This window comes from Podarcis liolepis (assembly GCF_965112155.1).
Source record: "Podarcis liolepis genome assembly, chromosome: 8".
Classification (NCBI taxonomy): domain Eukaryota; kingdom Metazoa; phylum Chordata; class Lepidosauria; order Squamata; family Lacertidae; genus Podarcis; species Podarcis liolepis.
In genome coordinates, this window is record NC_139560.1 from 53,718,460 (window position 1) to 53,862,638 (window position 144,179).

Genomic DNA, 144,179 nt, shown 5'->3' on the forward strand with positions numbered 1-144,179 from the left:
TATTTACTGCTTAGTCTATTCACATACAATTTTAATATTTGTACATTTTATGAATCGAAAGTATCAGAATGCTGCAGAATAGTGTCAGCAATATTACATAAAGAGCTGAAAACTGACAAAGCTTTAAACTGTCAGTCATACGAACTTAGTGTATAGGTGGAATCTTTTCAATTAAAGATGAATATTCTCAACAAAAATACTATGTACACTTTCATGCAGAGGAATATTCACACAGCATTTGGGTTGGGAGTGAAATTTAATGGAAAAAGTCTTCTCTGTTCTGGCCAAAATAGTATTGGGTAGGAAGGAGGGGTGTGGCTCCTTTGACTGCCATTGGGTATGTTTTTATGATGTGAGAACATCAATACAGCAATTCCAAGAAGTAAACCTCTGAAACTTCCTCTTCTTTATTTCACACTTTGTGATCTGTGACAACAGGGGTATGTGTGTATCTGTATATTGGGCAAGTACAATGGCAATGCTGAATCATGAATTGGCCAATTGTTGATCACAAAATGGTTAAGTTGCAGAAAGCAAAGAGTAGGAATCCATGGGCAGTTCTCTGAATGGAGAGGTGTAGAAGTATTGGTATTGGGAACTGTGTTTTTTAACTTGTTCAAAAATGATCTAGAGTTAGGAGTGAGCAATGAGGTGGCCATGTTTGGTGATGATACTGAATAGTTCAGGGTTGTTAAAAAGAGATTGTGAATAGCTTCAAAAAGACACCTCCAAGCTGAATAAATGGTTGGTAGAATGGCAAATGCAATTTAGTGTAAACAGTGTGGATTTAGGAACACCTGAAGGGGTTAAGACCATAGAAATGTTTTCATGGACGCAGATAGGTCATGTCCCTCACCTGGAATAAAGGAAGTTTCTGCCTTGGTTTCCTTTCTTTCACCATGTGAAATCTCCAATATGGGATATGCCTGAGCTTGCTCACGACAAGCTCAGACCACGTGCTTAGAGCTATTTCACTATATTTTGTATATCAATGTGTCTACTTGTGTCTTCTTTCTGCTTCATGGAATGACACATGAACCTGACCTTTGGCATTTGTAAATAAAGCATTTAAACTTACTAAATGGTGTAGTCTGTTTATTGCAAGAGTAGTAGAGAGGGAAAGCGCTGTAAGTGGCTAGAACAAGATATTTTCAAGGTCTAACAGCGTATTATTCCCACCCTTCACTGTGCTGCATGATTCTGTGATTTTAAACTCTGCTGGGGGGCTCTCTCTTGCTGGATAGTGTGTTTGGCCCCACACTTTGGATCTAGGGATCTAGTCAATTACTTGATTAATCACCCCACATGGGTGCTCTATCTTTATCTATTTTCCACTCCACAATAACACCATCAAATACTCCCTTCCATGCTGGAACTGTGGCAATAGGATATGCTGAAACTACAGACTTACTCAGAAGCAAATTCCCCTGAAATCAGTCACACACCTTCTCATAAACATGTGTTTAGAACTGAGAGTCTGAGAAACTGACAGATTTTATTTATACTTTTTTGAACAAGCCTTTCAAACTGCCATCACTAAAAATGAATCTTGTGGGATTTCCAAGGCTAAAACTACTTAGTAATAGATGAACTTGAAAAGAATGGTAAATAGTAATTTGGAGAAATCAGCCCAGCTGACTTGACTGTGGGGGAAGTGGGGGGAAGTTGAGTTGACTAGACTGGCGGAAGCGGGTGGCCAACTGGGACTGTAATGAGCAAGTTTGCTTCAGTACAAGGCTGGGAGATGGGGATTTATATTCATTCACCTCCATTGTCAGCAAGCGTAAGGATGAAATGTGCTGTGTGCTGTGAAAAACATGGGGGAACCTTCACCGCAAATTGAGATGGCTGCTAAATTGACTCGGCAGATCCTATTATTATTTATTTAGTGCTAGAGGTAAAGCATGGCACTTTAAAGATGAGGAGTATGACAAGGTCCATGCCCTAAGGAGTTTCCAATCTAAATTAGAGAGCAACAGAAAATAAAATCAGAACCTGATGGGCAGATGAGTGGGAAGGAAACTAAGTAAGAAGGATGGCATCCTGTCCTCAGGAGAGGAGTATTTTGCAAGGAAAGCACGTCATATCATTTGCTTCTTTGTCTTCAGACATACCTGGCTGCTTGTCGGTTTATTGCTTGGTTTTATTTACCATTTTATCACAGGGCCTCTGCATACTTTATAGCAGAATACCTAATAAAATACGATGCCAGTGTAAAGCAGAGGCATGTTGGTTTATAAGAACAAGCCTAAGTACAGACAGAAGACACATAATGAACTAAAATGTCTTTGAGTTCCTATTCTGCATTATTGTGAAAAATTGTTGTAACACCTGCAGGTCTTAAATCAAACATTTCCCCCTGCAGTTTAATTTTCGTATTAGACAAATTCTAAACAAGACATGAAGTTGTTCAGATTTTTGTGTGTGTGTGCAGCAAAATTGGAAGCTTGGATCAATACTGCTTGGTGGGTCGTAAGCTATGTAAGTCTGAGTTAACTGACTAGTGCCTTCTCAAACTGTTTTGAACTGCTTCCTGGCACATATAAGTAATAATTCACGTGCTGCTATTAAAGCTTTCTTTCCAGAGTTATTCCAAATGTACAGCATCAACAAAGCAGAATTATCTTTAGACCTTCAAGCAACACTCAGTGAATACCTTCACTTCCCCTTAGGGCACCCATTGTCCTTTAGGGTTGAACAGGTTGTTGAGTGGAAAGAGAGACCTATATTCTCTCCCATGGGCTCCCGTGAGAGCAATGATATGGGTGAGATTTTTGCCTTCCTTGGCTGCTCTCTGTGCCCCATCTGCTGAGCAAAGTCACCCCATATTGATTGCAGAAGAAGAAGAAGAAGAGTTTGGATTTGATATCCCGCCTTATCACTATCCGAAGGATTCTCAAAGCGGCTAACATTCTCCTTTCCCTTCCTCTCCCACAACAAACACTCTGTGAGGTGAGTGAGGCTGAGAGACTTCAGAGAAGTGTGACTAGCCCAAGGTCACCCAGCAGCTGCATGTGGAGGAGCGGAGACGCGAACCTGGTTCCCCAGATTACAAGACTACCACTCTTAACCACTACACCAGAGAAACTTGTTGTTCAACACTGGGTACAATTCAGCCCTGAAGCTCTGAAATCTTAATTTTACTAACAGACAGTGCAGTTGAAGTCCAGTTTTTGGAGCGAGCAATAAATTTATGGACTGTAAGCATAATGACCGCTCCCCGCTTAAAACGGGGGGTGCCCTTTGCGTGGACGCGTGCAGCCCCTAGATCTGGAGTGGCCCCAACAGCATAGGCTTGGCTTTGCCTTCCCTCAGGTGGGATACCTGGGGGTCTCCGCCTACCTCAGTCAGTTGTCCAATCCCACCTGGGGGAAGCGTTGCCAAGGAGACCAGGCCAGGTAGGGGAGGGATTACCTGCCCACACAATAGAGGGAGGATCTTACCTAGGAATCCTCACTTGGCTCCAGAGCTTCTCCCACCCTACCCACCCTCAGTTAATGTCTTATTTTGCAGGTTAACTTTTCTTCACAGGTTTTTCAGGTTACCTTTTCTTCACAGGTATGCGGGCGCTGCTACGTTAAGGTCGCTGTTAAAGGGCCGGAAAGGAATTTCCCTGCATTGGCAGGTTTCGCCTTTCCCGTAGCAAAACGTCACAACTTTGGCGATATCAGGCCTTGGGCGGAATCCTTTTGTCCATCTTCCTCTTGCGGTGGCGATACCAGGGTTCCCCGTTAAAGGGGTTTTCTGAAGGGAGGCTTTGGCCGTACACCGAAAGGTCGTCATTGCTCTCTCCTGCGGCGGCGGCGTTATGGGGGCGGCCATCTCTGCTTGAACATATGTTCTCCAGAGCTGGCCCATCCCCCCCCCCACACACACTGGATAACCCTGATGCTCCCTCGGTCCCCGGCTGGGGACCGGGGAGGGAGAACGCCCAATGCCTGAGCCAAGGTCTACCCACATTTGAAATTTAATAAAGTTGTGGCCAATTTAATCCCATAGCACGTTGTCTTGAGTCATTATTCCACATGTCGGGGGGACCGTGCAGGATCTGGGGACTCCGCCTGTCCACGCAAAATTAAATTCTCTTTCAGATTGGAATTTCACATTTATATTTCATTCAACTTTAGCACTTTTCTTAATTTAATAATTTGAATCCTATTTGATTCTTTTAATCTGTGGGAAGTATGAAATAATCATCTGCTTGTATCTCCAAGTCTCTGCTATTGTAATACTCAGTGCTTTTTTCTGGGGGCACGCAGGGGTACACATATCTCTAAACATTTTGTGAATCTAAGTTTGGCCTCATTGAGGGGCAGTATTTCAATATGAGTAGGAAAATGAAAGTACCCCTGAACGTATATATTTTTTTGGGGGGGAGAGCACTGGTAATACTTATTAGTTGTTTTCCAATATCAACATTTGATTTATCACATTTAAAACTTTAAGATCTAAACGTTGTGAGAATCTGAAAAATGGCTTATTAGTGTTTGCATTTAGAAATTCTGTAGATGGAATGTAAATTAGAGTTCAGATCCACTGAGCAGTAGAGCGCAATCATTACTTGGATTTAAAGTCAGACTATATATATATATATATATATATATATATATATATATAATTGTTCTGCTTTGAATATATTACATACTTGCAGTTGCTTGATTCAGCAGGGGCAACATCTTCCAGCCAAAGCATTCTGGAAACTGTAGTTTATTAAGGGTTTCCCAACAATTCTCAGCTCCACTAACAAAGTATAGTTTCCAGAATTATTTGGTGGGAAGCCATGACTCTTAAAGTGAATTAAAAGTGTTTTAACTGTATTGTGTGGATGTGATGTTAGCATGCAGGCTCTTCTCAGACCTTAAGGGTTAAGACCTGAAAGCGACTGCTACATGCTTTCTACAGAAGTACCATACTTAGAAAACTCCTTCAGACCTTTATGCTCAACATGTGAATGTCTGAGACCACCTGGTGACATTGGTGTATGGCTTGTGTATGTGTGCCTCTGCCCCTCTACACATTTTTAACCCTTTCATGTACAGGCAAATGCCTGAAGAGGGGTTGTGGTGTATCTCCCCCAAATCTGATTATTATAGAAAAAAACACAAAAACTATAGCAAACACTGTTTAAAGGTTTTTGGCAATTTTATCAAGAACCTTGATGAGAATCTTGTGTCCCTCATCTGCCAACTGAAGTCAATTCCCTGACACACAGAAAGCAGCTACAAGTGGTATAAGGTTGAATTCAGCTAATCTACTTTGGCCCACTGCACTTACAGCATTCCAAGAAAACAGAGCTTATCAAACTGAAATATTGATCCTGAAAAAGATAAAATTCTATCCTGTGCAGTGAAAAATGTGCATATGGAACTCATTGTGGCAGGTTTTAATGAGCACTGTAGTATCTGTCATCCCTGAAGGATAGGGGAGCAGGAGTTTGCTTGAAACCCAGAAGTCTCTCGAGATTAAGAGTGCTCAATAACTTACCAAGCTTCAGCAATTTATTATTTGGGAAAGTACTCCATGACATGACATGATTAAATTATTCAGTCAATAATGCAGAGTTAGCTTTTGTCATGAATGCATCTGATGATATAAAAACACTCAATGACCCATTTATCATATTGCTTCCCACTTGATACATTGCAGCTGCTGTCAGCGACCCATTTTCCCCCTTCGCGTTAAGAGCACTAATTAATGCATGACTGTGATGCATTAACAGCAATAAAAGTGCATAAGTTGGTTGACATATTTAGAAAGCGATTGAATAGGCATTTGCTAATGATACGATGCTAGGTTTCTCAGTCATTTCAGGATGGCATTTAAGAATATGGGAAGTGCCATATTGGAAGAGATGAATGGTCCAGCTAATTAAATCCCCTTTCTGATGGCTGCCAATGCAGCTGGACAAGGAAATAATATAATGCATGTGGCATGATGGGACAAAATTGCTCTGTGTTCCTCGTAAAACGATTCCATTCTAATCTGAAGGCAAAGGCTTGAAGGTTCTTCTAATAATAGCTGATGGGAATTTCCAGCTCACTGTTGGAACTGTTGGTTACATTTTCATTAGATCTAGAATCATAGATTTGTAGAGTTGAAAGTGACCCTGAGGATCATCTAGTCCAACCCCCATAAGGGGATTGAACTTGCCACCTTGGCATTATCAGCACTATGCTTCAAGCAACTGAGCTAGTCCAATATAAGTTTGCTTAAAGCAGTCATGACTAACAAATGGTTCTCTAGCTGCTGCTGGACTATGGCTCCTAACATCCCTGACCATTGGCCATACTGACTGGGACTGATGAGAGCAATACCTGGAGGGCCATAGATCAACCACCCCTGGCTTTAATAAATGACCTATTCACACTTACCTAGAAAGACTTTCTTAGCTGACCTGTGTAGAATTGTGCTATTAGAGTAAAATGGAGAACAGTTTCTTCTTTGTTGCAAATGGCAAGACATGTTTAGTATGCTTAGAGGGCAAGTTTTTTGGGAAGCTAGTATGTTGTGTAGAATGGTTTTGACTGAAAAGGGTCACAAAGATAATTTCAGAGCAAAGTGGTTTGATTTTGTTTGATGTCTTTGAAGTAGCGAGGGCCGGATGCCTGTGCCAAATAGATTCAAGGGAGCATATGCAAGGTCTACAGGAAGCAAATCGTGGTTGCTTAAAAGTCATGGATTTTTAAGTCTGATATATAATTTACCAGACAAGTCAGCCCTTGTATTAGAAAAACATAAACACAAATTAACAGTAGGGCTCTATACTGGGGGGAGCTTCGTAGACATAAATAAATAGTACATCATCAGCCATCACTTGCACTTAAGAGATTCTGGCTGTGATTCAGAACTGCATAGGCTCCCCTATCTCCTTATGAGGAAAAGATGTGTCCATCCCTTCTAAACTGCAATGGTGCAATGTTGGATGGATGTGATTTTGAAACCTCTGCTGGTTTTTCAACTTGTGAGGAGAAAGGCTGTTGAGACAGAAGAACTACAGCAACCAAGAACACCAAGTAATAGAGGTATAGGGAGGGTATCAGGGAAGGCCTATGGGTCCATTTGCCCCTCTGGGCAAAACTTTGCTGCCCTCTGCTGTAAGCACTGCTGTTTTGTGCCAGTAAAAATATTTTACACTAGAGTTTGAGATGAAGATCTGGAGGGATGAGGAAGGAGGAATGTTATCAGTGTGTCAGATAAATACCCCTTTAGGTGGTTTGTACAGTTAGTATACAGTGGTACCTCTGGTTACGTACTTAATTAGTTCTGGAGGTCCATTCTTAACCTGAAACTGTTCTTAACCTGAAGCACCACTTTAGCTAATGGGACCTCCTGCTGCCGCTGTGCCGCCGCCGCGCGATTTCTGTTCTCATCCTGAAGCAAAGTTCTTAACTCGAGGTACTATTTCTGGGTTAGCGGAGTCTGTAACCTGAAGCGTATGTAACCTGAAGCGTATGTAACCTGAGGTACTACTGCAATGAATTGATGGATATTGGGTGGTATTTAACTACCATGTCCCATCAAAGGTTTCCACCTAGAATAATAGAATTATTAGAGTTGGAAAGGACCCCAAGGGTCACTTGTACAATAAAACTTTTCCCTTCTTCATTCCCCCTGCACATCTTCCTTTAAATTGTTTCAGAAGGTTGGAGGAATCGCTAGAATAGCTGGAACAGAAACAGGAGAAGGAGAGGACATTCTACTGCACAAGCAGACATCCTCGCTCTGATAGAACATTCACTTAGAGCTATGTTGAATACCACCCATTGACAGTGGAAGGGACTGAGAGGCAGGTTTGGATGTGTGCAATACTGAGGAGGCTGCTTCAAATAACTCAATGCAATGAAACAATTGTGTGGCTGTAGCTCACAACTCACAGGGACGTGGGTGGTGTTGTGGGTTAAACCACAGAGCCTAGGACTTGCCGATCAGAAGGTTGGTGGTTCGAATCCCCGCGACGGGGTGAGCTCCCCTTGCTCAGTCCCTGCTCCTGCCCACCTACCAGTTCAAAAGCACGTCAAAGTACAAGTAGATAAATAGGTACCACTCTAGCGGGAAGGTAAACGGCATATCCGTGCACTGCTCTGGTTCGCCAGAAGCGGCTTAGACATGCTGGCCATATGACCCGGAAGCTGTACGCCGGCTCCCTTGGCCAATAAAGCGAGGTGAGCGCCGCAACCCCAGAGTCGGTCACGACTAGACCTAATGGTCAAGGGTCCCTTTACCCTTTACCTTTAGCTCACAACCTCATGACAGCATAAGAACATAAAAGGAGCCTGCTGGATCAGTCCAAATATTCATCTAGCTCAGCATCCTGTTCTCACAGTAGCCTGTGAAACCCACAGGGTGTTAAAATGATTGGTGTGAGTGTGGCCTTAAACTCATTTGTATTCATTCCTGAAGGCCTTTTCCCCAGTGCCAGTTATAATGCATTGAAATGTCTTGATCTTGGAGGTGGTCCAAAACAGATATGTTGTTGTTGTTGGTGGTGGTGGTGGTGGGTCTGCATTGCTTGTTTTGTTTCTTTCATGTGTCTACTAGCTATCACTGCTTTCTGCCTTACAGCTAATAAAAATGCATCTATAGAGATGTATATAATATGTTACTGTTTAGTGTGCATATTAAATACTGATAGATAGAGGACACATATTTTGCTTGAGCTCCAGTGTTAAAGGAACTGTATAACCAGAAACACAATGTTCAGAGAGATACCCAGTAAGGCAATAAAGATGAAATACCTTAATGGATTTCTTTGGGTAATGGGAACAATTTTATTTAAGATCTTGCAACAAATCTTGGTGGAATCCTCGAGTTCTGAGAATACTGGGGGGGAATGACTCCCATTGTAACCTTTTAAATATATGCAACTTAGGAATTATAGGATGCTAAAAGTTAAATAGGATAGATCCAGGAGAGGGTAATATTTTATTCTAGGTTCACACTTTCTATATTATTAGTTCTTGAATAATTTATTTTGCATTTTATAACACACAAATCCCTGGCTAGCTTTTTTAAAAAGTATTGATGCAAGAATGTAGATGCAGAATTCACATTGTTAACCATCCTATCACTTGTCACTAGATGTTATGGTTAAGTATAACTCATGAATGGGACATTTTAGCATAAACCAATATGTGAATGTGTACACGATGAAGGAAAGATTATGGTTTCATTTTCACAAAAAGCAGATGATCTGGTGGGAGTTCACATGGTTCAAAGATACTCGGGGTTTGATTTTTAATATCCCTGCACATAGAAAGCTAGCACATCAGGGTGAAGAATTCTGATCTAGCATCTCTTTCCTGTGTTTAGGAACAGAAGTGTTTGTAGATCCCCACCTACAGTCTTAATTTGTCTCTGCAGTGCTTAGGTAGAGCATCAGTAGATGCCTCACAGCTGAACAGGGTGTAGATCTGGTGTAATTTTATGCTGGCTTAATTTACACTAGCTTCTTGTGATCACTGACAGTGCAATTATCAACCACTTAACTGGAAATAAGCCCCATTGGACCTATTGGTTCTTATTAAGATTGCATTCTTATTAAGCATAGGATTGCAATGTTAGTTGTTACAAGAGTCTGGGGTTAGTGTCCATTTAGTGTTCATAACTGGACCAGAAGTTGGCCTCACCAACATTGTGCTCCTTCTTCAACTTTGCTTTTCTGACCTTTCTTCTTCTCCAGCCTGCTACATGTCAGGAATCTCAGTGGTTAACTCACCAGAATGCTGATATGATAATAATGAGATGTTGACAATGTAAAGGTCACTGGATGCAGATTTTCCAGTCTGAGGCTCTTGTCATGATCTCCAGAGACAGACTTAATTAGGTAAATAAGGGTGCAAATCAAGAATGAGCAGTACAATAGTTATTTACTCAAGAGCCCTGGCCAAACGAGGAAACAACCTGCTAAACATTAGTGGTTCGGCAGAGCATCTATTAAGAAGGCTATCCTTAAAAGAGATTATCTTTCCTAACTACACCTGAGAACACACCTCCTTTTTACCTGTCCATGTCTAATGCCTCAAACTCCTCCTTATTATATCCCTAAACCCCTCTGTTCTATATGCCTACCTATGAAACTCCAAACCCTGGCTTTGGCATTGAATAGTTAAAACAATCCCACCTTTGATGAGTCTCATGTATCTTCACATCGTTCTCAAGGGACACGTTTAGCATATCATTGGATGATGGACCTTTGGGCAAGGAATCCTTATGCCTGCATTGGGTCATGGCTTCATCACATACCTGCATCTACACAGCTACAGGGAAGCTCTAGCTTTCTTTGCCAGTCCCCTCATCCACATGCTCTGTTGAATTGAGTTGTTGTTGTTTTGAGATAACACTATTTGTCAGATCTTGGTATACCAGCTTGGAACAGCGTAACTTGTGTAGGTTTCCATCTTGTGTGGGCAGCTGGCAAGGGATATGCCACCAGTTCCTTTTAAAATACTCATTTATTGCAATTTTTGAACACACAAAGGAACGATAGGGAGGTGGTTCCTGGGAAAACACCTTGAAACCGTTTTTGTAAAAAAAAAAAATATTGTATGTACAACGAAACAGTTCTATGAAAGAGGGAGCTAGATGCCTTGCATCCTTTTTAACATAGAGGCAACACATTTGTAAAAAAAAGTCAAGAAAAACAATGTATATAATAATAAATTATTTCAGGCTTTAATTTTCAATCCCCCCCATCCATGTGATGTATATAAGGTAACAGGAAAAGATGCCAAATTCAGAAAGTGCTGAATTTAATTTGCTGTTATGAAAGAAGAATTGAGAACACACCCTAAGCCTGAGTGTTGTGCTTCTGATACTTCATTGGCCTTTCATTTTAATTAAATATACATCTTGCATATTTAATTAAATATACATCTTAATTAAATGTATATCATTCATTCCTTTTTTCTATTGACTATAAAAAGCTGCATTTTTATTGTTTATGTTGTTATCAGCAACAATAACAGCACAGATATAACAAAAGCATGCTTTCACTTTCATACTTACAAAATGATAATATCAACAGGTCTAAGCATTCACAGTGCACTCCTATTCCTGTCTTTCCCAAAGTGTCATAGGAAGAGGAATGCCGCCGTAGTCACCTTGAGATCACAGAATACAATATCACCAAAACAGACTTTGGAAGCAACAGTAAAGAAGAAACACGAGGGTAAAATTTATGATAGCCAATGTTTCCAACAAAAGAGAATGTCCAAATATTATTGTGGAGATGCTATTGCTCATGTCCTACTTAACGTACTGTACAAGGCACATAAATCTACCCAGAAATGCAATAATCTTGTACATTGTCCTGCAGTTACAATGTTGACAATCTCAAGTGGCTGTTAATGCCTGTGTTTACTAGACAACCAAGAACTCAGTTCTACAATAAAATCCTAAGAATTGTAAAACCGTTAAACCACTGCTGTAATATACAACAGAGGCGCTATGAAAAAAGGGAATGATACCGTGAAACAAGTGATGATATATGATTTTGCTCTTTTTTTTTTTTTTTTTTGCCGAGAGGAAGAATATTCAGAATACTCGGTTTACAGTCATCATCTCCAAAGTGGAGAGCGCAACAGGCTTTTGTTCTTTTCATGCAATTGTTCCTATGTACCGATTTACAAGCTGTGGAAGGATATTGGGGAACCAGCAGCCCACTTACACTAGGCACTCCTTGCAAGGCTTTTTTAGTTTCAGAACACATGGCTGATCCAATATGAGGAACATTCCCTCCTCCCCCTTAGATATGTAAAAGCCTTTTATTTTTATATTTTTATTTTTATTTTAAAGGTGGGGGTGCCCTGGGATTATTTTCCTTATGGCTAGCCAGCCAAAAGGAATTGGAGGGATTCATTGCTTCATTGCATCCCTATCAAAATGAGCTTGAATTGTTTCCATGGGTCAGTGGTTCCATCTTGAATAGCTACGGCTGAATAAAATAGAATAAAATGAGTCCCCACTTGTGTGAATGTTGAACTCTCTTCAAAGTGATACCATTCTCCCCATCATCACAAGGCCGCAAAGCCACACTTTATGTTGTTTGTAATAGGCCTTGCTTCAATCCATGTATTCTAATTATCCAGAAATTAGAGTTGGCATACATGGGTTAACTGCAAAGTACAAGGCACAGCCACTTTTTTTACACAGCCTGAAATATGGTGCTATAGCCATAGGGTTATTGCTGGAATCATCCAGTCATGACAATGCTGTTTTATGCAACTGCAACATCAGCAAAAGTGAAGGGGCGGGTCTGTTCATGGGTATGTACTTGCTAAGTAGAAAATCTGAGATCAGAACCTGTACAGCAGGGCATCTGTTCAAATAACCTGTCCAACTGAACTACTTTTTTCTCCTGCAAAAGGCACTCCTGTACTCCTTATAAACACCTGCCTTGCAGGTCTCTTTTCAGTTCATTTTGTTCTGAAACAGTAATTATCACTTCACAGTGAGAGGAGCTTGGGTGTTATGGTTGGTGAGAAATGGAGCATTCATTCTCAATAATAATTCTCACCTATTGAAACTATACTGAGCAGTCTCTGCAATTATAAAATAGAACGCCACAAATGCCTCACTGGAAGTTTTCATGCTCTCTGAATAATGTTGAGCTGGGTGTTTTTCTTTGGTGTATTCTTTTTCTTATAAAAATCAGAAGGAAGGACTATGGAGAGCCATGGCCTATGATGTGATCAGTCCAAACTCCCACCAAAGTCTGCCTTGTGCTGATGGAACATTTTAGCTGGATACCACCCATAGCTACCCATAATTAAAATAATCTCATGAAAACATTCATAATTAAAATGTATAATAAATAAGCCCATTAAAACAGCACAAGTTAAGGCAGTTAAAACAATTAAAACAGGAGGTTTAAGTCAAGAGATCAGGCAAACACTTGTCTCAACAGCTGAGTCTTCAAGAGCCAGCTAAATAGGTCAGGCACTTCTGATACCTGGAAAATAAGAGAACAAGAAATATTATAAAAACCAGAAGCAACAGGACTTCTGTAACTGGGCCAGTTCTACTATTAGGCAGGGTAAGTAGTGTGCCTCAAACAGCAGATTTTGGAGCACACTTAAAAAGCAGTTGTTAGTCAATTAGTTAATGTACTGTTATAGATCTATCACTGTGGGAGGGCATCATTTGGATTTCCTGCCTCAAGTATTAAAATATCATGAACTGCATGTTTGGAGTAGTTCTAATAACAGGATGGGGCTGAAACAGCTGGAACATATCACTGAATTGCTTGGAGATGAGTAGACCGGTGCTAGATAAGGTATAGAGGAGAAATTTGATATACTTCTCATTTAAAGGCAAAAGGACCAAACCTGCACATTCTAAAATGATTTGAAAACTGATACACATGTTTTCTTTGAAATTTGCACTTTTCTGAATTTTCCAAATTTCCTATTTTAGGGTTACATGTGCAAATAAATGAACATTTTAGTGCAAATAACATACAAAACGCATTATAATCAGGGAAAATTGTATATATGTCAACATTGCAAATGAAAATGTGGTCATTAGAAGAAATTTGCACCAAAACGCTGAAAATTTTTCATAAGGATTTTTTTTTTTTAAAAAAAAGACAATTGGTGCAGAAATGTGGAGAGCTGAATTTAAGAATGGGAGGGGGGAATAACTGAAAAAATGAAAATTAACAAATTTGTTCATCCCTAGGCTTCAATTTAATATAATAGTTCTTCTTCCTTGTTTTATGTTTTTACACCTTCACTTTTGGAAATGCTAGATTATGTCATTAAATAATCTTGCCTCCTGAATTGTTGCATGGAGAACAAGTTTCAAATGGAAATATGCCACTTGTGTGCATGTGTAAGTTTGTTTTTTAAGTTCAAACATAAATCAATAAGCACTTTTTGCTTAATACCTCTCAGCACTCCACTCCTATCCTTCCATAGTTTGGTCTTCCCCAGAGCACTCACTTTCCAATGAGCACATTTATGAGAGGAGAACATTGTCTCCATGTAAATAATGCATCTAAATTGTTATGATCCCCATTATGCTGCATCTTAAATATTCACTGAAATATGACTCTGCCATATTACTAAGTTTCTAATTTAGCTTCAGTAAGGGGTGACAGTCTAGCTAAAAAAGTAGTGCTGAGATCAGATTTTGGAAACAATCACATTTTGTCAAAATGTCCAGTGGTGATGATGGAATGCAAATACTTCAGGCTAGAATACCAACATTTCCTCATATGAATGTGTTTAGCCCACTGAATGTCCCATATTGAATTCTCAGCTGATATTTAACATAAAAATGCATGGTGTGGACAAAGGGGACAGAGAAATGTTTTTCTTTCTCTCTCATAATACTAGAACTCAAGGATCCAGGATTGGGGGGGGGGGGGGATATTTCACATAGCACACCATTAAACTATGGAATCTGCTTCCACAAGAGGCAGTGAAGGCCCCCAAATTGGATGATCATGCTCATGATGATAATTATGATAATAACCACCTTGCCAATCTAACTTGGTTGCCCCAACCACTCTGGGGGGCTTCCAACAATTATAAAAGCATAGTAAAACATTAAACATTATAAAAAAAGAGAGAGACTGAGGCAATTCATGGATGATAAGGCTATTAATGACTAGTAGCCACAATGGTTATGTTTTACTTCTCCTGCTAGAGGCAATATGTCTCTGAATACCAGTTGATGGGAATCTCAGTTGGGGAGAGTGCTGTTGGCCTGGCTCAGGAAGGCAATTCTTATATAGCGGTGTGTTATACCGTATTAGCCCGAATATAAGTCACACCCGCAAATAAGCCACACCTTTAATATTCGGAGGGCGGGGAGAGAGAGAAAGACAATACCCAAATATAAGCTGCTCCCTTAAAATTGGGTTCCAGTCTGAAAATCGCTGCGGTTGGTAGAATTGTAACTCTGAGCCTATTTAAGACTTTGATCTTTCAAGCCCACAAAAGTTACTGTACAATCGCTCAAATCGTTATTCAGTTGCTACAATTTCGCAGGCACTCTCACCCGTAAATGGCAAATGAACAGTCTCAAGTTTTTGCGCTGTTTTACCGCATGTCTGTTTCAGCAGCAATATTGTCAAAGCTCATTTTGGTAAGGTTGCGAATTTAAGCCGCATATTCACTTTTCACAGTCGGGGGGGGGGTGAGGCTTATATTCAGGCCAGAACGGTATTTGAAGATGTGTTTCAAGAAGGGGGCAAACATATTTCAACTTCTGTAAGAAACAAGGTAATGGATTCTAATATGTGTCTATATTAAGGAAACAGAGTCGATCACTTCACCTGTTACAGAAAGAATCCTCTGCAGATACTTGGTTTTTATCGGTTAATTTTAATATTGTTGGAAGCAAAACTCGTTACACCCCAAATAATATGTGCTTATTCCACAGGCAGTTTCTCTTTAATTATTTATACTTCCTATATCTTTTGCTCTGTCTTTTCCTTTTGCGTGGGAAGCTGAGCTCTTGCTGGATTTCCTTATGCTAAAAATAACCTGCTGAATTTCGGTGTTCAATCTCATGCATCAGTTGAAAAGTCAGCCACAGAGTTAGTAATTGGGTGCTGGGAAATAAATACATTATCTGCAGTTTCAGTCCAAGCTAACAGGTCTGAATCCAAAATCATACAAGAAAGGGGGAGTCTGTTTGGAATTGAGCAATTTTTGCTCAGGCTCAGTTTTACTATTAGAATATTCAGAATATTTTGAGTATGCAGGACCTATTATATCAATCTTCTTTGGGATAGGTCACTGTATAAAATGAAGAAGAAGAAGAAGAAGAAGAAGAAGAAGAGGAGGAGGAGGAGGAGGAGGAGGAGGAGGAGGAGTTTGGATTTGATATCCCACCTTTCACTCCCTTTAAGGAGTCTCAAAGCGGCTAACATTCTCCTTTCCCTTCCTCCCCCACAACAAACACTCTGTGAGGTGAGTGGGGCTGAGAGACTTCAAAGACGTGTGACTGGCCCAAGGTCACCCAGCAGCTGCATGTGGAGGAGCGGAGACGTGAACCCGGTTCCCCAGATTACGAGACTACCGCTCTTAACCACTACACAACACTGGCTCTCTGAACTATGTGCCCATTGCTGAAACTCTTGAGTTTGTGGATTAGAAATTCGAGTTGTCCAATTTTGGACAGGGTGTAAGCTGTGAGTCACAGATCCTTTGGCAACTTTGGGCACTTAAAGTTCAAGGTGTTTGACGGCAGAGAAGAAGGAAGTTTACACAGCCCCAAAGGGGAGAAAATTCCTTTTTACAAAAACAATGCAGAAGACTTTATATCATTAGTTCAGCGTCAGAGATTGTAATGGTTCTGAATACTAGTTGCAGGGAACTGCTTGTTGCCCATACACTTTACACACCCATGTCTTACCCCAAAGAATTCTGGGAGCTGTGTTCTGTTAAGTGTGCTGAGAAGTATTAGGAGACCCCCAGTCCCCCCAGAGAGCTACAATTCCCAGAGTTCCATGTGGGGTTTAAACCACTCCTGGAATTATAGCTCAGGTTATAATCTATGTTACATCCCCCCCCCCATTAATAATAAGAAGAGGAAGAGTTTGGATTTGATATCCCGCCTTTCACTCCCCTTAAGGAGTCTCAAAGTGGCTAACCTTCTCCTTTCCTCTCTCCCCCACAACAAACACTCTGTGAGGTGAGTGGGGCTGAGAGACTTCAAAGAAGTGTGACTGGCCCAAAGTCACCCAGCAGCTGCATGTGTAGGAGCGGAGACGCGAACCCGGTTCACCTGATTACGAGTCCACCGCTCTTAACCACTATACCACGCTGGCTCTCAGGATAATAACAAGGGGAAGCAAATTTTCAGAACTGCATGAAATAGTCCATATTTTGCTCTGATTCCTCATGGCACCAGATTCAAATATTTCTTTTCTGCTAAATTCTAAAACTGCATGATGTTAGTCTAAAGTGATTCCTTTTATCATGTTTCGCAGTCATTGCAATGACTTTGGCACAGGAAAACACATATAACTGCCCATCCACACTTTTGTTTGTCCCATGATTTCAAGTCACAGATTTGAGAAGTGTGGGTTTTTTGGTTTGTTTTTTGTCCCGCTACTTTCCCCAGTAAAACCCACTATTTACTGCTGAATTGGAATAAATCCACAGAAAACTTGATTGACATTTGTTCCAATTCAGCGGTAAGCAGCCGATTTTTCCCAGGGAATGCAGCGGAACAAAAAAAAAAGAAAAGAAAAATAAAGATAACCTCTTGGACCCATTACTTTAAATCATGGGACAATCAAAAGTGTGGGTGGGTTATTAGTGTAAATGAGTCAAATGTTTTGAAACCCCTTTGCCCACAGCAGCCCTCTAGGGTGGGTATTTACAGACGTGTACCTGCCATTTACACTTTGCATGTTTGCTGCAAGAAACACAGACATGGACACAGTCGACACGGTTGCTATTTAGATGTGGAACCAGTCTCAGAATAACAGCAAAGAGGAAGTAGACGGGGGAGGGGGAGAGCAGGAATATTATAAAAAGAAGATGACAGCCACAAAGTAGCTATGGAACCAGTGAGAACTCAAGCTCAAGGCTTAGCAAACGAACAGCTTTTTTTTTGGTGGAAATTTGTATTGTCAGCCACATGATTTTTTAATAGGTGAGTCACAAAATGTATCCTATGCATAATTTACCAGCCAAATAACCTTTCATTGGGTGCACACAGCTCTCAAGAGATTTCCTGTTCCTTGGGCCTTCAGTGGTACAGATGCAATGGATTTTAGTCAAAAGAAAAAATGTTCAACAAGGTGAAATTTGCATGTGGGTGCAGTGCAAGACAGAATTAGATTCAGTCAAATGACTTCTTTTATTTTTGTGGCACAGTTAAATGAATGGCCATGAAAATAATTTTTTAAACTGTGTTTTACAGTGCAATCCTAACCATGTCTACTCAGAGGTAAGTCTTTTTTGTTTTCAATTGGACCTACCCGCAAGTAAGGCTCATGGCATCATTCTTCCAAATTAAATAACCTTAAAACTAACTACATCATCTGGCTGCAAGCGGTTTCTGTGATCCATTCCCAGTGTTGGTTTCCTTTCCGTATGAACATTTGTTCATTTATTTCATTTGTTAAGAATTCCTATAATCCATCCTTCATCTATATAAGTGCCAGGGCATAGTACCATACAATGCTTGATCAACCTGGCCTTCATAGAAACACTCCTGAACTTTATATACCATTAGCTTTGATTTCCTTTTGTGCAGATCAGATTAAATAGTTGCAAGGTGAAGTAGTCATCTGAAATCTCCATATCCTGACCAAGCTTCAGTATGTGGTGCCAACATAAGCAATATTCTTGAAATGTCTGAGATTTGCAGTCAGCTGGATCTAGAGTACTCACAGTGAAATCCTATATATGTCTACTTAGAATTAAGACCTGTAGCAGAAATGGACATAGGATTGTACCCTAAAGAGCACTCTTTTTTATCTTTATTTTAAGGCCCCCTTACCTGAAAATCAGCATAACAATATTTTAAACAATACTTGAAGGTTGCAAAACTTTTGAACATGTGCATTACATTATTTCATCAATGATTACCCAGCTACACAGATGCTAGCATCTCTCAATTATTCTCATTTTCTCTCATGAAGTAAGAATTCCACAGCACATTGGTTCAAGACATCTAAATTCTGCAATGACTCAGGTGGATACAGAATCAGATCCACAAACCAGCATAAGCAAGAAGGATCTTGGGGTATCAAAATATGGTAGTTAGTAGGAATCTACCAACCAATCCATCTTCTGAGTATATAGCAAAAGCACAGTCATTACATATGCAGGCACAGGTGAATTTTCGTTTGAAGGAAGATTAGTTTAAATTTATTCGGCAGTAATGTCATTTATTGAGATTCCCACCTGCACAATGTCAGGAAGACAGAACAGGACTTTTAACTTTGACACCTTTTCACATGTGGTACCAATGGTACGAGTGTGCTCTTGCTACCACTCTGATCAAAACTTTAGACTTGCTGTGGATCTGGATGTTTGTAGCAAGACAAAAGGACAAGTTGTTCTTTTGGGAACAAACCAGTCTAAAAAGAAGCAACTCATTTGTTACATCTGGCATCCCTGGAGCTTACAATTACATTGGACAAATGATGACAAATTGAAGGACCGAGAGCAAATTCTTAGCTCGTGCTGCTTACTATCTGGGTTTGGCATTTCATGCTGTTGAAAGCATAGGGCTGTAATATTTCTGGTGCAACTTCTACTGTAATTCCTAATAACCTAAGCCACAGATACAGAGACCATGGGCTCATAAAACAAAGCCATGTGTCAAATAATGAGACACAGACCAAAATAAGTGTGAATTCAGAAATGGATTGAAAGTGTGGGATAGAGTATTTGTTGATTTTTTTTTTAATAGATAAATGTCTTACACAAAAATTCTCAAGTATCTTTTGAAATCCATGTTTAACAAGTCCTCGGGATCTCAAACTGGCAAAAATAACAGATTCTGGCTCCAGTATCAAGCAGTGCTCCCCACTTCATTTTTCGTAGGACAATTTTCCCATCAAAATGGGGAAGGAATTTCCTTTCCATCCTCCTTGGGCACAAAAATGTGAAATAATGGTTTTCATTGGGGGAGGCAGCTGCAGTGTTTCTCAAACTTGGGTCCTCAGCAGTTGTTGGACTACAACTCCCATCATCCATAGCTAGCAGGACCAGTGGTCAGGGAAGCTGGTGGGAGTTGTAGTCCAACAATATCTGGGGACCCAAGTTTGAGACACTCTGGGCTAGGGGCTGACCTTACCACCAGCCTGATGAAGACCAACATCCTTGGTCAGGACATCAACATCACTCCATGCATCAGCATTGGTGACTGCAAGCTTGAGGTGGTAGGCGATTTTGTCTACTTGGGTTGCACCATAACCAGCAACCTCTTCATCGACCACTGCTATTTTTCTAGAAAAAGCGGTGCCGGAACTCACCATGAACACCTCCCTTGTTCTCTTAGAATGGCAATGGTGCCCACCTAAGAGATGCTGGAATTAAGTTCTGGTGGGTTCCAGCTGATAAAAAGCCCTGTCATCAGTGCTGAGCTGGACAAGCATATTAGCAAGGCAGCTAAGGCAATAGCTTGCCTCTCCAAAAGTGTATGGGAGAAATTAATGGCATTGTCCAATATCAAGATGAAGGTCTACAAGCCTTGTGTGCTGAGCATGCTGCTTTATGGAAGTGAGTCATGGGCAACTTACAACTACCAAGAGTGATGCTTCGGTGCATCTGGCAGGACAGAGCCTCAATCAGAGATCTGTTCTCCCAAGCCCACATTCCCAGTATGTTTGCGCTCCTTTCTCAGTGATGTCTGTGCTGGCTTTGTCAGGTCCACACAATGGAAAATGGTAGGAGAGAGCTATGGGGAGCTTGTTTCAGGTACCAGGCTCAATGGCAGACCAGCTCTGCGTTACAAAGATGTCTAAAAATGTGACATGAAGGCTGGCAACATCAATCCCACCAAGTGGGAATCCCTTGCAGATGACTGCAGTGCCTGGAGACAGACAGTCAAGCGTACACCCATAGCAGCGACCCAAGGAGAAATTACCACTGGGAGGAGCACAGAGAGAAGAAATGCCACGGTGCATCTGCAGCAGCATAACACCTTCATCTGACCCAGCTGCAACAAAACATGTCTCTCCCGTATCAGTCTCTACAGTATTTTCACCTCACTTACCAAGGCACAAGATGGACAGATGACCACAACAATAGTCCAATAAGCCTACTACAGTGGTACCTCTGGTTACGTACTTAATTCGTTCCGGAGGTCCGTTCTTAACCTGAAACTGTTCTTAAGCTGAAGCACCACTTTAGCTAATGGGGCCTCCCGCTGCTGCCGTGCCGCTGCTGCACAATTTCTGTTCTTATCCTGAAGCAAAGTTCTTAACCTGAGGTACTATTTCTGGGTTAGCGGAGTCTGTAACCTGAAGCGTATGTAACCTGAGGTACCACTGTACTATTTAAAGACAAGTATTTCCCCTTTTAAAAAGATTCAAACAGAGCACGTGTAGCTCTATTGAGCTATGTGATTATTAGCTTCCCCCCTATTCTGCTTGTAGTTTATTAATACTAAAATAGGTCCTTACATTGTAGGGCAGAGTTAAACAGCTCACTTGTCTGAATGATGCATTTCCTTGCTTACTTCTGGCCATCGCTCTAAGGTAGATAAGAGATCATTATTTGGACACAGAGTACATCTTGCCTACGGTTAAGCTGCTTTCCTATTTGTGTAAGTTCATTTTACCTAGAGAGCTGCAGTACTTTCTCATGTTTCTTCCAGCTAATAGGTCATAAATTATGATCCTCTGTTGGAGACATCACAATCTTTCCCACATATATTGTGAAACACAATGTTTTTAGACAAGAACAGCTAAGAGATATCAGGAGCGGCACCAAAAACTGACCTGGCTAAGGATTATGATCTTGCTGAGGCATCTAAGCCATATAGACATGGCAGCTGTTTCAGACATAGTTATCTTCCCATCTAGCTATATTCATTTAAAACCTTGAAGCATTCCAATGTTGGTACTTGTCAGGGACTGGCAGGACACTGACAAGTGTGCACCAAAGAAATGTGGGCTAGAGTCTGACTTGGGAGAGGGGACCAGTGAATTTTGGGGACCTGTACCAGCCAGGAGGCAAGAGTAGGAGGGAGGGGAAGCTTCAGAGCTGGAGGGTGGATCACAGGATGGGTCAGAAGAAGAGGAGTAAGAGGCAGGACATGCATGTGAAGAGACAGGTATTTTCCCACCCTCTCCTGCACCACTGTCACCCAGAACCAGGAGGGGGTTGAAGAGGGAAGAGCTTCCACACAGGCACAGCCTCTGGATGTGTGCATGCAGCCAGTTGGGGGAAGGTACATAGGCTGGTGTGGGGGCAGTGGCCTCTTGATGCTGCAATTGCTCCATACAGTGCAGACCTGGGAATAGCTGCCTAAATGCTAGACTGGTGTGCTGCAGAAGCAACTGTTAAGTGTCTGCTTTTGAAAATAAAGAGCTAACCATCTTCCATGTGCATTCCTTTAGCTGGGGAGAGCCCGTGACAGTCCTCTTGATAACATGGGGAGTGATTTGAGTGAAATGGATGCCCCACTAAGGAAGGACAGGTCCCACAGGACAGAAAAAGAGAGGTGTGACTTAGCTGCTCAGTTGTTCTTTTTGGGTAGTCCTTGCTAGTTTGAGTATAGTGGTACCTTGGTTCTCAAACTTAATCCACTCTGAGAGTCGGTTCAACTTCTGAAACCGTTCGAAAACCAAGGTGTGGCTTCTGATTGGCTGCAGGAGTTTCCTGCAGTCAATTGGAAGCCATGTCAGACGTTCAGATTCTGAAAAACGTTTGCAAACCAAAACACTCACTTCCAGGTTTGCGGCATCCAGGAGTCGATTTGTTAGGGAGCCAAGCCATTTGAGTACCAATGTACCACTGTACTGTATTTTTGCCATGTCATCTTGGTTGTGTATGTTTAATTTGCTGTAGCTGAGAGTGGTGATGCTTTTGTTTTATTGTTTGCTGCTGCTCTGTTAGTACGTTGTAATACTATGGATTCTAGGAGTTGCCAGCATGGTGTTCATGGATGCAAATATCACTGCAGAAATCTATCACTATGCCTGATGGATGATCTCTAAATGTAGGCTTGAAAGAAACATTCTGTTGTACCCAAAATTATATGTTTGTGCTTGGTTGCTCTGTGTGTGTGTGTGTGTGTGTGTGTGTGTGTGTGTTTGTATGTATGTGTGCATGTTCTTAATTTGTTTTTAGTTATGTTTTGTAGTGTTATAGGATGGCAAAGTTATTTTTGTGGTAGCTTTTGTCGTTCACATAGGTTGCAAACCATGCTGAGTGCAGTCATGTAAAAAGGTGGCATCCAAATTACAAATTAAATTTCATTCATTTTCATATGAATCATAATGAAGTCTCAGATGCACATTTCATTCAGTTCATTCCTATGTTTAAAATACCCCTTCATCTGACTGTGCTATCTCAGCACAGGTTTCAACATTTCAACACTGAGTGCAGAACACCGAAGTAAATTTGGATGCAGAACAGATTGAGATGCTTATTGCTAATGTGAATTAAAATATTCATGTTTGGCATTCCTGTTTTGACGATGCCAGCCTTATTTACCACAATGCTCACCTGTCATACAACAGCATATTTTAAGGATTTTTGCTTATCAGCTGTTTGGTTTGTTCATTTACATACCCCCCCATGTGGTTCAAAGAAGGTAGAGCCAAATAGCTTTATCTCATTTTATCTTGCCAATTGTGTTGTGAAACTTGACAGGCCAAGAACCAAACTGCATTAGATGCCAAAGTTGAAAGTAGCAGCTGAAGCTATACACTTCTTGTTTGAACCAAAAATAGTGCAATTAGTGGATGGGGCTGAATCATCATCTAGACCGCAGTTTGTAAAGCACTCCCCCCCTTCTTTCAAGCCCAGGGAAGTAGCATGTGTTTTGAATCAGTTTGTAAGTTCAGTAGTAGACTGGATGAAGGCTTGGTTTCCCTCTGCCATGCTTGGGTAGGCTCAGCCAGTAATAGCTCTGCTCCAATATGGAGTTTGCAACTAGTGCTGTCTACCCACTTTTAGCATTGTTCCCTGTTTTGCCAAATGCAAGAGTTCTTTTGGATTCAGAGGCAATCACAACACACAAATGGATGGAAGTCCACCCCATATGAGAAACTTGTATATCAGGAGCCTAATATCTAAATTCTTCCAACGCTGTTCTCCGAATCCAGACTTGCAGAGCAGATTCCGGTATACAGGGGCCAGCGTAGTTCACCAATTCTACAGCTGCACAACTCAGCCTACAGACTGCCCACCAAGGGATTGTAGCACATCGTGGTGCTACTTATTCCTGGAGCGCTAACACTAAAACAATAAAGTTAACAAAACAACCCTTGCCGGTCCCAAAGGTGCCAATAAGCAGGGAGGCAGAATTGTACAGACCAATCAACCTATCTCCTCAAAATACAAACGTCCTCCACAGTAGGTTTTCCCTACATTCCCTAATTTATTTACCCCCATATTTGCACTACACTGGCCTTGTTGTTGCCATGCTCCTCCACCTTAAGGTAAACAGCGACAGCATAGTTAACTGGAGGTCAGGTGAGCACACCTATCCCACTGACCACTATGGGACTTCAGGGTGGGAAAAGGTAGATGTGGTTTGCCCAGTACAGTCTGGTAGACCAACCTCTGAGGCCTGGCAGCTTGTGGGTTGGGGGGTTCCTCACCACCACTACTACATCCCATGGACCTGGTACACATAGCATCCTCGCCAGCTGCTTTTACAAGAACATTCAGAGTTTCAGACAAAAGACTCTGATGTAACTTGTTGTTTGGCTCTTATGGAATTACACATAAGGTTAAAAAAACTGAGGTGACTACAATATATATTCCATCAAATAATGCCAAGTCATACATTTAAAATAGAAGGTGCTTTGCTTGTTTGTTTTTAAGAATCCCCATGATTAGGAAAGATTGTTGTTTGTTTGTACTGATTAATATGCAGTTTTGAGTAGACAAATGAAAATATGAATACTCTGGGACTAGTAAAGTAGAACAACTATTAATGAAACAGGAGGAGGAAGGAGGGGGGGATCTTTATTTGCTTTTGAGAAAAAGGTAATTGGTACATAAAGGAGATCTTGAGTCAAAATCTTTTTTTCTCCACTTGGTTTCAAAGAGAGAAAGCAAGAGATGGTTCAGTGCAGCACACCATGAAATCCAGGGAGTCAAGGAGTATGCTTTGGGGATTCTTAAAATCTTTGCATCATTAAAAAAAGAAAACAAAGTCAGCATGCTATAGATGTTTTCCTTGTGTTAAATTTGATATGTTTTCAGGATAAAGCCACCATTATATTCCATTTTCTTCAGCATTAAGTTTGGTGTTCTTTGTGTTTTTTTTTAAACCAAACAACTATTGGTTCTCAGGTGGATGTGGACTTGACAACAGAAAAGAGTTTTTTTAAGTTTACAACAGATCAAGGAGAGCAGTAGCAAGTGAACTTACTAAATTTCTTTTTCGTGGCAAACAAATCTGAAGAAATGCATACCACACGGAAGCAAAAATGAATATTCACAGCGGGTGCTATCCAACAGTCATGATCAGAGTAGACCTATTTAAACCAATGAACCTAAGAAACTATTGTTTTCACTGGGTCTACTCTGTAAAGTATTAGCACTAATGTTATGCATCTGCATGGTGCCATTTTGTAGATAAACGAAATACTTATCTTCAGATTGATCTTCCACAACTGGAAAGGAAGGTCTACCTAGTGTATTCCATAAGTATGTGCTGTGCAAAGATGTCCTGAATCTCCCACCACTCAATTTCTTTGGATGATCCTCAATCAAATATTATGGGGGGGGGATTATTGATCCATCTCCACCACACTATGCATAACAGGATAAATTTCCACCATGTCCTTCCTTACCCACATTTTCCCACCTAAGTTTAAAAGCCCTGAGCATGGATGGATATACAGTGGTATCTTGGGTTATAAAAACTTCAGGTTACATACACTTCAGGTTACAGACTCCACTAACCCAGAAATATTACCTCGGGTTATGAACTTTGCTTCAGGATGAGAACAGAAATCATGCAGTGGTGGCGCAGTGGCAGCAGGAGGCCCCATTAGCTAAAGTGGAGCTTCAGGTTAAGAACAGACCTCCAGAACAAATTAAGTTCTTAACCCAAGGTACCACTGTATTTCAATGGTCACTTAAATGATACCCTACAGCCTTTTTATATACCAGTAGAAGGGTTCCTTAGATAGCACTAATGAAAGCATTGAAATGCCCTGGCAAGCATTATCAAGTGCCTGTTGAATAGTCACCTTTTGCAACAAACCCTTGGCACATGCCTTAGTTGTAAAGCACATACTCTGCATGCAAAAGAGTCCAGGTAAAATCCCTCACATTTTCATTTTAAATGATTAGGTAGTAGATGGTAAGATATCTGGAAACCTTGAGAGCTGTAACCATTTGAAACAGACCAGGGGTGGGGAATCTGCTTTCCTGCAGATGTTCATCAGCTCCAGCCAGCTTGGCCAATGGTCAGTGGCGATGGGGTTTGTAGACTAGCAACTCTGCAGGGCCACAGAGGCATCACCCTGGAGCAGAAAAAGCTGGGGTAGGTAGACAAATAATTTGCCTTGGGACAAAGCAGCTTTCTGCATCCCTAAAGTGGCCATCCTACACCCAGTTATGCACACTGGGACCTTAGTGCATATAACTAAGCACATTATTATATTCATGCATACATGCCCTTGAATCCTATTGACCAGGAAGGCCTTAGCATAATACTGTGCACACCTAATATTTCATTACATTCATAATTATCTCTACATTAAAGAACAAGCATACAGTTTGTTCAATCTATGCGGCAGTATTTGCAATAATGTTTTCCGTAACATTATCTGCTTTTCAAAAATCAAAGTGCTGTAAAAAAACAAAAAATAGAGCAGGAGAAAGGTTAATTTTGATAGCCAAGTATTAGGATGATTTTGCTACAGAATATTCATGACTTGTCAAGCAGTCTTAATAAAAATGTATGAATTTATGAATGTAATACAAATCAAGCAGTAACCCTCTTGAAACCTTATTCCAAAAGTACATTTTTGTTGAAGCAAATAATAATAGGTCATTTTAATATATGACCTTTCCTATTAATCTTCTCTGACCATCAGTTTGACAGCCTAATCAAATCTAACTGTAAGTTTTTAAAAGTCCTTTATATTAACATCATTATTGTAAATTAGTTCCAAATTGTGTCTTTTCATATTATGAGTGTTCACATTTTCACTGCTCATATTTCTATACTCTGAAACAGCCATGAATACTCTTTAGAGATCAGTAACCTTCATTATCACCATTGGGGTGAGGGGCAGAGGAAGGTAAATGCAGAAGAAGTGGGGATTCAGGCTGATGATGGCAGGGCATCATTTCAGACCTAAGCCATAAGGAAGAGTTTCATCTACCCAAGAAAAGTGGTAACCCCAGTGACTCTCATGATTAAATAATTACTGAGTGTATTCACTATCCCACACATTGGAAAGCATGGAAGAGACTGGGGTTTTTTTAACAACTTTACAATCCTAACCTTCCCCCCCCCTTACCTGAGAGTAAGCCTCATTGAAATCCATGGGGTTTATTTCTGATAACACATGTATGGGATTGGAGCAGAAGAGGTTTTAAAATCCAGACAGAGCTAAGTTTACAAAAGTCACATAGAGTGAACTTATTGTTACTGCCATTCTATATAGAACTGATAATTTTTAAAGTTTTATATTGGAGCCCAATTTTTAAATGGTTTGTGAATTTGCAGGAAATTCTCCATGGCCAACTCTTTCAAGGTCAACAAGGAAAACGATATAACTTTGTGCAATGAGCATTTTGAAGTCTCATAAGGCTTTCATGTCAGCCCCATTACTTAAGCAGCTTAAAGCCTATGGCCCAGATTCAGTGTTTTCTGGTCACCAATGCAAGGGCTGTTGTGATAGCAAAGAGGCAACAGTGATGGTTGTGCAATATGAAAGCTAGTACAATGCTTGCAATAGAGGAAGTTTGTTGTGCAACAGGTGGTGCAATAGGAATTACCAGGGCTACCGCAATCTGTTGTGCAGCCAGCCACAAAAACCATGGTGGTTTTCTGCACCTTTTATTGCACAAGCCATTCCACTTCTGTGACTAGTACACAAACAAGGGACTTCAATATAGCACTATGTTGAGTTCTTCCCTGTGTAAAGCATGATCCAGTGTGAGTGTACTGAAAATGGGCCTGAAAATGATGAAACACAAATGTTCACCTGTTCTGGATTCTTCTTTGGCGATCACTCATAGCTAAGTAAGATTGTCTTCCATAAACACAGGTTTTAACAATGAGTCCGTAAGTGACTGTGAAGACCAATTCTGGATCCATACATCCTTCCACAGTGGGGACATTGGTTTCCAGGCGGGAGTTGATCACGGTGTGGATTTGCCAAGCAAGTTCTGGACTACCATTTCCATCAGTCCTGCCAGCATAACTAATGGTGAGGGTTGATGAGAGTTGGAGTCCAGAACATCTGGAGGGCACCACAGTGGCTACTCCAGTGTATGGCAGCAACCAGAACTGACTCAGATTTGAAAGGGGCAATTATTTGTTTGCGGCCAGACAAAATTCATTACAAAATAGAATTCCTTACAGTAATATGGGTTTTGCACACATTTGATTATTACTTATTTTGATTATCACTTTATTATTATATAATCCCTAAAACTGTAAGAATTTTGGGTTTTACCATGGCAAAAATGGAAAGATATTTTATTTCTGCCATTGTAAACTGCTTCAAGCTGCTTTGACCAGGTGTTTTTGTCAGGTACTCATAAGAGAGAAGAGCTTCTCAGATGATTAAAATTGTGTTGATCTTGTTTTCTGGCAGGTTTAACAGAAGGGATCTTTACCAATCAAAATGCAATATTTTGCTTGCCAAAATGCATCAACACGCTCTGCAAAGGGCAATCTTAAAACCATAAAGAACATTTAATATTACAGCTAAGACTGTGGCATTTACATTTGCAGTACAGCTCGATTTTACATTTTGTCATGTTACAATGGGGAAACCAAACTCAAGCAACACAAACACTTCAGCAGAAAAGCATCAAAGAATATCATTCCTTGATTTCACCAGCCATCTAGTGTTGAAGAGCTTGTTTGTTTTTGATCAGATTTGGCTGATGCAGGAAGTAAAGGTCTTCCAGAAAAATTTAATATAAGGATGTGAGTCTATAATTTCTGCCAGCATATTTCTTCATATAATATCGAGTTCAAGCTGAAGTCAGGCACACATGGCATCTTGAACTTCATCCTATCTGTGGGCAGCAAAATTGTGAGGACCATTTCACCAAATATCTTTTGGGAGCGGAGAAATTCCCCATCAGTTTCTTAGGACAGGGCTCAACATTAGTAGCGGCAGTAGCACAAATCCTTTCTTTTCTCTACATTTGTTATCTCCTACCACTACACATGGCAGCATCAGCAACTGTATAGATTGGCTAGTTATAGTACTTAGGCAGATTAAGCATGTATTTAGGGCACCAGCAAAACAGTGACACACACACCAATCTTTATCTGATTTTTTTTAAGCATAAAAGTAATAAACATGGGGAAAATAAGGAAATTGTTAGACTCCCTTACACTCTTTCCCACACTTCCTTCCCATATTTCTTGTTCTCTTTTTATTACTTATCATCACCTAAACCATGGAGCATCTTACTAACATAGATGGAAGTAATGTGAGGAAACCAGATCCTGTCTTATGTTGCAATGAATCTATGTTTTATTATTGATTATTTACAGTATTTTTTGCTCTATAAGACTCACTTTTTCCCTCCTAAAAAGGGGAAATGTGTGTGCGTCTTATGGAGCGAATGCAGGCTGCGCAGCTATCCCAGAAGCCAGAACAGCAAGAGGGATCGCTGCTTTTCCTCCTCCAAAAACTAGGTGCGTCTTATAGAGTGAAAAATACGGTATATTGTTATGGGTTTGCAAGGGGCAAGGGTCCCCTAAGATTCCCGGATGCCACGGTCAAGGCTTGCTGCTTCTGTGTTTTTACTACTCTCCACTTTCCTTGGAGCTCACTGCACATGGGCCCATAAGGCACACTATTATTATTATTATTATTATTATTATTATTATTATTATTATGTGTGTGCATGAAGAAGAATGAATCGTAACTCAGAAGAATATATTGTTACATGCCAACCCCAGTCTCTGCTAAGTGGTAGCAACAGTGCTTTTTTCCTGGGAGTACACAGGGGTATGCATACCCCTAAACATTTTGTGAAACTACGTTTGGCCTCATTGAGGGGCAGTATTTCAATATGAGTAGGAAAATGAGAGGACCCCTATACATTATTGGGGGGGGGAATCACTGGGTAGCAAGATTCCAGGAGGTTCAAGACGCTCATTCAGCATTGTGTTTCCATTGGGAAAGCAAGGCACAGAGGAGTTTAGAGTCTTAGAAATATGGTTTGTTCACACATATTCACACCTAAAGCCTTCAATGGAGGGGAGGTACAGAACATTATGCCCAAAGTGTGTCCCTCATTGTTCCTCTCATAGCTTCAGCAAGCTTGGGTCTAAAGCAGCAGTCAGTCATTGCCCCCTGTCTCTCAGTGCAGCCTCTTCCTGCCAACACTGCATGTTCTGCCTACTTCCTTCTCCTCCTTTTCAGCAGCCTTTGCAGAAAACAGCTCCTCCTCTTCCACTTCCAACAACCCTGCTGTCACCCTGGCAACCTCCATTTCAAAAACCTCCTGCACAAAGCACTTCCCCTGTGGTGACATCACCACAGAAAATCCTGGCAGCTCCAGCCATTCTTGTCTGATGCTGAATGTTTCACCATGAGGCGACTTCCTCAATATCAAGCAAACGGTTGGCATAATTCCTGACAGAAGTGTTAGAAGATTATATTAATATCCCAAGGGATGGTGTGCTGTGCACTATTTCAAATATCTCTATGGAGTATTCAGCCATTTTGCAGACACGTTCTTGCGTTTGAATCTTCAATAATAAATAATAGTTAAATGGTTTTAACAGGACAACAAAAATGCAGAAGTCTTAGAAAATGCATGCTTAAAATATAATTTTAAGCAGAGCAAAATAGATGAGACTCTGCCTGTGAAAGGTGAGAACATCACTTTGTTCTGCAAAGGATTTGTTTCTACTGTTGCAATAGCATTTGGAAATATCAAGGCCATTAAAAAATCTATACTTTGAAAACTCTAATTTTGGAGAACTTTAACATTTTTTAAAAATGATCATATGAAAAATCAAACTCTTTTTTTTCAAGAAATAAAGGAAAGCTTATAAAAACAGACCATAGGTGCTTTCCATTGATTTAGAATTTTCCTTGGAGGAACGTCCATCTTCACTTGTTTGCATAGGTAGTGGCATGCTTAATTATGCTGAGACTCAAAAGTAAGTAACACAGCTGTGTCTATGCATATGTTTATAGTTTGAAATGCTGCCTTTCATAATTGTCTTTGTAAGGAAAGGGAGTGGGATAGGGCTGTTAGGAAATTTCCTTGTGGCTGGCAAAATGCCTTTCACACACTAATGATTATCAAGCTTCACAAAGGAAATACTGAAACATGATCTTTTTGCAGGCAAATGTGCATTTGGGTAATAGAAATGATTCTGAGCTCAAAAACACAAAAGACTGCATTCGGAGCCTGAGAAAGTATCAGTAAATGCCCTGAAAATGCCATTTCTGTCTAAGATCATTTGTTGATTTCATGATGCATTTGGACATATCATCACAATGATGACAAAAAGACTACCTTTGACCACTTGGAGATTGGATAATTAAAAAGGACAGAAATTTGATGCATGCAGATGCAATCTTATGGTCCCCAAGAGGGCATTCCATGGGCTATGGGGTTTTTCAGATCTTCGTCTCTGAGGGTAGAAATCTGACCTTGTGTGCCTCATCCATGAAGCCACAGAAAGGTCTACAGCCAGTGCCCCAACAATGACAAAGTTCTGATGTGTCAGGAAAGGCTGTAGAGCTACAGGATCCAAAGCCACCCCATTCCCCCTACATTCTGCAGACAACAGAAGCTAACCTAGTTTATTTATTTCCTTGTCAGCTTCAAAAAAGAAAGGCGGGGGAGCCAAAGGAAAAACACATCCCCCAACTTCACCCTTGCCTGTTCAACCCTCTAGGACATTGGGGGGGGGGAGAAGTTTATCCAACTTCAGTTCTCTGCCTACTCATTTGGATTTCTCCATTAATCACTAGTAAATGTCACGTGTAAATACATATGGGTGGTCTTTAAACAAGCTGCATAAGAAGAATTTGAGTCTTGCACTTCTGCCATATAAGGCTATGAACAGCCAAATAACATTGGTCCATCAATCTCACTCATTGTATTGCCTACTCTGACTGGCCATGGCTCTCCAAGGTCTCCAGCAAGGGTCTTCTTTAGCCTTGGTACCTGAGATCTTTAGCCAGCCTTTCTCAATCTGTTGCCCTCCAGAAGTTTTGGACTACATCTCTAATGAGCCCCAGCCAGCAGGGCAAGTAATCGGGGATTATGGGACTTGTAGTTCACAGCAGTAGAGGTCACCTGGCTGAGAAAAAGTGTTTTTCATGGCAATGAGTGGTTTGAATTTGGAGTCATCTGCATTCAAAGCATGAACTTCAGTCCCTATAATATGTTAACCACTTCCTTCAGTTATTTTGGAGAGAAGTCAAAATATCAGGTGGTATCTAGTAAAGCTTTATCCTGATTTATTCTTATGGTTATTATAATTCCTATACAACATGCCCATGACATTTCTCCTTTGATGTATATGTATGACTTTATTTGGGTGGGTGTGTATCTTTTGCCCACAAATTAAACACATAATTAAATATACCAAAGCTAAGCAATTTCTTTGTTATAATTATAGAGAAATCTCATGCAGAAAATGTCAGCATGTTTGAATTAGATTAACAGCTGCAAAAGGGTTGCTAACAAATTTGCATTACAGAAGGACAGTTTTATAATGATATAAATAGTTACAGATGTATTAATTTAAAGTCCACTAAAGTTGAGACATTTTAAGTCTCATTTTATGACAGAGAATCATCTGCAGCAATTTGGAAAGAAAAAGCAAAATCGCTTCTCATCAGCAGCGAAAATTGTTTAATGGATTTCAGCTTTGAGATTCCCACTCCCCCTCAAGAGTTTTATCTTAGCATAAAATTAGATAGGATAAGGTCAGGGGAGATCTGTGTGGCAGTTGTCATTCCTGTTGTGTTTCACGAGGTAGCCCTGTGAATGATGTGATATTTTGTTTTGGCAATTCGGGTAAACAAAGGTGTATGTACGGAAGAGGTGACATATGGAGACAATAATATTAGACAGGTTTAAAAACAGCTCATTTTAAAATATGCTTCCATTTCTTTCCTAGAGAGAGAAAGAAGAATTATCCTTTGACATCACTGAAAGATGAGGAGGTGTGTTAGAGGCCAGAGAAAGTCCATATTCTGCCACTGTTTAAGAGAGGGATAACTAATCTGCTGTACTAAAGATGCTGTTGGTCTTCAGGTGTCAATCATGCCTGAGTATTAGTGATGCTGTAACCAAGAAGGTTACAGAACAGAAACATGCTCTGAGTAGTTGTGAGTGTTGTGAGGAGGTTCTATACACCCCCTCCATAATGTTACATGAGATGAAGGTGGACTAACTTGGTGTACATTTTTATTAACATAGCTTAAGAAAGAAACTATGTTGTGTCAAAGTTGTCCTTTTTTGAAACACCTTATCATGTTGGTATGCTGATCCTACAAAGCTATGGACCATATAGAATCTGAGCAGCCATGGGGCGAGAGATGCCCCTGAGATTTTCCAATGGAGTGCAAGCTCCAGGCTAGAAGTAGCAGTATCAGTGCTTTAAAGTGCATCATTTTTCCATTCTGTTCTGAGTTTGATTTAAATAGCTTTTTAAAAAGCCTTTTAAACTAAACTAGTATTAAAATTCGAATGTTAATACTATTTAAATGTGTCTTCTGATGTTCTCTGACAATTTTATTTTTCATTTAAATGTGTCTTTTGAAAAGTTTGAACTTCGGAGAACTGTGCAGCAGCAGATGGAGGAGTGAAAACTTGCTCTGTTCCCATGGATCATGTCATATTGTTGAGGAATTTGCAAAAAAAAAAAAAAAAAAAATCAAAATCAGTTCCTCAAGCATCATTAGCATGAAGTATCAGCCACAGGTTCATATGAAGGTTTTGCTAACTGAAGAGGTTAAACAGCAATTAATTTTTCTAAACCTTTACTTAAAGCCAAGACATTTAATTCTTGGCTAGTTGTTCTGGTTTGGGTCTTCCTGTTGTTGTTGTTTTAAACTGTTTATTGAACTTAGCAATTATATCAGAGTGATCACTTCTATGGGTTTTTTGCTCCAGGCCCTATGTGGCACATGCCCGGGATGTAATCTGACAGCCTGTATTTACTGGTGACATTGCCTTCCCCTGCCTTGTCATGTATTCAGTATGTGAGATGTCTTAATTGTGCAAGCAAACAACCCCCTCGGGCCAGTGGTACAGCTATTATTCCAAAAACAGCTATATCAGTTTCTTGCCTGATGTGACAGCTTCCTCCTGAAATTATGTCAGGTTATCATAAAATAATTTGGTAGGACATAGAGGGTTCACTACTGTGTTTTGGAAGTATGTAGGCCTTTCAGTAGGCTGTGAATGGCGGGGGGATATTCTATAGTATGTTTATTTCTATATTCAGTTAATTAATTTTCAAATGTTCAAGACACCCAACTTAATTAAACAGTGAATTTGCACATGCTCATAATGACTGCAGACTGCAAGCACCATCTTAAAAGACATCTCCCATCTTTTTCACACAGGACAGAGTGTGTCCTTTAAGATGGTACTGGCTATATCAAACATAGTCATCGTCATCATCGAAAAACAAAAAAAGCAGTCTGTTTCAACACTATAATTAACTCACATACCAGTTTTAGTCAATTAATTACCAGATTCATTAACAATAACGCATATGATTAATCAAATAAGTTTACTTTAACTGACAACACCAATCTCTAATAACCATCCTTTTTAAAACACAACAAATCAATTTCTAGGTTCAGTAAGAAAGAAAGAAATGAAAGGTGTCTGAAACTCAGATTCAAGTGCCAAAACACAATAGAAGATCCCCACAATCACACTTATATCATCATAATCATAATCATCAAATTTATCTACTGATAGATGCCAAAATAGGCCTTCAAGCAGTTCAGGAAATACAAAAAGCAATTGTACAACTTTATTAGAAGGCACAATAATTTAAAATATGGCATTGAATGCATAATAAAACAATCCCATTAAAACACAGTGATTTAAACAAAGGACTCAGGTCAAGAGATGAAAGAAGTGCCTGCATAAACAGGAGTATCTCTAAGACCCAATGGAATGCCAATATAGATGTACACATGTAACCAGTGTGTGTGTGACCACAGCTTCCAGGATTGAGCCTGACACTGTGCACCTTCTGGCCCATCAACCAACATTTGTGCCTGCAACACGTGTGTAAAACTGAATGCGTTTAGCGTTTCCACACAATAAGGACCCCTGATTACAGGGTTTCCAATTGCATTCAGAGCCGATACACTATGGAATCATAGGGATGAATATGGTCTTAAAGTCATCTAGTCTAACACAGAGATGATTTAGGGGATATTTTGCAGACATGGGGACGTGGGTGGTGCTGTGGGTTAAACTACAGAGCCTAGGACTTGCCGATCAGGTCGGCGGTTCGAATCCCCATGACGGGGTGAGCTCCCATTGCTCAGTCCCTGCTCCTGCCAACCTAGCAGTTCGAAAGCACGTCAAAGTGCAAGTAGATAAATGGGTATCGATCACTCTGATGGGAAGGTAAATGGCGTTTCCGTGCGCTGCTCTGGTTCGCCAGAAGCGGCTTAGTCATGACCTTAGCTGTACTCCGGTCCCTCAGCCAATAAAGCGAGATGAGCGCCACAACCTCAGAGTTGGTCACGACTGGACCTAATGGTCAGGGGTCACCTTTACCTTTGCACACATAGGCTCTTTTTCCAGATATCATGGAAAGTACACAGATGTCAGCAGCAATTCTACTTCTCCCTTCATGCATTGCACGAAGGGGGTTGTTTTAAACATACCTAGTGTCTTCAAGCATCTCAGTTGGAGCAACCATATTCTCAAGTCCTCTGACACTTGGAAAATCCAACCCAGTGCCTTAAGAGCAAATAACGGAGGAAAAAATGCAGACAGTATTACATAACATTCATTCTCACACACAAAAATACACAAAGCTTGCTGATATCACTGTCCTCATTCTCAGTACAACTCATTCTTGAGACTGATGGATTAACGTGTGGTTTCTGCAGACTTCCTTCTAGGTGCCGAATGATCATTACTCATTGCCACACACCAGTGTGTCAAGAGGAAGCGTAATAATTGATTTGAAACTCTACAAGAGACATTAGTCACTGCTACGTTAAGTAAGATAGGTAAATACAGCTCCACTTATCAGGGTCTAAAAATGTCACACTTTAACGTGAAGGATCATGTGTTAGAAATTAATAGCCTCCATGTAAAACAACTTAAGTACACAAGCACTAGCAACACCTTCCCAAGTTCAGCTCACTGCTGGGCTACCACTATTGGCTGCCAAGCTCCCATGGGTGGGTACTGTTAGGCTAAAACCAAAAACCAAAAAAAAAGACTGCAGCTAGCAGACCGTCACCTCAATTTCCTGACTCCCCACATGTTGAGAAATCAGGATCAGATTGCCTTCAGACACCTGTTTAGCTAGGATATTCAGACAAGGTCTGAGCCCACAACCATTTACTACACTACACACAAAGATACATTGGGCAGATTCCTTTCCCTAAATGTTGCAGCCATAAAAATGTGTTAAAAATAGAAAGAAAGTTTCCAAGCAGGGTGTGAAAAGGCCGTTTTTGTTTTCAGAAATATTCAGAGAGAGAAAGAGAGAGAGTGTGGTTTGTGGCGCTCTCTCTCTCTCTCTCTCTCTCTCTCTGTGTGTGTGTGTGCCATGCGCATGCAAGTCTGAAGAAAATGCTTCCCCTTATCCTTCATTCCACATCCCCTTCCAACTCTCAAAGCAGGAATCAGCAGTGAGCTTCAAAGAAGCTTAAATGTGCAGCTCTGTGTCCACTGTGAGAAGAGGAGGCTGCACTTGATGGGCCATTGGGTGCAATACAGCAGGCTTTCTTATGTTCTTAAATAAGCAGGGGAGGCTAGCCAACAGAACAATTTTCTAATATGAATGCAACACTGACGAGTTTTAGTAGGAGAGCAGAGAAAAACCAGCAAATGCCTTTCAAAGGAAACAGTTTGCCAGCATGCTTAAGGTCACATCACTGTGAGTAATGTGAAATTTAATGCGGGTGGGTTGGGGGTAATCTTCTTTTTTGCTTCTCCATAACTAAAGAGTATCAAGATTCATACATGCATGCTGCTGAGTGTTTGAGTCTTTATGTCTCTACTGGGATTCTGCTTGAGCTGCCATGTTTTTCAATGCTTTTCTTGGATATATAGCCCAGTCCACGTTGTTATATTCTGTACAGGCATCTGTCAGTGGTTCTTTGGCTGTAATTCCTGCTTTGCAGGGGGCTGGACTAGATGGGTCCCTTCCAACTGTGCAGTTCTATGATTTCATATATACGGCTTGCACTGCTTGTGTACTGAAGGAGGCGCTCTGTACGCATCTGCTAATAGTCATTGTGTACGCACATGCAACTGCTGACATCATTCATACTGAAAAATCATGTTCTGAAAATGTAAAGAAAGAAAGAAAATGCAATAAAACATATGACATTTATTTTGTCATCCTTGTCAGAAACATTACAGAGCCTGTGGGAGATTGACATTAAAATTTTATTGGGGGAGTCAAACTCATGAATCTCCAGTTCTAGTGCAGCTTATGAGCAGTTAGGAGGCATCTATTGACTGACACCTAAGTGATCACGACTATGGAACATGTAGAGCTGAGTCTAGACCCTGTCACATCTCCCACCACCCCACAGTTGCTGCTCTGCACTCAGGCATTTCCTGCCCCAGAATGCCTGCCACTATCCCAAATGCAGAATGTGGTGCTGATGAGAGGACTGTGAATACCCCATAACTGACTTCCTAGATTGCCTCTGTTGCAAAGCTGTAATTCTGCTTTGGATTTCCATGGCTTCTAATTACTTTTATTGCAAAACCACTACAGAATAGCAATACAGTCTCTCAGCCATATGCATATGCGTTCACGTTATCAATCCATATGTGACTATAGCTGAAAAACAAGAAAATCATCAATGAGCCAAACTCTCTTGAACATGAAATAGTTTTTTTCTAGTGTGAATAGCCTAGGTAAAAGGGTTCAGCTTAAAAATAATAATTACTGTACTGAATTTTTGAGGCTTTTAAGATCAATTACTAATCAGTAGGGGGAGGGATGTGTGCCCCATTTGTCATGAGTATTTAGTTTCATAAACGTTCTGAAAAGGATTGTTGTATTTTCTCTTCCATAACTAATAATTAGAGCAGCAGAATGCTATTTCTGTTTAGCTTGCCAGTTCCTTTTTGTTCACCCAGAGGCTGCACTGTCTCTCACCTTTATGCCGATAAAATTTATCTGGACCTTGCAGCTTGGACAATGTTTTTACCATATCATCTCTTTTTTGTTTAGAAGGCATTCCTTGTGATTTTTTTTAGTACAGTGGTACCTCAGGTTACATATGCTTCAGGTTACATATGCTTCAGGTTACAGACTCCGCTAACCCAGAAATAGTACCTCGGGTTAAGAACTGTGCTTCAGGATGAGAACAGAAATTGTGCTCCGGTGGCACGGCAGCAGCAGGAGGCCCCATTAGCTAAAGTGGATCTTCAGGTTAAGAACAGTTTCAGGTTAAGTACGGACCTCCGGAACAAATTAAGTACTTAACCCGAGGTACCACTGTAGACTAATTGAAATTAATGGACCTAATTCTGACTGAAACTTAGTTGAATACCATTTAATGCATGTGCGTCAGCTCTGCGTACACCCTGAATTAGGAAGTGTATTGGGGTGACTGGAGGAAGATTCCCACATTTCAGGATCACACTGTTAATAAGGGATCTCAAGTCAGATCAAGAAGTCTTTGTTCTTCTGGCTTCCTGTTTCCAACGGTGGGAAATGGCTGGCTCCCATACGATCGGATCCCAGCCATGCCAGTAATTCAGGGCTGATATGGGGGTAATTAGCCCTGGCAAACTCCCAAGGGTGAGGGAGGACTGTCTCGCAGACCCGCAGATTATCTGAGATTGTCAGCTTGCATCAAGGTGCAAGTGGCAGGACACTGGGTCCCAGAGCACGACATGGCTGGTACTCTCCGATGTCATGCTCATAGCCGGAAATATCTGTTTGATTAAATGATTGGATTTGGACAATAAACGGACATAGTCTGGACTGAAGAAGACTAAGGAAAAACCTGCAGAACTGTACAGTCCCTGGTGTTTAAGTTTAAGCTCGGACTATAAAGAGATTCTCATCATGGTGTGTGGATTACGGGGGTGTTTGGTATGTCTTTTGTTTCTTCTTAACATCTACAATTGGTTTTCTATGCCAAACCTCATTAAGAAAACTTAAAAAAAAAAGAGTACAGATGGACTTCTATTTATAATTACTGTATTTTTCGTCCCATAGGATGCTCCGTCCCATAGGACGCACCTAGTTTTTTTGGGGGGAAATAAAGGAAATAAAGGATAGCAGCGGCAGGCTGCTATCTGCAGCGTGGGAAGCTGTGCGGGGAACTCCTGCAGGGCTCCCCACGCTGCGGATGTCTGCCCGGTGTGCGGGGTGCTCTGCTTCAGCGGGCCTCGCCCGCCGGGCGGCAGGCTGCTATCCACAGTGTGGGAAGCTGTGTGGGGAACTCCTGCAGGGCTCCCCATGCTGCGGGTGTCTGCCCGGCGCGAGGGGCGCTCTGCTTCAGGGCACCCTTCGCGCCGGGCGGCAGGCTGCTATCTGCAGCATAGGGAGCCCTGCGGGAACTCCCGCAGGGCTGCCTAGGCTGCGGATATGTTCTCGAAGCACCGGGCGCTCTGCTTTCAGCGCGCCCGGCGCTCCGGGAAGCAGGCTGCTATCCGCAGCGTGGACAGCCCTGCGGGAACTGCCTAGGCTGCGGATGTCTGCGGAAGCTCTCCAAGCTTCAGCGAAAGCCTGCATTCGCCCCATAGGATGCACCCAGATTTCCCCTTCATTTTTGGAGGGGAAAAAGTGCGTCCTATAGGGCGAAAAATACGGTAAGTACTCAACTGTGCAGCTTTACTTAGACTTGAAAGACTTGATAAAGATAAAAGAAGAAACAAGATGGCGCTTGTTAATATGACACAGCATGGAAAAATGAGAATTCCTCCCTTTTTCAAGGGAAGCAGGAAATATTTGCTGGCTGATTTTGTAATGACTTGAGATAATTTGGGACAACATATAGTGCAGCTGTTTACAGTAGTTTTTCTTATGAGGGAGAGAGAAGACTGAATGGATGTCTAGCAGCCCCCCCCCCAGGGCCCGGATGGGGGATTGTGTGGTCTCCAAGAGGCTGATCGATTGCCAAATGACATATCTGTGGAATACAGTTCATTTACATTACAATATTGCAACAGTATGCTCAACAATTTACAGTAATAGCCTAACAATGTGGAAGCTGCTATGTTTTTAAATCTCAAACGAAAAGCTAGGACAACAGCCCGGATTGGAATGATTTAACAAATTGGGAGTCACTGCGTCATTAAACTTCAGATGATAGACTTGGACAACAGCCAGGATTGGAAGATTGGAATGGAGTCAGGGAAAGCTGTGCTGGCAAATAGACAGTTAAAATATATATATATACACAAATAAAGCTGTTTTCGATGATGAAAGGATATATGATTTTTGACATGACTGAGAATCGCAGAGCCAGGGATGGAGAAGTGTTAAGATCGGGATGTGGAAAATATGAAAACAGTGAGGAGGCAGGACTGAAGATCTGGAGATATGCTTCAGAGGTCCAGACTATGGGGAGCCCGAAAAATTAATAATAATAATTTGGATTACAATTTGGTCTTTTTTATTTTAGTTTTTTGTTTTTAATTGGATTATTATATGGACATGTTGATTGGCTGTTTTTATTGGAAAATCAATAAAAATTATTTTTTAAAAAGAAGTCTTTGTGCTTCTGGGTCACTATGTAGCCTCAGCTGTTAAGAAAATGCACAACTATCGCTGTTGTTTTATTCTGAGAAATGAAACCAAGCTGTATCCCCAAGAGTCTACAGTAAGGACAGACCTTGGCATGAGGGGGTTGGGGTGATGTCTCTCCTCCTGCAGTCTTTCCTGGAAATTCACTTTACCTATATATGTTAACTGAGGTCTCTCCCCCCCCCCAACTCAATCCCAGAGACAATAAGATTTACTTCAGAAATTCATGATGGGGGACAGAAGCCCATACCCACCAATTACATTTTTCTCACCCCCATATTTTCTGGGGATCCAAGCCCTTTCCCCCATCACCACCCCTTACCCCATATAATTCATATTGTGGCCATCTGAAATTTGTAAAGTCTACCCTTTTGAGAGATTCACTGCAGGTATCATTCTGAAATCTGGAAACTTCCTTCCATGCCCATACCTGCAAATTACATCCAATTCTAGCAAAAAATGAAAAAAAGCTATAGACTTTAGTTTTTTAAAAAATAAAAATTTAATGTGCTTTCACTCTCAAAGGAATACCCATAATCTTTTACTCCTGGGGGATAGAACAATATACCCCCCCAGTGGCTTTCATTGAAGACAGCATGTTTATTGTTACTTCAATCCTAAATGGATAATGAGTATGGTGCTGCAATTTGTTTCCACAATTAATAGCAGCAGCATGCTATGGTCCTCTGAAACAGCAACTCTGACAAGGGAAATCATTGCAGAGATAACAAAGTCAAATACAATAAGCAGGAGATCCTGTAGTAATCCAATAAGAACATTACAGATTTTCTTTAGTATTGATCTCTTCCTGTGGTTTTCACAGTAGACTTATTTCACCGGAAATATTGATGCTGTGTAACATTTTATTGTGGATAAATCCTGATTATTATTATTTTTTTAAAAAAAACCTTTGTAAATTACTTAAAATTGTAGGTGAAGACTAAGCTGTGTGAGGTTTGGCATACAAGAACTCCAAGCAAGGTAGAGATGATCAGTTATAAAAAGCATCCTGACTTCAGACTTATGGACTTTGCAAAATTCAATTTTTGTTTGTCTGTAACATCAGTCAGTATCAGGAATAATCACTATGCTAAGTATGCTACAGAAGTACAACCTAGCCAAAATGACCTTCTATGTCAAAATTATGCTGGTACTTCACTGCCTGCAGTGGGATGCTTTAAAACTGCCAAAAATAAAATGTCTGATGCCCCTGTACAGTAAGACAGGTAGGGAGAGGCCATGGTCTCATGTGTCAATAACCTTCAGTACAAATCGCCACATCACAGGCATAATTTCTCTGAAAAAGTTCCATTTCAGAATGACATATATCTTCCTGCAGCATTTGGAGGGAAGGGTTGGTGATTACTTGGTGGAAACTACACATATATAAAAATAACACTGTGAAAGTGCTTTCTTAAAAAAAGGTTTGAAAAATACATTGAATTTTGCATAGCTCACTGTTGCTGTCTAGTGTCACATTTGTATATTGAACTTTACAACACATTTGAAATGTTTTACAGTGGAACTTCATGTTACATACCGTCCTCCTTGCGAATGTTTTGGGTTACGAGCTCCACTAACCCAGAAGTAGATGCTCCTGGTTGCGAACTTTGCCCCGGGATGTGAGTGGAAGTCACGCACTGCACTGGCAGCGCAGCAGCAGCGGGAGGTGCCATTAGCGAAAGAGTGCCTCATGTTACGAGCAATTTCAGCTTAAGAACGGACCTCTGGAAAGAATTAAGTTAGTAACCAGAGGTACCACTCTATTTGCAGCTGTAACTGAGTCCCTGGTAAAGACATAGCCCAGCTGAAACATTTGCAGTGAATTTTCCCACCTTCCAAAATTGCCATCATTTTGCTCCAGTGCCCCATGAAAATTCAAGCAGAAAGTTCTCATTAGAGAATGCTCTGCTCAGCAGTACAGCAAACCGGATAATGCAAGACTTGCCATGTGTGTGTTTTGAAGCCTTTCAAGTTTGAACCCTGAAACACTACATGCAAAGTTGACGATAGGCCTGCTACAGACATAGTAAAGCCAGAGGATTGCTTGGAAGAAGATCCTCAGGCCATGCTTATATGGAAGCCAATTTTAGATTCATTCTTAGGAAATGAAAAAGATCAGTTGTGGAGCACATGCTTACATAATACAGATGGCTCCAGGTTAACACTCGTAGCAGGACTTGAGGAGACCTTGGCTCATGTATTCCTCCTCACTGCCCACTGAAGTTCACATTAAAAGATGTATCCCATTGTAGCGAATAGAATAACTCTCTCTGTGTGTGCATGTGTACATATGTGCATGTGGTGCCCACAGCAGGTTCTCTGCAGTGCTCACATCTGAAAAAGTTGGTGACCCCAGCTTTATGTTCGAAAGCATGTCAAAATGCAAGTAGATTCTCTGGCAGGAAGGTAAGCGGTGTTTCCATGCGCTGCTCTGGTTTTGCCAGAAGCAGCTTAGTCATGCTGGCCACATGACCCAGAAGCTGTCTGTGGACAAACGCTGGCTTCCTCGGCCATTAAAGTGAAATGAGCACGCAACCCCAGAGTTGTCTGTGACTGGACTTAATGGTCGGGGTCCCTTTACCTTATGGTACAACCCGTGCTATTTTTCTGGGGGGGAAAGAGGTGCTGGAACTCACCATGAACGCCTCCCTTGTTTGCTCAGAATGGTAATGGCACCCACCTGAGAGGTGCTAGAACTGAGTTCCAGTGAGTTCCCGCTGAAAAAAGCCCTGGGTGTGTCAGTTTTTGTACACACTGTCTGTTCATGTGTCCTGTAGCACTGCAATTTGAATACTAACAAAATTAAACCAGGTTCCGAGGCAGTCATGTGAAGATGCATTTGAAGCTAGGGTTGTCACACGTCTTCATTTGGCAAATGAAGTCCTCAAGCAATCATCTTGCTCTTTCTCTGTCTCCCTTCGCGACCCCTTTCCATATGAATAACATTAGTGAGAGCTACTTCTCTGGCTGAGATTCTAGCATGACATTCTGCACTGGTAATTAATAAATAAAACGTCACCTAACATCAACAGGGTCAACGTGGAAACTGAAAGTGACAAGAACATGCTAAAAGCACCAGTCAGGAGGTCAATGCCATAAGGAGGTTGCAGAGACCGACTTGTGCATAAGCTGAGGTTTGACTGAAAGAGATAGAGTTGGAACTTCAACTGAACAGCAGCAGCAGGCAGGCAGGCTGGGTCGGTTATATAACATATTTAGCAGAGCTGCTGTCTGTCTAAATTTACTCCAATTGACATGGCAACGTGGGGTGTGCTGGGAACTGAGCTTACTAGTGATGCTAGAAATGCCAACACAGCATGGACATATTAGGACTGGCCAGGAAATGTAAATTTACAAATCCATCAGTCAAAGGAGGTCATATGGCACCAGTTACTTTAACACAAAGATTTCCAATGGTTGGAGTGCATCTTGAGCCATTTTAAACGATTTCAACAGATTTCACTCTGCATACTTAGTACATTCATATTTCAGATAACTGAGGATCAATTCATCGAAAGCAGGAAGATAAATGCATCAGAAGTAGTGATGATCAGATTTTCCCCATATCATTCCTGTATTGTTCAGTTAGTTCATTCTACCTTTTGATTCTTCTTCCAATTACTATCTTTTTTTGATTTCTTTCTGCTGCTGCAATGTCCTTGCTATTTAAGAACTTGGCTATCGCCAATTAACTGAAGGTTCAGCAGCATAAAGCTTAAATTTCAGACCTCAGACCACTGGTGCTAACTCTAGATGGCCCTGGGTGCCTGGACACCCACAATTTTTTTGAGGGCGCTCAGCCCGCACACCGTGGGACTCCTATGCGAGTTCCAGTTTTGTACTGGAAGTGGCATTGAAGGCCTTACGTGACCTCTGAGGTGACATCCAAGGTCCTGCAAGGTCTCTGACGCAACTTCCGGTACAAAACCAGAAGTCATATCGGAGGTTTCGCAAGGCCTTGGACATCACTTCCAAGGGTGCCCTGAGCCACAGAGGTCACATCCAAGGCCCTTCCAGGTCTCCAACGTGACTTCTATTAGAAACTGGAAGTTGCATTGGAGGTCTTGCGAGATCTCAGATGTGACCTCTGAGGCCCCACACGGCCTCAGAAGCATCACTGCAGTGCACCTACATAACGTGACGTCATGACATCATGATACATCATGAGCACCATTGGGGACCCATAACCTGAGGCCCCAGTTGGCACCCTCGCATCAGATCCACATCACCTAAATTTTCACATTGTGGAAACTAAGATCATGCTCCCAAACCCTAGTTCCACAGTTGTACATGCAGGAAGTGAATCATTTCAGCTTGAAAAAATTTGTTCTGTTGCTGGGTACCACCACTGGCAGCTGCTGTGATGTGATGGTGCTTACCTGACCTCCCATCACCAGCAGAGGGTCGAGGCTGTCAGCATCGCCCTAGAGCCAGTGCACCAACTGGACTCATGCACCTCAACCCCGACTGGGCTAGGCGAGCTGGGAAGCACCGCCAGAGACCTCCTTTCTCACAGGAATAGGTCACAGTGCTGTGGACTCACAGCTTAGAGCTGAGAGCACCAGATTCACTGTCTCAATAATACAGTCGTTGCGCAGCAGAGTTTTGCAGAGTCTTGCAGAGTATAAACCACTCGGAGAGCAGCTCTGTAGAATATCTTCCTTTTATTCTGTAACTACAACTATGATACAAAACTATATACAGAGCTGAATATTCTAAGCATAAATCAATGCTACACTGAGAGTCTGCAGCTGCACTTAGCAGCAATCTTATCTCTAGAATCTCTGACACTCTCACTTTCTCCGATACACTGACTGACTGACTCTCACTCACTCACACACACACACACACACACAGAGATATGTTGCTGGGCAGAATAAGTAGATAGGCAGGACACGCCTCCTTCTCTCTGGAGAGTCAGCAGAGACCATCAGGAGATGATCAGGAGATTCTTGGGTATGGGAGGGGTGAAATCTCCTCAGAGGCATCAGCAAGGTCAGTGTACTTCAAATGTAGCAGCAGTGCTAGTCTGGTGCTCCCACTAGTGTAGCTGTGAAACGACCCTCCTCCTTCTCTTTTCTTCAAGCACTGTCCAGACCAAGGCTTGCTTAATTTCTGCAGGCTGTTTGCTAAACTTATGCAGTATGGCTGACCATAGCTGTCAACGTTTCCCTTTTTTAAAGGGAAATTCCCTTATTCCGAATAGGATTCCTCGCAAGAAAAAGGAAAAGTTGACAGCTATGTTGACACTGTCAAAAATGCTCCCCTCTCACGTCTCCCAGACCTCAGATCATTTGTGCTGCTTTTTTTATATACCACAGAATTGTTTTAGTTTGATAGTTCTTAAGGCATTAAACCTTAATTTACATTCCAGATGTCCGTTGAATCATACCAAAGAAGATTTTGTTCATCCTAAGATCTTAACAAGAAAATGAAGCTTTCAGATGTTATCTAGAAACAAATAAAAAAATAAGAATATTTTGCAGACAGGCAAAGGGTGGCTATGCAATCAGCATAGACCACTAGAGTTATGCCTTCAGCTAAGAATCAAAGCCAAAATGGTGCTGCTGTTCATGCGTCAGATCTATGGCACTGCATGAGGTTTCAGTGGCAGATGGGTGGTGTATCCTGGCATCAGAAAAAAATAACCGAATTTTATTTATTTATTTTTTAAAGGAAAGGTTTCCCAGTATGTAGCTGAAAGGAACCAATGCAAATAAAGAAGAGCGGAAATGGAGGGAAAAAGTGGGTGGCAATTAGTTAAGCAGTACTAAGAAAAGAAAAGGGAAACTGTGCCCCTCCCCCCCAAAAAATGTTGATGAATTCCAACCACCATCAATCCCAAGCCAGCATGACAGATGGTCAGGGTCAGGGATCATGAGAGTTGTAGTCTAGCAACACAGGTTTCCCTCCTATGTACTAATGTAGCAGACTATCTTTCTGACAGGAATGAGTGAAAGAAACTGAACAGAATGCTAATAATGGCTGAAAGCTGCCTTTTCCATGTGAGTTTGGCATAGTGTGTGTGTTTGTTTATGTGCAAGCTTCCTGAGCAAAACCGTCTAAAACTTCATATTATGAGGTAAGCTTGAATCTGGACCCACCAAAATGATAAAGGAATTCTAAAGCACCAAGTGGATGAGGCAGAAAAATAGAAGCCTTTCATGGGGCAAGAAATCTTAAGAAATTGGAGGGTATGTTTCAGCAAACCATTAGCTTATTCTGACTTGCCCTTTCATCAGCTGGGGAATATCAAATTAGACCTACAATGGGCCATATCTTTGACAACATTGCCAATTTAGAAATTGGCAGTTATATACACCTCCTGTTAACACAAGTGCTGTATGTGAAAATGACCACTATTTGCGCGCGCGCGCGCACACACACACACACACACAACCCATGGTTGATAGCAATGTAAAGGATATATATATCAGGGTTCACAGGATTTATTCAGTTGAAATGTATATTCTACTGCCTGTAGTGGCTTTCTTCTTTTACAATCCCAAGACAGCTCCTTATTTAAATATCACCAGTCCATGAATTAACAAGAATATTAAATATGAAAAGGGAATGAAATTAGATTGCGTGACCATGTTCCATTTCTTGGCCTTGTTTTCAACCAGATGTGTTCTTGTTATCCCAAGGTCTTCTGTCAACTGGAGGCCCCTACACTTTCCACACAATTTGTGGGAAGAGTGCTGCTCTGGGAGAGCAGAGCTCTGGCATTGCTTCAGCAATTATCAAACTATAACGGCACCCTATTTAAGAGCAGATTGAATTCCCAACCTCACTGGAAGGTGTCTTTTCAGTTAAAGGGTCCCAGGCTACCCCATCAGTTCTGGAGCAGGGGAGACTCTGGTCTCACTGCTGCCTCTGCAATGGAGTTCTCTGAGTCTGGCAACAGTGCATTGTTATCAGGTGCCAATGGCTCATCTGGTGGGCATTCTTTTGGGGCTTCTCCTGCATGCCATTCCCCTTCTGTTTTGGAGTCCTCATCCTTTCTCCCCTGTAGATGAACCTATTCACCAGGTTCATGTCATCCCATCATTTCAGTCTTACATAGGTGGTATATAAATAAGTGGCACAGTGTTTAATGTGTGAATTGCCTCCAAGCTATCAGGTCCACAGGAGTGTCAGGAGGGAAAGAGAAAGAAAAGGCAATGAAGACTGGAATATTATTTCTTATTAGACTTGTGTTTTTTTGTTATGAACTTTCCAACGAAACTGTCGAAAGTAGATCTATTTCTTTCACATGTTTCAAATATGCCTACTGCAGCAGAACCTTTACTTTGCTATAAGAAGTCCTGAAGTAAGTGCAGGTTGGCCAATGCAGACACAATGAGATCCCCTACAGTCCAATCTATATTTACTCAGGAAACTTCAGCTCAGATATTGAATCCATTTTGCTCACTGCTTGTTACCCAATTTTCTAGCTCTGTTGTGCAATGCCAACTCACCACCTCCTCACAGAGTGAGTCAGTGGCTCATCAAGGTGAGAAAGGAACCAAAATGTTTTCAATTTCCAGCATGTTCCTCCAACCAGGAAGCTGGGGGGGGGAGAGAGAGAGAGAGAGAGAGAGAGAGAGAGAGAGAGAGAGAGAGAGAAGAAACATGCCCTTGATTGTTTGATTGGAAAAAGTCACTCTACCTAAAAGAAAATGGCTTGTATGTTATTTTCATACAGTTGCTATTGTGTGAATGTACCCTACCACTCTGTTGTAAAGTTTCCTCCCAGCACAGCACTCAAGTTGTAACTTTGTGTGGCTCAAGCATCAGGATTTACTGCCACCACATCACATTGCACCTGGGTCGAGTTTCCCTTTTCTTAAGGACCATTTTCTTAAGGAACTTTTTCAGAGATCCACATTCATAGCAAGTGGTGGAAGAATATGGAGGCATATATACAGTGGCATAGCGTGGGGGGTGCAGGGGGGCCAGCTGCACCGGGCGCAACATCTGGGGGGGGCGCGGAAGAGACTCGAGTGCTAAAATCCACGGGTTAGGGGGCACAAATTACTTGCCTTGCCCCGGGTGCTGACAACCCACGCTACGCCACTGCATATATAGCAGTAAATCAGGGAGGCTGACAATGAGCAGACCTCCCCCCTCTTTAAAAAAATACAGATGGTATTGTGGAACCTCTATCAGTCACTCTCTTCCATATTCCCTCTTGCAAAATGTGGGCATATTCACTGACATGATTCATGTGTGCTTATTTATTTCCTATTATTCCTGCCATGGATTGTGGGAGACCACAAACATACATTCTGCCTCAGAAAACCCTGCTTAGGATAATTTAGAATTGATAATGAAATTGCAGGGAGATCATGGAGCTTAGCATAAGGAATATAACCTAGTTCGCCCCCTTTACATCTTCAGTGATTGGCAGAAAAGAAATGTGTATTCAGTTCCCATTCTGCTCTGTACACAGTTGGATAGGGACAATTGCCATGCCATGTGACTCTTGGTCACCTTGGGGCTTGACCATGAGTGGTTACTCACATATGCCCTCTGTGTAAGTAGCTAATTCCTACTGAGGGAGACTACTGGCTTATCTCAACCAACTTTGGCAAGTTTCCAGGCAGAATGTTTTCTTGAGAAGAAGAAGAAGAAGAGTTTGGATTTGATATCCCACTTTATCACTATCCTAAGGAGTCTCAAAGCAGCTAACATTCTCCTTTCCCTTCCTCACCCACAACAACACTCTGTGAGGTGAGTGAGGCTGAGAGACTTGAGAATGCAGCTATGCTCAGGACCTGCTTGTGGAATTCCCCTGGGAATCTGTTTGGCCAAATGCTGGACAAAATATAATAGGCCTTTGATCTGATCCAGGAGGGCTCATCTTATGTTCTTACCCCACCTGCCAAAATCCCTTGCAATAAACATGGTATGCCAATGAATTAGGGCCCCTAGTATTCTGTAGGTCCAGGTTAGTGAAAAATGGCAAAATAAAGATGTGGAAAATTCAGGTATGGATATATTCAGAAGGCATTGTTAGGGCAACATCGTAGCAATTTTCCTAGAGTTGCAAGATTACTACAATCCTTCCATCAGCACACCAATGATCCCTGAACTTTCTGCATATTTCTTCTTACACTTCCCAAAAGAGAGACTTATGTTATTATTATTTTTTATTAAATTTGTACAGCGCCCTTCATCCAAAGATCACAGGGCAGTTCACAACATAAACATACAAAATGAAAACACAAAATACATAATAAAACATCAGTGACTACCATCAGTACCCTAACATGGCTAGCAGCAGCTCCTCAACCATCCCATACTGTCCAACTTTTTCAGGTCAAAAACTGGGACACACATCTTCCAGGATGTGCTCCCAAATGTGACCCATGTGACAATCTCACCCTGTAAAGGAACTTTTGGGGGCGGGGGTGAGATGAGATTGTGGACCTGAAAAAGTGCTTTTTCAGGGTGAGAGTGTGGCACCCAAACGGCTACCACAATCACACATGAAAAACAGAATGTCCCTATTTTCCAAGCCACTTGGTGGGTATGCCACCCAAGCTTTCAGTGGGTGCAGCAGTGACCTCCACATCAACAGAGTCTCTTTGCCAGCAGAGGGATACCTCTGTCTAACACCCCACAACAGCCCTGATATGAAAGTTAGTATTGTGCTATTGGTATTGCAACCTTTGTAACACAGTGATTAATATGCTGGCAGTTAACCAGGAAGCTAGTAAGGAAGGAAAGCAGTCCTATCGTTTCTGCTTTGGACTCCAGCCAGCAACAGACCATAATTTGTGCTAAGCAATCTAATCTACCATCTCACTTTCTCCATGCTTCCCTACAAAAGATTTATATCACATGTGATTTAAGTGATAAATGTAATGTTGCACTATATTAACTGTAAACTATGCCAAGATATGAATTGCACTTTAATCTAAAGCACTGCACAAGCCAAAATGCAACTTGAGGGGAAATAAGAGGCCATGAGGAGGAAAAAGGCAGAGCCTCACATTTTCCAAAAATAGAGTAGTCAAAGGCATTCTTTCTCACCAGTTATAGTTGACAGAAAGGCTGCTGCTTCAGTGTTCAAAGCAGGGGTTCCCAGGTTCTGGGATCTGGGCGCTCTTTGCCAAACAATCGGACTCCATTATAAATTTTAAGACTTAGTTGTAAAGATGGAACAACTATTTAGCTGTAAGAGCTTCACCAACAGAGCACACTAGTTAATCAGGGCATCGCGCACAAATACATTACTTCGGCAATCAGTGCCTATCAGCTTAGAAGTGAAATAGGTCACCCAATAATGTAACGGTATCTAATCAAACCTATATATATGGATGTGCACCCTGAATTAGGAGGTGAATAGGGATAATTTGGATAAGGTTTCCACATTCCTGTGTGTGTGTGTGTGTGTGTGTGTGTATGCGCGCACAGAGCTCTGTTTTTAACAGATCTAATTTGGTCCTGAATAACTAAGAAAGTTGGAAAGTCACAGAGTGGCTCTGGAACAGATCGGGCTATTTCCCAAATCAACAAATACAGACATAAGTTGAATTTTGGGGCTACTGCACATTCCTACTGCACAGCTATGAAATAGGGGTGGGGAACCTCCTCCCACCTATGCCTAATTAGACCTGGCATGGGTCCCAGTTTGACCCACAAGGTTATCTCCGCTTAACCACACTGATTTGCACTGGTTGAACAGCTTGTTGCCAATGTGTAAAATTTCTCTTAAATCCTCATTGGTTGGAGAGGTCAAAGAGTGGGTCATTGGAATACAAGCATCTTTGTCAATGCACAGAGATCGATCTGACTTCTTTGTCTGGAGGATTTCCACATTCCCACTCACATACCACCCCAAACAAATACTTCTTCAATAGAATGAAGCTGCATCTCACTGAAATTCTCTCATGGTTTCCTAAATCTTCTTTCTACCTCCAAGGGAAATAAATAATTCCCATAATGTGTGGGTCATTAGAAGGAGGATAAATTAATTAGGAACAATTTACATGGCACCATTGAAGATGTATTTCTCTGATACGTTTAAAGCATTTAACAGTGCATTCTTTCAAAAACAAATATCCCAATGCCATCTGGCATTCATAAGTGTTGGAAGGGGAGGTCTGGCAAAAGCTGGGGATGTTGGGAGTTGCAGTCCAGATCGCCACTCCTGTCTTAGACCTTGTCTTAGACCTTGACATACTGGGCTGCAGGACTTTTCCTTGTTCATTTGTTTGTTTGGATAATTTGACTGCCATCAGGAATAAAGCGTGAGAGACTGGGAGAGACATAACCCAGGAACAAAAGCTAGTCTCAGTGGCCAGACTGACCACATCTCTTTGCTTAGGACTAAAAAAAAAAAAATCATTGTCAACAATAGTGAACAAAGAGGTATGACTATACTGCTTACCTGACCTCCCTCTGGCTACATTGCTGCTGCATAAAGGGATGGGGAAAGTGAAAAACAAGATGGTGGTGAGGTGGGTGTGGTGCAAACATGCTGACAAGAGCTCTAGATTTTCACCATGCCAATCTCACTGCCAATCTTGCCTCTCCTTCTGTCCCAGTATGCATCAGCGATGCAGCTGACAGGAGGTCAGGTGAATGCTTCTGCTCCACCATGCTGCCCTCCACTGCTTCAGATATTTGTTTATGCTATTGAGCAATTTGAACACTGTCACAATTCTTGTTTCTTTTTATATTTGGTACCTTATGTCATCTAATAGTAATGCAATACAGTAAGCAGGGGTTACATTCCGGGATTATGCCTAAAGCCAAAATCATGCATACTCAAAACACATTGGGTTCAATGGTGGGTGGGATTACCAAAGTCATTTTCCTGGAAACCTACCCTGTTTTCACCCCCCTTTTATTTTTTGGCACATATGTAAAGTTAAATATGCACAAGTTAAATGCACATAATATGCAACCTTGTAGTACTTCTACGTATAGACCCTGATGCAGCTAATGTTAGCTGTGATTGTGCAACCCTACACGCGCCTACCCTGAAATAAGTGTCATTGAGTTTAATGGGGCTTACTCCTGCATAAATGTGTGTGTGTGTAGGATTGCAGCATAAATCAAGCTGATTTCAGTGGGACTGAATTAGTAGTACTCCAGTGTTTCAATAGAATGTGCTTTCTCAGGATTGCTTCTCATCACCAACCTAGATTTTGCTTAGCCAAGACACAGAATGCAGAAACATCAATTATCCACTGCATAAAACGTCAATTTTCATGTGAATTTGATAAGTATCTCATGGGTCTGAAAGAGAAGTTGCAACATCTGTCAGTTATAAAGCCAGAACATATAAATACATGGCTGAAACCTGATTTCACAGGCATAATAGGAGCGGTGGGCTTTTGTTACAATCAAAAGGTGCAGCAACATTTATATCATTCTCTTCCATATCTGGTAGACTTGTTCCTAGAACGACACATTTGTGATGGATTAAGAGTCACTTAAATAGAAGGGACTTCCGGTTGTAAATAACTCTAAACTGTATTCCATTGCTTTATATGAATTTCAAAGTTAAAAGTATGTTGATAGGCTCGTTGTTGTTGTTGTTGTTGTTGTTTGTTATCATCCATTGTTGTTAGTCATATTGCCAGTAGGGATATTTTTTTTTACTCCTAATTCTTTAAGTTGATTCTACACAATGCTAGCAGATGGAGCTCATACCCACCAACATTTCTCCGATGATAAACCATTCCATAATGATAATTGTACTATTTATACCCCATACATCTTTTTGGGTTGCCCCAGCACTCTGGACAGCTTCCAACATATATAAAAACATAGTAAAACATCAAGCATTTAAAAAATTTTCCTATACAGGATGCCTTCAGATGGCTCAGAGGTTGGATAACTCCATACCCTCCAACATTTCTCCAGTGAAAATCAGGACAGCCTAAGAAAAAGTGGGATAAAATCAGAAACTGGGACAGTTTCTCATATCAGGGATGTCCCTAGAAAATAAAGACACTTGGAGGGTCTGGGAGCATTGCTACTGCTCTTCAGAATCCTGAATCCATCGTTGCCCTATACCAGGAAGCAGAGGTCTCTTGTGCCTCTTTATTCAGTGCAGTAATCACCCATTTCCCTGGCATGGGAACAAGTCAAGAATGCCATGGACACCCAGCATCCCGAGAAGCCCCACTGCTCCATCAGCATCCACAGCTGATGCCTACTGTGGGTTCATCTTTATTTTTTAGTCTAGATGCTGTTTTAATTTTCCTTGTTGCTCTGGAATGCCTTTATGTCTGGGGCATTGTGAGAAATTTAATGGAAGCTAAATACAGACACCTTATGCTACTCAAAGCACTGCTGCCCCTCTTTTTCACTAATGGAAGGCAAATTTTGTAAACAGTGGTGGTTGGCAGGGCTGAGCTGCTTACCTGGTTTCCCAACATGGGGGGCGCTTCTGGTAACCAAGAGGGAGTGAGAGGGGCAAGGCACCAGGGAAGTTGGTTCTGCCATTGAACCCACACTGCACCCAATTCCCTGCTGCTTTCTCCACCCCATGGGTAGGCAAACTAAGGCCCGTGGATGGTCTGGGAATCAGTGTGTTTCTACATGAGTAGAATGTGTCCTTTTATTTAAAATGCATCTCTGGGTTATTTGTGGGGCACAGGAATTTGTTCATTTTTTTCATAATATAGTCCAGCCCCCCACAAGGTCTGAGGCACAGTGGACTGGCCCCCTGCTGAAAAAGTGTGCTGACCCCTGCTCCACCCCCTCTCAATTACCAGCAGCAACCTCCTTGGGAAGCCATGTCAAGCTGTTGTGCTCCAACTCACTGGTCACTAGTGCTTCCTAAGGAAGGATGGGACCTACCAATAGAGAAAGAGACCCACTGGAAAACACTTTGCTCAGGGGGCAACTCAAACCTTGAGCTGGCTCTAGAGAGAAGCTGGGTGTCTCTTCCTAAATAAGTATAATGAAGAGGTTCAGTGTGGGACATTTGTGGAGACCAACAAATCCTTGAACTGATCCTTGCAGTTGAATATCTGGAATAAAAGTGCCCTGGTGGTTATCATTGTAGATAGATGACCGCATAAAATTTCACAGCACAAGCTTGTATTTAATATCCATTTTAAGATTATTATTATTATTATTTTACAATCAAGTGGTGTATAAATTTTATGAATATAAAGAAAGTTGATGAAGTTGATGCCATTAGTTAACCTTGCATCTGTGTTTGGGTGTTGGGGAAAATCCCAAGTGACTTCAGTGGACTCGCAGCCTACTGTATATTAAATTATAGAGATTTAAGCATTTAAAATGTGAACTCTCCTGAGAGAGAGAGAGAGAGAGAGAGAGAGAGAGAGAGAGAGGTCATTCTGCAGAAGGTCACTCACTCTGTTACCATCCATACACTTAATGTCTAATAGCTGGACCCTAGCTGCTGTGATTGATTTTTGTAACTGGACAAAGAAACAATCCACTGTCTGCACTTTGGCAAGAAGCTACATTGTAAAGAACACTGGTAGCTATTAGCCAGAAATGTATTGTAAAAGATCTATTATCTGTTGTATCTAAGTGCATGGGTTAGGAACAGAAGCCAGGAACTCAGCCAGCACTCCCATTTATGCTCAGATGACCCTATTAAAAAATGTAGGCTGAATATAAAGAGTTTATAATATATATATAATACACTCTACCCTGGATGCACACATTGAACTCCTGTGCAAACAGACTTTTCAATTCAACAGCAGGTGCTGCCTTATATATACACACACAACTGTAATGAAATGAATAGGCAAGCTTTGGGGGCAGGATCCATGTGTGCTATAGAGTCTTTGTTGTATCAGGAAGATTCTGTACACAGAGAATGAGAAGGAACACTAGTTTGTGCACACACACAAAAGTATGATAGAAGACATCCAAAGCTTATAGGTATAGGTAACATCCTTCATAAACCAGGCAAGGGGAACCTTTGGCTCTCAGGATGTTGCTGAAGTGTAACCAGGGTTGGATTTAGGTGAAGAGAGGCCCTAGGCTACTCTACTTGTGAGGCCCATCCCCATCCCCCACCCTCATAACTAGAAGAAAATGGAAGAAGAAAAAGAAGGAGGAGGAGGAGGAGGAGGAGTTTGGATTTGATATCCCGCTTTATCACTACCCGAAGGAGTCTCAAAGCGGCTAACATTCTCCTTTCCCTTCCTCCCCCACAACACTCTGTGGGGTGAGTGGGGCTGAGAAACTTCAGAGAAGCGTGACTAGCCCAAGGTCACCCAGCAGCTGCATGTGGAGGAGCGGAGATGCAAACCCGGTTCCCCAGATTACGAGACTACCGCTCTTAACCACTACACCACACTGGCTCTCAGTGGAAGTGTTATAAACAAAATTGAGTGTAGCCAAGGATGATGACGGTTATTTAAAATTCTGCCATTCACAAGTTCTCCTCTAAAGGACATAAGATATTACTGTTAAATACCACGGTGATTTTAAAAAATGCATAAAATTAACACTGAAAAACTTTTGCAATAACTGAACTTTGTAAACCTTTTGTAGAATAAGCATTTTTTAGGAAAATGAAGTTGTAATGTTATTCTTAAAAAACCCCACAAGCGAAGGACTGGCCAGGGCCACTGTCCATTTACTGTATTTATTTTTCCCAATTTGAACTATCAAATGGTGAATTTCTTGAGTCAAAATGAGAGTACCCTTAAACTTTTTTAAGGGGGGGGGAGCACTGGTTACAGTCAAAAGGAGAAATGTGCTAAAGTACTTGAGCACATGCAGAGGGCTCTTGAATTTGAACCACTGGTTATACTATAAATTCCGATGCTATTTCTGAGAAACAATCACAAGAAATAAGGCAACCAAGCAATAAAATTAGCTCAAGATCCCATTTAGACATGCTGAAGAACTGCAAGTCATTTCCAGTGAAATTTTCTTACAAGTAGAAAACTATCCGCATTAGGGAGAGGGGTCCAACCTGCACTTTTCCACTGTGTGCTACTATGAGCACAAGAGGAAAATATTATTACTATTCACTGCACTGTCCTACAGTATGCTTCATGGTGTCATTGTGTTACATTAAGCAGCCGCTAGTGGCGCTCTGGGTAAAACCACAGAGCCTAGGACTTGCCGATCAGAAGGTCGGCGGTTCGAATCCCAACGGCGGGGTGAGCTCCCGTTGCTCGGTCTCTGCTCCTGCCAACCTAGCAGTTCAAAAGCACGTCAAAGTGCAAGTAGATAAATAGGTAAACCTATTACCTCCGGCAGGAAGGTAAACGGCGTTTCCGTGCGCTGCTCTGGTTCGCCAGAAGCAGCTTAGTCATGCTGGCCACATGACCCAGAAGCTGTCTGCGGACAAACGCCGGCTCCCTCGGCCAATAAAGCGAGATGAGTGCCGCAACCCCAGAGTCGGTCACGACTGGACCTAATGGTCAGGGGCCCCTTTACCTTTACCTTTACCTAGGCTAAAGTTAGCCCAACAGAAGTCTGCTGGCAGGGCAGCTACAGACTGGGGGAAAGTGCAAGAGAGTGGGGAGGGAGAAACAGTGCTTTCTTTTAAAATAATATTTGGGAAATAATTCATTCCTGGATCTTTCCATGGGCATGAAAAGAAGACTGGAAGATGAGCTCCTGCATGTTGGTTTCTGCTTGTATGCCCTGAGAATAAAATCAAAAGGATGCAAGATTCTTTTTCCAACAGGTCCAGATAGACTTTTAGTGAAAGAGCTTTTCTTACTTAGTGTTCATACAGAATAAGCTCATTGAGTGTCAGGCACCAACAGCTAGAATATTAAGTGTACCTGAAGGGGGCAAAAAATAATTGGGAAAAGGCATATTGTATAGAAACAGGGAACAATATTTCCCTTCCAATTTCAGTAGGCTCATCCCCCCACCCACTTCACACATGCCCAGAGATATCCTCTGTGGAAACACATAATAATCTTCATTAACACTCAAGGCTTCTTTCAATTAAAAATTGTGCTGTCAAATTTGCTTACTTGCATATGAACATTGAAGTGATGTACCTTGGGTAATGAAGGAATTTGCCTCCTAGGATAGTTATATATTTCTTATTTACTAAATGTCTTAGACACCTGGTAGCAACTGCTCTCTGGGAGCCATATAAAGACAAAGGAAAAGGCAGAAAAATAAATATAGCAATTAACATGTTCTAAAAATATGAAACAGCATCAAACAATTCTAAAATGAAATCAAAGCGATATTGAATTACAAAGACAACCTGAAAATATCAGAAGGTAGAACATTTTAAACTACAGAAGCTGAGAATTTAAAAACAGGATATTTAAAAGCAGTAGGTTTAAAAAACTAGGGAAAACATAAATAGTTCTTCCTGGTACTAAAAAGATATCAAAACTGTATTGTAACTTTTGAATAAATGTTTTTTGAATAATAAAAAATAGGTGCCAGGTGGCCCTCTCTGGACAGACCACTTAAATTGATCCATTCCTAGAGATTAACATAATCCATTGGATTTCTTAATTCTCCAGAAGATTTTCCAGGCAGCGTGACTGGTGCTCCTGCCAATGACTGAGCTTCACAGTCTAATGCTGAGAGGTCCTTCAGCATAATTTCTCCAAAGCACTTTCTCCAGCTTTGAGGAGTCCAGAAAGCCCATAGTTTTCTTTGAAGCTATGAGTAGTGAAGCAGGCTGGACGATGGGCAGAACACAGATGGCACGAATCCCACTACATATCTGGATGACTAGAGGTATGAGTACATAACTACACCTACCAATTGGCAATGGTGCCAGCAAAGAGAAAATAGCTCTCAGTCGCTATTGAAGCCCCAGTGAATCACCCAGCACAGATGTGTAGAGTGGTTAATCAGCTTGTGCACACCAATAGTTCAATAGCCTGCTGCAAAAGATTGGCCAAACACCTTGAGGGCAAAATCACCCAGATGCATGCCAAATCTAGTGATCTAGTGGGGGAACTGGACCAGGTGGGTCCAGGGAGTGTTTAATGCCTAATTAAGAGAGGAAGTTATGTCCACTGTCTTGAAAGAGGTGGGCGTAACACCCCTCTTGAAGAGGTTCTCCCTGGATCCAATGGTTTTTGAAAACTACTATCTAGTCTCTATTATCCCTTCTGGGGCAAGGGTGTGGTGGATGAAGCACATTGATCCATTTCAATCTAGCTTCAGACCCAGTTTTAGCACTGATGTAGCCTTCCTTCTCCTGATTGATAACACTGGGTGAGTGCTACCCTGTTGGTCCTCATTGATCTCTCAGTGGTTTGACACCCTTGATTATGGTGTCCTGCTGGAAGAATTCAGAGGAATGGGACACACTGTGTCAGGGACTGGGCAGAGGAGGAATGGTAGAGACCGCCTCCCCAGCCTGACCCTTTCAGAGAAGAAGAAGACAACAGGGGGTTGAGGGAGGTCACAGCTCAGAGGCAGATGAGGGGAAAAGCTGAGAAATAAGGGGAGAGGAGGGGGAGGAAGCACCAGGAGGGCAACAGATGATGGACACAGTGTCTTCAGAAAACATTTCAGACCCCCCCTCCTCCAGAACCCGGGAAACCTTGAAAGTAGTAGAGCAAAGGGCCCTCAGTGCCACCCATAGGGGAGATGATGATGAATGAGGAGAAAAAGTGGGTGGAGAGTCACTTAGGACAATGCCAATATTCCAAGAGGCTGCATTCCAAGCCTCTCTCTGTAAATATTGAATAAAAGCAGGTGGTAAGAACTTTCTTTGTCTTATCCATTCCTGCCAACCTGCTGTGGAGTTGCTTTCTCTGCTGCCTGACACACTGTGCTACAGCGGTTCTGCTCCTATCTGCAGGGTTATCATCTTAAAGTAGTACTAGGTTACTATTGCTCAGCCCCACAATGGTCCATTATCTCTGCTATGTTATTTAACATATAACAGCTTAATAAAAAGAGGTGCTGTGGCTGAGTGGTTCTCATCTCTGGGAATTGGGTGTATGACATGTCCTGGGTGGGGTTGCACTCCCCTAGGAGGAATCATGCATTCTAACTGTTTGGTACCGGAAAGATGATGTGTAATATTAGCATTCGAGAAAAGCATCAATTCGGCATTTGACAAATGGAGTACTAAGTTAACAGATGAAAGGACAACTAGCACATGTTTTATGCATACTTAAACATGATCAGATACACATGTACGTAAATGCTTGCATGGGCTTTCCTCACAACATGTATCATCAGGCCTGAGAAATGTCAATAAAAGAACAATGTGCTTCAAAATTTCTCAGAGGCGTCTTCTAAACATTGTTATGCCATCATTGAAATATCTCTGAATTAAAGTCCAAGGCCTGTGAAAAGAATGTACAAAGTTATTAGAGAAACATGTTTGGCTAACTCTAGTCATCAGACATCAAGGACAATGTAGCAGAAGAAAAGACAGCTGGAAGGAGACCTGTATAGCAGCCAGCTACTTGGGACCATCAAATTCCATCTGGCTCAGTTACCTGTGCCTCCAGCATTAACAGTTCCAGATAACAAATGGTAGATAACCAAGTGAATCATGAAAAAATGAATTAAAACAACAAGGGCATATTTTCTTCTTGAACTGTCTTTATGGCTTATGATAGATCAAAAGGGAAAACTCTCCCTGTTATAAACATGACCAGACCTGTAGTATCTTACAAGGAGTTATTTTGGGTTCTATCTTTAAAGCTAGCTGATCCTTTAAATTCCTGTTGATATTTGACAATGTAAATTCAGTCTCATTATTAAGTCAGATGACTAGAATGCTGTGGTGATGAACTTTGCCTATGAATACAAACTGAATTCATGGAGGAGAGGATTTTCAATGGCTTCTAAAAATGATGGCTATGCCCTGCCTCTACAGTTGGAGGCAGCAATGCTTATGAATACCTGCTGCTGGAAACGATGGGAGAGAGTTCTTTTGCCTGAATCCTGTTTGCAGGTTTCCCACATGTGGGCATCTGGTTGGCCACTGTGAGAACAAGATGCTGGACTAGATGGGCCATTGACCTGATGCAGCCAAATCCTCTTACATTCTTGTGGAAAGCTGGCTTATCCTTGTCAGAGAAGTCCTGCATTTTGGGAGTAATCTTTTGCCTTTCTCTTCAATCACCACTGCCCCTACAAATTTGATTCAGGCCTTACAAATATAGAATAAGAATAGAAAGTGGTCCATACTAGACTCTCCTAATGCACCATTAGAATTACCAGAAACATTTTGCATGTATCTAGGTCAGCATTTCCCAACGTAGTGCCATTCAGATATTTTGTACTACAACTCCCATCATCCCTGATCAGTGGCCATGTTGACTGGGATTGGTGGGATTGGATTGGATTGTTGTACTACTGATTGTAAGACAACAACATCTGGCAAAGGCTATCCTAGGTTCACTTAGTCCCACCCTCTCTTCCTTCATACTTCATACTTTTCTTATATATATTATGATGTTCAAAGGCTGTCAATTACAGTAAAAAAAAGAGGAAATCTCATATACCCAACAGACAGAAGCAGGAGGTATATTCTACTGGGCAGAAATTATGCAGTATCTTGTTATTTAAGGAGAAAAGAGAAGAACACAAATGATATTTGGAAGCTATTTCTTTTGTGGTCATTTTTCTTACTATCTCTATAGTCAATAATTACAGTACTTAAAAGTTGGGAAGTCAGGATAAATGCAGCATCCATATATTCTTTTCTAGCATTGAAAACTTACATGATTTTACAATGTCACAAGCCATGAGTCTTTAGTCACTTGGTATTAAAGGAAATAATATCCCTAAGACTCACATATTGCATATGCTAAGAGGAAGGCACGTTTGGCAAACCCTCACCATGATCAACTCCTGCCCGTAAACCTATGTCCCCACTGTGGAAGAACATATATCCAGAATTGGCCTCCACAGTCACTTACGGACTCACTGTTAAGACCATGTTCATGGAAGACAATCTTACTTGGCTACGAGTGATCGCCAAAGAAGAAAAAGAAGAAAGCTAATATCCCCATAGACATTTTAACACAGCTGGTGTATGAATGATTCAATTGAAAGGCACAATGATTGAAAGATAATAGTTTAAAATTAGCTTGCCTTGCCACTAAAGAGATGGAAATTTTAAAATTCAACTTATTGCACATATGTCTCTTTCGCCGCATTGCAGCATTTTAAAAATGAAGCAAGCCATTTGACAACAGAAAAAGAACTTGTTTCAGGCACCTTAAGGTGAAAAATAAATGGAGAAACAGAAAAGAAATTTAGAAGTTTTCTATTGTATCTGGGAAAGTAGTGAAACAAGTCTGGTCAACCAAATAACTGCTTGGTAGATAGACAGGAAAAATGCAAAATTGCAAACACACACAGCTATCTGTCTGATGAATATACATAGCTTCTGTTTTCTTTAAATAGCCATTATTTTAATGGCTAATGGTCCAAACCCATATATTTCTTTGCTAGTATAAGAGCAAGTTGGAGCAGGGCACCTGAGGTTGTGTACACAGTACCATTTACTCCAGCTCCATTCACTTAGCAATTATGCTGAGGTATGTCTGTTGTTGCACTTGTACAGATGACAGCACATGCACAGAAAGTAGTTTCATGAATGGGAGTTTTGGAGTAGGGATTGTGGGCATGGGGAAAGCAAACAGGTGGCGCATTTTAGGTTAAGATATCTCCGTCCCCTTTCTAGTGCGTACAACATTGTGCATATACAACATGGAACAGCCAGCCTGCTTGGAACAGATAAAGCACATTCATGCACAACTGAATCTAGACTCCTTGAGGTCTGGAAAAGCAGTCCAGAGAAAAAAAAGTATTTTTTTTTTTTAAATACACAAAATTGTTACTAAAGCTAGGAATTCTCTGAATTATGTTTCTCCAACTGATGTTGCTGAGCACAATCCTGTGCATATTTACACACAAGTAAATCCCACTGTGGTAACTGGACCTTACTCTTGAGTAAATGTATTTGGAACTTAAGAAAGAGTGAGTGCTGTGTTGTGTTTAGTGTGTTGGACTAGGATCAGAGATTCTTGAGTTCAAATCTACACGCAGCCATGAAGCTCATTTGGGGGACTTTGGCTTGACCTACTATGCAGGTTTGTGGTGAGGTGGGGGGAGACCTATATGAACCACACTGAGCTTCTTGTAAGAAATGTGGGGCAGAGGTATAATAGATAAGTAAGTAAGTTGTTGACTCCTGAGGCACCGAACAAGCATGTACAGTATTCCACCACCTACATTCCAAAATTTAGGTATCCAAACAGAATTCAACTGAGACAGAACTAACCAGACAGTGAAATCTCAGATCAACAATGCAGCAGAACTATTCCATTCTGCTCACCCCTAGTTTTTAATAAAGAGTAGCATTGAATATTCACCCGGGGTTTATTAGTGAGGCGGAGAAGAAATACACCACTGTGGTTATATGACTTGACACCAAGCCTCACAAAAAGAATTGAACTATTTGTGATCTCGCATAGCAACCATTTAACGTTTCAAGTGTAAAGACTCCAAACAAATGGTTATTCTCGGGGGTAACGTTGAAATAGAACAAGCTTGCCCATCTGCAGCTTTGCTGTGTGACAGGCCTGCCGCCAGCTCATTCCTGTGCTAGTATTGGGGCTCTTCCAAGAAGCCATATGCAAGCATTACAAAAAGCTTGATAGCCCTGTTCTCAGTCTGATTTCTAAACAGGTATACTGGTAGAGCAGGAGAGGAACGGAACACAGCCTTTCCACAATGTTCATCTCCTTTGTCAAAAGCCCACCAGCTCTTATTTTGAAAGGAACTCATTGCACACAGGCTGGTTTCAAAATCCTTTGCCTTTTTAGCAATAGTGAATTTCAAAATAAAACTTTGTAAGAGATCAAATTAATGGTGGCAGCAGTTTTAGCATTAAATAGTGCGTACCACTTTCGGATCCTTGGAAATGAAAAAGTGTTTATAAATTATTTTAAGTGTTTATAAATTATTTTATTTAACAAAATGCATCAGCAAAACCTCTAATCAACATAAACCTCTAAATGGTTCACATAAAATAATATAAAATATACACAATAAACAAAGAAATAACATATGGAAAGAATGTGTCTTTAAATTTTATTGAGTAATATGATAAGGTTCTAAAAGTAGGGTCTTTTAGTGTCTTAGCATCTAAATTTTCTGTTATAAAAATACTATATGGTATTAACATCAAACACCTACCAAGCTTCTCGCTACATCCCATTGAAGTTTCCATAATGCTCTTGATGTTGAAGATATTGGGCTTCTCTAGCTGTTGGCATAATCCCCCTGAAGTACTGATGTGAAGCAGTCATCCATCGTATGCCAAAAAATTATCTGAAACTCAGGACCAATGCAATTAGCAGGCATGCGGTTTTTGTTCTTTGTTATATAAATATCAGGTGCAAAATAGCTAGGAAGGGAGAGTTTAATTCTTTATCTTCCTGCGATGGCTAAAAGAAAAATTGAAATGCTATTTGCATTTCAAGGGAAGCTCCAAATGCATAAAGCACAGGGGTTTCCAACCTTTTCGGGCCCATGGGCAAATTTGGATTTTTGACCAGTCCTGCTTGTGTACTTCTCATTGCTCCCGGATCAATGCCTCTTCTCTCTTCCCAGAGACAGAAAGAGAGAGCATTCTCACTCTCTTCACTCTTTCAAGGGATATCTGTTTCTTGAAGATCTGAAAGAGGAAGTGGAAAAGAGAATCATTCTTTTAGCTTCTTCCTCAAGTTCTATGTGGTACTTAGTGGAGAATAGAGTAACCACTCCCATCTCCTCATTATCAAGAGGATATAACTTCCAACTTTTTTCGATGCAAAACCAGGATGCGTATCTCCTGGGATGTGGTCTCAGGTGAGTCACATGGACCACACCTTGCTCTCACCCTCCGAAAGTACTTTTTTGGGGGTGAAAGCACAGTGTGAGAGTGCATGAGATCATGGCATCCAAAATGGCCAGCAAGTTCTCACGAGATAAAACGGGAGTGTCTAGGCAAGGAACATAGGGGCTGCAGGTGGGACCTTAGAAGCCTCAAATCAAGTCTTTTTATCTGGATCTTTGTAAACAGGTACTAAATACACAAACATGGAGAGCGATATAGCAAAAGGTAAAGATCAGTAGAAGTGACAACACATACTTATCTCCGATCTGCCATACTTTTCTGCCATGCCTTTCTTCCTTTCTTTTACTTCCAATAACTGTTTCTTCCCTGTCCTGGACAAGATACATGGATCAAAATCTGTCTGTCTGTCTGTCTGTCTGTCTGGGATTATGCATGATAATATCATGATGCTACATAACCCATGAGATTTGGCTAAGTGCTGATACCCCTGAAAGCAAAGGCAAGTTTGTCTGAAGGCAATGAATTCCAAATGCTTTAGTGATTTTGAAGAAATCATGAAAAATTGGGGGGGGGGGCGTGCATTTTTAAAAAACAGACTAAAAGAATTAGCAACAATATGTGGTTATTTTCAGTTTAAGCATATTAAAAATCTGGACTTCTACTAGGGGACAAAGTTGATGAGACATGTCAACTGCATGAGCATTGGCCCATTTTTATTTTACAAAATAATTCGTTTCTTATCAGCTGAAGGAAAGATAAGAAGGAATAAAAGAATTTTGTTGGACTGCAACTTTGGAATTTATGAACCCATAGCTCCCGTCATCCCTGACCATTGGCTGATTGAGGCTGATGGGAGTTCAAGTCAAACAGAATCTGGAGGGCATCATGTTGGCAATTCCTGCCATAAGAGGAGAAGAAAAAATGTAAGGAAAAATGGACATGGACACAGAATCTTCATTATCCCTTCCATTGCTGGACCCATCTAATTTGTAGCTCCTGTTCCACAGTGACATCTGCCTCCCACATCTCATCTAGTATGACCCTAAAGAGTAGAGCACCAAGGACAGGGCTTTGCACTTTGGCAGAGTGAAAATTGTAACAAAACACTTCAAACAAAAGCATGGCTGAAGAATAGAGAATGGAGATCAAGGCGTTTTCAACATTTCTGTATCTCATGTATGTGAACTGTGCTAGCTCTCTATAATATTAAGCATACACATATAGATGTTTGCTTTTAGAGTTAGCAAACAACCTTGCTATTTTCCCCCATGCTACATTTTTTGCTCATGTTTATTTTCAAGACTCTTACAGAACCTCTTGGGGCTTTGATTTCATATTAGAAATCTAGATTAATCTGTTAAACTTTGACAGGCCTGAAGTGTGAAAACAGCATATGGCTGTGCAAAAGAGGAGCTCTGGAGATCCCCCCCCCCACCGCTCTTAACAGAATGTAAGTCTTCATACTGTGCTCATCCTTATTCACTGCATGCCTATCCATATTTTAACCCTGGAAATAGCAAGGTATCAGCCTAATTCATTATATTTTATTCTCTTAACATCTGCACCACTTGAATGGTATCCCTGGAAAAATAAAAATTGCCTTTCACAAGGACAGTGCATAATTGCTTTCCATATCAACTCCATTGGCATGATAAATACATAGATACACTACTGTGTCATTGAATAAATTAAACAAATTTATGATTAAAACGTCTATCAGTGAACAGTAAAATCCATAGTAGCCAGATGAAAGCTCCATGAGTAGCAGGGGCTTCAAACAAAAAGGCTTGGGACATTAGACAGAGTCACCCCTGAGGTCACTGATACTTCCAGCATAGATTGTATTAAAACTTGCAGACAGATACAATGTCCTACAGGGTCTAACAGAGTGCTAGCTTGGTTTGGGCAACAGAGACCACTACAGACTCAGCTCCAAAAGCAATAGCACCAAGCAGTAACAAGGCAACCATTGAATTGAGGCTCTGGCGAACAAACTGATGGATAGGTAAATGGAAGCAGGAGAGTAGTGGTAGTGTAAGTCAAGAAACTAGTGAGATGATAAGGCAGGGTTGCCCTGCTCTAGTACCTAAGCTGTCGGAGAGTAGTTCAAAGTCTGATGTTGACATTTAGCTTCTTATACTAGCAGAGCTCTTGTATGCCACCCACAATCTTGTCAGACAGCCTTTTGCTTCAAGGGTCGAACCTAGACTATAGTACTAGTCCTGTCAGCTGACTGATCCCCAAGGCACAATCCCTGTTCACTTGGGCCCATAAAATCTGTATAAAGGACTGGTTCTTACTTGTCTCACTGAGGGTCATCTCAATATATTTTGCTGTCTGAGGCAAAGAACAATATGGGCCCCTTCCTCATTCCACATCCAGAAGTCAACTCAAGTGGCAGTACAATCTTACTTCAACACTGGCAACAGGACAGGGTCCTCCATCACACCTGATGGCAGCAGGGTAGCTTAGGGGCAAGGAAAGTGCCATGCATAACTCTGTCCTCCAACACCTCATCACTATTCCTCTCTTATCATCTGCTGTGTCAATGGACTGGCCCACTCTGTCTAATGGTAGCATTGGTCTTGTTTTCATCAGAGAACACTGTGTGCTAAGCTTCTGTTCACTTCTTTTCTGTTACTGCCTTTTGGGATTCAACTCTATATGCTGTCTGCAAACCTTTAAATCATGCCTCTCGACTGGAACTTGACTGGTACCTCACCTGGACTGAGTCACTTTTGCCTTTGGTCTGACTGCCAATACTCTCTGCAAGCCCTAAAATATGACTGCTTAGAAGCCCAAGCCCTGTTGGACACTGACACTGGCAATTAAACTATAAAGTCATCTCCAGTGTAATTCTGAGTTTTCTCTGAAATGCCTTCAACAGAATTAACAACTGATTGGAAATGTGGACCAAAGACACAAAGGGAATTGATAGAATTCTTAATGATATTGCTTTTCTTCTTCTGTCTGGGTATATAATTATCCAATTGTACTGAATGAGATTTTGATTTGCTATTTCACATTCAATAGCAGAGATCAATAGCAATGCAAATTAAACAGAGAAAAACCTGCAAGCCTTTTCATAAAAAACCCCTGTCATTAGAATCCAAACTATAGTTTCTCTTGTCCTGAGTCATTTAGGCGTTTAGCCAATGTATGCTTTGAACAAATGTATTGGCTTCATGATTAAAGATAAGGCCTCTTTTGTTCAATTTTGCTGCCGAGACATTATTTTCCAGTCAATTGACCAAAACAAAAAACAAAAAAAACCACCCAGCTGTGTGTGAGTGTGTGTCTGTGTGTGTTAGCAAAAAGGGAGAACTTTTGTATATACATGCTGGACACATTAGCTCTGCATGACCTCAACCTAGAGGACAGCAGCAGTATCACTTAGCTGAGCCTTCTAAACATTCCATCCTCAAAGCTCTATAATTTGGAAACTGCAACACCTTTATCAGAGCAACTAATGATTAACTGCATCCTACCATCATCCCAAACAAACTTGTCTGAAGTGCTGTTTGATGTTTTTATCTCTCTGTCTGTCTGCCTATGTATTTGTTGAGCAAATTTTTAAAAGCACCACATGGGAGGGGTTCAGATAAATGCTCTTAATACAAAAGCTTTGCCTAAATTCTCCTGTTATCGCACTTGTCAAATTGAGAAAGCTCCAACTTCCATAAATAGGAATGCAAAGGCCGCAAAAAATGATGATTAAAAATATTGGTTTTAAGGCAATGCACAGTCAAGCTGTGGACAGAAGCAGCTGGTAGCCTCGATTCAGGAGCTAGCGAGTTTCAGAGAAAAGAGCAAATAACAAACGTGGGCATGAACAGGAAAAAAAACCTTGAGATTCTTCTAAGGGCCGCTCTAATTTGGTGGATTTTTTGTGATTGTAATCTGCAACACATCACTGATACAGTAACAGTGTCTGTGACAGATTTATACTGCACTGTCCACACTTCACTCAGCTTTATTAGTTGTTCTGTGATGCTTCCCCAATATTACGGTGTTATTGTTATCTTTCGGGGGCATTCTTGTGCATAGTGCAACAAAGGCACAAGCAAAACAAGAACTCTGAACATTTGTGGTATGAAATGTTACAGAATTTCAACAGGAACCGATGGGACATGCTTTGATTGGAAATGAAGCAGTATGCTTGCCTTGAAACTTCTGCAGGCCTAAGCAGTATTGAAAGTGAGATCACATATAACCACCCTGATACCATCATGAGCACAAATCATCATGAATGCACAGTAAAAAGGCTGTCTGGAAGGACCCGTAAGAAGAAATATTAGCAGTTGGAAGACAACAAGACCATAGGAAGAGAGAGAAGAGAAAATGAATAGGAAGGGACCAGTGAGTGAAGAGCTTAAAATAAAAACCCAAAGGAAATGAATGAACTCTTCTTTGAAGGGAGAGTAAACAGAAGAATAAGGGGAAACAGAGAGGCAGAGAAAGGAACAGTCATATTAAGAATGGAAGAAAGAGAACAAATCTGAGAGACAAATTTAAAAGAAGAAAGTTACATTAGTCAACCTGGAAGAAAATAAGACAATCAGTATCTTTGCTATAGTTAAAGTGAAACAGAATGTCAGCAGAATTTGGGAATCACAAGTTTTTGCAGTAGTTTGAATTTTAAAAGTAAAAGGAGAATCAAGGATGAAGCCAAGGTTTCATATTTGGTGAGAGGGGCCAGGATTAAATTCTCTAAGTCAATTAAAGACCCTTTTAGTTGCAACGCATACACACAAACACCTTTTGTCAAACAGCCAGAATTAAAGCACATAACCGTAGCTCCACAAGAAAGTCCAGACATCCCCCCCACATCCCTTTTCTCCCACAACTCTCTAGCCAGTAAACCAAAGGGAGAAATCCTTCCCAGTAGTTTCAGTGACCCAGCCATCTAAGCACTGGATTCATAAATCAGGTCAGAAATCACACACACACACACACACACACACGGAATAAAGAAGAACAACAAGAGGATCCTAAGATCCAATGCAGTATAAGTTGACTAGTAAAATAAATCAGCAGTTTGAAAACATTTGGAATACAGAATACATAAAAATAAGAACCTGTGGAAGGAGTGTCTTCCTCTGCAGGACACCAGTGCCAAAAGCAGAAGCAAACCATCAGCAACAAGTGCTTCTTACTGGTCCACCCCCTTGTTGATGTTTCCTCATCATCCTCCAGTGACAAGGAAGATTGAGCATCACAATTGCCACTGTTCCTGCCTATCTAGTAAGTGCTGCTGGTTTTTAAATGGTTTTGTCAGGTTTAAAGGGTGTTTGCAGGCTTTTCCAATGGGTGCTTTGATTATATGCGATTTCACACATGCGTGCGGTGCCTCGGAATGTCACCCCTGTGTAAATTGTGGGGTTGCCTATATGGCTTTAAAGATTGGCCAGTACTTTGAATTCTACCTGGGCAGGAAAAAAACTGGAAGCAAATGTAGCTCTTTATCATCAGCTATAATATGCTTGCATGAATCTTAAGGTGATTGCCTTAAAAATTAATCACCAACATTTGCATTTTAGTTTATAAATGGTAGCCTTCACAGCAGGAATTTCCAAAGCCAAATTCTAAAAGCTTAAAATCTCATGTCTATTTCATTTCAGCTCTGCTTCGTCTCTGTTCTTTGTCCCCCAAAGTGTCTTCAACTTCAGCAAAACAAAGCTCAGAGGAGCTTTCAAAAGAACGAAATGAACTCAGGCTACCTCGCTGCAGATAGATTGAAACAGATCAGCAACAGTCAAACACATACATTCATATATCCCATACTCACAACACCATCCAATATAATATACTTGTTTGATGAATCAGATGAATGAGATAGAATAGACAAAAATACATCTGTCAAAAAAGCAGTTTTTTCATTGCAGATGCAACCCGCTCTGGCTCTCAAAGGGGAAGCTCAGCAGCCCATCGTCTGCTTTAACTCTTTTTTCTTTTTCTTTTTCTTTTTTGCATTTATCTGATGTTTGCATTCACTGAGGTTTCAGGCTGAAAAGAAAACCTGTTCAGAACTACACTGCGTGACTACAGATTTATTTTATTTTTCACTGCATTGTATCCTCATTTAACAACAGGATGCAGTCATCAATACCCAAAGGATCTGGAACCATAGGCGTCCCTGAGGCAACAGCTGCTCTGTTTCTGTGCATAAGAGGAAAATGGGAGGAAATCACCTCCCTTTTTTTAGGACAAAGGAAACCATATTTGATTGAATTGGGTTATTTATGAGAAAATATTTAAATTTAGCCTGGTTAGACTCCACCCAAAATAGAATGTCATACATTGTCCTGGATCAAATTTCAAATCAACCACTAAAAAATCAAGAGAGAAAGCGAGCAATACATGTGTGGGTAAAATCATTCAGTCATATGAAAGAGTACCACAGAAATTTCTGCTGTCTTTTCATGGACATTGCCATGAACTTATCTCAACTGATACCACATGTATTGATGAGTTTTTACTTGTCTATGTAACTGGCTTTCCCAGAATTGCCTGTTTTCATATATTAGCATATTTATAATAGAGACGCTCACCATGGATTGACTTTGCTTAAAAGTTGGAATAACTTAGACCATTCCATGACTTGGAAAATGAGTTTCCCCTTCCTGAAAGCCCCCCACTGCCTAAAACAGTGGAGAGCAGGGGTGGTATCATTCTAGCAGCCCTTGAGAAACTACCAGTTCTAAGGACCTCTGCATTTTTCCTCTGGGGTATTGGAGGGTGTTTGGGAGATGGACAGGGAAAATAGGGATTATTCTTGGGGGCTTCTCTCTTATGAGGTGAATCATTAGGAACCTCTGAAGATCTTGCTCAGTTTAGAACTACGGTATTCAAAAGAATATGACCATGACTGATTAGAGAACTAGGCCCAAACAAACAAATGAATTTCAATAGTTTTACACTTAGGCAGGAATAACCAGCTACACAAATATAAGAAGTACTACCTGGCTTGCCAGTAGTACATGTGATACGGATCTTACTAGACGAGCTTAACATGAATCAATAGTATGATGCAACAGCAAAAAAAACTAATGCTATTTTAGGCTTCATCAAGAGAAGTATAGTGTCCAGATCTAGGGTAGTCATAGTACTGCTCTATTCTGCCTTGGTCAGACCACACCTGGAGTACTATGTCCAGTTCTGGGTGCCACAATTTGAGAAGCATATTGACAAGCTGGAACGTGTGTGGAGGAGAGCAACCAAGATGATCAAAGGTCTGGAAACCAAGCCTTATCAGGAATGGTTGAGGGAGTTAGATATGTTTAGCCTGGAACTGAGAAGACTGAGAGGAGATATGATAGCCATTTTCTAATATCTAAAGGGCTGTCACTTGGAAGATAGGGCAAGCTTGTTTTCTCTTGCTCCGGAAGGCAGGATCTGAACCAATAGCTTCAAGTTACAAGAAAAGAGATTTCAACTTAACATCAGGAAGAACTTTATAACAGTAAGAGTTGTTCAATCGTGGAACTAAGTCCCTCAGAAGATGGTAGACCAGGCTTCCTCAACCTCGGCCCTCCAGATGTTTTTGGCCTACAATTCCCATGATCCCTAGCTAGCAGGACCAGTGGTCAGGGATGATGGGAACTGTTGTCTCAAAACATCTGAAGGGCTGAGGTTGAGGAAGCCTGTGGTAGACTCTTCTTCCTTGGAGGTTTTTAAGCAGAAGTTGGATCATCATCTTTCATGGATGCTTTAGTTGAAATTCCTACATTGCACAGTGACCCTCAAGGTCTCTTCCAACTATGCAATTCTACAAGTCTGAGAAACAAGGGAAGGCTTAAAATTAACAGATCCTAAAGTTTTGGGAATTTTTTTTTTAATGTATTTTTCTAGATTCCAAAAATGCAAAAGATTTGGGCAAGGCAAAACTCATGAGATATAGTTTTAAAGCCAGGGACCTCTAGATTATCATATTCTCAATCACCACCTGAGTAAAGCAGGCTTCCCATTTTAAAAATGATCCCCCCAACTCATAGTTGATAAGGATGAAGACAGTGGAAGTAGAAGCTAGGATGATTATTCTTACTCTCCCAAGATCCATGGAGTCCCCAGTATAGACATGGCCTAAAGCTGTTCTCATAGTGCTCAGTAAAATGAAGGGTGTACTAGACTGTATTTTAAAGCATGATCTGGAATTCAGCTCAGAAAAAAGAAACAAGAGTGGGTACCATCATATTTGTGACAATGTAAATGAATTAATGCTATTTGAGATCTCACAAATCACCAGGTATTGAAATAACAAAACAGCATGAATTGATACATAGCACAGTGTAGTGAAATGCAGATATCCCATGTGAGCAGCTGTGGGAAATTTACAATTGGCTTATAATGAATCACATGTTGTTGAACAAGTCTCTTGATTAGATAAATAATGCTTTGAAATGTTCTAGAGATGCATTAACCTGGTTTGTGTCAGTTTCACTTTCATTTTCCCAAGGACAAAGAAACCAAATTGAACAAATTAAATGAAGGTGATCCAAATTAAGGCAAATTACACAGCCACCAACTAAATAAAGGCAGATCAAATTAACCTAGAGCAAACAGTTATGAATTACGAGGCCAGAGTCTCAAAAACGGGGGTAATTATGACTTCAAATATCCATTTTAAAAAACAAATATTTAAGCATGATTAGTCAGTAGAAAATGTCTGGTTTTCTGGCACTCTGAAGTGAACTGTATTAAAAAGAGAATTCTACCCAAACCCCCCCCCTTTTTTAAAGTCGCTGCTCTGCGAAAGTTAGGGCATTCCGTTATTTTATTAGTTAGTATACATAGATCATGAACCTAGGCCTAATGTACACAACCAACTATTTCCAACACACAAGGAGACATAGACATGTCATAGGTGCATAGACAATTGACATGTCATAGGTGCATAAAGTGGAAATGATTGTGCCAATTCTTGTACTTCAGCATATGCAAAATGTCAGTCAGCAAGAAACATCAGAAAGCCAGTGCATTCTCTGATAAGATCACATGCACTTGCATCTGTGGGATAACTGAGGCATCAGGCATAAGCCTGCATTTTATTAATGTTTGATCAGGACTTGTATATTAAAGAGGGCTTAGATTTTTAAAAGTTTCATGCCAGGCAAGAAGGCTAGCTGCTTAAGAAAACACTGACAGTGTTTTCTTCCTAGACAAGGGGCCCCTTGATTGATAGCAGAAAACAATTCTCAAAGTCGTAAAAGCTGAAATTACAGACTGAGTAAGGACACTGACCCTACATGTTATAGAAGATAAAAAAGGCAGAGATAAACATAATTAATAGTTGGTAAATAGTAAAATAATGCCAATGTGCCTCCCAGTAAAATGAGCCAGATCTTCTTTCCAAGGTTAAAAAGGCCAAGACCAAATGGAGAAGATGCTGGCAGAAAGAGAGGCTTTTTGGGAAGTCTTTTTAAAGCATTTTTGGGAAGTCTTTTTAAAGCTGTTTCTTTCTTAAACTGAGAGAGTTTGAGGAAGAGCTAATGAAAACAAAGCAGCTGGCTGAAACAGCTGGCTGAAGGGGGGGGATGTAAACTGAAGAGGCTTCTTTTAAAGCGGTTTTTTACTGTGTTCCTTTTTTTTACTGAGTTCCCTTTTCTACTTCTACTTTACAAAGACCTTATTCCTTTTAAGAGGCTACCTGTGTTGTGTATTAAATATATTGTCTTAAATGTAATTATGCAAAGGATTTAACAAATGCTAGAAGAGTTGTATTTTGTAATTAAGTCAGCCAGCAGCCTAGCCCTCCTGCCAGACAGGAAGACGCCATCCGGGCGGTCCTGATATATGGCTGTCAGACATTTGTTTGGAAACCTTCAAATGAAGGAGATCTTTCAATGTTGATGTGAAACTCAAGATCCTTGACATATGTTTAAGATAAAAATTTAAGATTAACCATTCGTTTTAGAAGGCAATAGGGCAAGGAGGGCAAGAGGTGAGCTGGTAATTAAGATTCCTTGTTGAGACACATGTAAGATATATTACTACTTATTTGTCATTTATAGATGTAACAATATATAGCTCTTTGTCCTCCATATAAGGACAGGAGGATATGGATGTATCTTTTGTGATTGGTTCTAGCAATCAGCCAATAGGAAATCCAACCAGGCTGATTGGACAGAGGCAGCCACAGGAGGAGCAAAGGGGGCTGGATTAAGGGAATATAAGGGCTGGCCATAATGGCAGGAGGCCAGGCCAGAGCTTGGTAACCATATACCACTGTGCCTCTCATTTATTTGTCTGACAAATAAATAATTATTTTAATTTCTCTATTGCTGCGTTGAATATTTCATTCCAGCTAAGCGTTAACCACAAGCAGGGTGCTACATAACTATCCTATACTTTTGGGAAGAGTTCTTGGAAATGGTAGTCTTTGGCACAGTTCCTGCATTATGGTGGAGTATGATTTTGCATAATTTGGGATAGTGATGTGTCAAAATTTCCTCCTCTTTGTTTTTAACCATTCTGCATCAATTAATGAGGGGGGAAATGCATTCCAAAATTATCAAAGGGGAGAGAACAATCTGTGTGTGGAATTCTCATTGGTTGCATGTGGGGTTCTTGTTGCACTTACCTTGCTTTTGAAGTAGTTTGTGAGTATTCCTTCTTTCATTCATTGAACCATCTCATCATTGGTCCATGCTCTACAGCCTTCCTGGGTGCCCATGCTTCAGTTGAAACCCAGTAGAAGCCATCTTAAGGCAACCCTTCTCATCAGGCTCCCCCCCCCCCAAATCAGGAATCATCCAGGAAGCTTGCAGAGTGCTGGGAAAACGTTTACAGGAAATGAAAATATATTCACAGGACCCTTCACTACCTCACAAAAATAAGTTAAGCTCAGAACCTTGAACCTACCAAAATTCTAAAGGAATTCTCAAGTGCCCAGTCTGACAGTGTGATACAAAAACACATTATTCTATTGCCAAGGAATAAAAATCCTCATAAATCGGAGGGCAGATTTTGACATCACTATAGATATAGGAACAGCAATATGTGTGGTCTAATAATGCAATATACAAATTCATAGGAAATGACGTGTAGTTAGTTACACCATTACACAAGCTGTTTTCTGTCTCATCCCTCTCTCTCTCTCTATATATATAAAAGCTCACATCCATTATTTTATTAAGAATCAGTTGCCAGGAACTTCAGGATCTGAATTATAAACCTTGTCTGAGGCTGGAACCTAGTTTATTTTTTACTGTATTCCAATATTTTACACACACACACACACACACACACACACACACCACTTGAGTGAACTTCAAATTAGTTTATGGAAAGAATAAAACATTGAAGGTATCAAAAATAATAATCATAAACAACTATTCAGAATATGGGACGCGGGTGGCGCTGTGGGTTAAACCACAGAGCCTAGGACTTGCCGATCAGAAGGTTGGAGGTTTGAATCCCTTCGACAGGGTGAGCTCCTGTTGCTCAGTCCCTGCTCCTGCCAACCTAGCAGTTCGAAAGCACGTCAAAGTTCAAGAAGATAAATAGGTACCTCTCCGGCGGGAAGGTAAACAACATTTCTGTGCACTGCTCTGGTTCGCCAGAAGCAGCTTAGTCATGCTGGCCACATGACCCGGAAGCTGTACGCCGGTTCTCTCGGCCAATAAAGCAAGATGAGCGCCACAACTCCAGAGTCGGCCATGACTGGACTTAATGGTCAGGGGTCCCTTTACCTTTACCTTTATTCAAAATATTCAAAAAATAATTAAATTCAACAATAAGATAAAAACCAGATTAAAGCCCGTGTCAACATTCTACATGTCTTAATAGGCTTGATGTGGGGGTTTTTTGCAGGTGCTGAAAAGAGTACGGTGAATGTGCTTGCCTGGTATCAATTGACAGGAAGTTCCAAAGTGTGAATGCTGGCAATTTCTTACAAATGCAGGAACATGTGTTATATGGCACCTCTTACAGTTCTGCAAATCAAAGCAGCTGAGCTGGCATACATGGGTAAAGTGATCTCACAAGTAAACCAGCTGAGCAAATTATCTTGGTCTCTCTCTCTCTCTCTCTCTCTCTCTCTCTCTCTCTCTCTCTCTCTGTGTGTGTGTGTGTGTGTGTGTTCAGGCCCAGAAAGTGAAAGCTGGATGCATTATTATCCCTTGTGACTGGCAAGCAGTATGAAGTCTCTGGACTGGTCAGCCTTCATTTAAGTATTTAAAGATCAACAGGAGGAGTGGTCAGCAGTGAAGTGCAGCACCAAGGACTTAGTCTCCTGTCAGTGGTGTCACTGCCACGTAGCAGAGTGGTGAGGCGATGCGGCAGGGGATAATGAGATCGGGGCAGTTTAGGCACACCAAGAGAGCCAATCTGGCACTCCTACCAGTTGATGCAACTGAACTTTCCTGACTTCTCTGCAGCCCTACCCCAGCCACATGCCCCAGATGCCACTGCTAGGAGGCCAAGTGTCTGTCTCCACCTCTCCCTCCCTGCCATTCCTGATCAACAGGACAGGGACTTCTGCCTGCTGCATTTCAAGTTTCAATTTCCCCAGGTCAAATACAGTAAATGACCTCAGAATCCTGGGATATAGAAACAGGCTCCAGGTCTAAATTCAAGTGTGGCTGCCCATGGGTACACTCTGTGCCTGACATTAGGAAGGTACTGAAAGTGTCCACCAAAGCTGAGAGAGAACAGCTATTTGCTACAGCCATACATGTTCACCTGTGAATTATTGCTAACAGCATCAGAAGTGTTTGCTTTTCAGTTTTGCTGCATTGTTCCCATCAAGAAAGCAACATCATGATTACTTCCCACTCGAGAGATGCAAACTTAGACCAAATTCAATTAAAGGAAGGCCTGGGGAAATCATATTGATGCTGTGTTTCTTAATTCAACTCATGTGATAGGAACAATTTTTAAAAGAAAGCTAGTCATAAAAGATAGACACACTACCACACCCTTTAGCAGCTCTCCATGCAGACTTTATCTGATAAGGAGCCAATAAAGTTTCAGAAAGATCTTTGCTTACCTCCTTCACCCACTGGAGCATTTTAATTAAATTGACCTCCACTACTTAATCAGACAATTTCCATTAGGACACATAAAAGACCTTATCCATTTCATCTAGGCACTTGACTAAGTCCCTCCAATCATTTTAACTTAATTACTAATAGATGAAAAATGACTTGTCTAACATAATTCCTGTCAAAACAATTCTAGATCAGAGAACTAATGTGAACTCCCAGGGAGATATCATTACATTCTGAACAACGTTCTTTATGTAGATTAGAAGGGGGGAAATGTTCTGAAGTTTTCAACTTGGCAGACAATTCCGGCACACTTTAACATGCTCGCAGATGAACAAGGATCAAAGTTTCTTACTTGGAAGCAACAATATTTTCATTCTCTATATTGTATCTCTTCAAATGGATTTTATATTCTGTTGGTATTTCCTCTTAATTTATACATGAATTTAAACATGCATGAGCTGCAGCCCATCTAGGGATGTTAGAAGGCAGCAATTTCCCTTCTAACCCAACTTTCTCACCATCTGCACTGTTTCGATTCTGCTGCAGTTTGTTTTCTGACAAATGTTATTCGTCTTGTATATGCAATTTAAGATAATTTATATAAGTTGCATATTTAATGTAATTAATAACATAATTGTTTTCACACCATTAATTTCAGTGCAAATGCCACTCATTTCAAAGCAAAGGAAACACAATTAAAATGGGTCATTTGTGAACTGAAAGCAACCAAGAGCAACAGTGAATACTGATTGGTATTGGCTGAATTGATTTCAGTTCCAGATATTAGATGAATAAGCAAACATTGACATTTTTTTCTGTTTCTGTTTTCAGCAGAATTCTTCAACACCCCTAAGCCCAACAAATATCATAGCCTGCAAGGTATGGATTGTTACCTTCTGGCCATTTGCCAAGTTTCTGTTTTGTTTAGACCCAAATAGGGGTATACCGATATTTGCTGACCTAGCTAGTTAGTATTCACTTCTGAGCTCCTTATTGGAGCTAGTCTGTGCCTTTTCACTCTCAGCTTCAGGTATGTGTCAAATGCTACCAAAATCTTTCAGGACCAGGCATGGATTCAGGGGTTGTTGATGCTTGGAAAGAAGTGAAATGTGCCTTTTTCAGCCAAGAACTGTATCACAAAATTCAGAGAACTGATAAATGTGAAGAATAGTTATGTTCCATTCCGATATATTAGTACAGAAGGTGTGAATCTTTGAACCAAGTGAAATTTGTTTCCATCCCTAGGGAATGTTGAAGTGAAAATGATGTCCAGCACGTAATCCAAAACTTTATGGAGAATTGACATATGAAGTTTCCCTCTGCCCAATTCTCTTCTTTGTCTCCATGTGCTGTATAAAATTATAGAATCATAGAATCATAGAGTTGGAAGAGACCACAAGGGCCATCGAGTCCAACCCCCTGCCAAGCAGGAAACACCATCAGAGCACTCCTGACATATGGTTGTCAAGCCTCTGCTTAAAGACCTCCAAAGAAGGAGACTCCACCACACTCCTTGGCAGCAAATTCCACTGTCAAACAGCTCTTACTGTCAGGAAGTTCTTCCTAATGTTTAGGTGGAATCTTCTTTCTTGTAGTTTGGATCCATTGCTCCGTGTCCGCTTCTCTGGAGCAGCAGAAAACAACCTTTCTCCCTCCTCTATGTGACATCCTTTTATATATTTGAACATGGCTATCATATCACCCCTTAACCTCCTCTTCTCCAGGCTAAACATGCCCAGCTCCCTTAGCCGTTCCTCATAAGGCATTGTTTCCAGGTCTTTGACCATTTTGGTTGCCCTCCTCTGGACACGTTCCAGTTTGTCAGTGTCCTTCTTGAATTGTGGTGCCCAGAACTGGACACAGTACTCCAGGTGAGGTCTGACCAGAGCAGAATACAGTGGCACTATTACTTCCCTTGATCTAGATGCTATACTCCTATTGATGAGGCCCAGAATTGCATTGGCTTTTTTAGCTGCCGCGTCACACTGTTGGCTCATGTCAAGTTTGTGGTCAACCAAGACTCCTAGATCCTTTTCACATGTACTGCTCTCAAGCCAGGTGTCACCCATCTTGTATTGTGCCTCTCATTTTTTTTGCCCAAGTGCAATACTTTACATTTCTCCCTGTTAAAATTCATCTTGTTTGTTTTTGCCCAGTTCTCTAATCTGTCAAGGTCGTTTTGAAGTGTGATCCTGTCCTCTGGGGTGTTAGCCACCCCTCCCAGTTTGGTGTCATCTGCAAATTTGATCAGGATGCCCTTGAGTCCATCATCCAAGTCGTTGATAAAGATGTTGAATAAGACCGGACCCAAGACAGAACCCTGTGGCACCCCACTAGTCACTCTTCTCCAGGATGAAGAGGAACCATTGATGAGCAGCCTTTGGGTTCGGTCAGTCAGCCTGTTACAAATCCACTGAGTGGTAGCATAGTCAAGACCGCATTTTACCAGCTTCTTTACAAGAATATCATGGGGCACCTTGTCAGATGCCTTGCTGAAATCAAGGTAGGCAACATCCACTGTGTTCCCTTCATCTACCAGGCTTGTAATTCTGTCAAAAAACGAGATCAGGTTAGTCTGACATGACTTATTTTTCAGAAATCCATGCTGACTATTGGTGATCACAGCATTCCTTTCTAGGTGCTCACAGACTGCTTAATTATCTGCTCCAGAATCTTCCCTGGTATTGATGTCAGACTGACTGGGCGGTAATTATTTGGGTCCTCTCTTTCCCCCTTTTTGAAAATAGGGACAACATTTGCCCTCCTCCAGTCTGCCGGGACTTCACCTGTTCTCCAGGAATTCTCAAAGATGACTGCCAGTGGTTCTGAGATCACCTCTGCCAGTTCTTTTAATACTCTTGGATGCAGTTCATCTGGCCCTGGAGACTTGAATACATCTAAACTGGCCAAGTATTCTTGTACTATCTCCTTAGTTATTCTGGGCTGTGTTTCCTCTGCTGAATCATTTGCTCCAAATTCTTCAGGTCGGGCATTGTTTTCTTTATCGGAGAAGACTGAGGCAAAGAAGGCATTGAGGAGTTCAACCCTTTCTGTGTCCCCTGTTTGCATTTCACCATCTTCTCCTCTGAGTGACCCTACTGTTTCTTTGTTCTTCCTTTTGCTACGAACATACCCATAAAAGCCTTTTTTGTTGCTTTTAACCTCTCTAGCAAGCCTGAGTTCATTCTGTGCTTTAGCTTTTCTGACTTTGTGTCTACACGTGCTGGCTATTTGTTTGAATTCCTCTTTGGTGGTTTCCCCTCTTTTCCATTTTTTGTACATATCCTTTTTTAATCTTAACTCAGTTAAAAGTTCTTTAGATAGCCACCCTGGCTTCTTTAGGCACCTTCCATGTTTCCGTCTCATTGGTATTGCCTGAAGTTGTGCTTTTACTATCTCCCTCTTAACAAACTCCCAGCCATCATGAACTCCCTTTCCTTTTAGTATTACTGTCCATGGGATCTCACCCAGCACTTCCCTAAGTTTTATGAAGTTTGCTTTCTTAAAGTCAAGAAAATGAGTCCTAATATGCTTGGCTGCTCTTTTCTGCTGTATAGTAAACTTCAGAAGAGCATGATCACTCGCGCCTAATGATCCTTCCACTTCTACCCCACTAACCAGGTCATCAACATTGGTTAGGACCAGATCTAAAATGGCTGTTCCTCTTGTTGCTTCTTCCACTTTCTGGACAATGAAGTTGTCTGCAAGGCCAGTGAGGAATCTGTTTGGATTACCTGTATAGAATATTCTGCAATACTGAAGAAAATGAGAGAGTGTTTGCTGGTTTGAAGCTCTGTGAGAGCACCTGACTCCTTATGTGAGAACAAGAGCTGTGAGATTGGGACCACCCTATAAACATTGAAGGTCTCACCCAGCTAGTTTTGACACCTAATGGTTCTGAATGCTTGCAAGAGGGCGATGGAACACATTGACATGCAATTTCTGCTCCCATCAAGTGAATGAAAAGTTCAAAACTCTATAGCACAAATTGAAGGTTTATTTCATGGGGAACTTTGTATACAGTTGACGCAAGTGTTACAGAGCTTAGCATAGCATAAAGTGTTCTGTTTTGGACTCTTTCCCATGAACTCAATAATAGGTCTCTAATAATTTCTTCCTGACCTATTTTTTAACAGCAGTTTCTTCTCCACTGAGTTAAAATTAAGCCGTTCCTAAATTTAAATGCCCCACTTTATTGGTTCTTTGTGCATGTCACAGCTTTGTTGCACACATAGAGTAAGCGCAAGAGCTTGTCCACCCACTTCAACACAGGGACCCAATTCTATGTACATACTCCCTTCATTTCATGCAGCCATTACAGTTAATAGGTTGGTCTATTCATGTGGGGTTTTTATAGGCTATGGATTGGGACAAGTTGTCTTTGCCTTCACACCACAAAGAAGAGTCACAACACAAAGCACTGGAATAATGGTTATATCTATTAATATAAAAAGCGGAGGAATTTCAAAAAAAACCTGAACAAATGGACTGGATTCAAAAGAGTATGGGCAGCTGAGGATTTTTTAGCAAACTCTGGTAGGGAAGTATACCCCAAACTCCTGGGCATGTAATGCACCATGGGCAGGATGCATGTGGCTCCCCAGCTAAGGATGGTAGGAAATGGCTCCATCCTTCCTAGGTAAGTTTGCTCAGTTGGTAGAGCATGAGACTCTTAATCTCAGGGTCATGGGTTCAAGACTTATATTAAGAAAAGTGATTCCTGTATTTTAGGGGATTGGACTAGATGATGATCCCTCCCAACTCTACAATTCTATGTTTCTGAAATATACTCGGAGTGGAGAGTGGATTTCATGCTCTTTATTCAGCTCATAATGGTGAGGAGGAATGCAAGTTCCCCCAGAATGTCTGCTTTATATACATTATTTACAAAATGGGCCCCACGTGATTGGCTAATTCTGGGATTCTCCTGTAGGCCAATCGGGTCGCAGATTCACTTCCACCTGGAGCTGGATTGGGTGGCTCCTGTGGACCAATTGTTCTAGGACCAATCAGAATGCTGCCTTTTGGATCCTATTCAACTCAGTACATAACAGTTTCTATGAGCCAAACACACAGAGAGAGACCCCACTGTCCAGGGTTCACCCAAAATGAACATTTCAAGCTAAAAGGGTTCCCGCCTGCCATTATGCACTGAAAGATTCCTGAAGGATGTACTGTTTTTCTCCCCAACTTCCTCACCTGTCCAAACTCAATGTTCAAACAGGCAGCTGAAACATACCACTCCCAAATGCCAATCAAACTGATCCCAGCAATGTGGAGTAGGTGAAAAAGCAGTGACACTAAAGCCCATCAAGGAATCCCTGCTCCCCAAAGAAATTCTACTCAGCTACACCAAATTGGTGACTAGCAGAAGCCCACACTGCATATGGAGGAATATATTGGCAGGAAGGTTTTAGCTTGCAAGAAGGGGGGACTTGTAAAGTTAGGCTCTGACCTCCTCCCAAATTGCCAGAGCCCTCAACTTACTCAAGATGAGCCCTTGTACCAATACTTATTGAATGCAGCAACGTGGTATATTGCCTCGTCTGACAGAGGACTCTAGCTCAGAAGACTTAGTGGAGTCCCATTATCCCCCTTCCACTCTGTCAAAGGCAATGACCACAAAAGCAGGTTGGACCCCTTCAGATGAATAGACTTCATTCATTTAACAAAGGCAGCTTTTCCCCAACTCTTGGGAACTGACTGTTTTGAAAGAAATGACTAGTGCTGTGGTGTTTGTTTTGTAATGATCCATTTGTTTTAATGGATCTCATATACCAGAACCAGATTTAAGGCAGTTTGGGCAGTCCCGCCCCCCACACACAGGGTGCCAAGACAAGTGGGTGCAAAATTGAGAAGATCCATATGGGGGTGCCAAATTTTGACCTCACATGGGGCATCATATTATGAATGATTACCAAAGTCCTCCCCTGCATAAATATATTCCATTAATGTTCAGTTTATAGAAATAATTGCCCCCCCCATACATACACACCTATGTTTTTAACTGTTTCTCTCTTAGCTGTAAGCCCCCTTGTGTCCCTGTCAGGGAAAGATGCAGGATATAAATATATATTATAGTGATAAAAAGGATCAATCTAAGACTGAAGCTAGCTGAAGTCTTATAGATAGGTTAGCCCAAGCCCTGCATAGAGCTGCATAGAGCACTTGCAAAAAAAAAAAAAAAAAAAAAAAAGCACCACATAGGATTGCATCTTCCTCTGTTCAGTGGGGTGCAGGGTGCTGCTTACAGGGACTTTTCCTGCGAGGAAGGCGTTTGCAAAGGAGCAACCTACAGCCAACAGGATTGACTCCTGAGCTAAGCAGCTGATAAGTAGAGCATTCAGTTCTTCAGAGTGCTTTCTTGCCAGCACTTTCCCTGCACAGTAGGCTCTTGTGAAAGAGCCTAGATCCTTACCTTATGTGAAGTTCTCCTTGTTGTGTGACACTGAAGCAAACCAACATCTAGGCACCATTTATACTTTAGATCAGGTGACATTAAAAAAAAATCAAGCTCTAATTCATTCCTGTTCCAGAGATATTAGTACTTGTCAGATCAAAGTCCAGAATTAAAAGTAGAAAAGAATCAAAATTCTTGCGAAGCATTGTTTCTCGAAGGAAACATGTTTCCCTCCCTTCTGTTACAACTTTTTCTATCCAAGTATCAGTCACACGTGGTTGAGATTAAAAGACAAAATCTGCTTGATCAATATTTTCCACCAGGGGTACACACATTCCAGCTGCCTTTCTGCTAAGTTGTGTTCTATAAAGAAATTTAGCTCAACCCCTTCTCCCTAATGCCTGAGAACACTATTATAATGTATTTTAATTTCTCAGCTCTTCGGAAAAATTAATCTAATCTTAACTTAATCTATTTTAATGAACCCTACCTAGATGAATTAGATTTCAATTAGATTTTGATTAGAATGAGTAAGCGAGAGACTGCCGCAATGGAGAACAAAACAAGATAGTCACTGACACTGCCCAGGAAAAAGTGGAAACAAAACACAAAGATAAGGCCAGGGTTGGTTCCCTTGAAGCCCCTGCCCATGCTCTGATGACCACAGGCTTAACTGCATACTCTGTAGAATTACAACCTTGAGCTTCATCTCAACTTCGTTTGGAAATACATTGTGAAAACTAACTTTATTGTATTAGCCTATCAGAGAGCACCACATCTTTTATGACCCATTCATCTGAGATATGCAACCAGTTATCCTTCAAATACTGCCTGTTTGAGAAGTTTATCTGCTGTATGGAAGGCTTCTGCAGTTGCAGCTAGGGAAGGGCAGAACCTCTGCAATGAAAGTTTGTAACTTTTACATGTAGATATATATTTTTTTACTTGAAATGTGGAGGGCAGGGAGAGCCAGCATCTTAACATAAAGGTAAAGGGACCCCTGACCATTAGGTCCAGTCGTGACCGACTCTGGGATTGCGGTGCTCATCTCGCTTTATTGGCCGAGGGAGCTGGCGTACAGCTTCCGGGTCATGTGGCCAGCATGACGAAGCCGCTTCTGGCGAACCAGAGCAGCACATAGAAACGCCGTTTACCTTCCCGCCAGAGCAGTACCTATTTATCTACTTGCACTTTGACGTGCTTTCGAACTGCTAGGTTGGCAGGAGCAGGGACCGAGCAACAGGAGCTCACCTCGGTGCGGGGATTCAAACCGCCAACCTTCTGATCGGCAAGTCCTAGGCTCTGTGGTTTAACCTACAGTGCCACCCGTGTCCCTGCATCTTAACATAACTGCATGTAAATATGCAGCATCTGATTCCACACATATCATAACGGCAGCACACATATTATTACATATTGCACCATGCCTGCCAGTTTTTCTTTGCTTGCATGTTTTGGGGGGAAAGAATAATCTTTTTTGACACTCTTTGAAGTCCTTTGGAGCAGGACAATTAGCACACTTTCTTCTCCCTATACCAAGCAAAATAGAAGCTGCATGAATATAACTGTACAATTATGAACTCTGAGTACAGAGTTGCCAGGGGAAGGCAAGAAAGCCAAGAGTGGAGACATGAGGTGCAGAAGTGGCTTGCTTGATGGAGTGGAGCCTCAATGCTAGCTTCCTGCCAGGAGGAAGATGGGGATGTAGGAGCTGTGTGTGCACAAAAATAGAAGCAATCTGACACACAGTCCCAAGCTCTCCACCACCTTGTCCCTCCCCTTCTTGATAAATGGCAGGTACATCACTTCTAGAAAGCTGGTACTGAAGCTCCATCCCACCAGATGAACCATTTCTGATGCAATGCCACCAGCTAGTTCATAATGGATTCAAATAATGTTATTAAAAAACTAAAACACAGGCTACAAATCTGTTGATTTTTTTTTTACCTAGTATGTTTACCTAATTTTGAATATATATTTTTCTTATGAGATTTATAGGTTTATTTAGAAGGGTGTGTTCAGTGTCAGATCAGCTCTAGTTAAGATATAAATGTTCCTCTATCTTTGCAGTCCTAGATGTCATGGACCAATCATTACTGGAGCCCATATGAGACTTGATCAGGCCACCCTTCTCTATATTCAATAAGACAACAGAGCAGAATGTTCTAAATGTTATATTCGTAACTGGAGAGTTGCTTTAGGGTGGATTGCTTGCAGTGGAATAGTAAGAAAACTTAATATCTTGAAAAATAATATGCACTGGGAAATTTCCAACTACATTCATCACACAACTGACATTTGAATAGGTCTGGTTTAATCAAACACCTAGACTTTTAGCTACCTTCCCACAACCTCTACTGAACTATTTTCTTTCAGTTATATTTAAATGTATATTTTAAATTCCATATATCTGTGTTTCAACTCCTTCACTTTGAATTTACCTTTTCCAAGTCCCTTTTTAAGAATATGGCTGACCTGGCAGTTTCTGGCTGCTTGATCTTACTAAGCTGTAATTCTGAAAAAAAATCCACTTAAATTTTACTTGCTGCACAGACAAAATAAGGAGGGCTTCACTGGAGAATAAATAGGAAAGGGATCTCTTCTGACAATGGAATAGTTACAATAGATTTTGGGAAGGTGGAGGGATAGGTTCTGATTCAACAAATTCAAGAAAAATCAGGACATCTTTTCTGGTACCCAGAAGAAAAAGTTAAGAACCACAACTATATTTCACATTCCTTTCAAAAACTATCAAGGCTTCTAGGCTCTGATGCACAGTTTTGTCATTGACATATGCCAGTTCCTAAAGGCTTTTATACAGACCTAAAGCATAATGTTAGAGCAGTTAACAAGAGCATAATGTAATGTAGTCCTAGAGCAAAATATAATGCAAGATAACCTGCACTGATTACTGATTTTTGATGGATGATGTTCTGTATGTTATGTTGTGACTCACTTTGTTATTTCTTTCCTTCTGTTTTACTTTTTGTAAATGTAAAATGGCATATAACACCTTTAAAGAAAGAAATAAAGCAATATAAACCTCTTGATGAGAACTGGTGATTTTTTATTTTTTTATTTTTTAAAAAAACGGAATTTAGAACTATAATGCACCAGAATCAAGGAAACCATGAACTTCAAAGGCAGAATTTGGCATGTGCTCTTCTTCATCCATTGCAGACTGGACTAGAATTTATCAGAAACCATTGAGGTTCAATGTAGATATAGGCTGACCCTACACCTACTTTGGGGTGCAAGGCCTTGATGTATGATGTTGGGACCATGAGAACAAGGGAACTAGAAATTACTGAACAGTCTACAATCTGATGGAAACTGAGCTTTCTTTGCAGAATAATTTGGGAGTCAAGATATAATGGGAACCTTCTTAACATCCACTATTCAGTGGACAAATTTACTTGAAATATTTATTGGGAACTAATGATAGTGCTGAGATTCGTTATGTTCCTGGGACTAAAATACATCTCAATGAATTGTAATGTTGACCTTCTTTCTGAGATGAACCCCTGAATTCTGCTCATATTTTAATCTGAATTCAAGAAGAATTTTATTGCTCCCAACCACTGATTTCTGCTCTGGCAATGTTCCCACTCCATATGTTCCTTGCGCATGGTTTCTAACCATGTTAAAAGATTTCTAATGTACAGTAGAAAGTATAGAGAAATTTAGACATGGGAGCAAGATCAGTTCAATGGGGCTTTCTTCTGAGTAGCCATGCTTGTGAGAGGCTTCCATCCATAAAGATAAGGATTGTGCTGATGTGGAGATGAGAGTTTCAGTATTTCTGATGTCCTCCTTCAAGGGTCTTCTGCTGGTTCCCTCACTGCGAGAAGCAAAGTCACAGGGGACCAGGCAGAGGGCCTTCTCGGTAGTGGCGCCCTCTCTATGGAACACTCTCCTGTCAGATGTCAAGGAAATATACAACTATCTGACTTTTAGAAGACATCTGAAGGCAGCAATGTTTAGGGAGGTTGTTATGTACTGATGTTTTTATTATGTTTTTAGATATGTTGTAAGCTGCCCAGAGTGGCTGGGCAAACCTAGTCAGATAGGAGTATAATAAATAAATAAATAAATAAATAATAAAAAAACAAAAACTTGACAATCTTTTTTGATTAAACAAAAACTGGTTAAGGCAAAGGAAACATAAATTTCAGTCCAGGCAAATTAAGGAAACAGATTTTTCCTCGACACATTTTGGGAAAATGTGTTTGCGTGTCGAGACCCCAAAGCCACCCCCTTGTTGATGAATAAGACACAAGGACATGGATATTAATTTAATGGTTATTGGACAAATTTAGACCACAACTTTATTTGTTACAGAATGTGAGCAGTATTGGCTTAGGCATTGGAATTGACCCCACTATATCTGACTCCTGCCCGTCACGCAGGGGGTCTAGTAAGGGTCAACCACCGGTAGGAGGAGCCCCGTCGATGCAAACCAACTCGAGCTCCCCCTGGGTTCCCGACGGGGTCATGGCATGGCCCTAGTCCCACCCCAGGTTTCGGACAAGATCCACCCCCCCCCCGGAATCCTTTAACTGAATACCCTTAAGCTTGGAGGGGCAGGTGATGGCCACACCTCCCCTCCCCCATCGTCCATGGCAAGGCCAATGTCGAAACTTAAAAATAGGGAGGGAGATTGAGGAAGCAAGCCAAAAGGAAGCTCTCTGGCTCACGCCTCAGTTTAAATGGGGCCCGGCCATGCCCCCCCCCCCAGCCAGTGGCTTGGCTGTCTGGACAATGATGTGGACAGGAACCTCTGGGTGACGCAGGATTTCGTCCCCCACCCCCGGAGGGGAGTGGGTGGCCAGGCAGTCCACCGCAACGCCTCCCCACTGGGAAGTGGAGCAGATTTTAAGACAATCACTGTAAGCAGTGTCCTTTCCTGAAAGCAGTTCCACATTTCTGTTTTTGTGATTGACTCTTGTCAGCAAACAACTATGCATCAAAGGGATTTTTCAGCACAACTGTGTATTTACTTACTCAATACAGTAATTCAAACATAAACAGAATAACAAAAAGTGTGCTTATTGATGTAGTATAATAAAGAACAAATTGCGCATGGGCAATGGCAAGTTCTCATAGGTGATTGCTCATCAGGCATAAGTCTGATTTATATGATACAGCACAGCATGGGACTCACTTCCACATAGGAATTCCCTCCCCAAATACAGCACATGTCATTTCCTATTCAAAAAGGAAAAGGTATGCCAATAAGGTGTCTTTCATGATTTGGACCACAACATGCTCTCTTGACCCTCGTTCAGCATGGTTTATTCAAGCTGGGCAGGGGGTTTGGCTGGGTTGGCTCATATTTACATGAGGGGGTGGTGCCTGATGCCTCAGTTGGCAGTACTGCAAGCATTCCTTAAACTCCCCCCCCCCAAAGAAAACAGCAATCCCTCCCTGAAACCTGGAATATGACAGTTGCCATTCAGTGACAAATCATAGAATCATAGAGTTGGAAGAGACCACAAGGGCCATCGAGTCCAACCCCCTGCCAAGCAGGAAACACCATCAGAGCACTCCTGACATATGGTTGTCAAGCCTCTGCTTAAAGACCTCCAAAGAAGGAGAATCCACCACACTCCTTGGCAGCAAATTCCACTGCCAAACAGCTCTTACTGTCAGGAAGTTCTTCCTAATGTTTAGGTGGAATCTTCTTTCTTGTAGTTTGGATCCATTGCTCTGTGTCCGCTTCTCTGGAGCAGCAGAAAACAACCTTTCTCCCTCCTCTATGTGACATCCTTTTATATATTTGAACATGGCTATCATATCACCCCTTAACCTCCTCTTCTCCAGGCTAAACATGCCCAGCTCCCTTAGCCGTTCCTCATAAGGCATCGTTTCCAGGCCTTTGACCATTTTGGTTGCCCTCCTCTGGACACGTTCCAGTTTGTCAGTGTCCTTCTTGAACTGTGGTGCCCAGAACTGGACACAGTACTCCAGGTGAGGTCTGACCAGAGCAGAATACAGTGGCACTATTACTTCCCTTGATCTAGATGCTATACTCCTATTGATGCAGCCCAGAATTGCATTGGCTTTTTTAGCTGCCACGTCACACTGTTGGCTCATGTCAAGTTTGTGGTCAACCAAGACTCCTAGATCCTTTTCACATGTACTGCTCTCAAGCCAGGTGTCCCTCATCTTGTATTTGTGCCTCTCATTTTTTTTTTTTGCCCAAGTGCAATACTTTACATTTCTCCCTGTTAAAATTCATCTTGTTTGTTTTTGCCCAGTTCTCTAATCTGTCAAGGTCGTTTTGAAGTGTGATCCTGTCCTCTGGGGTGTTAGCCACCCCTCCCAGTTTGGTGTCATCTGCAAATTTGATCAGGATGCCCTTGAGTCCATCATCCAAGTCGTTGATAAAGATGTTGAATAAGACTGGGCCCAAGACAGAACCCTGTGGCACCCCACTAGTCACTCTTCTCCAGGATGAAGAGGAACCATTGATGAGCACTCTTTGGGTTCGGTCAGTCAGCCAGTTACAAATCCACTGAGTGGTAGCATAGTCAAGACCGCATTTTACCAGTTTCTTTACAAGAATATCATGGGGCACCTTGTCAAATGCCTTGCTGAAATCAAGGTAGGCTACATCCACTGCGTTCCCTTCATCTACCAGGCTTGTAATTCTGTCAAAAAATGAGATCAGGTTAGTCTGACATGACTTATTTTTCAGAAATCCATGCTGACTATTGGTGATCACAGCATTCCTTTCTAGGTGCGCACAGACTGTTTGCTTAATGATCTGCTCCAGAATCTTCCCTGGTATTGATGTCAGACTGACTGGGCGGTAATTATTTGGGTCCTCTCTTTCCCCCTTTTTGAAAATAGGGACAACATTTGCCCTCCTCCAGTCTGCCGGGACTTCGCCTGTTCTCTAGGAATTCTCAAAGATGACTGCCAGTGGTTCTGAGATCACATCTGCCAGTTCTTTTAATACTCTTGGATGCAGTTCATCTGGCCCTGGAGACTTGAATACATCTAAACTGGCCAAGTATTCTTGTACTATCTCCTTAGTTATTCTGGGCTGTGTTTCCTTTGCTGAATCATTTGCTCCAAATTCTTCAGGTCGGGCATTGTTTTCTTTATCGGAGAAGACTGAGGCAAAGAAGGCATTGAGGAGTTCAGCCCTTTCTGTGTCCCCTGTTTGCATTTCACCATCTTCTCCTCTGAGTGACCCCACTGTTTCTTTGTTCTTCCTTTTGTTACGAACATACCCATAGAAGCCTTTTTTGTTGCTTTTAACCTCTCTAGCAAGCCTGAGTTCATTCTGTGCTTTAGCTTTTCTGACTTTGTGTCTACACGTGCTGGCTATTTGTTTGAATTCCTCTTTGGTGGTTTCCCCCCTTTTCCATTTTTTGTACACATCCTTTTTTAATCTTAACTCAGTTAAAAGTTCTTTAGATAGCCACCCTGGCTTCTTTAGGCACCTTCCATGTTTCCGTTTCATTGGTATTGCCTGACGTTGTGCTTTTAGTATCTCCCTCTTAACAAACTCCCAGCCATCATGAACTCCCTTTCCTTTTAGTATTACTGTCCATGGGATCTCACCCAGCACTTCCCTAAGTTTTATGAAGTCGGCTTTCTTAAAGTCAAGAAATTGAGTCTTAGTATGCTTGGCTGCTCCTTTCCGCTGTATAGTAAACTTCAGAAGAGCATGATCACTCGCACCTAATGATCCTTCCACTTCTACCCCACTAACCAGGTCATCAACATTGGTTAGGACCAGATCTAAAATGGCTGTTCCTCTTGTTGCTTCTCCCACTTTCTGGACAATGAAGTTGTCTGCAAGGCCAGTGAGGAATCTGTTTGACCTTATGCTCTTGGCTGAGTTTGACATCCAACAAATATCCGGGTAATTGAAGTCCCCCATTACTACTATCTCCCTTCCTTTTGCATGCTTGGCCATCTGTTCCAGGAAGGCATCATCTATGTCCTCCGTTTGGCTTGGGGATCTATAGTAAACTCCCACAATGAGATCTCTGTTATTCTTCTCTCCCTTAATTTTGACCCAAATGCTCTCACTTTGGCTTTGAGGTTCTAAATCTTGGATCTCTTCACAGGTATACACATCCCTGACATATAACGCCACTCCTCCTCCTTTCTTGTCTGGTCTGTTTCTCTGAAATAGATTGTATCCCCCCATTATTACATTCCAATCGTGGGACTTACCCCACCAGGTTTCAGTGATGTCTATTATGTCATATTTCATTTGCTGTACCAAGAGCTCAAGCTCATCTTGTTTATTTCCCATGCTTTGCGCATTAGTGTACAGACATTGAAGTCCATTAATCATTCCCCCGTGTCTTTTATTTAAGGATTTTTTCCTCCCACCACTAGGTCTGCGTGCTGTTTGCTCCATTTGGTCTATGACATTTGGATGATCATCTTCATCAATTGATAGGCTCCTACCTTCAGGAGCACTGTCTCCCTCCCCCACATTAGTCAGTTTAAAGCCCTCCTGATGAGGTTTCTGAGATTTTTGGCAAAAACATTTCTCTCAACCGTTGTGAGGTGCAGCCCATCGCTTGCCAGAAGTCTATCTTCAAGAAACTGTAGTCCGTGATCTAAGAATCCAAACCGTTCCTGTTTACACCATCTGCAAAGCCAGCTGTTCACTTCCACTATTTTTCCCTCTCTCCCTGGGCCACGTCGTTCAACTGGGAGGACAGATGAGATGACAATTTGTGCATTTAGTTGCTTCAATTTCCTGCCGAGAGCCTCGTAGTCTCTTTTGATCTTCTGGAGGCTATTGCTTGCAGTGTCATTGGTTCCCACATGAACCAAGAGGAAGGGGTATTTGTCAGTCCGTTTTATGATTCCTTGCAGTCGTTCAGTTACATCTTGGATCTTAGCCCTGGGGAGACAGCACACCTCCCGAGACATCTTGTCAGGCCCACAAATCACTGCTTCTGTTCCCCTCAGTAGGGAATCCCCTATCACCACTACACGCCTCCTCTTAGGTTTGGTCGGGGTTCTTCCATGAGCTGTCCGTTCCAAGGTCGCCTGCACATTCCCTGAGGACTGACTTTGCTGCTCGTCTTCATTTACCTGATCGACCGAAATGCCCACCTTTTTGTCAAGCTGTTTGAGAGGGTAGTGGTGGTCTAGCTGCAGACACTATTGGAAGGAACTGACTATCTTGATAAATTTCAGTCTGAGTTCACATATATGAGGTGCCCTTGGACCAGACACACACTCTCAGCCTCCCCTTCCCCAGAGGGTTGTTGTCAAGATAAAATGGGCAGTGAGAGAAACACGGAAACACAGAAACACCAACACTGCTCTGAGCTCCCATGAGAAAGGGCAACACAGAAATGTAATTAGTAAATATGTGCAGGCCTCTAGCTGCTGGTCCTTGAATGACAAGCAGAGCACAAAAGCACCAAGTCTGATACAGCTTTTATCTCCTTTTTGTCATTCAAACCCAGAGTTGAATTTTATGTTTCCGCTGAGTATGTCAGTCATTGCCAGTATGGCCTACTTTTAATGGTCTACGAGGCAGACAAGATGTCATTGATTGTTAAGGAAATACAAGCCGTATCATAACAGCCAACCGACAATGTGCAAACACACCTAACCCTTCAGGCAAGTGTTCAAGCTAGACATTACATAATGACTCACATTTATTACTTGAAAAATAGCAGAGATGCAAAATGATTTCTTTTCATCGGCCCTCAGAACAGAGGAAGCCGTGGGAAGGAGCTTGCAATGCCTCATCCTCCTTAATTGCTTCCTTTCTTCCCTGGTTCATGTACCTATTCCTTTATATGGTTCAACCTTCTCATATCCCCAAAGGCTTCCTTTTCAAATATTGTGTGGCTTTGCTCTCGTTGACGCCATGTGTTTTATCCACTGTGCTTAGGCAGTGCAGATTTGCAGATTTTGAACAATCTTAACATAAAGCAAAACTGGGAACCCAGTATTTTAGACAGTGTGACACCTACGACTTCTGTGTAACTTGCTCTATAATTTAAATGTATAAGGGGCAGATTTCCTTTTTCTCACTTTTACCTGCCACATTTTATGTCCTTAATAAAGATATTTCTTCATGATTGGCATAATGTTAATTTGTCCCTGGGTGAGAATGATGAAAGATGAACTGCTGGATTTTTTTTTAACAAAGAATAAAGTAAAGTAAAAAATTCAAATTTCAAATGTTTCTGATAAATACTTTGAAGAATTTTAGCTTTTATATAAAATATAGTGCATGGGTAGGCAAACTAAGGTCCAGGGCTGGATCAGGCCCAATAGCCTTCTAAATCCAGCCCGTGGATGGTCTGGGAATCAGCATGTTTTTCCATGAGTAGAATGTGTCCTTTTATTTAAAATGCATCTCTGGGTTATTTGTGGGGCCTGTCTGGTGTTTTTACATGAGTAGAATGTGTGCTTTTATTTAAAATGCATCTCTGGGTTATTTGTGGGGCATAGGAATTCATTCATTTACTTATTTTTCAAAATATAGTCTGCCTACCCCCCAAGGTCTGAGGGACAGTGGACTGGCCCCCTCCTGAAAAAGTTTGCTGATCCCTGATAAAGTGTTTAGGCATCGTTTGCTAAGTTATAGGGGTATCGACACTGTTGAAGTACTTCCACAATAGAAATAAAGCTCAAAATGGAAACACGTGTATTCTGAGGTAAAATCTTAACATGGACATTTCTTTCTTTCTTGCCAAATGCTCAGGGCCTGATGCATACCTTATAATAGTGACAGAAATTTCACCAGAATCATAGGCAGGATTTTAAGAACTATGTGGGATGGATTACAACAGGAGAGAAGACTGGTGAACGGTGAGAAAAGACGCAGTTAAAAAATGGCGTCTCGCCAAGACAGGCTTGCCAGAGAAAGAAGGACAGGAGGAGGAGAATAAGGATTGTTCGAATGAGAAGGAATGTTGGAATGCAAGTTTGACCTGACAGAGCCCCCAGACTCATTTGATTTATTTGGTAAGCCTGAGAAAAATAAAGGACAGACCGGAGATTAATTTTGTTTATGGAAGCGTTGTACAGAGGCTGTCCCTGACGGATATGATTTTTGGAAGAGTAGAAAATCCACATAGAATGCCAGCTTTTAACCTGCTTGTGAAAATCATCAGAGAAAGGAATTTACGATAACAACAAGAAGAGAAAGGCAGTAATAAAGGACTATCCGGATCAAACTGGACAGAACTGTCTAATTAAAGCAGTAAGATAAGTGATGCTGTTTTGGACTCGAGCGGAGCTTGATGTATGGGTACCCTCAACAAAATTTAAAATTTGGCTGTATAATTTGGAACTAATGTGATATGGATAATGTGATGTCATTGGCCTGTTAATAAAAATTATTTTTTTAAAAAAGAGAGAGAGAGCAGTAAAATAACCAGACTGTACAAAAGTGATGTGATAAAATCAGGCCAAATCTTTATTGACAGCAGCAGGCAGGGCAAGGATTGGCATGGCATTGGGTCCCAGGATCAGTTCATCATTCCACAAGTTGATGGAATGGATCTGGTGGGTGTGGATCACTTCGAACCTGTACGACGGGTTGAATTGGCCATTGTTGAATTGTGCCATAGTGCAAGTCAAGCAAGCAAGGTCTCGTTGGGGGACCAGGGGGCGGATTCCAAGCAGGCAGATACAGAACCCAGGCTTGGGTTTGCTGTGGTCAATCCTCCCCTCAAGCCCCTTATAGGAGCCCCGCGCCTATACTATGTAGATACTGACCAATTCCATTTCTGCCCTCATACAAACAATGTTCTTCCGCCTAACAAAGGAAAGCCATAATTTCACTGAGGGAAAGGTGAAAATAAAACCCAACCAAGTGCCAATCAGGTTGAAAGAGAAAATTCCTTTCCATCCCTCTCAACCAATGACCCAAAATTGCTCAGTGAAGGGTGGGCAGGTGGGAAGCTCTCAAAGCAAAATGGCTGTGAGCTCCAGGGGAAGCAGCCTTATATAGGCTTCCCCTCCCCTCTTCAGCAAGGGCTCATGGGACTGCTTTTCCCCATGAGCCCATCACACAGAGAAGATACTGGGCAAAACCTTGCCCAGTATTTTCCTGCAATCTATGGGCCACAGCAGCACCGGGCAAAGGCATCCCGTGCTTATTGGGCACGGAATGGGATTTCCCACAATAAATGGTTGAATATATATTTATTTATGTGCTCACTTTTTAAAATACTACACAGATACTAAATGATATAGTTGGCAGACGTTTACAGATAAATGGCATAATGAGGTGAAGAGTTGCATTTATTTATTTAAATTTCTATATATCACTATTCATAAAATATATCAGAGCGGTTGTAACAGTTATACATAAAACAGTACAATAAAAGCTATCCATTTAATCCAAAATTAGCTAACTATATTGGAGATGTGTATTCTTAATTGCCTGCATAAGCCTGATGGAATAGAAAAGTTTTCAGCAGGTGTTTAAAAGTTGAAAGAAAAGGTGCCTGTTGAATTTCTGTTGGCAAAGTATTCCAAAAGACTAGGTTGATAACTCTAAGGACTCAGTTTCTTGTTACTCCCAAATGAGCCTTGCCAACTTGGTGCATGACCAACAGTGTTCCTACAGGTGATTTCGGTGGTTGAGCTGTGATATAAGGCTCCAGGTACCCTGGACCTAAGATGAGGCAGATATGTAAGAATGTTAAAGAAAGTTTCAACTTTATTAATCTACAATCAGATTTGCAGGGGGAATATAAGAACATATATATATTTCTTCCCCTGCAATGTATTCCATCTCAAACTCTTCAATGTCAAAACAAAGTGCATTAAAACATAATGAAAAGAGCAAGGAATTCAACAGAAACAAAGCAGATATATTGGTACTGTTTCAAGTAACTTCATTTCTTTCCCCCTTTTTGTTCCATCCTCCTTTCTTGGTTGAGATTTATCACTTTGGAGTTTTTCCTTATGAAACAACATACAGAACATCAAGCTTAGCTTTCCTTTCCCCCATTATATGCCATATATTTCTTGACCTGGCATGTTCACTGCTCTGCTTGGTATCAAGCTAGATCAGTCATGCCAGGACGCATCTTATCAAATATCAGAAGATGCAATAGAGGATGACTGGTTTAAGCTGATGCAATGTGATGGGGCATATCAAGTGAAAACTGAAGACAACTCTCTTAAACTTGTATTTTTAACCAAGCTTCTTTAATAATGAAAGGGATGTTTGATTGTTTTGATGAAGTTTGAACAAAATTGTCTGCTTGCTGCTGCTTGTGGTCTCTACCAGCCCTAGAAGGCTGTTGCCACTAAGCCACAAACAAGACCTATTTTGGGTTGTTGGTTATTGAATAACTTGCATAGATTTCATTTTATGGATGGGCAAAATCAGACAGGTGTCCAGAAGTGGAGGCAGGTGCAGGATGTGTACTAGATATGCAAGTATAATTTAGCATTCAGCTGGACAACTTGAAGCATGTGCAATACTAATTTAAAAGCAGAACTACCTGACTATTTTATGATTGGAGCTTCGTAAGACGACTGTTCTAAGAAACAAAATGTCCTTGGCATTTCACCACTCAGTAGCTATGGAAGCGGTGATATTAGGAATGTTCTAGTTTGTATGAGAGAGGCTGGTGGTTATAGCGATGGATGGCATGGGCATTTTTCAGTTTCACTCTGAGATTTTTCTGAGAAATTAACAAAAGGGATCCAGAGCACAAAGGTCTCACCCACCTGCAGTTTATCCTGCACTTTGGCATTCTCTGTATATGTGCCGATTAAGATGTGAAGTTCTATGAAGATATGGGAGCCTATTAAAAATATTTTTAATAAGCTCATGTGATGCTAGTAAAAACAAAGTGAAATAAAAAGTCATTTTCAAAGGACAAATTAATTGTTTAAAAGACCCGAAATCACCCTGTGACTAATGTTACTGAAGATGCCTATTCAAAAATTCCTAAATGCTCCACGACTCAATGATGTTCATTCCAATTAAAACTGAAATTATGAGATTTAAATTGATTTCAAACATCCCACTCTTCTAACAAAGCAATGAATCATTGACAATGGCAAGCTGTTTCTATAGCTAAATGCAACTCAATGTGGATGTGAAGTAGATTCGTTCAAATATTTAATGAACAAAGCTGATACTTAGGGTTGTGTTGTTAACTATTGTTGGTCTTTTGAAATAAATCTACACAAAGCAGGAGGTTTTTCAGCTATATTGGACTGAACCCACAAGCTAGAGGGTTGGTTTCAACACTGGAGCCGCTCCTCCTATTGCCATAGAGGTGAGAGGAAAAGTGTCAAATTCTTCAGCTATTATCTAGCCACTTTCTCAGAAACTTCCAATAAAAACTGCATTTTCCAGGCATTTTTCCACTCCATTTAAAAAAACCTTTAAGCTCTTTAAGTAACCAGGAGGACGGAAGGAAGGAGATATACACTGGCTACTTCCTCTTCTTCACCCACTCTTCTTGACACCAGCCCCAGATCACTCTGGGTGGACCTGATTCAACTTGGAATGATCTGGGGTTACTTCATGCTAATCAGTCCGAACCTCAGGTAACTCAAATCAGTCCAGGATCCAGAATTTGGCTAGATCTGGTGTGCAGACCTAATGATCAGCTATGGCTACATGTACTTTTCCCCCACCTGCAGTACTGCTGCCTAAGAATGGCTAAAGTCCAGTCCCTGCATAAAGACAGGATCATATAATGATTTGTCCTCCTACATGCACACATCTCCACATCATTCTACACAATATGTGCAATGCACGTTGATCAGGTGCTGTATAGAATGATGATTCATGTTCTTATGCTTGACTCATAATTAGTTATGTGTCTAAAACATTCTGTTACTATGTCTAGAGGAACTTTCAGGAGTGCTCCTGCGCCTTATAACATAGACAGCTGCCCCGTGCAGCAATACTCAAATTATTAGGGGTACAGAGAGAAGTCAGTGGAATTGATTCCAAAGTCAGAAGCTGCAAAATCCCTTTTAGATGTAGATGAAGTTTATGGGACTTCCGGGTTGGCGCCATCGCTGAATGGCGGACTCCCTCCGCGCTCCGGAGGGAGTCTGCTCGGTAGGGGTTGGGTCCTGCCGCGCCGGCGACGCGGGGACCCTTAAAAACCATGGGCACGGATGCCCATGGACCTGGTGACTCGGCGGGCACCATTAGCGCCCCCGACCCGCGAAGGAGCCTTTTTAAAGGCTACGGAGCGGGGGACGGGGGTGGCGCGGTGCTATGAGTCCTCTGCTTTCCTTGCCGAGTGAAGCCGCATGCCATTCGACGGAGAGCGCTGACTTCTTCTATTGAAAATTTGGACTAAAAACAACAACCCGTGAGTAATTGGAAATTGGACCTAAAAGAAAAAAAAAATTCGGATTCGGCACGAGCGGGGGAGGTGCAAGAAGGAAGTCCGTCTCCACCCTATTGTAGACAATTTAAAACAAGGATTTGGCATCTAAGGTCGAGAAAAGAGTTTGCTTCTGTTTATTGATAAAAGTTATTAATTCCACGATGGGAAATTATAAGTAACTGTGCTGGAGGAGAAGAGTGGATGGTGAGAGTTAAAGTACAACCCCCCCGGGAACCGGGGTGATCCGTGAGAGAGCCTGGTGAAGAGAGATAGAGACTTTGACAGCTGTCAAAGTAGCTGTCAAAGTTGGAGAATAAAAAGAGGACTTTGTTATGAGGACTTTGCTGGTTAGATTTGTTACAATTTGGATATAAATTGTCGAAAACAAGGAATAGCAATCTGACTTTTGGATTTGATTTGGAAGGAAACAAAGTTACCATAATCCCCCTAGAGGGGTTTTGGGACATTACAAGAACGGTTGTAAGTGGAAAAATACTCTTGGAATTGAACAGGACTTTTTATCTCCTGGGAAAGCTGCAAAAACGAAACATTATTTTGTCTACAGAGGTTTCTACACTAACGGAGACAATAGAATTATCTATTGAAGAATGGAAGGGACTTGACGCAAGTTTTTGTTCCTGAACAAATAATAACCCCTGTAGAGGAACCAAGTTTTTGAATTAGAAATGTTTTTACAGCGGAACAGGAAAAGAAACCTGAGAAAAGTGAGGAAAGATAACAAAGGACTGATGACGATTTGGAAGAGAACGAAGGAGGAGCCATATTATTGTGAAAGACCAAGGAAGACCAAAGGCCTGTCAGGCAGGATATAAAGGGAAACAAGAACTGGACTAAGTTGGAAGTCAGAGCATTTGGGACATCCAGACCCAAAAGGATTAAGAAACAGAATTTGAGTTTTATTTTTTTTAAAATATGGAGGTCTGGATGGAAGAAAAATGGACTTTTGTGAGATAGGGCTTCTCTAAGATTGGGCGTTTGAAGCTAAAGACCACCAAGAAAACCGGCAAAGTGGAGCTGAGGAAGAATTGGTCATGGACGTGAGATCTCCAGGCTGATAGTAGATAGACTGATGGGCATGGGGAATCGAAGCCGGGGAAGGGGGGGGGAGATTTGGAATCCAAAGGGTGTAAAACTGTATTTTGAATCTTTTTTATCTTTTTTATCTTGTTTTGATGTGTTCATTAAAAAAGGGAACTCGTGGAAGGGAATTGGGGTGGACCTTGGGGGGAAAAACTTTTTTTCATGATGAAGGATGGGGGAATTCAAAGGGAAAGTGGTTAGATAAGATGAACTAAATTGAATATTGGGTTAAACATAATAAGTTTTAAATTTGGGGTAAGAACTTGTGGAACTAAATTAATGGAAGGGGAATACAACAGGGAGAGGGATGGGGGAAGTCCTGGAAAGATGTTAATGAAAGTAAGGTTTTAAATCTAAATCTTTTTTCTTTTTCTTTTGTTCTTTCTTTTTTGAGTTTTGGAAATGTCAATAAATATGATTTTTTAAAAAAAATAGATGTAGATGAAGTTTATTAATGTCTGGGCCATAGGCCATTCACCTATAAGACAAACAAGTACAGTACAAAACCCAACAGTATAAAATACTGCATAAAATCAAGTTGCTACCTAGAATCATACATAAAAGCTACATCTTTAGATACTACATAAATCGCATGTAACATATATAGAACTTAGATATTGAAAGCATAAAATTTAATACAGATAATAATTCTTGCCCGGATTTTCATTTCTGCTAGGTCAAATAGAGAGACCCCTTTTAGATCTCATTGCCACTTGTTTTACATTTCTAATCCATGCTTTGAAAGCATCTGAACTTCCATATTTCCAAAGTTCTAAACATTATTAATCTTCACATATGATTTATAAAAGAACATCTAGCAGACTGAGATCTAGTGCTTTGCCAAGGTTACCCACTAGCCAGGGAGAAGAAATTGGCTCAGTCAGTGAACTAGCATCTGTCAGCAAGGAAGTGTGGCTAATTCTGTCAGATTTCCTTCTCCCTCAACAAAATAATCTGGCAAGGAAAACTCGAAGAGAAGTGCAATGTAAATCATCTTCTGTTGTTGTTGTTTTTCAGGTAATAAGGTCAAACTGATAACACATTTTATAACTCGGTCACTATTTCACTGTTATCATTTAAAATATATTAAACATACTTCTTGCATTTCAGATACATTTGAAGCTAATTTCTACCTTCTAGAGTAGGGGTGACCAACACAATGCCCTCTCAGTGTTGACGACTACAACTCCTAGCATTCCTCCTGAGGACTGAAGGTGCTAGCTGGGGGAAATGTAGTCAAAAAAGCTGGAGAATGGAGAGAAAGCCTTGAATACTCTAGGCATGCCCACAACCAGAAGCATTTTCCATGGAATACCAAGTCAACCTGAATTAAGTCCAGTTTACAAAAATAAACAGCTTGCAAAGTGGTTATTGCCATGAGTGCCCGGAAGGCTGCTGCCCATGGCCTATTTGTATGCAACTATTTATAGTGGGTCTACTGCCTGGCACACAGAATCAGTGTTGCCACCTCAACATTTCAAACAATGGTATACAGCTGTGTGGCAAAATGAGTGGCTCCATGTGGTGAGTGCCACCTGAAGCAGCTTTCAAGCGGTCACCATATGGCTGGCTGCTTGTGTGAACAAAGGGCTCAAATATCAGCATCTCTCCTGGGCACAGAAAAAAATTGAGATGATCTGTAGTCACATAAAATTTGTTGACTAATTCTCAGAGGTAGTTGTTTTTAAGCAATCTGGCATTTAAGTCTTTTAAACTCGATAAAAGTGTAATGTGAATCTTGTTGTTTTACTTTACTCTTTAATAAAGTGGGGTGACTAGAGATATTGGATTTGTAGCAAAGGGAACAATCTTGTATGCATACATAGGCACACACAAGATAGAGATAGATAGATAGATAGATAGATAGATAGATAGATGATAGATAGATGGCAAGTTTTCATTTCTTTATCTTTAAAAAACTTTCAAAATGTCATGGTTTTTATCTCCTAGTTTTCATAATGATCACTTTACTGTCTGGAGCTGTGGCTCCTTGTTAGCCTTTAGTCCTAAGATGCCCCACTGTGCACCGTTGCTTTCTAATTATTTTAAACCTATCAATTAAAGCTTCTCTCTAGTGTTTACTTCAGAGACTTGTGCATAGAAGCCCTGACAAAATGTCTCCAAATTAGTTGTAAAAAACAGTGGAGAAAGTCAATGAAGAGAGATGACCAAAAGAAAAGACAAAAATGTCTCTTTCTACGTGCACACCAATCCATTTCTTGCAGTTTTAATTACATGAGAAAGACACAGAGATTCAACGTGGCTTTTCCTCAACACTGATTTGGACTTAGAAAGAGCCCTGCTGAATTTGCTGAATACCAGCAAACTACTTGCGACTCAAAGGTCTGAAATGATTTACTGTGCAATACTGTGTAAATCACAAATAAATACCAAGAAACAAACAAACAAAACCATAATGGACACAGGAAGCTTGAGCAGCACAGGGATAACAAATAATATCATCTTAGTTCATCAAAAGTTTGGGCAGGAAAAATAAGTGCTTACCTGTCACCAAATAGATGGCAATTCATGTGAAATGTGTTTGACAATCTCTAAACAGTTGCTGGGTTTGGATTTGAGCTGTTTGTGTGATATGCCAACTTGGCTTTATGTAGGCATTGCACATAGAGCCTTTTATACAGAGCTGGGGAACCTATTGCCCTCCAAATGTTGTTGCACGACAACTCCCCTCATCGCTGACTACAGCTCCCATCATCCCTGACCACTGGCCACGCTGGCAGGGCAGGGCAGGACAGAGACCTTTTGCTGCCTGTGGCGGACAAGGTGGCACCCTTACCCTCACCTACTCTAAGAGTCACATCTGTTGCTCTCAGTGGTTGTTTTTTTTTGGGGGGGGAGACGCAGAAGTATGCATACCCCTAAACATTTTGTGAATCTAAGTTTGGCCTCATTGAGGGGCAATATTTCAACATGAGTAGGAAAATGAGAGTACCCTTAAACTTTTTTTTTTTAGAAAAAAGCATTTTTAGAAAAACAACAACACATCAACCCATGAAGTTGTTCAAAAGAATGTGACCCTCAAGCTATGCCCATCCTACCTTAAGGTCATCCTTTCACAAGAAGTATTCCACTCTTTCTGCTTCCTCGTCCTAATTTTCCCTTCTTACCTCAGCAATGCCTGTAGTGCAGGCACGCCAAGTGGGGGGGGGCTGAGAGGTCTTCAGCCCCCCAAAAAATTTTCAAGGAGAGGGCTGGGCTCTCCCAAAATCCTGTGGCCCCTCTCTACCTCCTCCTCTCTGCCTATGTGATGTGGGCAAGAGGAGACAGAGTGCGGAGCCCGGCAGCCCTGCTCCTCCTCCTCCTTCCCACCTCACGATGTCACGCAGGGAGCCGGAGGCTGAGCCCAGAGCCCAGATCCATGTTCCCCATTCCCACCCAGCATGCAAGCAGCTGTGGGATGCCCACATGTCCTGGCCTGGTGCGCGAGCGTTCACACGCTGGGAGGGGGTGGGACACGCCACGTGGTGTGCCCCTTCAATGTGAGGGCAAGTCGGTGCCCCTGCTGTAGTGTGCTATTTGTTCTGCTCCCAGGTGAAATCCTGCATCTGCATGTTCCCCAAATCACCTGCAACCATGTCACATCCCTCACCTTGGTGCTGCTAAGTTTCCCAGCACAGAGATATGTTGTGCACCTCCTAGACAAGCAAAGAAGAAAAGAACAAGAAGGTGATGTTTTTACGTCCATAGGAGTGACAATCAACATCATGCATTGCTGGAGACAGCACAAGCACAGTGTCTATAGTCAAGCCTACAGTTAATGCAAGATTTTATGGCAGCAGTGAAATAATGAGTGAATTTACATATTTCGCCTGTGGGCCCTCTACTAGGTGACTATTGAGCACTATGGAACAGTAACAAAAATTATCTGCTCCCTGCTGTACCTGGAGATCAAACAGGGATTTTAAACTTTGTTGAGACTAATAGAGGCAGCTGTGGGTAGCAAATGGAAGTGTTGTAATTGTTGAGAGGTCTCTGCAGCCCAGGCAGGAGGGCAAAGTTAAAGGCAAGCTGGACACCTAAAAGAAAAGAGCCTTCTAATCCAAACCTATTTTTAGTCTGCATTTCCATTTCCTATCAGTTCAATGGAGAACCAGCATTAAAGTTGGGTGGGTGGGGGAAAAACACTGAATTTGCAGTGATCTGTCAGACATCATCTCTGACAGAAAAAAGGGCTGCCAAATTTGCTCAGAGGCTGAGAGAGCTACTTTGTGATTTCCTTCGCTACACCTAGCAATTTACCAGAAGATGGGTGGGGGGAGCCAAAACAAGCTCCAAACTCCTGCCGGTGACAAAAATCACACCCATTTCACTTTTCTTAGGCACAGTGTCTCCCAAGGGGTCATATTAAATTGAACCATCTTACACTTGTTTAGTTGGCTCAGAGGGAAACATTGGTGCTGTGTCAGACAGAAGAGTGTTTTCCTTGAAAGATTAATATCCACAGGATGACTATATGTTGCTCTCTAAGGGCACTGGCAAAGTATCTGAATGTACAAATCAAAGAAACAAATAACCCAAAGCCGGAGAGAGACAAAAGTCTAACCTGCTGCCCAATGATTACTTCATTCTCGTTGGTTGGTTGTTTGGAGACAATGGAAGAGTGCACCTTTGGAGGTGAAGTCAAACCATTTTGTTGCAGCTGGGGCTTTTTGTTGCAGCTGGGGTTGTGCTGATGCAGATATGGTTTTTCTTCTCTCTGCACTCCTCCCAGCAGTCATTCCTCCTATGGTCACTGCTGTGGATACACAACCTGACTGGTTGTCTCCAGGCACTGTGGTCATCTGTAAGGGTTACACATGGGGTTAATGTCACATTTGCAGACATCTTTGTAATGGAGAGTTGCAGGAATTCCAACTTGAATAAAATATGGGGGGGGGGGGAGCATGTAAGCCCTCTGTAACAGATTGAATGGAGCAATGAGGTGACAGGTGCCTCTCCTCAGCCTTCCCTATCTCTCTGGGCTATGGCATGGGCTGAGTGTCCCAGAGGGAAAGAGAAAGCAAATTAGCAGTGGCAGAGCAAATCACCCATAGGAGCAGGGTGAACCACCCATAGGGGCAGGGCAGGGCATGTGGCATCCGTAGGGACAGGGGGCGCAACACCCATAGGGACAGGGCACCACGGGGCCTCAGCCACCCTACAGCTAGGGGGGAGGCAGCGGGCAGACAGCATGGAGCCTGCGGGTGCCCAAGATGCATGGCTCAGGCGTGCTGCAGCCCTGGGGTGAGTGCCACCTACCATTTTGTCACCCCCCTCAGTGGGGACACCCGGGGCAAACCGCACCTACCGCATCCCCCCTTGCTACGCCCCTCATCACCATGCCTAATATAATGTATGTAGGCTACACCAGTAAAGAAGAACTAATGCTGGTTTTATTTATTTTTTTCTACACCATCCATCTTGGAACTACTCCCAAGAACACAAGTCTGGAGCATGTTCGGTTCCAACTTTTTCTGAAGAAATACCTGTGTTTTCTGGCCACTACATGGCAACTGCATAAACATATCTTACAGCCTCCTCCCTTGGAAAAAAAACAACAAAAACAGCCCTGGAAACTGCACTGACTAATAATTTAACTTATTACACTGAATAACTTGAATTATAATAAGCAGGCTGGTAACAGGCAGATGGGCACAAATGCAAAGTTTGAAACACTGTTCCCCTGAGGAGTTCACTATGTCACAGCTCCCTTTGTGGTGCTTGGCGGTTACCACGGCTCTGTGCTGTAGCAATCTGAGCACTATAGAGCTACTTATGGTTTAGGAAAACCTGGGGGCAAGCCTTTCCCCTCTATGCACTGTCTGGAAGCAAAGGGGTGTGAGGCTGGTGGTATAAGCTTTTATCTGCAATCAGCATGCATGGTAGGTGTTAAGCGCTCGGAGCTATAAGTCACATGAAAATAAAAGGGGGGTGAAATTTTCTTCAGTGTGAGTGGGAATTTAGCCTGAGGCACTCTGCTTAACTGCAAACCAGAGGATTTCCTTTATTATTGTTCTCTTAACCACCATATCAAACAACCAACAATTCCTTATTAAAGTGGCTGAAGTTGCCAAAGCTAAGCATAGCACTATTTGATCCAGGAGGAGCAATTTAGAGCTCAGCTACTTTCAGCCTACGCATGCACCTGCAGTTTTGGGGGCTTTTTTTTTTAAGCTGGCAGTCTGAAAGAAAGAAATACAACTAACAGTTGCCCATTACACTGCCAATCTTGTTTATTGTCAAAAAAAGGTTTATTCGTTTTCAACAGGGAGCCCAGTTTCAAAATTAAAGAGGATGCAAAGATTATTCCAAAAATATGATCACTCCAAAGACACTGCAATTGAAAGGGGGGAGAAACATTCCCCACACTGAAGAAGGGGTTGGGAATGGGGAAATAACAACAACAAACAACACCACTGATCTTCCAGCTTGGTACATCTCCCTAGTGAACCTACTGTGATATTTCATGAATAAAGATGTGCTAAGCCTCATTGGTAGCAAGATAAGGAAGGATAGTTAGTGTCATCTATTCACCACAGTTAAAATGTGACTAGAACAATTTGATTACTTCTATCACTGTTTTCAAGTTTGAGTTAAAAAAAATTGCTCTGTAATCCAGTTAAGTACCAAAGTGTGGAGAATATAAGTCAGTTTCCTGAAATGATTGATGATTCTGCTTTTCATGATAAGACTGTGTGTGTGTGTGTGTGTGTGTGTGTGTGTGTGTGTGTTGAGGGGGTGGGATCCTGAAGTCATAATACAGACAGTGCATCTTTGGCTGTCAAGGAAATCTTTTCAGAAACAGTTTGAATCTTTCGGCAAGTAGAAAATATAAACATTACTGAATCCCACACAACTGGGAAGGGGAGTAAAAGTAGAAAAGGGAAGCCATTCCTAATATTAGAAATGTATTTTTTAAAAACAAACAAACTCAACTCTGATACCTGATTGGTTTAAATTCTAATTCTTGTTACCCATGCATGTGGCTTTTTTTGGGGGGGGGGTAAAATCTCAATAATCAGCAGCTCAGTTTGGGTCTGTTTTGTAGCAAAACTTCAATCTCCCCATAAAGCTGGTTCAAAAAGTTTGTGAAAGGCCATAGTTCAGTTGTAGAGTACTGTATCTCTTTTTTCATGCAGAATGTCCTAGATTTAATCCCTGGCATCTCCTGGCAGGGCTGGGAATATTCCATGCCAGAAAAGTGTGGGATAAATCCCCCTCGTGTAACCAACATCCTTAATTCTAATTAATGCATGAAGGAGTTAAGATCATAGAGTAAGCTGTCCTGCCAGGCTTAGCTAAGTAACTTCCTCTGACCTTGAGAGGAAGGGTTACCAAACTCTTTGTTTTTTCACTTGCATCATTGAACCCTACCAGTAAGGAGGTTCAAGACGGATGTTCCAAGCTTAGAACATGTTGCTTAAGCAAGCCATCTCTATGTTTCTAATAGACTTTCTATACAAATAATTTAGAAACATTTACCATTTTAAATTGTATTGCCTGTCTTTCTTGCTGCTATATGAAAGAGCACATGAATCTGACCTTTGAAGGGTTTGTAAGTAAACCACTTAAAATTTACCAAATGTGTAGTCTCTTTCTATACTAAGGGAAGAGAGGAACTTTGGAAGCAACTTAGAAAGGGATAGTTTAAAGGTCTTACAGCCTATATTTCCATGCTTTACCTGGCTGCATGTTTTGCAATTTTAAATCTCTGCTTGGGCTTTCTCACCAAAAAGCACTCCCCCCCCCCAAACTGGATTTAGGCACCTAGGGAATTCTCCTTTTTTATTTTTCCATATCTATTATTTTCCCCTTTTAACCAGTTTAAACCAACAAAAAGCTGGATAGCCACTACCAGTCAGAATAGACAGTATCGTTGGTCTGACTCAGCATAAGGCAGCTTCTTTTGTTCCTATGTCATTCATCTTTCCCAGATTGCATTTCTTGACTTCTTATTCCTATCCCAGGAGAGCTTGCCATAGGATTGCCCTATGATTGCCAAACATGAACTTAAAGTTGAATTATGTGGTTTGATTAAACTGTGGACCAGACTATTAAATAGCTTTATATAACTGTTTTATGATTGGCTATTTGCCAATTATTTTTCAGAATATTTTAAATTATTTATCTTTGCATTGCTGTTGTATTGAAAGTTTCCATGAGAGACCACACATGAGCCAGAAAGCAGGGCAAAATGTAAAATACATAAGTAAATAAAAATAGAATTAAACATTCAGTAAAGGGTAAAATCAGTTTCTTCAGCCATGTCCGGAGCTTAGCATTACATTTTTTGTTTCGCTTCCAGAAAAGATGCTTGTTTAAATATTTACCACTGCTATTATTACGGCAGCATTACCCAAGTTATTTTACAGTCTATACATCCTGAAAAACGAGACCTACATAGTGAGATAAATGTGAAAAGGTTGTGTGTTTGTTTCCCCCTGAGAACGTAACTCTCTATATTACATCCCAACATGAAGAATCACACTGTTTGTGTATGGTTATTGTTTTTTTAACACACACATACATGCAAATATTGCGGTACTCTGTCATTTTTCTCTTATGATACAACTGTATATGGAAGAATACAAATTATACATCTTTATGAAATATTTAAAAATGCTTGGGGATTGCTTTGCTTGTGATGGATAGTTGACTTTTATGACTTTCCCCCTTCATTTTATTAAAGTTGTATAATACAAAAAGTAGGCTTTTTATGCATTTTACTCAGTTACATTTTTAGAAATCTCTCTCCCCCTCCCTCCCTCTCTCCATCTCGCATTGTCTTACCTGCCTTCAACCATGAGGTCCCAGGACAGGCGACAACAATTTAGAAACACAATATTAAAATCTTTTAAAACAAATTAGAGTTAAGAGAAAAATGTAGGCCCTAAAATCTCTCTATCAAGTGTCAAAGGCTAGGCTAAAGATGTAATAAGGTGGGTGCTCCATGCAGCCGTTGTTCACCTCAATCCAATGAAGGACATTTTGGGGGGAGTATAGGAAGGGGGAGGCATATCTTGCTTGCTGAAGTCCATTCCACAGCTGGATATCAAAATGTATGGTTAAAGATGACTTGAAACATGTGTTATTCTATTGCAGGCTTCCTCAAACTCAGCCCTCCAGATGTTTTGAGACTACAGTTCCTATCATCCCTGACCACTGGTCCTGCTAGCTAGGGATCATGGGAGTTGTAAGCCAAAAACATCTGGAGGGCCAAGTTTGAGGAAGCCTGCTGTATTGCTTGTCACCAGCACACACATTAACGGTGATGAACTTTCAGAGGCGGATTCACACCACTGCTTTTCCCAAGACAAGGGGACTTATTTGTCTTCTGAATAATTCATTGCAAAATTATCCCATTGCCATTGCCTGCATGTCAAACATGAGGTTTGGGTATCGGAGAATTCGGCTACCAATTTCCCACATGTCCCTGCAAAAGTCAGTGTAGCGGAATCTTTTCTTTCCCACATTAGATTTTCCCATTCATTTTAAACACTCATTGGAGAAATGAACAGGCCTTTAAAGCTGAATTAATATTTAAAATACTCTGGAGCACAAAGGCATTCATTGCTCTCATAATTTTAAGGTATCGTTAATGCAGAAGGCAAGAAAGAGTCAATTTGCATAATATAAGGGAACATATCATGTGCTTCAGAAAGAAGCAAAAATTATAAAGGAATAGTAATGTGTTTTATTTGGGGGGTGGGGGAATCAAATCAACAGCACTTGACGTGCTTCCTCAACTATTCAGCTGACTTTTCTTTCTTTTCTAAAAAAGCATAGTGGAAAATACTTTGAGCACGCCTCTTTTGGTAATTTGTCAGTGTATGAAAGCTAAGCCTATCAAAGGCTGTTAATAGTGGTCAGTTGAATGGGACAAAGCCAACGAGCCGCCTTCCCAACACCGGCATCAGTTTACCTGGATGATACGCAAGCATAGCAGTAGAAAGGTCAGGACCCCTTGCTGTACTAGCAGACTGACTCCACCAACGCATCCATACAGCTCTCACATCACCACTGTCCTGCCCACCCCCATTGTCATCCAAATAAGCTGGACTGAGTGGCACAGGGTCCAAGAGGGTAGTTCCACAGGCTGTTACTAGTAGCTAGTAGCCAAGAGAGCTTAAGGGAACAATCCTTTGGCAAGATCTGCCAGGATGAGCAGCTTAAGATGTAGCAGATGCCCAGCCCAGCCGCTTGATTCCCAGCTCAGCTAGTGTTAAGTCCCCAACCTCTGCTCAGCTGAAAATATGCCAATGAAACTTGTCTAAGCTGAAGCCAATTTAGTCCCCCTTAAAGGGGAGCACTCTCTCTCTCTCTCTCTCTCTCTCTCTCTCTCTCTCTGTGTGTGTGTGTGTGTGTGTGTGTGTGTTGGCAGTGGGACCAGAGAGGCTGGATCCTAAACTGATTTAGCTTGGTTATGTGTCCTGGAAACTCAGCACAGAATCCTGTTTAAAAGGCTTGTTTTCCCTCTGTCAGGCTTAGGCAGAGCAGGACTTGGGTTCTGATGATACTTTATGCCAGCCTAATTTACACTGGTTTCCTTTACACCAGACTCTTGTGCAGGGATAGGCAACCTAAGGCCCGGGGGCTGGGTGCAGCCCAATTGCCTTCTCAATCCGGCCCGTGGACAGTCCTGGAATCAATGTGTTTTTACATGAGTAGAATGTGTGCTTTTATGTAAAATACAGCTCTAGGTTATTTGTGGGGCATAGGAATTCATTCATTTCCCCCACAAAAAATATAGTCCAGCCCACCACATGGTCTGAGGAATGGTGGACCAACCCACAGCTGAAAATGGTTTCTGACCCTTGCTCTTGTGCATAGGATGGATTCCTTAATGAAATCTTTCAATTGATAGGTAATATACCTCTGATTACTGGATGCAAGAGACAAGCACGACTGGCAGCTGATTTGGGGTGTCATGAAAGGACATGCAAATTCTTATATTTTTAATTCATCATCATCATCATTTTACTCCCATTGAGAAATGCTTGTGAGGTTTCTGCTTCAGGCGCCAAAATAACTTGGCCAGACTTGAATATTATTAATCACCTTGACTGGAGGGGTCTGTGTGCTAATTTGCTGTTCTGTCTCAGCAGCAAAATTATCTTTGGCCACCCCTGGACAAACAACAGGAAAATGCCTCTATCTTGCACCATTTGTGACCTTCCCATCAGTTGGCCACTGCTGGAGACATACTGCACTATTTGATAGTGTAAGACAATTCTTACGTTATTATTAAATGTCAACATCTTATAGGTAGCTAGGCTGTAAAATGTTCTGAGAAAGACTCCGAAACTGCTTAGTCAATTCCCATTAGCAAGTTGGCTTTATATTGCTATTTGATTCGCAAAAGTGGACTTTGGTTCTTGGAATATAAACACAAATCTATTTGCATTCCCCCAAAATACTCATTTGTCATATTGGGCCTGCTGAACACTGCTTAATTTCTAGAAATCGGTGCAAGAGAGAGGCATTTCCCTGTTGTTTGTCCAGGGATGGCCAAATAAATTTTGCTGCTGTTCAGCTTATTTTTTTAGTCACTTTGTTAATAGTGTTTTATGGATTGTAATTGTTTTACTGATGCTTTGTTAATTATTCTACATGATTCTATATTAGTGATAGTCTATTATGTTCTATTATTTTCTTGTTATTTATTGTTTGTAAGCCAATTTGTGATTAATTTAATGAAAAGTGGCATAGAAATATATAAAGTCAAAGAAAAATGCATTTGAATTACTTTTATGAATTTGAGTAGTTATTAATTCTTGTGAGAATAGTCCAGGGAAATTATCTTCTTTTTTTAAACAAAAATATCTTATTGGATCCAGACTAAGGCAGCAACCCTAAACACTTTGTTTTCTGGGACTAAGCCTCTATAAACTCAATGGGATTTACTACTGAGTTAGACTTGTATTAGATTGCATTGTAATTCATGTCCAATTGAAGTCAATGGAGAAAGTTAGTCCGGACTAATGTTCCATTGAAATGAATGGGGCAGCTGCAACAAACCTAGGCTGGATCCCACCCATTGGTGTTTTCCCATGGAGTGTAACATGGCCATCCTTTCAAGTTACATTTTCTTTCTTATTTGTTAGCTCTAGATTCTCTAAGCTGAATGGAACAGTGACTAATAGTCTGGTCACACATGCCTCACACTATATAGAGATAGATGCATACATAAAGCTTGAAGACATACTTCAGAATCCCTAATGAAATGAAGAAATGTGGCTATCTATATTGAGATACCAACATTTTTCAAGTGGCGATGGTCAAAGGGGACAGTTCTGCAGTTGCAAAAATAAAATAAACGAGTACAATATTTTATTTAGTCTTTTCTCCTTGGATAGAATTGCAGTCTGTGCTTAAATGTGTGAATTGATGCAGCATTTTGGAAGTTAAATTGTAAAATGTAGTTAAATAGGGAAAATACTAATGACAGTTTAGGTCCTAATCCTGCAAATCTAAGTTACTTCTCTCAAAAGTGACTCCATTGTTTGTTTGTTTGTTTTAAATGCAGAATGCCAAAGTAATTGGTTCCAATGGGACAATGGGCTCTGTCTGACTAATAGTGACAGTTTCTGTTGCTGTACTAAGTTTCCAGGAGACAATTAGGGTTGCTAGATGACCCTTATTTAAGGGATATCCCTTTCTTTCAAATCACCCTCAACCAATACAATAAAACCTTTGTCAAATAAAGCACTATAGCTCTGCTATCCCCTTTACTTGAAAAAAAGAAAGGAAATATATGGATAACCTTAGATCTAAACTGATTAGAAGGTGTGATTCCACTTGGAATCTTATCATGCAACTGAGAACGAGGAAGCAATTTAGTACAGTATACGTTTGTAAGAGCCAAAGTAGATATGATACCATTAATGCAATAAGCAAATGTACAAATGTTGCTGTTGGAATTTTTGAAATTACAATTTAAAAGTGCCGTATTTTTCTGTCTATAAGATGCCCCCATGTATAAGAAGCTATTTTAGGGGGCTCCGATTTAAGAAAATGGAGGGAGATACTATCCATGTATAAGACAAGCCCAGATTTTGAACATTATTTTAGAGTAAAACAAACATAGTCTTATACATGGGAAAGTACAGTAAATACAATGCATAGGGGTTCTGAGCTGGACAATGGCCTTTGTCCTTTCAACCCAACCTGAGGTCCAAGTCTGGATCAGGGCTTCTATACCTATCATTTCATTAGAACTAAAGCCTCTGGGGCAAGGAACTTATGTTGTTGTAGCACAGGTAAAATTAAATCCTAATTTATGCAAATGAACCCTAGAAGCTAAGGTATAGAGGAATTTGAATCATTGCAAGATGCAGTGCTGGATTATCCACTCACCTGGGGCTCTGGGGGAGTGGTGCTGATCACACAGTGTGACCATGGGTAGTCCTGGAGGACCACCATCTTCCTGTGTGTCTGAGGGAGATAATGCGCACTTGCCACCACCCTCCTCAGGTGCCCCAGACTTTCCATCTGATGCAGGCCTCACCTGCGCAACCAATTGGGGCAGGGGCATGGTGGCTGGGATCTGTCCGCTCCTGCCGAATTTAAGAGAGTAGCCAGGTGCAGGTTCACCTCTTTGCTGACTGTTGTGAGATTTTTCCACTCACCCACTCAGTCTGTTGGGGGATCACTCAGTGGGGGAGTGGGCAAATTGGCCCAAGGACCTCAGACTGTCCAAGTGTCCCTATTTTCCTGGGACAGTCCATGATTTACAGAAGCTCTCCTGGTTTCTGATTTGATCCCAGAATGTTCCAGTTTTCCTTAAGAGGGCCCTACTGTATTTTCATTGGAGAAATGTTGGATAGTATGGACCTCAGAGCCGTCTGAAGGCAACCCTGTATAGGGAGCGGTTTTTTATGTTTAACGTTTTACTATGTTTTTATATATGTTGGAAGCCACCCAGAGTGGCTTGGGCAACCCAGTCAGATAGGTGGAATATAAAAAATTAAAATTATTTTTATGGAATGGGACAACCCTATTTTCATCAAAGAAATATTGGAGGGTATGAGACAATGCTATAGCTTACATGGCTTTGGATCCATCGGCTTTGGATCCATTCCAGTCCGGCTTCCGCGCTGGTCATGGGACCGAGACGGCTCTGGTCGCCCTAACAGATGATCTCCGCAGGCAGCTGGATCAAGGCGGGTCGGGGCTGCTGATTCTTCTAGATCTATCAGCAGCTTTCGACATGGTCGATCACGAACTTCTGGACCACCGCCTTGCCGACGTGGGGATCCAGGGCACAGTCCTTCAATGGCTGCGCTCGTTTCTCTCTGGTCGGGGACAGAGGGTGGCGCTTGGGGGGGAATTGTCATCGCGCCACTCCTTGGTGTGTGGAGTACCTCAGGGTGTGATACTCTCCCCGATGCTTTTCAACATCTTTATGCGCCCCCTCGCCCAGCTTGTTCGGAGTTTTGGGCTGGGTTGCCATCAGTATGCCGATGACACCCAACTCTATCTGTTGATGGATGGCCATCCTGACTCGGCCCCAGACACACTGACCAGATGTTTGGAAGCTGTGGCTGGATGGTTACGTGGGAGCCGGTTGAAGCTAAATCCTTCGAAGACAGAGGTCCTGTGGCTAGGGCGGGGTGATATGGGATTGGGGGGGCAACTCCCATCTCTTGCGGGGGCGCAATTAGTGCCAGCACCGTCTGTTAAGAGTTTGGGTGTAATCTTTGACGCCTCCCTTTCCATGGAGGCGCAGATTGCAGCTATAACAAAGGCGGCATTTTTCCATCTCCGCCAAGCTAAGCAGTTGGCTCCTTACCTCTCTCGCCCTGACCTAGCCACTGTGATCCACGCGACGGTCACCTCCAGATTGGATTATTGTAACTCGCTCTACGTGGGGCTGCCCTTGAGACTGACCCAGAAACTCCAGCGGGTGCAGAATGCTGCAGCGAGACTCCTTACGAGGTCTTCGCTGCGAGATCACATTCACCCGGTGCTACACCAGCTGCACTGGCTCCCGGTGGAGTACAGGATCAGATTTAAGGTGCTGGTTTTAACCTTTAAAGCCCTATACGGCCTAGGACCCTCGTACCTACGGGACTGCCTCTCCTGGTATGCCCCACAGAGAAACTTACGGTCTTCAAATAAAAACATCTTGAAGGTCCCAGGCCACAGAGAAGTTAGGCTGGCCTCAACTAGAGCCAGGGCTTTTTCGGCTGTGGCTCCGATCTGGTGGAACACTCTGTCACAAGAGACCAGGGCCCTGCGGGACTTGACATCTTTCCGCAGGGCCTGCAAGACAGAGTTGTTCCGCCAGGCCTTTGGCCAGGGCACAGCCTGACTCCCTCCCTCGGCAATCTTCGTGGAGCTCTGGCCCAATGGTTGCCAGTGGCCTGAATTAATTAATTTTACAATGAATGATTTTAGAGTGTTGTTTATGTTATACTTTTATACTGTTTTATTGTTGTTAGCCGCCCTGAGCCCGGCTTCGGCTGGGGAGGGCGGGATATAAATAAAAATTTATTATTATTATTATTATTATTATTATTATTATTATTATTATTATGGTCATTGTATTTGGGGCCAGGGAGGAATTTTCTCCAGCAAACAAATTGTCCTACTTCATCGCAACTGTGACAACTTTGGAGGATGAGGCATTGGCCTAGATTTGCTTAATGTACTGGTGCTTGAAGTATTGACTTGGTAGATTCATATTAATATAATTTCACCAAGATAATTTCTCCCCCATCCCTACATTCTTTATTTGTTTCAAAATTTATATACCACTAGATTGTAAATAGAACCTCTGACCATTAAAACACTTTAGTATTTGTATAGTGCTTTAAACGCTTGCAGGTGTCCAAAGTGCTTCACACTCTTTAGCTATTGGCAATCCTTACAACTAAGGTGAGTCATTCCCTACTGAAGCGGCTTTTGCCTTTTCCTGTTCTGGAAATGGCTATTGACTAGTACTTATCCATAATAGTCTACGGCAATCCGTGTTATTCAGTGGAACTTGCTGCCAAGACAATGTGCACAAAATTATAGTGGAGGTCTCAGGTTTTAATGGCTTGATAAATGGCCCAAACACAAATTATCATGGGCAGATTGGCAGCAGAATAAAAGTACTCTAAACAAGCTTTGAAACTAATATTTCCCCCCTAACATCAAGAGTTCTATTAAGAAAATGCAGCTTTAAATCAAAAAGCATAACATCAATTTAGTTTTTCTTCTGTTTTTATGATATTCATTCATTTTGATCTTTCATGCTGCAGAATTATAAAATACTTGTGAAGTGTAACACTTTTGTTCTTCATTTGATCTGATCACATCAGTGCATTGCTTTCATTTCCCTAATACTAGAAAAATAATATCCTGCCAGTTAACTTGGGAGGGCTACTTTGTATACGGAAAGGAAGGAAGGAAGGAAGGAAGGAAGGAAGGAAGGAAGGAAGGAAGAGACCCTTAACTGGAAGAATGACTTCTTTCTAAAATAAATGGAATACATTTCATATGGCAGATTTTAATCATATGAATTTAATAGCTTACAAATTGGAACACAAAAAGTGAAGTAATAAGATATACCACTTTTGTTTTTCATTCCTTCAGTCTATACAATTAGCAGCATGAGAAAGAAAGAAAGCCTTTATTTTATTTTTAAGGTAAACTTTATTAGGGAAAAGGAAAATCACAACTTTCTCACTCCATTGAAGTATATGATGTTCTTATTCCTAAATTTAACAATTAGTGATTCATATTAGCAGCAAATATTAATTTAAATTTCATTTTGAAGAGTACCAGCACAACCCTGAGTGTGTTTACTCAGAAGTAAATCCCATTCTATTGAGACCAGATAAGTGTGCAAAGGATTGCAGCCTGTATGCTGGATTGGGTTTGTCCTGTTGGCTTTGCTCATGGGTGTGTGATGAGAGACAGGTAGAACATAATGGGGATCAATATGCCGATGACACCCAGCTCTATTCTGCTTTGTCACCTGAGGCAGGTAAGCTGAGCCATTCCTTGAATTCATTAATTGGCCCTTTGAGCTTCTCCGCCCACATTGTTCAGCCCGGACACTGAGATCCAGCTCTGAGGGCCTTCTAGGGGTTCCCTCATTGTGAGGTTACAGGGAAACAGGCAGAGGGCCTTCCCAGTACTTACGCCCACTCTGTGAAATGCCTTCCTGTCAGATGTCAAGGAAATAAACAACTATCTGACTTTTGGAAGACATCTGAAGGCAGCCCAGTATAGGGAAGTTTAAATGTTAGTGTGTTTGATGCTTTAATTTGTTGGAAGCTGCCCAGACTGGTTGGGGAAACCCAGTCAGATGGGAGGCATATGAACAGCTGCCACTGCCGCTGCAGCAGCAGCAGCAAATAAACTGAGGTGGAATGCTGACAAAATGGAGGTGTGGACCTCTGCCAATAAATTAGGTATGCAGTCTGTTCTGCATGCAGTTCTTATTTCCTTGAAGGAAAAGATAAGAAATCTGGAAGTACTTCCAGATCCAACATTGTCCCTCAAAGCTCAGGTGAGCTTAGTGGTGAGGAGTACCTTTTTCCAGCTTCAGTTAGTTCACAGGTTTTTACTGTCCCTGGCCTTTTTTTCAGCAGGAACTCAACAGAACTCAGTTCTGGCACCTCTTAGGTGGGCCCCATTGCCATTCTAAGAGAATGAAGGAGGTGTTCAATGGTGAGTTCCAGCACCTCTTGTACATGAAGCTGTCCTTGGAAAATGACTTGGAAGCTTCCATTAGCTGCCACCAGCATTTTGACTGGTCTGCCTATTTGCTTCTGTGCCTAATTCAATCTGCTGGTGCTGCCACCACAAAATGCTGAGAGGGGTTCTTCTCGGCCTCCCACCATTAGGAAGACTAGTTTGGTGGTGACTGGTCTTCTCTGTGGTCCCACCTTATTTGTGAAATGCCCTCCCATTACGAGTAATTTTTTTTAAAAAAAGTATTTACTTTTATGTAGTACCTCACTTCAGTGTTGGCAGTGATGAATGACTGCTTTAAACAAGTACAGTGGTACCTCAGAACAAGTACAGAACTTAATTTGTTCTGGAGGTCCGTACTTAACCTGAAACTGTTCTTAACCTGAAGCACCACTTTAGCTAATGAGGCCTCCTGCTGCCGCCGTGCCACCGGAGCACGATTTCTGTTCTCATCCTGAAGCAAAGTTCTTAACCTGAAGCACTATTTCTGGGCTAGCGGAGTCTGTAACCTGAAACGTATGTAACCTGAAGCGCATGTGACCTGAGTTACCACTGTAAATAAAGAGGCTCTAACATCTGTAGAGGTTCTAACATCAGTAGGCATTGCCTACTGTAAAAAGCTACCAAACACCAAGTTCCAGGAAAGTCTTGAGTTGTTACATAAATGCGTTCCTTGCAAAGTGGCACTGGATTTTAAAAAAATAAAAATAAAATACTTTGTGATATTAAAAATAGAAATGGAGAGCTATCGCAAATGATTTGAGCCATTCAAGATTTGATATTCCTACTGATCCTGACAGATCCACTCCAAGGCAATCAGTTAGAAAGCTCTATGCCTGACTCTGTAATTGCCCAAGGGTTGTTCGTATAAATAGCTAACCCAAAAGTTGCAGAAAGCATTATAAAAACAACAAAAAAGCCATGGTTTGTTATGAATTTGTACTTGATAATTGTATTTTCCCACAGGTTTTAGCCATTGCTGCAGCACTATACACACTGCTGCATCCACATGTCCATGAAACAAATAGAGGGCAACTGGGACCACACTCACTAGTCCTGCCCCTGATGTCACCTGCTATTAGCTATGTGCCATAAAGGGCTTTTCAAGCTGTTTTGTGTCAGTGAGTCCAATTCCTACTCCTGCTTTGCAGTCTCCACCCCTCCCCTCAGCAATGGGCTTGTTAATCATAAATATATTCTCTGCTGTATTCTCTCATCTCACATTTGAAATACCAGAACTGCACTGATGAACAGAGAATTGCTCTAATCGTTTGATATCCGATATTTCATTATTGAGAATAAATGCAGTAGAATGCTCAAATGAAAATACCAATATAATATAAGAGATAATCTAATTATAGAGCAAGGAAATTTATTTCGAGATAACGGTTGTGACTTACTAAGAATCAAATTAAAAGCATCTATAGAGGCTTAATATATCCTGCTGTGAAGTTGCTCTTATTTATTAACAATAGTAATAAAATCAACCTTAGCTGGTTGGTTCATACAAACACAGTCTTTCCTAACAAAATAATTCTTTATTATGGAGAAAAACATAAGATTCTGCTTCCAGAAAACCTAAAAATGAGATTTAAAAAACAAAAAACAAAAAAAAACCTGGGAATATTTTATTTTATTATTTTATACGATCTGTGCTATCTTTGCTAAACTGCTCAAAAGTTTCCCATATGTCACCTTGCATCCAAGGCAATTCAGTTAGCCTCATCAGATTCTGGACTTGAGGTTCCATTTTTGTGAGTGAAGACTCACAGCCATGCCATTCCATCACCCTCTAACCCACCCTTCAAATATTATGAAGAATATAAACGAACGGAATAATTTGGAAATCTACTTCTTATTCTGCTTGTGAACGGCTTCAGGCACAAGTTTTGCTTTCCTCAATACAACGTTCATGCCGGTTGACGTTAACTGTACTATATTTTGACAGGGAGCTCATCCACCTTTAATTAATTCCCAGGAAAGCCCTTATGTGTTACCAGAGTGCTGGCTACATAAAGTAGTAAGTCTCTTTCGATTTATTTGTTGTTGTGGGCTGCTCTTGCTGGTTGGACATTTATCTTAAGGCCTGGACCTAGAAGGTAAAATCATTCTAATGAGCAGAGGACTATATAACAAGATTCATTCCCATCCGTTCACAAATGTACTTAGGTAAGTAGCCTTACTGGCTATGTGACTCAAAGGAAACAGATATATTGCCACTCAGTTGTGTGTTTTTTTTTAATGGAGTTCTTCTGTAAGGGACTGAAATGTTTCTTTTAACTTCCTGGGAAATTGAGGGTTGCAACTTGATACAGAATCTGAAAACTGGAAGATAATTTATTTATTATTTTATTTACATTTTGCCTTTGCTTTCAAATGCAGGATGTAACACCACTAATCATACCACAGGGACTGAAATGACATGGTGTTAAAAGGCCAGAGAAAAGAGAAAATAAATAGCAGTCTTAGCCTGGCAAGAGTCAGTGGTGGTGTAGTGCTTAGAGTGTTGGACTAGGACATGAGATACCAAATCTCCACTCAGCCATGAAGCTCGCTGGGTGATCTTGGGCCAGTCACAGTCCCTCAGCCTAACCTACCTCAAAGGAGATGTGGGTGGCACTGTGGTCTAAACCACTGAGCTTCTTGGGCTTGCTGATTGGAAGATTGGTGGTTCGAATCCACGCTATGGGGTGAGCTCCCATTGCTCTGTCCCAACTTCTGCCAACCTAGCAGTTCAAAAGCACACCAGTGCAAGTAGGTAAATAGTTACTGCTGTGACGGGAAGGTAAACAGCATTTCCGTGTGCTCTGGCTTCCGTCATGGTGTTCAGTTGTGCCAGAAGCGGCTTAGTCATGCTGGCCACATGACCCAGAAAGCTGTCTGTGGACAAACGGCGGCTTACTCAGCCTGAAGTAAGATGAGCGCCACAACCCCACAGTTACCTTTGACTGGATCTAACTGTCCAGGGGTCATTTACTGTACCTTTACCTTTTACTTTACCTCAAAGGGTTGTTATGAGGAGAAAATGGGGAGAAAAAGAACCATGTGTGCCACCTCAAGCTCACTGGAGAAAAGGTGGGATATAAATTTTAATAAATAATATGGCAACCAAGCTGCTTTCTCTAGAGTAGCATTACAGAGCCAGGAGTCAGGACTCAGTGTTGTCACAGGAGCCTCACATAGTCTCCATGGCTAGGAGTACCTATTTCCAGCCGCTGCTGGTCACCAGTTATGCCCCTTTTTGGATAGAGATGACTTGGCCAATGTACTCCATGCTCTGGTAACCTCCAGATTAGGCTATTGCAATTTCGCTTTATAAGGGTTGTTGGAAAAGATAGCTGCAAGAATGCATATAACACTCATTCTGAAGCTGCTGCAGTTGTTTCCTATTAGTTTCTGAACCTAATTCAAAGTGCCCACAATTATTTTTAAAGCCGTAAACAACTTGGGGCCCAAATCTCTGAAAGAGTACCTCCTGGCCAGGAAAGAAAGAGGCCCACCTAGTGGTTCCACCACACAGGGGCAGGAATCAGGTGAGGGCTTTTTCAGTGATGGCTCCAATAAAGTGGAACTCCCTTTGCACAAACGCATGTCTGGCACCATCTCTTTACAGCTTCTGTATGTTGCTGCTGATTCACCTTTTTATCCTGGTCTTCATATAACGAAGAAGTGATTTTGGAGACTTCCCTGTCATGTGCTGTATTGATTGTTGATTGTAGGTTAGGTTTGTTTACTATTTTAGTTATATTTTTATATGCCAATACGTGCCCTAGGATCATTTTGTGAAAGGTCGACACGAAATAGAATAAATAATAATAACACTCTCTCTCTCTCTTTCAGTCATCCTGCAAACTTCAGATTAAGGGGTCTCAAGTTCAAGACTTGTAGAAATAACAAGAAACTTGGAACATGGAACATTAAGAATGACACTATTCAAAGGAATCTGTTAAGTCTAGCCCCACTGAAATAAATAAAAGTAGCATAAGAGAGGCAGACACTAAGCACCTTTCAGTGCTACCAAGCATCATAACATTGTAATTAGCAGTCTGCATTTTCATTTTCAAACAGTAAATACAGAGTTTTATTCTCAAAGTAAAATAAATTTAAGTGGGGGAAAAGGAGAGAGAAAAAGTTGAAAGGATGAACAGAGAGAGAACTCTGAGGAAATGGGGGAGCCTGTAATATTATATTGTTCCTTGGATCTAGCACTTTACCATCTAGCAATGAAGATGACAAAGAGATAATTAAAAAGTTATTGCAATCTAAATGATTCAAAAATTGCAATTTGTCTCACCATCTAGAGAATTTTTATGCTGAAGCTCCTAAAAAGTTAACAGTCAGCTGAATAGTTAGAGGTCCAATAGGCTTAGTGTAAGGCGTCTTGAGCTTTTCCCCCAAACATTAAGTAAATAATCTGTCATAAATAAATTGCTGCTTCTATTTTACTCACCAGAAAAACAGCTATACCAGAATGCAAAGGCATTCTCATTGTAATAAGCTGGGGATGGGACAGAAAATTCTAATAGATTGTCACAACCAGAGTTTTACTGGTGTGCTTATTATGAGTTTTCAGAAGTCAGTTCACTAATAGTAAGCAGAACCCAGCCAAGTTAAACAAGCTTAAGCCTCAATAATACTAATGGTAGAGTCAAGAACATTCCTAATTCTCTCCGGATGGAGGAGCCTGGAAGGTATAATCTGAGTCTGGCAGAGAGATCTGCTTAAACTTGATCTATGCTTCGACAAGAGTAGCCCAACCCTACTGTGTCCCATGCTTCAGGCTACATTCCTACTTATTTGGGAGTCAGCCCCTATTGATTAAATGGGATTTACTTCTCAGTGTATCAATAAATATAGTGTTGTGCTATGATCCACCTTTAGGCATCCATCACCATTTACCATGGGCTCTCTTCTGGAGAATACAGGATACCATCAATCCTACTGAAATATGAAATAAAACTCATCATGTGCTTGATTTCCTTAACTTCAACTAAATTGTTAAGTATAACACAGACTATTTGAGAACAGCTAAGTTCACAACCTCATTAACTTCTTGGATTTTAAGATAGCTCAGCCCTAATGAACTTATCAAAGGGAAAAGCTGCATAATTTATCACTTCAGATTGAATATTATTGGCAGTGGTTTTTTTCTTAAAAAAATGTTTAGGGATACTCTCATTTTCCTACTCATATTGAAATACTGCCCCTCAATGAGGCCAAAGGTAGATTCACAAAATGTTTAGGGGTACGTGTACCCCTGTGTCTCCCCAGAAAACCCCCCACTTATTATTAGTGTACTGGAAATATGCAAAAGATCATTGGGATATTGAGGAGTTTGTGTGGTGTGATGCACTTCAACTTTCCATAACCCATCTTCCAGACTACTACTTCTTAGTAGTCTGAAGGTGTGACTATGTCTGCAAATCACATCTGGTTCTGTCAGAAAATCAAAGTTAAAGGCTGTTACGTTTTTAAATAAAAAAAACCCCCAAATCCCTTAGATATATCTGTCTGCAATTTAGTAGACTCAATCCACTCTGATGTACCTGTAAAATTCATCCACTTTAGTCAAAACAGGAAAATGTTTCAGCCATTTATATATTCCCCGTTATAGTGAATATTGGACAAAGAGCTTTGTTTTATAAAGAGTAGCTTAGAACCTAGACCACAGATGAGAGGGAGCACAGAGAAACTCAGATTTCAATATTTAGGGCATGCAACATACAGGTACAAGGCAATTCTTGGAGTGTGCACACCCTTAATATTTTCCCTTCAGACCTATTCTGATATTATTTTTTCCCTGGGATGTGCAGAGAGGGCACGAGGCTCTAGACCTGTCCCAAAAGACACTTATGCTGCCGTCTTGCTGTGCTGCTGACTAAAATGCAGTCTGTTGAAAAATAGTCACAAACACAAAACAGAGGAGCCCAGGAAATGTATTTAACTGCTTCATTCTTTATTGTGTTTATTCTGGAGGCTCGCATGAATAATTCAGGACATTTCAGGATTGCTGAGGGAAAAATATATTCTTTTAAGAGGTTTAGTTCTCAAAGGATGTTTTTACCAAGTTAAGATGATGGCAGCAAACTTTTAGGAAATATGGGGTGATTTTGAAATACTAACCTGCTCAAGAATAAGCAGTGCAGCATTAATACAAAGAGACTGTCAGAACTCTTGCCTCAAATCTCTCATTTTTATTTTTTTAATTGTCTCTGCAGAGCTCAGTCAACTCAAAATATTGTTTTCCTGAAACCTACTTTCGAGAATTGTCTCTGATGGCAATTACAGTACATGCCAAATTACCCTATAGAGTCGATAATTTTAAAGAGTTAAGAAAAATCTGTACCATTTGAGCAGTCCTTTCCAAAAACCTCATTGTAAATCATCCTAGCCGGCTGGTGATATTTTATCTCTTCTGACAGAGAAAAGAAGATATCAGATAATCTTGTACTGTTGCTTGACAACAGCAGTGATCATTTTCATTCTTTTCCTGCTGAATGTATTAAACTAGAGAGGTCAAGTAGACTTTGGTGGGACCACACAGCTGGTCATTTGTTAATGTAACAGAACTCTCATTATCCTGTTAACTGACCCTTAAATATTTCAGACTCATTAAGTCTGTAAGAAAAGCTCAGCTGGATCAGACCAAAAGACTCTTTGCTACCTCATTCTGTTCTCACAGTGGTCAACCAGGAGCCTATGGAAAAACCACCAGCAGGGCATCATGTGTCCCCATGTAGTTATTGTGGAAATGAATGGCTTGTGTGAATAGCAGAAGTTGTTGCCTTTTGATCAACTCCAGCATTTTCATTTTCTTTTTTTAGTAGTATAGCTTGTTAGCTAATCAAGTAAAGGATGTCCTGCAGCAAGGGATGGGGAGGCACTGGCCTTCAAGACGTTGTCAGACTACAATTCCAATCATTACTCAAGCACTGGCTATATTGCCGAAACTGGTTTCAGGCATTAAATAGAATAAATTGAACTGTGTCTGGGGATGGGGATGGAACGGATGTGTAAGTTTAGGGTGCTACAGTCAGAGTGTGTAAAGCAGGTTGAGAATGCATTCACATGGCAGTTGATTCTGTTTTCACGTCTCCCTAAATGCTAATTTCCCACATTATATTAAAACTTTTGCATGATTTAAAAGCTACTTCTGCAACAACAGTGGAATACAGTGGAACTAAAGTGGAATACAGTGCAGGTTTAACAGTCATTTCCATATTATTTGCAAATGGAACTTTTCTGGAAGCAAATAACATGTAAATTAGCACTAAACTTGCACTATATTGTTCCAGAAGTGGCTTTTATGGGAAAGCTCAAGTATAATGTGGAACTTAACAGTTAGGGGAAAGCCATGAATAAACTGCTATGTGGATGCACCCTATGATCTGCCATTTACGCCTTCACTTTCCCCACTTTACTGTCCAAAGCAGTACTAAGGCAATCTATAAAAAGAGGAAGGAATCAGCACAGGAAACTGATCGGGATGGAAATCTCCCCTTCTGTTTATCAGATTGATCTGCATGGATCAGCACAGAAAGGGGTCTAGGTCTGTCCTGTGAGTGAGCTGGCCACACCCAGAGCTAGCATGCAGCCCTCAGAGTGTTAGCCTAGGTTGAATGTGGCCCTCAGACAAAAAAAAAAAAAAAGGTTAGCCATCTCTACTCATAATCCTCAATAACAATAACAGATGGATGTCGCATCTGGGTTACTGTTTATATACAAACTCACTGCAAGCTTAGTGAATGGTTGTGCAAACTTTATTCTTGGTGAGGCCTGTGAGTCTGCACAAAATAGTAAATAATTTTGCCAGTCCACACCCTTGAGTCAGCTGTTCAAGAACTGGCTTCCTAGGTGTTAAAGGAGCTAGTTGATAATGCATATATTATAGGGTCATTGCTTACACATGTGTAATAGTTATTAACCATACATTTAGCATTTGAGGCTTTCTGGCTACTTTAAGTAGCATGTTGCAATGTTTGGCAATGCACAGGTTCAACCACTTGCAAGTCTTTTGCCATGTCCCATGGTATATATTATGCACATTGAAATACCCCCTTGGGAAGAGGCTTAGCTATGCGCTGCAATGGAATAGCACACATTTTGTGTGCATGAAGAGGTCTCTTTTAGTGGATGGGGAATCCCATGACAATGAAGGAAGCCCATATAATATATGAGAGCTATGTTTTCAAAGAGTCAGTGGGCCAAGGGAAAAGTGCATTCACTGACCCTTTTGCCATGAAACTATTGGTCACAAATCCATATATGATAAGGGGGTGACTGTTGTCTTCCGAAACAAAAATTCATATCACAGAAAAGTCTTCACACATTTAAGGTCACCATCCTTAAATTGGATTTACAAGTTTCAAGTGTCTAGTTATGAATTCATGAGCTGGAAATGTGCAATCATAAAATTTATTAGCCTCCCCCAGCTCAACCTTTTAGAACACGACACTATGGAAAGATTTATGAAGTTGCATCAGAGTTGCAAGCTTATGATGTCACCGGACAATTTCACATTATCCCAAATTTTTTTTAGAGGCACAACAGTCTATATCTTATGAATTACTACAAAAAAGAGCCATACATTTTGGGAACTGAGCAGGCATATTAACTGCCAAATAGACGTTCAGGAGCGCCTTTTCATTATCTTGACAAAAACATGGCTGGGTTTTGGGAAACTGAGCAGTATATGACTCTAATATCTACTGCCATCTCTATAAATTTTAAGGCTAGTAACATCCCTAGCCTTATTATATTGTGGATCTAATGTATCACATGGCTGATTAGTGGATCCATAAATTCACTCAACTAGAATCGAGAGGAAGTTGTGCATTTTTCATCTTGCTATTTGTTCAACGCACTGGGTCTGCTAGACCCTTAGAGTTTAATGTACTCTATGTAGTAATCAGCAACAGTGCTTTCTCTATTTCCCCTCTGTTATAAGATACTAAATCCCTAATGCTGAGCCTCAATGGATCATTTTAAATACTAATCTCTGATAAAATGGTATTCATTTGATACTGTAAAAATCACTAGAACCAGATTTCCCAAGATAATATTGCAACTAACAACTTATTTACAGTTCTGAAATAAGTATAGGCTCCATAGTTCACTGGTAAAGCTCATGTTCAGACATCTCCAATAGAGTTAATCAGCTGGATGGAGCTGATGGGACTTACAGTCCAAAGCATTTGAAGTGCACTAGGCTGGGTTTGGCCAGAGAAGACTCAATGTAAGGGATCAACAGTTGGCAGAATTATTCTTTCTTTGCGGATATGCAATAGTCCGAGCCTATATCATAAACAAGATATAGCTTAGCCAAAACTGCATGCCTGTCAGGAGCTGGAGTCGGGGCAGGTCAGCAATAAAACACCTGGTGATGGTGAAGTTACCTCTTTATTCAAAGAAACCAAAACAGTGCAGGCTTAGTGATCACAGCAACTCTTTCCAGCAGGCCTTGCCCCAATAAGGCAGTTGCAAGAACTGAAGGTTCCTGCCTCTCTCTAAGGTTCCTTCCCCAGCAGCCTAAGGCTCCTTCATCTTGTCTCTTTTTGCTCCACCCTCTTCAATTCTCTGCATGTTCTGGGAGGCCAGAGGAGAGCTGGTCACGCAGGAGAGGGAGATTCCCTGGCTTCTTCAGCAACCTGCTTCCACTCTGCCTCTCCCCCACCCCTGTTTCTGAACTGCTCTCTGCCCCAGCCTCTTCTTGCTCACTAAACCCTGTTACATCTTCTGCTTCCAATACCTCCTCCTCCTCCCAGTCTGCTCCCAAAAACTGGTCTTAGAGGCATACCGGTACTACATTTGGTAGTGGAAGCAGCAGATAGTTACCGTAGCTAGCAGCCATTGATATCCCTAGACACTATAAATTTGTCTCGGCCTCTTTTAAGGCCATCCAAGTTGGTGGCCATCCCTACATTTTGTGGAAGCAAATTCCATAGTTTAACTATGTGCTGTGTGAATAGATACTTTCTTTTGTCTTTAGTGTAGAATCTCAAACAGCTCACTAATCGCTTAGTGAGAGCCCCGTGATTCAGAGTCTTGGGATTTCCCCCACAATTTGATCATAACTAGAAATGTTATGTATGTGTAGAGGGGTATTTAATTCCACCTCCACCTTAGTAGCAACCTTTCCTTTTCCCTCAACTGCACTGCATTTATGTTTTCTCTGAATCAGAATAAACTTTGGGATGTGATACAGTCATGTGGTTCTCTGAACGGTATCCTGTTACAAGATTTATGCATTTATATAACCAATCAATTCTTATAAGGAAATATCACCTCAATGTGGTGAAACACAAATACAGCACAGGAAAGGCAATACTTATTTTCAGTGGTTCCATTTCCTGTAATTATCTCTATTATAATCTCTATAATTCTCTTTAAGTGAAGGAATATTTAGAAAGAGTAACCTCAAAAGAACTACAGAGCAGTATAATCTTACAGTGGCATTTCTGTGAAGAAAAAACAGTTGTATTAATTCTACCTAACTTAACTTCTTCTTCTCCTCCTCTTCTTCTTCTTCTTCTTCTTCTTCTTCTTCTTCTTCTTCTTCGTTTTATTTTTAAATGTCTTATTGCTTTGAAGTATTTCTTTTGTGCAACAACAAACAAAGGGATAGTGGTTGTAACAATGCCTTTCCCCCTTCCCTTTTAGGAAGGAATGTGAACAGAAACATGTTAAAAATATATTACTAGAGTGAAAAGAAATCAGTGTTAAAAGAAAACAATTTGGATTCCACATGCACCCACACACCCACCAAAAAAACAAAGATCCACATAATCCCAAAAGTTAATGTATTTCTGACGTTTGTTATATTATTACTATGTTTGTATGTTGGTACACTATAATGTAATTGGCATGGCCTTTGGCTAACATAATAAACTTACTGAATGAATGTATTTCTAATGTGCTGTACTTAATAATCAATGTAATATAGTGTTTAGAATGTCCAACTAGAAGGGTAGCTCAACTGGCTGGAGTGTGTGCTGATAACACCAAGCTTGCATGTTTGATCCCCGTAAGAGACAGCTGCATATTCCTGCACTGCATGGGGTTGAACTAGATGGTCTTCAGGGTCCCTTCCAACTCTATGATACTAAAAAACCAACCTATGAGAGTTCCAGTAGCTTCAGAGAGAATGAAGAATACATTTGCCAGGTAGGCCAGAACATAATGTGTCCTTGGAACATGGCAAACAAGCTACTTTAGAGTCATTAACTTTCACAGTGCTTGAAAAAAGATTGCCTGCTTTAGTCACAGCTGTCATCCTCTGCAGTCCTTAAATCTTTTTGCTTTTGTCACAGGCCTGTGCTGTGAAAGGGAGAGCAACGCAGTTTTGGCTACTCACACGCTATCCCTTCTTTCATATAAATCAAAACATCATTAGGTAATCTAATAGGTTATATATATTCAAAACAAGTTAGACCTTGGGTGGAAAATTTAACACAGAAAATAAATGATGGAAACTCCAAGTCTGTACAACTTGTGACCCATCAAGCTGAACGCAACCCAACAACAATGTTACCTGACTACTGTGCACGTGGCAGTGCCTCAGTTTTCACCATCTCAGGCAAGAGCCCAAACCAGAGGTCTGGCAACTTCTTCAGAATGGTGTAGTGGTTAAGAGCGGTTGTCTCGTAATCTGGTGAACCGGGTTCACGTCCCCACTCCTCCACATGCAGCTGCTGGGTGACCTTGAGCTAGTCACACTTCTCTGAAGTCTCTCAGCCTTACTCACCTCACAGAGTGTTTGTTGTAGGGGAGGAAGGGAAAGGAGATTGTTAGCCGCTTTGAGACTCCTTAAGGTGAGTGAAAGGTGGGATAGCAAGTCCAAATTCCTCCTCCTCCTCTTCCTCCTCCTCCTCCTCTTCTTCTACCAGGGATAGGGAATGTTTTGGGCCACCTTCTGGAGGACAGCATTCCAGCTGCAGGTATGGCCAGAGGTAGAAATGGATGGAAGACCAGCTATCAAATGTCAGAGATTTCAATATGCACTCAACCAGATATTCATCTCTCCATCCTTCAGTCAGCCAAGCAAGAGTGCAAGGACCCATTCTAGCCTCTTGAACCTTTCCTTATGTAATGTAATGAAGTGTTGCAACTCTGATATATTGAACAGGGGAGAATTAAGAGGCTGCATGGAACAAACACAAACACAACAAGTATGGTAGCCCATTCCCCTTGGAGTATACTCAGGGAATGAACTTCCTTTACCATAATTTTTGTCACCAGACTGGCTATTTTGACTCTCCATGGAAGCTATCTGGTGCTGACATAGATGACCTCTGACAGAAAAGAGAGTTTGCTTGGCCAGCTGATCTCTAGCCAAGCAAAGCCTTTTGTCTACCAGGGAAATTGGCAATTCTTCTCCATTTTGTATTTTTGTTACCCTGGAGAAGAATTCAGGGACTTGTAATGCTTGCCTCTCCTTTGAGGCAGGCTTTAACAAACCTCAAGTCTTTTTCTAAGTGTGGTTCAAAACAACTTATTTGGTATCCCTAATCCTAATGAGAGAGAAGTGTATCGTAGATTATCATTTTCTGGATGGGACTTTGGAGTCCAAGTTCATCATTTTTAATACCTATGATTCTTCAGCAGTTTGGAAGCAAGTCTCATTGACATCAGTGGAGCAAACTTTCTAGTCTAATCAGTGGACTTTTTAAAGGCGTGAATAGTGGTGGATGGTAGAAGTGGAGGAAACCTAGGACTGCACATAAAAGCATGAAATTATCCATGTACCTGCAGATATTCTATTTATATTGATTTATTACAATGCTGCCCTGTGACTTGGAACTCTGAATCAATTTAAAGAGTTAATATATGCCTTTGATTAAAGGGAAGTAAAGCAAGTTAGACATCAAGAGAAGGGCTGTGTTTAAGTTCAATAGTGATAGCAACTGTGCTTTTGGGATCCCTGGACTATAAGAACCCAGTGAGGCTTTGTCAAAGATGACAAACTGCTTTCAACCATAGCATGCCATTCAGAAAACAAGGGAGGGGAGTAAGATTCCTTGATCCTTGATATAAGGTGTGCCTCTCTGCAACCTGTAATATGGATAGTGTCCAGTCTTTCCAGTTCCCCCCTTTCCATTCTAAATGCATTTATTTATAGCTGAATTAGTTTTGTTCCAGACAGCTCTTGTGATGAGTAGCTCTAAAGCCTTGACTATTGTGTCCCCAACAATGCATCCAACCTTCAAAGCCACTTAAATACCATGCCCTTTCCCCCCCCTTCTAAAGGAAAAGAACAACATGCAGAGCCATCTCTAAGTAGTCATCATTATATCTGATATGGCATTACGTCCATTAGCATGAACATCTCTTACAAAGAGCTGTACTCTTTCTACCATCACCATAGAGAAGAAAATTTAATAATTTGATTTAAACAAAAACCTTACACGGCAGCATAGTTATACTTTGTAATGCTTTAGAAAGCCGACAAAATCAGATACACCAGATCTCTCATCAATACAATTGAATTCCTAATGTAGCTGTATTCCTTTGAAACTTGGGTGTACCGGCTAAAGCTATGTTGCAGATATTAATATTGTGCAGTTTCACGTGACTGGAAGAATAAGAATTGACTTCTTTTGGAAATGAAGTATTGTCCAGACCCATGAAAATATTATTTAAATTTTACTAGAACAACTTTATTTAAAACAGAATTAAAACATCTGATATACATCTAATACATCCAATGCATCCATACAATGTCTTGTGCTGTCCAGCACAGGCTCAGCATCTTAGAAATAAAAGATAACTTTGTCTCTCTTCCAATCCAGCCTGCTTTAGCCTGTCTCTAGCCCCAGGCTATAGCAGCTCTTGGTTTGAGATTTGCAGCTCAATACCTCTATCACCTGATAGAAGGTTACAACACTTACATGTTAGCTACCAGAGAAACAACAATCAGTTAGTTAATCATTAACTCGGCAAGAGCCCAGAATCCTTAGAAAAACAACTGTAGAAAACCCCCAAAGTTAGCAATACACATTTTAAGCCTCCATTAATACACATACAGGGGACACGGGTGGCGCTGTGGGTAAAACCTCAGTGCCTAGGACTTGCCGGTCGTATGGTCGGCAGTTCGAACCCCCGCGGCGGAGTGAGCTCTTGTCTTTCGGTTCCAGCTCCTGCCCACCTAGCAGTTCGAAAGCACCCCTAAGTGCAAGTAGATAAATAGGTACCGCTTTATAGCGGGAAGGTAAACGGCGTTTCCGTGTGCTGCGCTGGTGCTGGCTCGCCAGAGCAGCTTCATCACGCTGGCCACGTGACCCGGAAGTGTCTCCAGACAATGCTGGCCCCCGGCCTCTTAAGTGAGATGGGCGCACAACCCTAGAGTCGGACACGACTGGCCCATACGGGCAGGGGTACCTTTACCTTTACCTTTAATACACATACATTTTCATTTCTGTGTGATTATACTTAACAGGCTACACTCTTATACCCACTTACCAGAGAATAAGCCACACTGAACTCAATGGCACTTACATCTGAAAAAGCAAGTATAGGATTCTGCTTTAATAGTGTGACTCAGAAAGACCCTAATTCAAATAGTATCTCCTCTATAAGCTCACTTTGGCAAGCCAAGTTCTATTTTCACAGCATCAGTTTCCCACACTCAGAGCCAGTGTGGTGTAGTGGTTAATGCGCTGTGGTAAGACCAGAGTTCAAATCCCCAATCACCAAGCCCTGAAGCTTGGGTGGCTGACCTTGGGCTGGTCATAGTATCTCAACCCAACCTATCCCATAGATCTGTTGTGAAGATAAGATGGAAAGGGATAGAATTATGTATGCCACCTACAGCTCCTTGGAGAAGTGAGGTATAAATATAATAATAATTACAATAATAAAAAATAATAAAAAACTGTAATATGGGAATGGTAATACAGTTATTGTTTTACTTGCTGTAAAACATGTTGTCTATTGCTGAGGAATACTCTTATCATAACATATGTGAAAATCAAGTAACGTGTATATTTTAAAGTCTATGATGTGTAGTAAAAACTGGCCTTTTTACTGTGGCTTTTAATGGCTAACTGATGAGCGACTCAAATTTTACCAGAACTTGTTGTCTTGGGTATGTTGTTTATCTTGCACTGGTTTTATCTTCCATATGGAGTACAGGGAGGAGGGAAAATGTCCTCCCCAGGGCCAATTAGGGAAGGGGGAAGCTCCAAAAAATTCTACTCAGCCCTGAACTGGTAACTGACTAATCCTACAAATTAATTCTTAAGGGATAGGAAGGTTCACGAGGTGCATGCTAGAAGAGGTGAATCACCCCCCAGAAGATTATCATAGTGAATAGAAAATGCCTCATGCCTTATTAACAGTGTCTGTGTGAGCCTTTGATACTTATCACAATGGGTAGTCTCCAATTAACTCCTACTTAGAGTAAACCTATTAAAAATAATGGATTTAGATTAGTCAAGTTCATTCATTTCAATGGGTCTAATTTGAGTATGACTTAACCCTGGATACAATCCAATTTTTCTATTGTTCCCTTAGATTTTTGTAAAATAAGATTTACAGATAAAACTAGATATATTGCAGCTTTTATCGATAGTTCCTGCTTTCATTGTAAAAGTGCATTTTCCCGGAAAACATACAGGCTTCCATAGATATGGGCTGTAAATCTGGATTTTACACGCTTTTATTTACATAGGAAACAGTCACCCAACCTTTAAGTCTCAGACACAGAGATAAATGTGTCTGTGCTTCTGGACTGTATGTGAATTGACTTAATCTTTCTGCTGTTAAATGCCATATGAACAGAACAATCCTTTTGAGGTGGAGCAACCACCACATGCCATAACTTGCTGGTTCAATGCAGGGCAGAAAGTGGAGGTGGCTATTTACTTATTTACCCCTGTGCAAACATTGGTACCAATAGGTGGGAATTAATTATACCACCTCCAGAGCTGGTGCAGTTCTTGGATCTTTAGAGGGCATGTCAGGGTAATGGGGGCAGGGCTGCCCTGCCCCATACCTTTCACTGGTGGCCAGGAGTGCCAACTTGGCCCTGCAACCATGGGTGTCCAGGGCTGTGGGTGCCATGCAGCGTGCATGGCCCTGGCAGTGAAATTTGTGGGTGCCCAGTACCTTCATGGGGAATTTTGAGGGTGCTTGGACACCCAGGGCCCCAAGGAGTTGGCACCTTTGTTGGTGGCACATTGTCTATGAAGTTATCCACAGGCGTGCCAGAAGCTCCTCTGTGGCTGTGCATGGTATTCCCCACTGTGAAGCAACACTTCCATAGATCCCAAAGACCCCCTGGCTGGCCTTTGGGTGACTGTAGAACAGTGACCTAAAATAAATCTTATATAAACCTATTTCAGTTTGAACAACACAATCCTAGCCATGTCTACTCAGAAATAAATCCTACTGAATTCCATGGTGCTTACTCCCAGGTAAGTAGGATTAGAATTGCAGCCTTAGTTGTGTAACATTCTTAATTCCAGTAGGAATAATACGTTTCTACTGATCGCATATAACCAATGGCTACAAATCTTTTCCTCATCCCCCCCCCTTTTTATGTCTCGAATAATGTATTGTTTGGAATAATAATAAGGTGTCATATATTAAACACAACAGCCGTTTTTGTTCAGATATAATTTCCGTCAACTGATACAAATTTTGTCAGATGACATCTACTTGGTGCATTTCTCTGAAGCAGCATTTTAAAAGTGCTTTATCTTTATGGTGTTCTTTTTTGTTTGTTAGTTTGTTAAAGCAGGTTAAATGTGGAACTTAGCTATGATATCTATATATGTCATAATACTGATTATTTGACTATTTAATTTCCATACCACTTAATATATTAAAAATATATCTAAGCAGTGTACAGAAAACTAAAGGAACATACAACTTTAAAATATTGCAAAAATACACAGTTGCATATAAAAATATTACATTAATATAAAATATTTTCATTGAAATGATCATCATATTTGTCCATTAAATACAAACAGGAACTTATTAGGTCCCCATAAGGAAATCTGCATTTCCTGTGTCTAGATATGTGTCGAGGAATAAAGGCCTCCAGGTCCTTTCATTATGGGAAGTTAAATAATATTGAAATCTCACTGGCTTTCTGTGGCACAGAATTATAATGCAATTAAAAAGCTCTGATATGTGATTTGTATGGAAGGCCCAGAGAGCTGTAACCTGATTAACTATATGACTTATGTGAGTTACCCACAGGGAGTTAAAAGGATCTAAATAATTACAAGCATAGTGCAGGTCATCTACAAAATATATTGTCTGTGAAAAGATTTAAGTATGTGAATTAATATATTTCCATTGATTTGGCCCACAATAAGCTGTTGCTGTATAATATTGTTTCACTGGTCATCATTATTAATGTTTGGGGTCAAATTCTCAGCAGTATAGTATGGCATAAACTTAAGTATTTCTACTATCCGTGATAGTAAAATTTCTTAATAGCACACATATCAAATGGATTTCACCAGCTTATTTGTTTACTTCAAATTCTCTCCTTGATCCTAAGATCTTAGAGATATGACAATATTACAAAAGCAGAATGCATAAAACCATCATATGTTTGTCTAAACCAGCATGTTTTGAGCTGGCCTCTAAAAAAGCAACAATTGTGATGCCTCCTGAATTGCAAGGTGTGGGGGTTGCAAAGCCAGGACACTGCTGTGGAGAAGGGCAAGCCATGTATTACCATATTATATAAAGACAGTAAGGAACTCCCACACCCGTTGCAGCTAATTTCAGCTTCTAGGCAGAACTATTTCTGGGGAGATGCTCCTTCAAGTTACCAGGTCTTAAGTCATTCATTGACAACCCAAGGGCTTTATCATGGACCACTCCTTTGGACTGCAAATATATTGGCATCCTTTGTAGTCCTTTAAGAAGTGGAGTGATGTGACTCTGAGCTGGTATGTTGCCCATGAGGGAATATGTCCCTTCAGATCAGAGGTGGCCAGTCCCATTCTGCGACCTGAGAGAGAATGGGAAGGCCCTCCCCACAGAAGTCTGATTTACCAGACTTCTGCGGCAGCAGTGTCTTCCAGGGAGATCCTGCAAGATTCATTGAGATTCTCATGAGATCTCTCCGGAAGCACACCCCACAGGATTCTGCTGCCTGAGTTTTCTATGTGCAACATTTTCTTTCCATTATAGAGAGGAGCATTCAATATGAGACTCTGACCTACCGTCTCAAATCATTAAGCCCTTTCACATGTTTACCACCGCAGTGAGATAAATGGCAAAGATGTAATGCATTTCCATAGGTAAGATACATACTGTGTGGTGCTGGTCACTGCACAGAGCATTTTGTTTTGGGAGGGGGGGTCTCTCCAATATGCGTTAATATTAGCAGATGTCTTGATCTACCAGAGAAAGGAATTAGCCAACATTAGAACAAGCCAAGAGAAGTTACCTAATGGAAGACAAAGTTACACAAGATATACAGTAATTTAAACACTGAAAATGTGAGGAGGAAACTGATATTGCTACTAGTAGCAGGCAATTCTCTCTAAATATCATTCCACCTTTCTATATAGTCAGGGAAGAAAGTTTTCTAAAATTTAATGCGACATAGTAAGCTAATTACACTTTTACAACACAGAACTGTTAAAGCAGGGTACAAGAATAATTCATAAGCATCCCAAAGAGATATGAATAAATAAAACTGGCACAGTAAATCTGCATACCTTAGGAATGACAATTAAACAATCTATTGTAGTAGAAGAAACCTAGCTGAAGAAGACGGGGGCGAGGACCCATTCACAGTGTGACGAAGTGAGCAAAAACCAGAAGATGGGCTTCAGAAGTTGTGGCTTTTTTAAAGAAACATTTATTTGGGGGAAGCATTATTTAAGAAACATTTCTCTTAAGCAGATTGCTTTTGAATTGTGGGCACAAAGGATTATTATTATTATTATTATTATTATTATTATTAAAAAATATGATTCAACATTTATAAGTAGCAGAGCATAGGATGAGGTACTGGAATTCCAGTGCTGGCATAAAAACTGTATGTGCCCCGGCAGTCAGTGACCCTACTGCAGTAACACTAAGGAAGAGCTCCTATACAAAGCAGGAAGACTATGCAGAAGACATTGTGTGTATGTGAAAAGGTGTCAGGGTTGTTGGTGGCACCTAAATTAGCCTTTTTAAGAACTGTGAAAGGAGCATTAGCCAGTTAGCACCAGTGAAAATATGTACTGATGGAAAGACATAACAGAATTATTGTGAAGCAAGTGTTTAAGAGAAGTGTTACACAATAGATTTCAGGCAGCACTTGTTTAACATGAATTCTCCAGACACAGTTTTCAGCTTTGCCTTCAACAGCTGTGGCTGAGTTTAAGATCAGGTTGTCCATTTGAGAAGGTAGTCATGGAGGAATGCCTCATAATCAATACATTTTACTTGAGAAGAGGCTTAATCAAACAAAGGAACTACTGTAATATTCACACATGCCAGTTGATGACTTTAGCTTTGACTGTGAAAAGAATACCCCCAACATTCAGGTTGCTTTGTGCTCCAAACCAGGCAAGGATGATCATCTTCATGTTAAACAACAGTGTCTTGCTATGTTTGTCAGTCTCATGTTGATTGGACTTCAAAAACAATTTGCTACAGATTCCCCTTGGATACTCATTTGCCATATATTATATCCCCCACTTCCAAAAAACTTATTCCTTGCCTCCTACAACTATGATGCAATTCTGCAGCTGAACTTAAGTAATTCTTAATGAAATAAATGGGAAGGGATCCCATCAATTACTAGAAGGGACAAATGAGATTGTGTATGTTTCCAGGTATCAGACTAGAAAAGTTGGCTAAATTTCATAAAGGAAATAAACAACCACTACCGGCAACAGCAATCTTAGGAGATGCGAAAGTATGTGTTGATAGACAACGGAGATTTGCGGAGACGCCGAAGGAAGTCTTAAAGAATGAATCGGTTGAATACAAGATGTGGTTCATCTGATTTTTATTTGTTTTGCTGTAAATTAATAAAAATTATGCTGGGGGGGGGGAAACAGCAAATGCTACCTGAATAAAAGTCGAAGAAAAGAAAAAAGATGGAAAGGCGAATGAAAGGAAGAGCTTTTGAATGAATGACAGTGATTAAAAGAAGCACGGAATGATGTTGGAAAAACAAGATGAAGTCTATGCAAGTATTATGTGGTCCGGTTAAGCCAGAGATGAGTCAATTTATGGATTACTAGCTATTTTTGTTAACACTCTATGGCAGCAAGCTGGTGTAAAGCAAGCTGGTGTTAAATTATGGTTGTTCAGCAGCAGGACTGCTGCTGCTCTGCCTAAGCCACACAGAGGGAAAGCAAGTCCTTAAAATAGTTTTCTACATCAGGTCACATGACAAAAATGAATGGGCTTAAGGTCCACCCTAAGTCCACGCTCTCTGGTCCTGCCCACCACCCTTGGAATTCCCATTTTGGAGGACTTATACTGGCTTTGATTCAGCCAGTTGAACCAGAACAAGCAAGTTACAGTACACTGGCATATTTTTGGCTGAACTGGATTTGGGAACTTAATGCTGGCTGAGCCTGGAATCAGCTGGCTAAGCCAGAGTCCCACTGCATCCTAGGCTACTCATCTCAGTGGATCTTTTAATAGGATTGTCCCCTAAGGCTGCAACCCTAAATATATTTTCAAACAAGCAAGCCCTGTTGAACACAAATGCTTACTTCTACACACAGGCATAGAAGTATGCAACATGGTACACCTCATGCCTTCATACCAGGAAGTAAGTGCCTCTGAATATAAAGGGGTTTACTTTTGAATAGATAGGAATGCACCAAAAGAGTAAGAATATATGATATGCTCTTAGCAGGGAGAGGATAGGTCACTGTGAAATAGCTTGTGTAGCCTATGCAGTTCTAGTAGAAACTTTTGCCTCTTAAAGATGTAACAGAAAATTCAGGTCCCTATATTCAATTCAAAGCTGAAGATGTGAATGAAAGCTCTTGCTGAACAAGATATTCCTGTGAATATCAAGTAAACTTCTAGATACTCCTAGATACAATGTACGAACATCTTCCCATTATGGGCTCTTCTAGTACTGATGGGTGATCCAAGCACATGACAGATATGTCCAAACAAGAGATTCTAAAATACTAAAACTGACAAGAAAGTTCATGGCCTTCAAATCATAATAAGTAAATGAATGCATCACAAAGTACGATCTCTAGCATAATTATACAAGGGAACATATGATTAGAGTCCAAATAACAGTAATTGTTTCATTTTTAATACAACAGAGCACTACAGCTCAGCAATGCTAAATGTACATGTTCACATACATTGTTAAAAAATAAAGAAGAAGTTTTGAAATTAGCTGTTTGGCTACCAAGTACTATATATTTTGGGTTGAGCATCTGCAAAACAGATGGCCCAAAGTAACACTTGTAATTTTTTCCCCAACTGGAGACATCCAGGTGGCACATTATTTGTGGATAATTTGCAATCATCATTTCCGAAAGATTATATATTCAGCAGAGGTATGTGTTTGTTTATTATTGAATCCTCTAAACTGGCATCATGAATTAATGATTTATTACATTGCATTACTTTGTTTATAATGCACTGTTACATTACAGTATGTCAAGTCGGCTAATGACTTGTCACATTATAAGATATCACCAGGCTAGTCTACATCAATTTAAAGACTAAAATGCACATTGCCCTCTCCAGACAGAGATATTCCACCCTAAATGGAGGAACGTTCAAGCAGATTGTACAGTATTTTTTCCCCAGCAAGATGGTATTCTCAAAAGCATCTTTGGAAGGCTTTCTTTTTTCGCTAATTATAAGACATCTTGATTATGAAGATAACATCAAAACATTAAAAAGAAAACGACACACTTCCATGCACTTAAATGCTAGATGTTTGGGTTTGTTTTAACTAGGTACCAGGAAGAAGGGTCCTAACATGACTTTTTGGCTGACTCATAATAGCAAAAGGGTCAGAGACCAAGTAAAAGCAGACAGTAGTTGGTCTTTAAGGTGCTACTGGAAGGAATTTTTTTATTTTGACTATGGCAGACCAACACGGCTACCTAACTGTAACTAGTTCCTCTCCAGCAGTCCCCATTCTTCTCTTAATTCCAATGCTCAACGGCATCGACCACACCATGTGTCATGATACATGCTGCGGTATTATGACATCATAGCACAGGGCAGGACACGAGCTCCAGCAGTGTGGCAGCGACTGGGCCCTTCCCACCCGAACTCTGTGCTCTCTCTTTCCCCCAAACTCTACGCTCTCTCTTCCCCTCCCTCCCAAACTTTGCACACTCTGTTCTCCCCAACTCCACGCTCTCTCTTCCACCCCCCCACCTGAACTCTGTGCTCTTTCCATGGGGCATGGTGCCCCCGCACCTACCCCTGCATTTGTGGGTGCCCAGCCCCTATATCGGGATTTTTGAGGGTGCTCGGGCACCCAGGGCCCCGGGAGATGGCGCCTATGAGAGTGGGCTTGAGCCCACTCTCCCCCTTTTCCAAGTTATCACTCACTCACTCTCTCCCTGTCTTCCTCCTTCATATCTGCATTATTGTGGCTTAGCCCTGCATGCAGAACTCCTAGAGTGGGAAACCAAGCAGAATATAACTAGTAGAAAATATTTTGAAGTGCTTTCATTCGATCAAAGGAGGAGGAGACTTTTTAGCTACATTTTATGACAGCTACACTGGCTGCTGGTCCATTTCTAGGCACCATTCAAATTGCTGCTATTGGCCTATAAATAAAACCCTAAATGGATACCTTCAGAGATTGTCCACTCTCATATCAACCTGCTTATATATTAAGATATTTTCCAGGCACCTCAACTTTGGGAATTTCTCTCAAAAGATATTCACCTAGTACAAAGTTTGCCGCCTTTTCATTGACTAATAAAACACATTTTTATTTCCCCAGTCCTTTTATATCTTAACTCAGATTTTATCTAGTTAAGGTATGTCATTGTTTCTTTTGCTACACTTATTAATTTTAACTTACTATTGTTTCATATTTTTATCCTTGGTTTTGTGTTGAAGTGCATAGTGTGAAATATCATAAGAAATAAATAAATGCATACTTGCACATTTATGCTTCGGCTTAAAAAGCATTCCAGGATTTTAATTTGAGGGTTTGTTTATTTTTACCACTGGAATTATAATGCCTTATGGCATTATCCTCTTCCTGACAATCTGAATTCTTCACATACTCAGCATTCCTGAAAACATTGACTCCAATCATTCCTCAGGCAGGGAAAATCCCAAATTAGTGTATATAAGAAACAGTCTGCACATACCCTATTCTGTATCACTATAGTCAAGATACTCTGTAGTGCTGACCTGTAGACATTTATGTCAACCTAGTTATCTTGAAGAAGAATATATTCCATTCCCAGTTCACTGAAAATCTGGTTGTCTCTCAGCATTGGCAAGTGCAGTTCTGACTTTGATTAAGTTCCAAGAATGATTGTGGGGTGCAGAATCAGACAAGCAGAGCTGAGATAGCCCAGGGGATAGGTAAATGAATGCTGGACCTCTCACAACCAGGTCACTAGTTCAAAGCATATGGAGCATTTCTTAGCATGACTGAAAGTTGCTGCTGTCATAATCGTTCCATTCTATATAGGTCCTTGTGGACAGATGTGCCCATCACAAATACAAAGAAACCATCAAAATTGCCACTAATTGGCTTCCTTCTTAGCAGTTTTAGCCAAGAAGACTTGTGCTAGAGTGGCTTTGAGACTCAACTACCCTCTAATCCCTTGGGGTCTTGGTAAAGTTCAGGGAATAGCATAGATAATTCAGCAGTGGGGGCAAGAAATGTACACTATAACTGAGTGTGCTCCCATATAATTAAAGCTTTCATTCTCCTTGGTTGTCAACCTAATGTCAAGCTAGTCTGTATTTACACATAATAAAGACCAAGGCAGTAGAAGAAAGAGTAGTACCTGGCCTTTTCATATAAAGTGAAGAAAGGTTGGGTTCACATAGCCTCTCTGGTCTCTCGATGCCCCCCCCCGCCCGCCTGCAACACATACAGCCACCTTGCATTGAGAGCCATTAACAGCACACTCTGGCATGCTTACTACGTATGCAATCCCCCCAAACCCTATCCGGATTTGTAGAATGTTGAGTGTTTATTTCTGTTTTTCATATTAGCATTTATTTTTATTATTTTTAAATGTTTTAAATAGCATTTATAACTGTTTTTACTGATAAATTCATTGTTTTAATTCTTTTTTAATGCCACTTAGAGGTTTTGTTTTCTACACCATGAAGCGTTATATAAATTTTATGAAATAAATGAATAAAATTAAATCCTGCCATCATCCATGCAGTCAAGCAAGAGGCATAATCACAATTTTCCCTGGTCTTTGACACATGAGAGATATGTTTTTGTGACCACCCTATTGACTGTCGCTTGATACAACCTGCTGATGCCCTCCCAGCATCTGAACATTTGGCATACATGATAAGGAACATTACACACATAGCAGTGTATGCTGACAGAACTCCATCAACTGATATGTGAAAACCTACTAGTTGGTCCTGGCGTGACCCATGGTGGGTTGCAACAGGAATACCACCACCAGGCTAACATATGGTAATGGATTAAGAATTGGGTTCCCAAATGCCTGTTGAAGTTAAAAGTGGATCCTGTGTCTAAAAAGGTTGAAGATGACCTGATGCAAGGGAATATATGATTGACCCAGGATCCCTGCCCTTTGTGTGAAGGAGTTCTATGTTCTTACATTGCTGTGTGGCTAGAGATCAAACTCATCCACTCCAAGGGCACTGAGAGTAGGGGTCATGGCCACTGGGAGCATTGGAATTCTAGAACACGTAGACCACAACCGCCTAACATATTTTTTGAATATAGAATCATAGAATCATAGAGTTGGAATAGACCACAAGGGCCATCGAGTCCAACCCCCTGCCAAGCAGGAAACACCATCAGAGCACTCCTGACATATGGTTGTCAAGCGTCTGCTTAAAGACCTCCAAAGAAGGAGAATCCACCACACTCCTTGGCAGCAAATTCCACTGTCGAACAGCTCTTACTGTCAGGAAGTTCTTCCTAATGTTTAGGTGGAATCTTCTTTCTTGTAGTTTGGATCCATTGTTCGCTTCTCTGGAGCAGCAGAAAACAACCTTTCTCCCTCCTCTATATGACATCCTTTTATATATTTGAACATGGCTATCATATCATCTCTTAACCTCCTCTTCTCCAGGCTAAACATGCCCAGCTCCCTTAGCCGTTCCTCATAAGGCATCGTTTCCAGGCCTTTGACCATTTTGGTTGCCCTCCTCTGGACACGTTCCAGTTTGTCAGTGTCCTTCTTGAACTGTGGTGCCCAGAACTGGACACAGTACTCCAGGTGAGGTCTGACCAGAGCAGAATACAGTGGCACTATTACTTCCCTTGATCTAGATGCTATACTCCTATTGATGCAGCCCAGAATTGCATTGGCTTTTTTAGCTGCCGCGTCACACTGTTGGCTCATGTCAAGTTTGTGGTCAACCAAGACTCCTAGATCCTTTTCACATGTACTACTCTCAAGCCAGGTGTCACCCATCTTGTATTTGTGCCTCTCATTTTTTTTTTTTGCCCAAGTGCAATATTTTACATACATGGGTTGCTCCTGAACCCTTTGTTGTCATGCAGTTAGAAGGCATCTCAGTTGCATAAATCAAACATTTCCCAAATCATATTGAGCTCTATACATTGGGGTGCAGGTCACTTCTTATTTAAAGCTGGTGAAAAAGTTAGCTGTGGTTCATTGCAATGCCCTGAGCTTTGCCTTAAGAAAGTCTCGGCTTATTTCTTAACACAATAAGGATTTTAGCTTCAACTTTAGAGAAAAATAGGTCATTCCATGCCACTCGAAAATCACCTCCAATACATTTTCGTGTATGAATGCAGAAAAGTCCGTGCCTGCTCTCTTTTTGTCATCCTATGAAATCACATAATTAAAATAAAGCAGGATCACTTTCTGAACAAAATAATTCCCTTCACAGTAGTAATATATCTCTGTGCTACTGAAGTGGTGAAAGGGGATATAATTAATCCACTGCCCCCTTATCAGGACCAATAAAAATTGAGCAATAAAATATAATCTGATTGTGCCATTAGCTCAAATGAA